Source organism: Camelus dromedarius, chromosome 21, assembly GCF_036321535.1.
Source record: "Camelus dromedarius isolate mCamDro1 chromosome 21, mCamDro1.pat, whole genome shotgun sequence".
NCBI lineage: Eukaryota > Metazoa > Chordata > Mammalia > Artiodactyla > Camelidae > Camelus > Camelus dromedarius.
This window is the reverse complement of record NC_087456.1, coordinates 26,119,284-26,245,661: the sequence shown is the minus strand read 5'-3', so window position 1 is coordinate 26,245,661 and position 126,378 is coordinate 26,119,284. Positions and strand designations below refer to the sequence as shown.

At 43.8% G+C, this 126,378-nt stretch overlaps 1 protein-coding gene across 3 annotated transcripts; it reads left to right on the top strand.

The window, feature by feature from the left end:
• Positions 1–12,597: 12,597 nt before the first annotated feature.
• TGFB2 (transforming growth factor beta 2) lies at positions 12,598–87,946 on the top strand. Of its 3 annotated transcripts, none has more exons than XM_010993027.3 (8): positions 12,598–14,405; positions 28,704–28,787; positions 62,650–62,813; positions 80,738–80,870; positions 80,995–81,105; positions 82,637–82,814; positions 84,041–84,194; positions 87,157–87,946. In XM_010993027.3, the coding sequence occupies exons 1-8, from the start codon at positions 14,060–14,062 to the stop codon at positions 87,313–87,315; spliced, it is 1,329 nt and encodes a 442-aa protein (XP_010991329.1). In that variant the 5' UTR covers positions 12,598–14,059; the 3' UTR covers positions 87,316–87,946. The 3 variants fall into 3 exon arrangements, with proteins under 3 accessions (XP_010991329.1, XP_031294251.1, XP_031294250.1); XM_031438391.2 differs by having other exon boundaries at positions 82,752–82,814; positions 87,157–87,274; XM_031438390.2 differs by lacking the exon at positions 28,704–28,787.
• Positions 87,947–126,378: the final 38,432 nt, after the last annotated feature.

Below are 126,378 nucleotides of genomic sequence, written 5' to 3'. Positions count from 1 at the left end.
TGAAATAGTCTGGCTCTGTCATCACTACTCTACAGTAGTTTACCTACAACATTTAAATTCTTCTGACATCAGTCAGGTAAATAATTCTGCATCTGTCTTATCTTTCGATACTGTCTCGAGTTCTTTAACGAGGGAAAAGAGAAAGACCAGCACTGCTGTATCTGCCCCTCCTTGAGTGATGTAAACATAACAATATTTGGATTGCACTTTTGGTAACTATTTAGGGTAACAGAGTAATAGAAATGATTTATTTTTATTTGTTTAAAAAGAACCGTGGAAAATAGTAACCAGGTAACTAGTAACTAGGTGTGATCTTACTCCCTTAGCTGGGTATCCAGGTGGCTGGGGTGAAGGTTCTTAGTATTAGCATAGTTGAGTGTTGCTTGTTTCTTGTTTTTAGGCATCAAAATCTCACAAAGATAATACCTGTTGTAGACTGACAGTAACTTAGAACCACCACAGTAGTTTTTGCACTTTAACTTAGAGGACTGAATTTATTTTCAGGTTACCTGGACTTGTATGTAAATCAAGTAAATTTTGGAAAACCTCTTAGGGCTTTTTAATCAATGTGCTGTTGCACATATGAACATACTTAATATTCAGTGGCCACCAACCAAACTAATCCTGCCACCCAAGATGGTCTTCAGGAAATGTGCATACAGTATTGTAACTATAAAGCCATCTAATTACAGTTTATAAATGCCTCAAGATGTCCTAGTTCAACATGTAACAGCAGAGAAGTTGTAAGGTGGGAGTGTGCACAGAAACATGGATAAACTGAAGGCGTACAGTGTGTTGTTAAGGAGTTAAAGGAATGGTAAAGCCTAAAAAATGCCTGTAAAGGACTCTTTATAAAAGAGCATGAAAATATTTCTTTAGAAGAGATAGGAGGAGGTCCAATAAGTAAGTTGATAGTTTTGTGTCTTTTGGATAACTTTTTTCCTCCCTGTGTATTTACTTTTTTGTTATTTTATTACAGATTTTTATTAATATATGTGTTGAAAGAGTTGTAAGTGAAATGGGATAGACGTTTTATTTTTTTCAGTCTGTTTAATGACCACAGAGTACCCTTATTGTGCTTAGTAGATTGATATATTTGTGCCACACGAACTTCACTTTAAAACAAACGTTTGAAATATCAGTAGATATATTTTTTAACATTTGTAGTTTCTTAAGGAAGTGTGTGCGTGCCTGCATGCAGGTGTGTGTGTGTCTTGGTCCAGGCTGCAATCCAGGTACCTTAGACTGTGTGGCTAAAACAACAAACATTTATTTCTCATGGTTCTGGAGGCTGGGGAGTCAGAGGTGCTAGCAGATTTGATGTCTGATAAGCACCCTCTTCCTGGTTTGTAGACAGCTGACTTCTTGCTGTCTTTACCTGGGGCAGAGAGGGGTCATCTTTCTCAGTGTCTCTCTTCTACGGGCACTAATCCCGTTTGTGAAGGCTCCACCCTCATGACCTAATTACCTCTTAAAGGGCTCCACCTTCGATACTGTCTTCTTGGGGAATAGGGCTTCTACATGTGAATTGGCAAGGGGACAAAAAGTCAGTCCATAGCAATGTATAAAATAGCAAATGGTGCATTTTTAACGTAGATGTGAAATAACTTCAGCTACTATTGTTTCTTCATGAATACTTCCTAATAGAATTAAAAAGTTAAGTGAAACATTTAGTGTTAATTGAGCACCTGTACCAGGAATCGTGCTGGAATTATCTGAGTGATGATATTGTTTATGGCAAAATAAGGGGTCATTTTACTCCTGTAAAAGTAAAAAAATTGAATTTTCTCTTCCTTTTTAAAGTTGACTTCCTGCAGTAAGTGCCCACTGTGTGATCTGAATTGTGTAACAGTTTGGATTACCAGTGGTGACTTGAAATAAATCAGTTCTCTACCATGACTTTATAAATATTTGTTCAAAGATAACCTTTGAAAAAACTATCATAATAGATTCTAAGTTGTACGGTAATAGGGGTCCTAGAATAACGACGCTTGTCCCAGGCTGTGAAGAGGTCAGTTTGTCAGTACTCTGTTGATGGTGACTTCATTTTTCTTTGGAAACCATTTTCAGTTGAGAGAAGCAGAGTTCATTCTGCTCTTCCCTTAAATTCATCTATTAGCATCAAAGTCACTGATCCCTGTCTCGGCTCGGAATATTAGTGATAGGTAGTGAGTCTGTTAAGCCCTGCAGATATTATGAGCACGAAGACTATTTGAGGTAAATTGGCAGTTAGAACACATTTTGGAAAGAGGAGAGAGAACTACTCCGTGCCTACAAAAAGCTCTCTCATTCCTTCCCCAAGAAAGCAGGAGTCTGAATGTTGGCCAGCTGGACAGATGAATCTTAACTCTTGCAGCAAAGGTAGGCCTGGCGAATTTTTCCTCTGCGTGAGCTTTTCTGAAACTTGATTAAATGTATCAGTCAGGAGGGCCTATGAACAGATTTGGAAGTAAAATACTGCTTGAGATAGGTGATGACATTCAGGATAGAGATTGGTGGTTAACAAAGTACTAAGAGTTGCAGTGAATCCAGAATTTTATAGATTGAAGCCGCCTTCCAACAATTCTTAAATAATTTTAGATTCTCTAACGGGTGTTTTCTAGCTTCGAACCACATTAATACTGTTCGTCTGGTTTTCTAAGCATAATTGCAGGGGGTTATGATACAGTGCTTTTTATCTAAGCGTGTAAGGAACCTTCGGTGCCCAGAAAAGCTGTCTTCAGAGACCATTACAGAATATGTTTTACTCTAAGGATATCTGGTCCGACACCCACCCCACCCCGCCCTGTAGCAGGAGTTACATATTTAGCTTTCTGTTAAATGCCCTTTGGTTTTCATCCGAGTAGTTGCATAAGGATGTATGTTGGCGCAGTGGGCCTAATTCCTTAGAATTTTAGTCTCTACATCAGTACTGTCCGACAGGACTTTCTGTGATAGTGGAGATATTCGCTACCTCCGCTGTTCCATATGGTTGCACAAGTGGCTGTTGAAAGCATTTCAGACGTGGCTAGGGATACAGAGAAACAGAAGTTTTGATTCTACGTAGTTACTAAGTTTTAAAAGCTGCATATGACTGGTGGTCGTCTGTCTACCATTGAAGAAAATAAAAGTTACAGAGCATATTTTTAGTCTATTGCAACATCAGTAATCATAAGTCTATCTTGAATTTCTCCCATAAACTTTTATGGATACAATTTATATACAAATATACTGGTGTGATTTTATTGATTAAATTTTTGCTGATTTCCTTTTCACAATTTGTGTTTTTAAAAAGATATAATAAGTTGCTTTATAGTTATCTCCAGTGGCAAATTGTCCTTCCATTTTAGGCCACTGTTCATAACATACAGCATTTGATTTTGTAGTACTGTTATCTTCAGCTTTCAGAATGAGCATACTAAACTCTAAGTCTCATTGCTGCCCTCTGAAAGAAGTTTGTGATGCAGGAGAAAGGACATACTGTGAGCTGTCAGAGCAAATAGCCGACGCCGCCTCAGCCAGTGAATTCCAGTGCTGTGGGCTTCCGTTGGAGCCTCCTCATTTAGGAGGTTTCCTGAGGAAGTGTCTTCAGTTGCAGAGCTCCCAACTCGTCCAGCAGCTCCGATCTATTCCAGCACACATTCGACATCCTGCCAGAGCAAATGGAGGTTGCAGATTTGGGGAAAAAAAAAAACCCCAAAAAACCCCAGAAAACAAAGAAGCACGATGAGCATTATTAGCACAGCCAGTTTAAAATGATGAGGTGTTAACCACATTTGTATAAATAACAGTTTCTCTAACCCCTGAATCATTAGCTTGCATTTTTAATGCAATCGGTTCATAAACATCAAAGCAAGAACACCAAATTTGTATGGGGTCAAGATCAACCGGGGCTCTGAATGGGGAGACAGCTGAGGGCCGCGTCCTTGTGCGTGGGTGGCCTTGCAGCTGTTGATTCACCCTGAGGCTGCTAGACAGTTGCCTCTCTGCACTTGCTCAAAGAACCAGACTTCAGTCTTAGGTAAAAATGTATCCCCTGCCATGGAATGGACATAAACAGTGGATTGACATCAGCTCTCAAAACATCAGCAAGGCGGCCAGGCCCAGCAGTTAACCTGAAACACTGAGCAGTACCCAGCATAACATCAGGGCTGTGTCTCCATAATATTTGTCTTTGTACAATAACACCGGGCTCTCTTAAGTGTATTATAAATACAAAAGCTCATAGTCCAAAAGGTTCAAGGTGACGTACCCTTCTCTACAAATGGTAGGGGTGATAGGAATAACTGTTGCTTGACACAGCTGCCGTTATTTTGATCCTTACGAGGACTCCCAAGTACACTTTTTAATGATAAATCCTATGTACAGCGAACATTTTTAGAAATACCAGTATTCATCATGACAGATAACAAAAGGCAAATTTTGGAATCAGAACTCAATTCAGTTTGGACTCATTAAGCCGTGTTTCCTTGGACAAGTGTCTTCAAACTCTGAGGCTATCCTGCACAGCAGGCAGAGGGGTACGTTTGTGTTTTAAGGATTGAATAATGTCCACACAGCTGGTATGTAGTAGGGAGAGTCTCAAGAGACGGTGTTATGCACTTGGAGGACTAGGTGCTGTGCATGTAGATTTGTCATTCATTTCTGATCTATGTAATTGTAACTGTTCTAGATAGAGAGTTCCCTACACACAGATTTAAAAGGCTGACAGTGGATACTCGTTGAGACCCAGTAATTTCTACTTCTAGAAACCCTCCTCAGGAAAAGATCACACAAAAAATTCTCAATGAACAGTGTGATAGCATTTTCAATAGCAACAAATTCTAAGTTCGGTGACATGAGGTCACGTACATCAACTATGGTACCTCCACCTTGGTGCTACCAGTTAACATGATGGCCATGTTAATACATTCTTTTTTTAAGAAAATAACTTTGGACTGTCTGAAAAGACAAGTTTCACCCTCAGTACAAAAATTCTGACATTTAACGAGAGATTAAAACATATTTACTGCCTCCTTCAACTGTTCGGAACCCAACCTCTAAACACTGTCTTAATAGAACACTAAGGGTTGATGTGGAGAGGCAAAATTGATGACCATGTGAAAATCCCATCGACCCTGCAGTGTAAGTTGGAACAGAAGACGTAAAAAGAACAGCAAACATTTATACAGTAATTACTGTGTGCCAGATACCGTTTAATAGTTTATAATGCCCTCAACTCATGCAGTCTTCCTATAACCCTGTGAAGTAGGTGCTATTATTGTTCCCAACACATAGTTGAGGAAACAGGCAATGGGTTAAGGAACTTGCCCAAGTTCACACAGCTAATACAGCTAAGTCCAAGCTTGAGTCATAAGAACTGTTAAACACAGCAGTGATTCCTCACATGTTAGATGATATTAATGTCTTACAGAAAATGAGATTCTAGAAATTGCACTTTGCTCTGGGAAAAATAAATAGGCATGTTGTAACTTTTCATCTCATTTACTTATGAGTATGAACGAATGGCCAGTGGAAGGTGAGACTAGACACCATGTATCAAAAGGTGAACATTTTCCTGGCAGTAGCAATTCAGAATTTAAGGTAGTATATCACCCCAGGCTGTATGTTGGTTGTTATTGCCAGTCTATTATGCCGTGTACTACTGGATAATTTATTATGGATCTTGTTTGAATATGTCTGATAATTAAGACTTTACTATTTAATTATCTGGGTGCTGTGGCTATGGAACTACTGTAAAATTCCATTAGGAGTGGCATCCAGTAGTTTTTCTCTTGGAACATGATAGTTGCTCCTTTTATACTAAGATACAATATATCACCCATGGCTGCTGGTTGTTACTTAATGACATTAGATGACTCATAAAAGTGTAAAATGCTGACTTTTTTTTTGCTATTAAGAATATATATATTCAAGTTATACTTTATAAATGAAGACTAGATTTTAGCTTAGAATGTTATTGGCTAGGAGATAACTGGTAATTAAAACTTCATAATTTTTCCTCTGAAATAAACAACAAGCCAGTGGAAGATATTCTTGAGGTGAAACTTACTTAATGACAGTTTTAAAAAAGATTTTACAGCAAATTGATATTATTGTATGTTTAATAGGCTGTGATGAAAATATCCAGAAAAAATTGAGCATATTGGTTTTCTCCAAATAGGAAGACATACCTACCTCTCTCCTCTAGATGGCATAGTTTAGGCTTTCATTGCATTAACTGATTTTTTTTTTTCCCCACAACCAGATGACTGACTAGTTTCTGAACAACCAGAACCACCACAGTATTGATGCCATTTAATTGTTACAACTGGTCAGATAACCAGAGTGACCAGCCTGTTGTTTAGTGACCTTAATTAACTTAACATTTTGTCTTTTAGACTTCTTAAATAAAAGCCAAAAACTTATCTCTAATAACCAGATAGCCAAAATCATTTTTGTGTATTGCTGGAGTCTCTTCGGGTCATAGCACATACCTATTTCTGGATTTATTTCTCTGGTTTATGCTAAACGGCTTGCCATTTGATAGGAACTGTAAAAATACGACTGCCTTTGACCTTTACAGGACACATACATCTAACTGAAATAATCCAGGTAGAAACCAGGAATCGTAGGGATCTGGATCACAAAATTTCCACATTGACACAACCCGATCAGTTAGGTGAAGTTAACTCCCCAGGTGCCCCTGGTTTTGTGCAGACTTTACTGTTTGCTAAAGTAAGTCACCACAAGTAAGAAGTCAGTATGAGGTGACCCGGAAGCAGCAAACGACAGAAACATTCTGTTCTTTTTTGTCTGTACGCTAAAATGGGAAGAGGACGCTTTATTTTTACTTTTCAGATTCCTTACCTATTGTTCACTTTCCAAAATTTAAAGACAAATTTGGCTGTACCCAGAATACCCAGAATACTTGTTAATCCCAATTATGACCATCTTTATCCTCTTCTTCCTTTTTGTGTGGGAGACTGGCCCTCATGGCGCTCAGAAGAATCTTGACCAAGCACCTCTTAGGGGCTTCATTTTGGGGGTGGGGCATATTATGTAAATGCTAAAGTTGTATAAGTAAGTGTTTTCAAACTATAGCTCTGATGGTGATTATTAGAATCTGTAGCATAGGCAAAGGGGAAAGGGCTTGGAAATATGCAAAATAGATCACTATTGTAACCAAGAAAAGGTGAAAATTCAACCGATGCTTTGTTGGAGATTTCAGATTTTAAAGTAGCTTCATTTTAGAGTGATTATTGGGGACAGTCCTCGTCTGCCCCCTTTGCCCTAATGTACTGATGAAGGGTATCTGCTTCACTCTTGAAAGGGCTCAGTTTTGTGTGATAAGTTATATGGTCACCCTGGCTGCAAGAACTAACTTTGTTTTCTAAGACTTGAAACAACAGGAAAAGTTTGTGGCCCTTAGTCTCCAGTTTTCCAAGTCATAACTACTGATATAGCTTTGCTTTTTAAAATATTTATTAAAATATACTTACACTGCTTTTTAAAATATGCATTTGCTAGTTTTTTCTTCTAACATTAAAGAAATGCGTCCAGGTTTTCTTTTTATGTGCAATTACGACTACCTCTTGGTTTTTGTTTTATTTTCATCTTTTAATCGCAGGCAGCAGAAAGGCAAGGTTGTCTGAAATATAGGTTGGTAACTTTGCTAAAGGTAATTTACACATTCAGAATTTTATACCATCTGTGAAGCCCACTGAAATGATGACAAATTCATTTAAAGACTATATATCTTAAAAGATTAAAAATCCACTTTACATTGTCATTCTCATTTTATGTATGAGAACATCATTATGTTTTTGTCTCATCATTTGCTGCTTCTTTTCCTTCCTCATCTTTTAATTTTTACTATGTTAGTACTTCTCTCTCTTCCTGTCTCCCCAGCAACCTAATTCTGGCTTCTTGCTTTGTGAAGTGTCTGCGGACTGCTGGGGTGGTGGGATAAGCGAAGTGGGAGACATTCTGTAAGGACAAGTGTCAAACCCAGCCCTAAGAACTAAGGTCAACTCTGCCACTGGCTTCTTTTTATCAGCATTAGATTTCATTAAGCACATATCCATATTTTACGGGATGACAACTGTTCCCATAATGTTCATGTATTTATATCCATCACTAAATGCTGTTTATTTATATCGGTCACCAAGTGCTATTTTAGTGGCTGAATTTCACCAAGGGTGAGAAAACAGAGGCTCTGGCGGATTTCAGAAAGCCTTGGGAGTGAGTCCCCAGGCCTCTGGAGGTCACCCCATGTCGGACGTCTCACGGAGCTGAAAATGTAGAGACGGAAGGAAGCCACCAGCAATAATCCATCCACGAATCACAATTCCAAAGGGCAGGATACACGTTCCCACAGTGTATCATCAAAGTGTGAGGCACTTCTCTCTTTAAAACCTCACTACCTGTGATACATTCCGCTCTTGTCCCTGCCTCTTGAGTTCATCCCTTCATCTTTTCCCACCTCTGATCTTCTCTTTCAGTCCTTCTCCCCACTTCCTTTGTTCCTCATCACTTCTTTCTTAGATAAACCTACAGATACAGAATGGAAACAATAATTGGATCATTTTTTTTCCTGGGGAAATTACTCACCTCTCCATTTCATTATTCTGAGAGCAGAAACTTGTATCTCTAGAAATGCACACAGAACAGGAGACAAAAACTATTATGGACCAAACACTGGTTTTGAATTGTGGGATCAGAGACAAAATTATAAGAAATTAAAAGGTTTTTGATATATTTTCACATTAAGTTACCCTATTTTGCGTTTATCAAACATTAGCTTTTAGAGTAAAATATAATTAGTTACAGGAGTTCCGTATTTCTTTTCCCCACCTCCTGGTTTTTAATGCTTGAAACCATTGTGGAAAACTTCCAAAATTGTTACAGATGAAGTTATTCTTTTCATCAGAGTTAGGAAGGACTATTAGATCACAGACTCTTGGCTGGGATCCTTGAGGGCAAAACTCCAGGACAAGGATGAGTCGTCGTTTTGATATCAAACATTTGTTTAGCCCCTTGTAGGAACTCCGCAATAGTTAAGTGAACAGACCCTTGAATGAGCAGAGAAGCCCTAGCAGTCAAAACAGCTATGCTCTCTACCTGTCTGATCTGGAAAACAAAGCATATCCCATTTTAGGGTGTTACATAATAAGAACTTTAACTTGAATTTGGACTTAACTGGACTGTGATAATCATTTAGAGTTCTATTCACCAAAAATGTATTTTCTTCAGTACAGTTACTGGGGGCAAAATATCACAATTGTTAAAATCACAATGAACATGGACTTACAGAAACTGCTAGGAGGCTTAACCATGAGACCAATTCTTACTCGCATCTTCCCTGGCTGCTTCATTCTATTTATATCTGAGAAAGAGCTGACAAAAATGGAGATGCCAGAGGGTACAAAAATGGTAGGTGACATTTCAGGAGCACATGCTCAGGGCCAGGCTGTGTTACATGCTCTCTTGGTACCTTGTGTAATTTAATCCTCACGATCACCTTATGTTGTTGGTACTATGTGTTATCCCCATTTCATAGATGAAGAAACAAACACAAAGTGTCTGGGTATCTCAGCTGGGATCACAAAGCCAGAAAGTGACAGAAATTTGAATCCAAGAAAACCCGCCTCCGGAGCCTGCCTCCTTGGGATAATCAAGACGGTCTACGTGGGTTAAATACCCTTTTCCCACCAGATGGCTATGGGAAACCAGCGAGACAGCTCTTGAAGTCTCACCCATTACATCTTCGAAGGACCGCCCACCACAGAGGTAGAAAGGGCTCCCCTCCCCTCCTGCTGCACTCACATTACTGCCCTCAGTCATAGTGGGAGACTTTACCCACCCCTCCCCTGTCCTGCCTCCCTGGACTTTGGGGAAATTTTAAGTAGCCTCTCATGAGTAGGCCGGGAGTCTAAGAGCTTGTAAAATAAGCAGTAACTATTCAGCAAACTGAATATTATGGACAAAGTGTGTATGGTTCCATTGGAAGGGGTTGCTTGTCACAAGGTTGTATGGCTTAGGTGGTTTTCCTCGAAGTGATGTAACATGGACTTTTGCTGCCCTATCCACTCTCTAATCTGAATCCACTTACCCTCAGGTGTGTTTGCATTTATCTCAAGAAGGTAGTCAGAGGTGTGTGGCTGCAGTGAGGCTGAGCCTGCGTCCTGAGCGGAGTGTGGAGACAAAGTTCACCAGCCGTGTTCCAAAGCCGCATCTTCTCTCCGTGGCTCTAGTTCGCAGCTCCTGCTTTCCATTCTAGAATTGCCCCAGGTGTAGGAATGGTCACTTTGTTTCCTTTGTGTATAGCTGGATGGTTGCTGTTCTCAAGCTGAGCTCAAAGGGATAACAACTTGAAAGTACCAGCCCCGCAGGTAGCCCCTCTGGATCATGTTTTGCGTTGGCTCTTGGAATTGGAGCTGGTTATCTGACTCCTTCCAAGTAGCTTCAATCTGAAACTGGCCTCAAGGAAAGGAAGGTGCTAATGCTGATTTACACATAATTTTCAGAATTATTCACAAGTGGATTGGAACAATTCCTTTATTCCAGAGTTTTCTAAGGGAAAAATTCCACATTCAAGGAAGTTCAGAGTATGCTGGGTTAAAAAAGAGAAACAGGTTTATGCTCTGGATGATTGTCAGAGCCTTTAACATCATGATGGGAACTGTGAATCTGTAAAAGAACAATAGGGTACCCAGTATCTCCCAAACTTAACTGCACCAAGAATCCCCATTCGTCAGACATATTCTGGTACCAGTGCTTCTCAGAAATACATCGTGGGTGAGAATATAGACAATGGGTCCCAATTGCAAAATCCAGCTCTGCTGAAGACTATGGTCTGGACCAAGGTACTAAACCTCTCTGCACTGCAGTCTCCTCCCTTGCAAAATAGAGGTGATAATAATAATACCTACTTTACAGTGTTGTGAAGATTAAATGACTATATCTATCTATATATATATATATATATATATACACACACACACACACACACACACACACATACACACACCTACCCATCTGCCTCACATTACTAAGTGTGCTATGTGTTAGCTATTGCTGTTAAACCAGTTAGCCCTCTAGTTACTAATGATATAGGTCCTATAAACATGTAAAGTGTAAATTCTGTAAGTTAAAGTTCCTTGTGACTTTTCTGTAATAAAAGGAACATCTGAACTGGGGAATAATATAGTGGCTTTGAGTTTAGGGGAAAACTCAACACTTTCCAGTTTAAATCATCTGTCTAGTCAGTATGGGTACAGTCATGATGAAATGAAAATGTTGACTTTGAGTAACTAAAGGTAAAAGGAAAAGAAAAAAGGAAAAGTGAACAGGGGCAAGAATTATTTTTGTATTCCTTTCATTTGGACTAGGTTGAAATAGAAAATGTCAAGTTCTGGGTAGCGTACAACTGTAGACATCAAACACTGAAAATTCCAGCTTCCTGGATGTATGCTGTGGAAAGAATGAAGTTAGTTGCTCAAGTCTAGCTGGGGAAGAAGCTGAAGAGAAAGGCATATCAAGACGTGACTTAGGCAGTGAATTAAAAAGATATCCATTCATTCAAACAGTAAAATAAATATACTTTATTCTCTAGGTACAAAAGATAGAGCTCTGTTTTCAGCAGTTCAATCAAATGGAGGAATCAACTGTCAACAACAAACCATAATAAGATAAGCTTTAAGATCCATAAAAAGATAAACTTTAAGATAGAGGTACCGGAACAGTGGTGTGGAATCTCAGAAAATGATTCCACTAAAAAGGTACGCGGTGGATCTTAGACTGTGGAAGACCCGTCTCAGGGCTTCGTCTGTGTTGTCCACACTGGACTTCCGGGTTCCTAGGACATGAAGCCACCCTTCCCACACCCCCTCGCTCTATTTCTAAGGTTCTGGTGCAGCCCTCATGCCCACCGGTGGTGCCTTCAGCTGTGAACCCCCTCCCCATTAACACTGATATCAGATGCCACATTCTGGTGCCCCCAGACCCCGGGTCCCCAGCCTCTGCGCTGCTCCTGTAGCCCCTCCCCTTTCAGTGCTGATGGTGCCTTTAAGCCCTCTCCCTGCCCTGCCCTCAGCTTCCGCAGAGGGTGGCTCCTTGCACACACACCCCCCCCCCCCCGCCACTGCTATGGGGGGCTAAATTATCTACATTTTGTAGAGGGAACTCTCTATTTGTAGGGAATGCAGGGGTCCAGGCTGGGTCCCTGTCTCTTGTATAAATTGTACAGACTGAAAAAAAAATGGCCTGGCCCAGAATCAACTGTTTGATGCTTATTTGCCTTAAGTGTGTATGTACAATACAGGAGGGAAGACTTCCATTCTAGAGCAAGTGATTTAATCTGGGAGGCTGCGAGTGGGCCCCACTAAGTAAAAATGGGAGGCTTGATCGCTTGTCCTTCAACAGACTGGTCCAAAATGACTATATAAAGTAAATACCATAAATCACCGTTGTCAGGGCGCACACTCCACCTCCTCGCTCCCTTCCCCGCCGCCGTCCTCATTTCCACACCCCCTCAACGGTTCAGGGAGAGCTCGTGGTCTAAGTAAACGGGAGGACTTCTGACTGTAATCCTAGCACGTCACTTTGTTGAAGGCAAACACGTGGTTCAGAGAGAACTTATAAATCTCTCCTCCCAGGCAAGATCGTGATGTTATCTGCTGGCAGCGGAAGGTTTGCTCCAAGGGGAGCTCCAGAAGCTCCCAACGAGAGAGAGAGAGAGAGAAGAAGAAGGGAGACGGAGAGAGGCAGACAGAGATACAGAGAGACCGAGAGAGGGGCAGAGAGAGAGACACGCACAGAGAAGAGCGAGGGAGAGAGCAAGTGAAGGAGGCCAGGGGAAAGGGATGGAGAACCTAGGATAACGGTCTAGAGAGCCATTCGGGGACGAACCGAGGGGCTGCCAGGCTGCAGGAAAGAGACAGCAGAGGAACGGCTGCAGGCTGCCAAGTGCCTACCTACCCTAAGCGAGAAAGTCCAAGTGGGAGAGAAACCAGGAGAGGGTGGCAAAGGGTGGGAGTCCAAGGGAACCCCCTCGTAACCCCCCAGGAATAAACCCCCCCCAGTCAGCGCGGCCCGGGGCTGCCGCTGCGGTCCGCGGGGGCTGAAAGCAACGGCGGCGGCAGCCGGTCGTCTGTTGCCGGGTTGGCGTTTGGAGCGAGAGGAGAAGGAGGAGCAGAAGGAGGGAGCTGGAGGCTGGACGCGTTCGCCAGCGGCGGCGGCGGCGGCGGCGGCGGCAGCAACGTGGAGTAACCGGGCGGGTCGGCGCGCCGGCCGGGGTGTCGGCCCCCGAGCGCAGCTCCGGGAGCAGGATCCTCGCCGCCTCCCTCCGCTGTCCCCGCGGCCCCCGCCGGACCCGATCCAGCCCGAGCGCCGCGCTGAGCGCTCCCGCGTCCCCGCCGCGAGCCGGGCTCGCCCCCCAGCGCGCGCACGAGGGCGCGCGCGCGCACACACACACACACTCACACACTCACACACACACTCACACACGTGTGCGCTTCTCCGCTCCGGAGCTGCTGCTGCTCCTGCGCTCAGCGCCGCAGTGGAAGGCAGGGCCGCACGGCTCCTTCTTTAAATATCTAAATTGGAGCCGGCCGGCCTCGGCGGCCCCCCTGACAGCGCTCCCGGCGCCCCTCCCGCCGGCGCGCCAGCTGCCAGCCCCGGGACCTTTTCATCTCTTCCCTTTTGGCCGGAGGAGCCGAGTTCAGATCCGCCACTCCGCACCCGAAACTGACACACTGAACTCCGTTTCCTCCTCCTAAATTTATTTCTGCCTCATAGCCACTCGTCTCTTTTTTCCCCATCTCGTCGCTCCAAGAAAACTTTTTCTGACTCCCCAAAGTGAGGGTTCCCCCTGCCCATCGTGCATGAATATTTCCACTTGGGGAACGACCTGCCTTTTCTTTTTAAAAGAATTCAAGCAAGATACCTTTTTCTCTCGGACACTGACTCTCGATTGTTTGCAAAAGTTTCGCATTAAAAAAAAAAGCTACCTGATCTGTACTTGGAGAGTTGTTGTTTTCTTTTTTTTTTTTCTTACTTGTTTTTACTTTTTAAAAAAATTTTTTCCACCTTTAAAAAAATGCACTACTGTGTGCTGAGCGCTTTTCTGATCCTGCATCTGGTCACGGTCGCGCTCAGCCTGTCTACCTGCAGCACGCTCGACATGGACCAGTTCATGCGCAAGAGGATCGAGGCGATCCGCGGGCAGATCCTGAGCAAGCTGAAGCTCACCAGCCCCCCAGAAGACTACCCCGAACCCGAGGAGGTCCCCCCGGAGGTGATTTCCATCTACAACAGCACCAGGGACTTGCTCCAGGAGAAGGCGAGCCGGAGGGCGGCCGCCTGCGAGCGCGAGCGGAGCGACGAGGAGTACTACGCCAAGGAGGTTTACAAAATAGACATGCCGCCCTTCTACCCCTCGGAAAGTAAGTACTGCTTCACGCTCCCATTCCCCGGGGCTTAGCGCTGCCCGATGCTTCCAGAACCTCAGCCACTCCAGGGATCGCCCTTCCCTCTCCGGGTCCCCGCTGACTCTTTCCCCTCCTCGGGTCCTCCTCCCCACCCACCTCCTTCCCAGCTGTGTGCCCGAGGACGTGAGGCTTTAAAACGTGGACCTGCGACTTTATTTTCTCCATTTTTCCCTTCCCCCAACGCCCCCGTCTTTTATAAGGCATAATTCTCTTTTTCTCTGCCCTGGAATTCTCGACTCGGCCACCAGCTAGGAGTCAGCCCTCCTCTGTCAAACTAGAGGCGCTCCCTGGGGCAGAGTTAAACTGGGGAACCTTGGTGGGTTTGTTTTCTTTGCTCCGATTGGCGTGGAGCCCGCCGAACTGGTGCACGAAGGGTTAAAAAAAAAAGTGGCTCAAAACTAGCCTCTCCGGAAGGCGCCCCTTTCCGTGCCGAACTATCAGCTGATTCCCCAAGCCTCCTCTATTGTCTGTAACTCCCTGAAAATGTCAGCATCGCCAAGTCAAAACCCGATTTGGAGACCCCTCGGAAAAACCTACCTCCAGCCCCTCAATTCTTGAATCTATGGCCGTAGCGAGGTGTTTACATTCCCCCAAGGCGAGATCTTGTCACCACGTCCCCCTTTGATTTCACCTGGAATGGTAGAAAGGACAACTTCGCTTCTGACTATGTTTCAAAAGGGTTTTTAGTTCACGTTACTTTTTCAGAATTCACTCAAACCTGCCTTTTTAAAACCGCCGGTGTGGCAGGTCATTTTTCCTTCTGTGTTGATCGTTTATCTTTCTCACTCTCGAGCCCGGTGCTCCCTGCCCTTTCATAGGCTTCCTGCATTACTTCGCTGCATTCCTGAATCTCAGCATAGAAGACAGCCGATTTTTTTTTTTTAAACTGGCTTCTCTGAGGGCAGTGTCCTCAAAACCAGCTGGCATACAGTAGCGATGGGAGTGAAATGATTTATCCTGGAGTTCCTTGGGGGGAAAGGAGGAGGACAGTTAGCTTAGAATTATTTCCAAGTTCTTAAAAAGAAAAGAAAAGAAGCATCCAATGATACCTGAGAGGGTTAAATACCAGGAAGAAGGGGGAAAAAAAAAAAAAAGCTCCAACATTTTCCTATTCCAAATCCCAAGCCGTGCACTTTTCATTGGTTGCCCATTTCTCTCCTCCCCTTTCCATGGCCTATATACTTGCTGGCTGCCTTCACAAAGTCTCTGTGTCTTGCCTACATAGATTGTATGGCCATCCTGGTAATTTTATCCTAGAGGTTCTAATTGCAGGGTGGTGCCTTTCTTTTGTAACATTTATGGTTAATTTGACAAGTCCTAGTTCCATGACTTGCCATGTCTTGTTTTTGATGGTCTCACAGCTCAGGCTGAAGAATCCAGCCCCTTCCTGGCGACCTCTGTTTTGCTACGCCTCCTCCTCTTGTTCCAGAGCCGAGCAGAGGCAGGAGATCCTGGCAAGCAGGATGATTTTATTATTGTAATTATGGCATCATCCACTGTATTTATCAACGGTGGTGATAAAGGCACTCCCCCCTGGTGATTCCCCTGGGGAAGTAAATTGGTCCACCTGGGGTGGAGCCAAGGCAATATTAGGAAAGAAAATTCATTGTATTTAATTCAGAATCACTGAGACCCAGCAGGGAGTGAAGTCAGCTTGCTTTCCCGAGCACGTGCATCAATTCTGCTGGAATTTGGGCAGGCTGCAAGGGTGTTCAACAGACCTTGAGCAAGCCACCCCTTCAGCGTTTACCTGCAAAAGCTCTAATGAACCACCAGCACTTTCATAGCCGAGAGGAGGTCTGATCTCTTCATTAGACAGGTGTGGAGAGAGCAAGTTACCCAAGAGGGTGTTGATTCTTTGATCTTTCAAGCACTGTTCAGTCTAAAGAACTGAGATGATCCAACCCAGGATCATAATCATCACCGAACTGGACAAATTCTCAAATTATTAGGATTTCAGAGGTTGACATCTAAGCTCCATGTGTGAATTTCCTTCCGCATTCACTCTCAAGTACTAAATTAATGAAACCCTCTGACAACTACAGAATAAAATAGGTACTATCAGTTTGCTTACAAGGAATACAAGCTTTTTAATCCTTTTGTTCCATATGGAAGTTTTGAAGCAGAAAGCTGTATTCAGAGCAGGTCTGATACTACTGTGCTAGGACTGTGGATAATTTTATAGAAAGTAGGTTAACTGATTTTCCAGCACTTTCTAGTTCTACTGGAATATAGTGAACCCTTCCAAAAAAAAGGAAGAAAAGAAAAAAAAATCACTCCACCATATTTTTAAAGGGCAAATTGAAAGTACAGCATTGGCTTGTATACCAACTTTACCTCTTCAGGACTTTTCTGCCTTTTAACTCGGTCCTCGCTGAAGTGGCAGTGGAGAGAGAGCATGTCTGTCATTTCTTGCAGTGAATCCGGGGAGGGTCATAAGCCCCAGAGAGGAAGGCATGGGAAAGATCACTGGTTCATTTTTTACCACCAACTTATTAGCGTTCAGGGAGTGACTTCAGCTCAAATATTACAAAAATGCTCTAATTATATTCAATGAGCTATATATCATTACAGATTGTTGACAGACCATTGTGGGACATTTTATAGAGTTCAGACTAAATATTTTTAGCAATGCGGAGTTTTAAAAGTAAAAATATAAGAGATATTGTATATGCCTTCAGGCATATTTTGTCTTAAATATTATCCTTGGCCCAGTGTACTATATAAATACAGTAAATATGAATAGAACTGGCCAGGTGCCAATCTCCTAGGATGAATTTTAGTCAAGAAGGTATTTATGGGATATAAATAATACTGTGTCAACATTTGAAGAAGGGGCCTGATTAGTTTTAAATGTATTCGTATTGATCTTTTCACATGCTGTTAGTTTAAGGCTCAAAGTGGAGTTATGCTAAGGTTTACGGATACTTTATCCAGTGGGAATTAGTGGACTTCTTGTCCTTTGGACAATCCGTTTGAACTTCAAGGCACATCTGTTCAAAAGACACTGTACCAGGCTCTAGAAATTTAGGAGGAGTGATTCCACTTAATAGAGTAAGAATCCACATGATAAACAATTAAAGTATATAGAAACTTGGTCAGTCAAAAAAAGGAAGAGACAAAAAGTTGCCTTTTCTTTCTTTCCCCTCCCTTTTCCATTGTTAACAAATCAGGTAGTATTGTGGTTCTAATTCTGGTGATTTTGTACCTCCCTCTGCACCCCCTACCCCCAGGGAACGTTTGGGAATGTCTAGAGTCATTTTTGGTTGTCATGGCTGCGAGTAGGGGGCCCTACTGGCATTTAGTGAAGAGAGGCCAGGGATGGAGCTAACCATCCTAGAATGCATGGGACAGGTACCCTTCCCCCATCCATAGAAGAATGATCCATTCCCAAATGTCAGTAATGCCCACGTGGAGAAGCCAGGGTGACCCTGGCATTTATCTGGGGTTACTGAATTCTGCCAGTAGTGCCATTTCAAGAGTACCAACTTAAAAATAAAGCATCTTTAGGATCAAAAGGACATCAAAATTCAACAGGAAGATAATCAGAAAGTTATCATAAATAACTGAGAGTATGAATTAGACTTTTTTGTATGGAGTACACTTTATTACGAGTATCTTAAGGTGCCTAAGTTAGAGGCAGCAGAGCTTCCCATTCATTTAGCTTAAGTAATGATGTTGCCCCGCCCATCGGTAACTGGCTAACTTCAGTCAGCTGCTGTGTGATGTTAGTCAGAACAGAGAAAAAAAGAAGTGAGGAATTATCTTGGATTTTCCTTGCAAGGAAAATAAGCAGTTCGTGTTAATAAAGAGTGGAATCTCCAAGCTAAGCAGCTAAAGAAAGTAAATAATCGTGTTGGTTTATTCTATCATATCGAATTAGATAAACCAAAATATACAGCCTGCAACATCATGGTGAGGTTTCCTTTGTAACTTTCACATAAATGTTAAACATTTAATACCAAGCCATCACTTTTTCTATTTCCCCTGTAATTTTCCAAGTGAAATCGTGGAATCGAGAATGAATATCAACAGCACTGTGGTTTGGGGGAATGTGACTTAACATTCTATTCATGGATGTGTCTCTCTTTACACACAGCACGGGATGATTGGCCAGTTGCCCAATGAGGAGAAATATTAGTGATTGCCAGAACATAGTAGCACTTTTGCTTTATGTCCAGGGTTTTTTTTCTTTCTTTTTCAGTAGAACTATAGTTGATTTACAATACTGCGTTAGTTTCAGGTGTACAGCAAAGTGATAAGGATTTTATTTTTTAATATTCTCTATGTTTGGGTGTGTGACACAGAGAGAGAGAGAGAGAAATAAAAGACAGACTTGAACCCCTTCCCTTGACTTTTACGATGTGATTGAGTTATTACTACACAACAGACCAAACTTTCACTCCCCCACTTGTATTGCATCATCAGTTGTACTAACTCTAGCGCCTAATTGTGGTTACATTTAACTTAGGCCACATTCTCTTCCAGGATTTCCTCTCTTTTCTTTCTTTTACTTTTCAAAGACTAGGAAAAGCCCTCAAAGAAATAGTGTTTTTAACTGGAGCAGTTGGGCCATCTTTGTTGCCAAGGGAGGTCAGACGGCTTCAGGCAGCTCCTGGGGAGTCCCCATCTGATGAAGGCTAGGCTTTGGGAAGCTGGAGGGGTGGCTGGGGGACCACTTGACCTGGCAGAGGCTCCTGGAGCCCTCTGCGTCTCCACAGCGCCCCCTGGGGTCTACTCGAGGAGTGGCACTTTCTGAATGATGCCTTCTCCCTGGTGAAAAGATGCTGATCTAATGTAGTCACAACATCTTTCACACAAAGATATGAAAGGATGACAGATCATTTTTCCTAGAGGAAACCGAGATGTGAGAAAAGGACTAATGACTCATTGTTGATCCCATATCCAATCTGGGTTAGAACGGAGGAGGTCACTGACTCCTAGGTTTTTGCCCAGAGATGACAACACACTTCAGGCTGCATTTTTAGAAGGTTAGGGAAATAGACTGGAAGAGCCTGGCCCTGGGAGAAGTGTGGGAGCTGACCACTGAGGTGGGACCCTGGGTCGGGGAGCGGGAGGAACTCCTGTCTCCTCGCCACTCCCACCCCTTTCCAGGTTCAGTATTAAGGTAAGCAAGTGAGCAGAGAGACTGCAGGGAAGAGCTCTGGAAACAGCCCCGTCAGCTCTCTTGATGGAGCATTTCCGGTCCTGAGGGATCCTGGAGAGAGGATTTGGACTTGCCAGATGTGCTTGCTCTCCTGGGCAGCCCTTCTGCCGAAGGGTGTATCCACTTTGCAGATTCGGAACAGCTAGATGAAATGTGCCTCTGGCCGAGATAAACAAATGTTTCCATTGTCATTTTGAAACCATATGGTATGCTTTTGTTTTTAGTGTTCTTTAAACAAAGATAGTTTTTCACCTAGAGATGCAACCTTCCCCAGGTATTTTAAATTGAATCACATGCTAGGGATTCTTTGCCAGCTTTGTTTAGACTGAAAAGCTTGCTTCCGTCATTTGTTTGGGAGAAATTCGCATCCCGCTGCCACCACAGGTGGGTTTGGGTGGGCGGTTGCCATTTGCTTCATTTCTTTCCTAACCTCTGGAGAGCCAGAGGTTGAGCCACACTGCACGGGGACCACCACCTTGCTTCCCAGATTGGCACGGTGGCCTCAACTCTGCAAAAAACTCCCCCTTGACCTCTTCCCTACAGTCTCTGAATTGCCTTCTTGTTCTTCTCTGTTCTGGAACATCTGCCTGTATGGCGGTGAACTTCACTTAATCAGGCCTCCATTTCTTCATTTGCAAAGATGAGGAAGATGCTGGCTTCCTAGGGTTGCCAGGGATGGACCATGATGTGTAACGGAACCCCGGCTTCTGCTTCTGGCACTCAGTAGTGCCTTCTCTGTGCTGCAGCTACTAATCATCAAACCTCAAACGCTATTGATTTCTCAGGTGCACCATTATTTTATGTGTCACTAAGAGAGAAGTATCCCTGACAATTGACTCTAACGTGCCATTGATTATAAGCGATATTAAAGAGAGGCATTTCAGAGATATTAAAAGGTGATTAAAAGTGATGCTCTGGGAATCACACCCACCAGCCTGGGATGTCTGGGAATCTCTGTCTCATTCGTTTTTTATTAAGTTCCACTCAGCGGATCTATTTCCCAGACTCACTTGGATCGGTCCTTAGGTGACCTTTGCCACTTAAGGGGCTGGCGACTGAGACTGGCAGGCTTGGGAATCCACCATGTTTGGCAATATCTAGTCCTCATATAAGAAGACCTTGAGCATTTAGGCTTCTTGGTAAGATTCCAGATGTCTTACGGAGCACCAAAGATTTTTCAGGGTCTGGTCCCTCCCCCTTGCTCGCCCCACCTCTCCCCATGAAGACAGCTCCAGCCAGATCACCCTCTTTGCCTTTACCCAAATAGGCCATTTATTTTCGTGCCTCCAAGCCTTTGTTTATGTTGTTTCTTCCACTTGGAGAGCCATCTTTTAACACCTTTATAAACATCTTTCGAGGTTTAATCAGCGCCATCTCCTTATGAAACCGTCTTTGGTTTTCCGAGTCATATTTAATTAGCTCTTCCCCTGCACGCCCACAATACTGATATCCATCTCTCTCTCAGTGCCTCTTTTCTTTTGCTGTGGGTAAAATCCAGCTGTGTTCTGACCTGTCTTCTTCTTCATTGGTTGGTCAGCTGCCTCGAAACAGGAACCAACACGGATGTATCTGCATTCTTCCTGCACACTGGTTTTGCTCAATCCATGCTCAATCAATGAATGAGTATTTCCCTTTAGAGAATAAGGGAAGGGTCCATGAGTTCAAAGCATTAGGGCCAGGAGATGTGCAGAGAAGGAAATCTCACCTTCTCTATCAGGGAAAACATGCCTCATGCATCATGTCACTGTGCTGAAGGCAACACTAGGCTTCTCATAACCATCCATTTTTTTGTTTCCAGTTTTGCATATAATAATGAAAATGATGGCAGTGATGATGATGGTGAAAGCTACCTGTCTTTGGGTACATACTGGGTGCCAAGCATCGTTTTATATATTTTACATGTTATTTAATTCCACAAGTGACCCTATACGGTCCATGCTAATATTCTCCCTGCGACATATGAGGACATGGATGTAACTATTTCTATCAGTGATGTCTTATTGAAAATAAGGCTTTTAGCTACGACAAATCATAGTGACCCTAAACAGAGACCAGGAAATGGAGAGCATGACTTTCCTTGCCCTCTTGCGAAACGATGTAGAACAGCCAAGAAAGGGTGGTGACTCTCCCCTCCCACCGGGAGTTACCTTCATAAAAGCTCTGCATTCTTTCCCTGCAGAAGGGTATATACTTTTGAAGCCTTTCACACAACCCTGGGTCTCTTTGCTTACCTCTAGCACGTTCTGCTTTTATCTCTGCCCTTGGTCGATGTAAAAATTGTGATTTAGCAAGTCTCCTGGTCTTGATCTTTAACTGCAGCTGTATTCTTCACAAAATTTTGGATACATTTGATGGATAGGGATTTGTCTTTGTCTTGTGGAAAATTAATTTCCTGGGGGGCAGGCAAGATGGTGTTGTGTGATGAGCACGGACTTCAGAGCCAGACGGACCCAGTGAGTAAAAGGAGGAGAATGAATGGAAAGGAATCGCACCCGAGGAAACGTGGTCCTCCGCTTGGTAGCCCCTTGGCTCTCTCAGCACACGTTATTACAGCTGCCCCGCTGACATTTAAGTTGCTTCCTGCTGAGTTCAGATCTTGGCTCTGCCATCACTGGCTTTGTGGCCGGGTTGAGGCCCCTTCCCTTAACCTGATCTCAGTTTCTTCACTTGTAACGATGAAGAAAATGACACCTGCTTCCCAGGGCGGCAAAGGGATTTTTGATGCTTGTCAAAGAGACGCCTAGTGTGGCCGCTCCTGGCACTTCCTGGGCTGGCTTTTTACGACAGCTATCATTCATTCCTGATCTCAAAGACCGTTGATTTTACGGTGCACCGTTATTTCAGATGCCACCGAGGAAGAAGTCTCATTGCCAATTAATTGTAATGTGCTAAGCGAGGATTGGGACTTTAGAAGTATTAAAATATGAAAAATATGGAAAATCAGTGAAAGCACCTAAATTTCATGGGGCGGAAGAATGGCAGGCCTTGGGCACGCAGCAGAGTACTGTACCAGAAAGTCACTGAAAATAAAATTAATTGGGACATGGTATCTGCCTCAGAAAACGCTTCTGCTTAGTCAACTTTAAGAGCTCAAGCTGGGAGTATCCACCGCTGGCACCAGAAGCAGGAGGTCCACATCACATGGTCCTTCCAGCCACGGGGTCTTGCTATGCATACTCAGTGCACGAATATCCAGTTTTTATTTTTTATTTTTTGGTCATCACAAGATGTTACCAGTTGTTTCAAAGGGCAATTACATTTTAGGAAAAAAAAAAGTTGGAATTGTGTTAACTGATCTCTCTGGATATGCACATGTGTCACATAGCACTCACCTCTTAATCTTTCTGGGCCGTAAAGGCTGAAATCCAACAAAGGACCAAAGGATGGGATGCGGGTGAAGGTGGGGGTCATCCATCAAAGGCTAACATGCAGAAGGGGCTTCTGGGTGATGTCTTCTGGGCTGGTTCAGCCCCTCCTGCCAGGTCCCCAGTCTCATCACCTCCCCCTGGTGAGAGTCTGTGCTGAGAAGGAAGCTGGGATGTTTGGAGTCTGGGCTGAGCCAGGTCAGGCGGCTACGATTAGACTCGGGAAGACCTCTGTGACCGGGCATCCGCCACAGCAGTTTCTTTGCTGTCAGGAGATTCATTGAAAAACAGACCTGGGCAACAACATGCCAGTAGGGAGCAGAAGTCTCCAAGAGGAAGACGGATGGAAGGAAGGGGAGAAGGTGGTCAGGAGGCACCATCGCAAAGGGTTTGAAGAGGAAATGAAAACTGGGGAGGTGGTATCAGAGAAGAGAGGCCACACTAGCCCCGGGGCCGCTGTTCACACAGCAAGACCCTCTCTGCGGGAAGTCACATCCTGGCTTTCCTGGGGCGACTGAGTGAAACCACTTCCTGGGTGTGAGAAAACACTGCTGTCCAAGAGGAATGGAGTTTACTGGGTCTAGCATCTTAGAAGGAAGGAAAGCCTTGCACTGGCCAGAAAGCTATTCCCTGTGGACCAGCCCCATCCCTTCCTTCTCAAAAACGAGCGCTTGGATTTGGTTCTGCCTGATAAGTCAGAAATGTGGGGCTTAGATGTTCCTTTAATCACAACAACTTGAGGAACTTCAAGCAAATGGAAAATGCTTTCTGGATGTTGCCAAGCCCAGACCTTCTGAAAATAGTTCAGATGCATTTCCAGCCTCCTCAGGCAGCTGTTTGCTCTCACGCCGGCCTGTTCTGCGTCTCTGTTCACAGAGAGCGCGCCCTTCTTCCCCCGGGCCTTCCCAGCGGCCTCCGTGGCCGTGGTGACCAAGCAGGACATCCCTTGCAGGAAGAGACACGGTGTTTCTGACGGGAGGGTCAGGGGCAGCTGTTGGAGAGCAAGACTGCTTTTTTTGGAGCTGTGGTTTGTTTCAGGAAAGGCTGTAGCATCCTTCCATTCTCATGGAAGAAAAGGAAAAATGTGACTTCGACCGTGGCTCCATTCACTTGGCTTTCCCTATCTAAGCCACAGCACCCTGACAAATACCGTGTCTGTCTCCACAGGCTAGCTCACAAGTCGCTGTTCATTCATAACTTTCGGCTGTTGTAAGAATCCTCCTTGGTCATTTCATCCTGGGAACCAGAATGCAAGGTTTGGTTTTGAGAAGGCCACTGAAGCGATCACAAACGCATTGGTCTTTGCAGATCTCTGACGAAGCGCTGTCTAAAAGAGCAAACAGTATTTTTTTCATGCATTTCAAGAGCACTAAGATGGTCCTTATTGCCAACACATAAATGGGAACTTTCTGGAAAATACAGCCTACTTTTTAAATTTTGGATTCATTTCAGTCTTGGTAATTCAGCACTTCTGAGACCAGATTCATCAGGGGTTATTCTTTCTCTACCATATGTATCAGTAACTTGGTCATTCCTTCCGCGGGGCAGGTGGTTCATTCTTATTCAGTCATTTATTTCCACATCCATTGACTTAATCTCATTTTCATTTCTGCTTTGATTTCGTAATGATAATACCATGGAAGTCGTTTCTGCTTGCTTTATAGTAGACTCTTACAGTAAGCTGCTGACTGAGAAAGGCCAAAAAAAAAAAAAAAAAAGAAAGAAAAAAAAAGTGAATGACTTATTCTGATTCTACTTTAGAAGGAGGGGAAAAAAAAAGAAAATCACAGACTGAGGACATTTCTTTGCAGAAGGTGGATGATGTGGTAAAGGAACTGCCCCCTTGGAGGCTGGTCAGGGCTTACTGTGGGGGAAGTGACTCCATATCCAAGCTCACACTTTAGCATCTGGGGCTCTGGAAACTAAGGAGAAAGAAACAGAGGTAGGAGTTGTACCCGAAGTAGCCAGACAGAACCAAAGGTGAACTATGGCTGTCTCCTCTGGTTCTAAGACAGCAGTTCTCACCCTAAGGTGTGTCTGTGAATAGTCATTTTGATCTGAGCAGTAATTTAGTCATTCACTTGTACCTCGTAGTATTAAGCTTCAGGTTGTTAAGTGTAGGGTTTTTTAAATTATTTTTTATTTTTAAATTTTTTGGGGGGGTAGATAATTAGGCTTATTTATGTATTTAATTTTTTTTTTTTTAGTGGAGGTACTGGAGACAGAACCCAGGACCTCATGCATGCTAGGCACGCACTCCACCACTGAGCTATACCCCTCGCCCCCTTAAGTGTGTTAATGGAAGTCTCTGGTCAGATCTGTGACCCTTGTCCTGAGCCGGCCTCTGTTCCACCTACCCAGCTTGCGCTTTTCTCCTCCAGAGAACGAGGTGACGGGTGCTGGTTGGTGTATCTTGGAGGGAGACAGATTTCAGAAGAATTCCACTGTCAGAGAAATCAAGAAGGAAACTCTGCATAGCGTCATGTCTAATTTCATTAATTCTTTTTGGCAGTAGTCCTCAGATACTAGAAAGAGGGTCTGAGCCAAGCTGACCCCCAGTCATTATACACTGGGGATCAGCCATTGGCCCTTTCTCAGTAACAATGGCTGGGAATTCTCTGAGTAGAGTAGAAACTCACAGTCTAGTGCTGGGAGGAACTGATAGTCCCCACCTTGGGAATTTTTAGGATCACGAGAGATGTTTGTGTGCAGGGATGCAGAGCAGCCGAAGCAGGAACTGAGTTGGCACGAAGGTGACTGGAGCATTTTTTAATGACATTTAATCTTCTTCCTTAAGATATCATTGCAGCAAACATGGCTTGATCTCTGTCTACACTTTCATACTACATAAAACCATTCTTGTAACGAGCCACCCTTATGAGAGGATAGGTTTTCCTAGATCCACCTGGTTGCATTGTTTTGAGGTCAAGGGAAATTTTATAAAAAGTCTTTCTAACCTGTAAGTCACAAAAGCCTATACCAGTGGTTCTTGAATTTCACCGAGCAGAAGAATCACCTGTAGTGCTTATCATATGTGCCGATGCCCAAACCTGTGTCCCCTACCCTCCAGCCACCTTATTATTTCAGTAGTTTTAACGTGAGCTCCAGAAAACTGCATTTAGACAAGAAGGTCAGGTGATTTTCAAGCAGGTAGTTCAGAAACACCTTCTGAAGACACTGCATTTTTGTTTCTTTGCTTTATTTCTTGGCTGTGCCATCACGAGCAAAAATGAGTCCTAACACTTTTATAGTCTTTTAGTTATTTTGTAAATTACCCATGCAAAATGTTCAGGCCCAAACTTATTCTATCTTATGACCTATATGAGCCATAGTCCCCCATTATCAATTAGGGCGTGCCTAATACCCCTACAAGTTATTATTTCTCTAAGATTGTTGATGTGTCAGAGTTTTCATACCATTTCACATTTAAAAAGCATTTCGCAGGTACCCCAAACCTCATTGATCTGAAAACATTTATCCAAACCACAGTGCCACTTCAAACACGTAGATTGTTGAAAATTGATTTTTAAAAAACTAAGCTGCTTTCTTTGGCCTAAATCATCACTGTTAGCATCACTTATATCTCCATCCAATTCATGGTCTGAACTTCTGAGGCACTGAGTCTGCACCCGAGCACCCTGTCCTTTGGCCCTTCTTAAAAACAAACAAACAACAACAACAAAAAGAGGATGAGGAGGAAAGAAAGGATCTTAATACTGTCTCCTGATAGCAGAGTGAAAGTAAACCTAAGGTGCACACTTGAGGACTGCTGGTTGGAAACTACAAATGGCAGTAGTTACCTTGCCTTGTCCGCACACCGACCTCCTTTGCCCTGGGCGACCTGGGGCGATTGCAGGGACTGGATTCCGGTAATAGAATCATCCCTCTTCTGCACCACAACATCCACTGGCCTGAAGAAGGTGCTGTTTCCCAGGAAAAGGAGTGAAGTCCCCCCAAGAAACGCACAGGGCCATCGCTGGGAGAGAATGTGCTGCTAACCAAGCGGCCCTCTGCATCCCCTGCCTTCCTCTGGTTATAGTCCTTGAGATTTTTCTTTAAGATAACTTGCAGCATCTCTTCTTAGAGGTCAGCTATGAACGAGAAGACTTTGTTTGACTTGCTGATCCTGTGACAAACAGTTTATACCCAGGCTGTAGCTTCCTGTCTTTGCTGACGGGTTATTTTGAGGGAATTTTCTTCGCTGTGAGTCTGTGGAGAGGGCTCTAAAAATAAACAACATGGTTGCTTATTGGTGAGAACATGTGTGAGCAGATGTCAGCTGGCGACGGCATGTGGTGGCAACGTGATAGCAGCGTGTTACAAAGACCTGTGTGGAGGGCCCTCGTCTCCCCCGCCACGCGGCCCAGCCCGAGTCCCGCGTCTCAATTAAAGAGGCCCCCGACTGGGAGGGGTCATCCACACAGGTGTGAGAACACATCACTAGGATCGTATCAGTGGGCGGAATGTTGGAGATGGGGAGTTACAGGGCACGGAAAAAGTCTTCCTTACCTGTTTTCAAATTGAGAGATAAAAGGCACAAATCTGGGAGAGAGAGATAGAAAGACAGACAGACAGACAGACAGACAACCTCAAGGCCTTTTTCTTTTGTCCAAAGAAGTTTGCAAGGCAGGTAACACACCTTAGGTGAATGGGAGCCAGGTGGGTTTTAAATTTCATGCAAGGAGCTGGGAAAAAAGCATATTCATGCCTGACCTAGGAGGCAGTCAGCGATTCATCTATCAGATAAGTTACATACCTAGCATTATGTCCCTTGATCTCTTTTATCCATCAGTTTCTTTTGACTGTTTCATTGCAATCTTCTAAAAACCTTCAGGGACAGCATTACGTCAGCTTCATTTCATAGCAACAGAGGCTTGGGTGAATCAAGGCACGTGTTCAAAAAGATTTCCCGAGGAAACCCAGTGACAGAGCAGGAGTGTCCGTCTACATTCTCTTGCGCAAAATTCCGATAGTTATTACTGACTGTGCCACAGACAGGACAGCCCTGGAGCACTCAGCAATGTTTTCTCTTCACCTGGAGGTGTCTGGGGTGTAATTTCTCTCCTAAGAATGTGGTGGGCCATATACGAGATCTAGTTGCTGCTGTTGTTTTAAAGAAAGTTCCGAATTTCAGGATGTCATAACTTCCAGGGCAGATATGTTTAATCCATTCCAAGGAGCTCCAGAGTTTTAAGCCATAGCCGAGCAGCCCCAAACCAACATACACTTGAATTTTTGATCATTGGAGAAGGAATTTTCACGTGCGGGTTAGAAATCATGACAGGTGGCTTGAAGAAAACTGAAATGGAGGCCAAACAAATGGAAAAACAGTTACCGCTCTTAGTAGATAAGGCCGTCTTTTGTCAAAGAGGTCAAGGCCTTCCCTGTTCCTCCTTAATGTAAGCCAAGGTATTTATTTTACCATTTCGGTATGTAAATTGCACACTGTCGTTTTAACGCTAGAATATGTTAAAGGGAACCCTGAACTCAGGAGCCTGACTGCAAGTGAAGGGACGCCAGGAGATCTGGGGCTAGAACCCACAGTCCCTCATAGACCCTTATGGCCTTGTCCCCTGGCCCTGAGTAGCAGGGACCTTCAGGTTCTGGGGGAACAATAAGTACATTCAGTGAGTCCTTCTTCTGCGTTGAATCTTTGTGTAGCTCTGTACGAGGTGTCTCCTCAGTAAAATAGCTAATGACTGTGCTTTTTAAAACTCCTAGCTGTCTGCCCAGTTGTTACAACACCCTCTGGCTCAGTGGGCAGCTTGTGCTCCAGACAGCCCCAGGTGCTCTGTGGGTACCTTGGTGAGTACACTCGTCTGCTTTATACCTCATTTGATGTAGAGATAGCAATCCATCTTGAGTGTGTGTCTCCTGTGGGGAACTTGTCCGCGGCGAAGTGGAATTCTGATGTGCAGCCTTGTAGCTGACCGCCAGTTTGGGAGTCTGAGTTTGTATGAGAAAAACTCATGAATGCTTTGAAGTCCTATGATGACTTGATCGCAGTGGGTTGTGGGTATCTGAGATCTGTGCTCCTGGGGTTACCAGGTGATGGACAGATTCGTCTCCTGGCCCCCTTGGAGGATGCTCTCTGGAGGGTGGAACAGTCTGGCCAGGATGTCAAGGGTCCTTTTTTTGGTGTCTTCCTTGAATCCATGTTCTTATTTCTGGCATAGAGCAATTGCTCAATTAATGTCTCTGGTACTGAACTGAAAGGGAGAGGGAGATTTTCTCTCCTTGGCAGTTCTGGCGGGAGGCCTGTGGGAAAGTCATGCGGATGCCATGGTTTGCCACCTGCAAATTGCCATTTCTGGGTTGCATGAGAAAATGGGGTTGTGGGCAAGGCGTCAGCTGACTGAACCTGGGAGCTGGCCATTTGCTCAGACCACTTAGCCATGACCATCAGAACAGGTGCAGACTCGTCAGGGCCAAGGCCACAGGTTAGGCTGGGGGCCACCGAAGCCGGAGGTCTCACCCCTTTCTGATTTAGAACATTCATAAATTCAGCCAACTTTTATTAAGTACCAGCGTTTAGTGTATGCTGGGTAGTGAGCCCACAGACAAGACCAGGTCTTAGCTGACCCTGACACTCCAGAGCTCTGGCCCAGTGGTCCCTGATCCATGTCAGGAAGGGAGAAGATGGACTGCTGTCCGGATACTGGGTCACTCGCATTTTTGAGGCCCTGAGGAAGCTTGTATTATATGGATTCTAAATACCGGTGGAGGTCCCGCATAAGGACAAAGGAAATGTCTTTATTAGCCTAGCAGATGTCTGGTTCGCTCTGCTCCCCTTCTGTGCCCTTTACCAGACCTAACCTTGCTTCTTAGGAGTCAAGGAATCAAGAAAAGAAATAGTTTGTTTATAGTGGCCTAAGCTGGGGTTTAAAAAAAAAGGATTTATTGAGAATATACATTTATTTTCATCTAGGAAGCGTCAGAGTGGCTGGAAGCTGCCATGTGAATCAAAAGAGTAAACGGTGTAATCTGTGCTTTTAAAGCTACTTATTGTGTGATAGACGATACGAGACTTTCGTTTTTTGTTTTTAATCTCTAAATTTGTATTTTATTTCACTGTTTAAACCCAGGAGTTAATTGTCTGATTTTTTTTTTTTCTCACCAGCTTTTTGGAAAAGACAAGGGAAGGGGATGAGAGAAGGAAAACATTTGTTGACTTCCCCTTATGTCCCTGGGACTTAAGGCCGTCATCCTCATCCGCCCCATGCTGGGCGGTCAGGGAGGCCCAGGGGGACGACCCCCACTTGTCAGGACACTGTGGCTTGGAGAGGTAAATGCCTGGTCCTCTGCCACCAAGCTCACTGATGACCAGAATCTGAATTCAGGTCTGGCCCTGGGCCCTCCAGCACACCAGAGAGACCACCTTCTTTTTTTTTTTTTTTTTTTTTTTTTTTGGTCTTCCTTTTGCTTTCCCTTGGGAATCCTGTCTTATTAATTTTCTACTTCTCTTATCTACTACTTTGGGCTAATTTCCTTTTCATCTTTTCCTCCCCAGTAAGCAAGTTGAGAGGCCTGCCTACCCTAGTTCCTTGCCTGGTTTCCCTTCTCAGACCCGCCTTCTCACTTGGGGTTATTTTCGGTCACTGAATCCCTGCAAGTTTCCCTCTTTCTTTGGTTAAAAAAAAAAAAAACCTCTGGAAACCCACCCTGCTCCTCCAAGTCTGGGAAAATCAGGAGTGCCTCGGAGGGTGTGGCCGGGGAGAAAGATACCCGGCTTCCCGGACAACGGGAGGCTCTCTGGCCCTACCTAGCTCCGCGCCTGTGAGCAAACCCCATGGACCCTTCCAGACCTTCCATGCAAGACTGCTGAGCAGTGGGGCTCTGCATTTTCTTTCTTTCTTTCTTTCTTTTTTTTTTTTTTTGTTTCTGTTCTTAGAAATAGTAATTGAGTAAAAATGTAAGTGAGCACATGCCAGGGGGCAGGCGTCCAGGGTCAGGGTGAATTTCTCCATGCTGAGTGTGATTCTGAACACTCGTTAAGTGGAGTCTGGCCTGTGCCAAGCAGCTCAAGGGCCATCCCTGTCACCTTGTGTGAACCGCCTCTCGTTCCAAGGAGATGCTGGGAGCGGCCGCGGGGTGTGTGGGACCTGTGGCGCCCCTGGCTTTTCTCAGTCCCTCCGCAACCTGGGCGTAGCTGATCACAGCGCGTCCTGACCCTGATGGCTGGACTGGCAGTGCTGACGCTTCATCAGCTTTAAGTACAATCCCCTGGAGGAAGAAGTTGTCCTGCTCCTCCCAGGCCATGCAGCTGCTACATCATTTTGCTGCCTTTGAGTTCACTCTCCCCCAAAACGTAGGGCAAAATGAGGTTAACCTGCCTGAAGGTTTTCCTCCTAAGACATCAGAATCGGGAATCGATAAGCGGTAGGGACAGCCTCTCCATGAAGGAACAGGTCAAAAGCCATGAAGGTGGATTCAACTTTGTTTTTCAAGCATTTCCTGAGCAAGATGGTTTTCACTAGCTTGGTTGAGATTTAAAGATGGGCTTCTCAAAAGGTGGCCGCCATTTGTGCATCCCGAAGGGTCCTAAGAAGCAGATTCCCTGGCCTGTCTCAGCCCTGCAGGGTCAGAACCACTGGGGCGGGTGGAGCCGAGGGGCCGCCCCTTCGGGAGGCTCCCAGGGGAGGCTGGTCTCTCTGCAGCTCAGGCCGCGCGCGCGCTCTCATCCTGCCGGGCTGTTTACTCGCAGTCCTTCAGCACCAAGGGCGCAGGTCCAGCGGGGCCTCTGTTTGATCAGCTGGTCCTGCAAGTGTGAGATCCTGAAGCCATGCAGGGCTGAGGTTTCACCCTGTGCTCTCCATTTTCCCCAGTGCTTACAGATACCAAGGTAGATCTGAGGTTAACCACACTGATCACACGTAGCCCTGGCCCTCCATTCTCCACAGAGGGGGCCACGAGTGTGCCAGCAAGTAAATGATCACACGGGCGTGTCGGAGCCTAGTCTGAAGGTGATGCGTGGGAGTGAGATCCTCCATTCGCGTCCCAGCTGTGGATTGGCAAGGGGCTTTGCAAAACTCACGTGTCTTAAGTGGCGTATAACGTATAATGTGTAAGTCAGTGTATAATGTTTAATTTGCTGAGGGAGTGTTTGGTCGAAGCACTGCTGACCTCTGCATGGCCTGAATCCTGTTCTGAGACATTCCATGGGGTAAGGATCTAGCCAACAATGGAATGTAAACTTGACGATCTCAGCCAAATTCAGCTGCAAGGAACTGCAGTTTTCTCTTTCTAAATACTGCTTTTCTCAACCAGATGTATGAGAGCAGGTGAGAATCTGACCCAGATATTAAAAAGAAAAGTTAATGATAAATCAGTTGGTATTTTCTTTGTGCAAGCCTATATACCTCCTGATACTTTTATGTTGTTTGGGAACCATCCAGTATTTGGAATCCAACCATCTAGACCCAGTCTTCTATAAGGACTGTGGTTTTGACCATCACACTAGAGGAATAACCAGTTCTTCTATGTGGTCTGGGTCACTGAACAGCCCACAGGGCTACTGAAGTATGGCAAGAATGACTGATAGTCTTAATTCTACAACCCTACGAGCCTTCCATTAAGAGGTCTCTACGTTAACTACAAAGATAGATGTAGTTTGAAGATAAATGTCAAATGCATGCAGAGATCGTGGGATGAAGATTCATATTCATATTTCACTCCACAGTGTTTACTGTATGCTGTGTGACTGTCACCAGTGAATACCATCAGTGAATAAAACAGCGAAAAACTTTGCCCTTGGGGGAGCTTCACATTTTGGGAGAAAGAAGAGAGCTGACTAATTTAAAAAAGATGAGATAAGAATGGTGGAATCTGATCAATGTTACAGTGGAGAAAAGTAGAGTAGACTTGGGGGGTGGGGAGGGGAGTGGCAGTTTTTGGTGGGCGGGGCACGGAAGGGCTCGTTAAGAGGTGACATGTAAACAGAGCCTTGAAGGAGGTCGGAGGACAGCCTGGGGCTGTGTGGAGTAGAGCATTTCTGGCAGAGGGGACAGACGTTGTCATTCCTGGCAGACTCAAGGATCATCCAGAGTACCCTAGGAGATGAGGTTAGAGAGAGAATGAGAGATGGGTCAGATGGGGCCTTCTAGGTCATGGTAAAGTCGGTGGCTTTTCCTCTGAATCAAAGGGGGAGAAGGGCGGTTTTAGCCAAGGGGTTCCTGTGGCTCTTAAGTTGAGAACAGTCCCCAGGTGACCAAGGTAGGAGCACAGAGTCCAGTGAGAAGACCTTTGTAACGCACTTTTTTTTTTTTTTGGATGGGGGAGGCAATTCGGTTTATTTATTTACTTTTTTCTTTTAATGGAGGTTCTGGGGATTGAACCCAGGACCTCGTGCATGCTAAGCACACGCTGTACCGCTGAGCTATATGCGCCCCAACTCCACCCCCAGAAAGGCACTTTGCAGCTGTATTTCTAAGTGAAGCTGCACCAAGAATTTCAAACAGACCTCCCTTGTGCTGAGTTCATTCTTCAGCAGATAATGCGATTGGCCGGCTCCAAGTGGGTTCTATATGTAGAATCTCTTTTTTGTGGTTTTTGCTTGTTTTAAATGAATACTCCTAAGTCATTGGCAACCCATCCCCTTCCTTTCTGGAAAGAAGCTCTCTGCACCCTTCTGTGTATGAAAATAACCGCTTGGGCCTCACATCTTGTGCTGACAAGTGAGGAATGGCAGCTGTTGGAGGTCGTACTTGCCGTAACGCCTAGTCACAGCCATCCTCCGCTCAGTGGCCAGGGACACATGGCACCAAACTCATAGGTGACCACAGCTGGCCTCGGAGACTGACAAACTAACTGCCCCTCCCTTTGTGAAGTGGAAAGTTGGGCTTGGAAGGGTCTTTGGATCTGTCTAGCTGTGCCCAGAGCCTTTGCCTAAACTTTGAAGTGAGGTCATGAGCCAGGGAATTTGTAAAACTATGTCTCTTATCAGTCAGAAAGCATTTCTGTTGGATGAGAGTTTGCTTTCTAATTTTTAAGTTTTGAACAGCAAGACTTTACGCTGGGATGTAGATCTGACTCCTTCATCCATCTGTACGAGACACGTCCCTGGACTCTCCTGTGGACCAGGGGACTAGCTCTGTCCACAGAGGGAGGAACGCAGCATAGACCTCGTCTTCAGGACCCTAAAGCTGAGTGACAAGGTCAGGCAGACAAACAAAAGCGAGAGCCAGCACCATGTGGTTGATTACAAGTAAGGGTGTGAGAGGTCAAAAGAACTGCTTCATTTGCCTTAGAGAGGTCAGGGAAGCCTTCGTGTGGGAGGCGGTATTCACTGCTTAAAAAGATGACCTTTGAAATAATGGTTTGGCAGTTACCCAGTAGCAATCGGAAGCTGCTTATGTTTTCTGGAAGGAGGAGATTGGCCCTGTCATGTCCTTTTCTTCCTCTGTGAGCTCGAGTGACTACCATCTCGATGAAACAGGACACAGCAGAAGCACCTAGCAGTCTTTGAAAAAAAAATTGGTGTGTTCCTACAGGAGACCCACTTTGAAATACTGAGGCTGGAGAACAGGGCAAGATCATTGTATCAAGTATCTGTTATTCAAAGTTGACACAGTCAGGAGCCATAATGGACCTGTTGCATAAGAACACCATGGCACCACGATGTGCTGTGACATAATGGAACTCTGTGGAATGACATTATTTCACAAGTTCAAGGTCACGATCTAGAGCTTTCCTTCTTCATCTCAAGGGCACATCGCCAAGATGGATCTCTCTCTCAAATTATACTCACATCGTACTTGGATTTGTGTGCTGGCTGTGGCTCTGCCCCGTGACACTTTGTTGTGGGACTCAGGCTGAGGGCACAGCGTCTAACCTGGGCATGCTGACCTCTGTCTGGACCTCATGAGATGCGGCAGTTACCCCCACCCACATGGGGCCAAGCCAATAGGACAGGAAGGGGCACAAGAAAGGGTCCATGTGGGAGTGGGCCCATGGGAGAAGGACAGACCCCATTTTGAACGAATGATAGTCTTCTACAGTGTAGGCGGAGGAGTTGGGGGAGAAAGAAGGATTTCTCCTGTGGTACCACCTTTCTGTGTTGTGGATATGCCATGATTGGATCCACAGTATTGCTTTTATCTGTGGGATTATGAGGAGCTTTACAATGGATATTTACTAAATAATTAGTAGGGTGACTTTATAAGACAGACATAAATGTCCTTCTCCATTTTTGTATCTGACTTGTTTGTTCCTCCAACTGAGAAAGGTTTGTTTGATGTCGAAGGCACAGTAGGTAGCAGTAGGTTTAGGAAGCAAGTCCTGATGTGTTATGTGAAATTTATGTATGTCAGGGAAGCTCTGGAACTCAGGCTTACCTCCAAAACATGTAGTCATATCCCTTAGCCTTAGGGTCTCAGGCTGCTTCCGTGGTCCTGACATGCCCGGCATGTCTGGTAGATGTTCTTCATAGTAAGGATATAGGCTGAGTTTCCATGAGACTGTAAGTCCACAGATGCTTCGCTGTTCGCTAGAGGGACCATGACTTCCCTATTTCTTATCTCTCTTGTGTGAGTTCCATTGCCAGTTTAATGATATAAATATCGCACGCCATGTGGTTCCCTAGACTTCTGTCTAAACTGAACCTTCGTCTCCTGACAATGACCTGTCAGGTCGACGGCTTAGACTCAGCCTCCTTCTCACTGTGTCCAGTGAGAAAACTGGAGAGGAGCCCTGCCTGGCCTGGGGCATCTCCTGTGCAGCTCTCAAGACAGGGAGCGCCATCCATCCATCCGTCCGCCCGGAGCGCCCCAGAGCACGCTGGGCAACTTGGTGCCAGCGAGGTTGTCGTCGTCACCACAGCCTATTCTTAGTAGCAGGTGCTGAGCTTTTCCATCCTGCGCTTGGGGTCAGCGGTGGGAAAGAGCAGGAAAAAAAAAAAATGAAAGCATTGTTTTGCACATGGCTGGACATCTGTGTTTCTGAATTGCCCTGTTGTGTGGCTGATGCAACTGCTGAAGCTGTTTTGCTGAATGTGAACTTTGTCCACCGACTGGACTCTAAATTGGTTTTGGATCCTTGTGAAATCTAAACGGTCAGACCATATTTTTCTAATCTTCGGCTGGACTGGCTCCTTGCTCTGAAGTGGAGCTGACTCGGATGTGTTCACATTCGCCGCGGGGGTTGCTTCTCTATTTTCCTGGTCTGTGTTTCTTGTTTTCTCAAGACTGCTACTTACCTCGTCCGCTGTGCATGTGCGGGAGAGTGGGAGGGCAGCTCCCTGGGGGCACTGCGGCCACTGCGGCTTCGGGGATGGTTTACTGGAGGGTTATTGTGAGGGAGAGAGCAGACTGATTGTTGGAAACTAAACAGGGGAAGCACCAGTTTACCCACTAGGTCCACTGGTACCATGGCAAAAGCGTGGACTTGGGCTTCAGATATCAGAGCCCTCAGATCCCTTATTGGAACCGTGGACCCTCGGGGCTGTGGTCTTTCCTTGGTCGTCCTAGTGCTGAGGTGCTCAACCCCACTGTGCACGAGAATCAGCTGGGAGGTGACTGACGCACGTCCAGGCTGGGGTCCGCCTCCAGAAATTCTGATTCAGTTGGTGAGGGGTGGGGCCTGGCATCTTGTTTTACAAAAGCTCCCCAGGGCATGCTAATGTGCATCCAGAATTGAGAACCTCTGTTTTGGGAGTTAACGGAGCTTTTGCTACCGTGATTTTCTGTCTAGCCATCCACGTTATAATATGAGTGAATTTCTGTATGAAGAAAAGGCAAATGTCTGAGTGAGGGTGTTGATAGATGAAGGTGGATTCTGTCTTTAGTAGTAACAAGATGAATACTAATGATCCCACGAGCCGCCAGTTATTGAATACTTAAATTAGGCACTGGGCTAATCTTTATGTTAGCCCTAGAAGAGAAACACTTGTTATTCTCCGTTTTCCAGATAAGGAGACCGAGGCTTGCAGACATCATGTAATTTCCCCACAGTCACACGGCTACTCAGTGGCAGAGCCAGAGCTTGAACTCGGTCTGTCTGGTTCCAAAGCTCATCGAATCAATCGCTCCCCTAAGATGATAAACTTAAATATAAACAAGAAGATTTGGGGTGAAAGGATGAGGTGTCAGAATTCACTGAGTGCAAATACGTTATCTGTGTGATAAGGAAATCATTCTTTTCTGAAGGAGGGGAAAAAAGATATGTTTGGATGTCTTCCTTTTTTTCTTTCTTTTAAGTCCAGTATTTCTCTCACAAAAACCTCTGGAAATTCAAGGCAGGCAGCAGAACTCAGGGTCTTGAACGCAGATATCAAAATTAGGTAGCGGCTTCAGAGTTTCGCTCATCCTTCTGTGTTCCTCGTTTGTGGGATGGAGATGGTTTCTTCTTGCATGACCTCGTGTGAAGTATGACGCATCCTTAAGTGATTCTCTGGTCCAGACTGGGTAATCCCTGAGGTGTGCAACGTCAAATCTGGATGTTTCTCATTTTGCTCCCTAGATAGGACCAACCTTTTTTTTTTCTTATTTTTTTAATTTTTAAAATTATTTTTTTGTTTGTTTATTTTTTTGCAAGCTAGTAAATCTGAGTTCTTACTCAAACTGCTTCATTAACCCTTCAATGCCTATTAAGAGATCAGAATGGTACTGGGCCAAGGCTTTAGACATTCCACCCCCAGTTCCTGGCCATCCTATCTGTCCGCATATGTTTGAAGGAATGTTGCAGATCGAGGCATCCAATAAAAATTTGATAAATGAGGGAGTGAATGAATTTTGCAAATATTCATAGAAATAGCACCTTGCATATTGCTAAGGACTTCTTGGGAAATAAGCAAGGTCTTAGTCTGTTGGTCTGCTCCCAAGAGGCCACTTGGTCTGTTAGCCAACTCTTAATTCCTACCTGGGGGAGCTTTTTGTACACTAAGCATAGCAATATTAATAGGGTTAAAACAAATCTTATTATCGCCAACCTCTGTTTATATTTCTCAGCCTTGATGAAAGGATCCTGATTTTTTCTTTACTCTCAGTAGTATGTTTCGTGTTATAAATGATGAATTAATAATTAGTCCCCAGGGCCCACCAAGAGCAGGAGAGAAGCTCTTTGCCAGCCCATAGGGAAGACAAGGCCAACTTTGATGCATTCTTGCCATGGATGGTCCCATGGGGACACCTGGATTAGCCCCTGCTCCCTCTGTGAGTTCAAGCTGCTGTCACTGGAGTTACAAAGGGCCAGTCGGGCCTCTGTTCTTAGGTCCTCAGCCAGACAGCACAAGTATTTTTAGGGCTCATCTTGTCGCAATCTAACTTCTGCTTGAAACTTTTAACACATGCAGTCTGCCCTGAAATGATGTTTAAACTACTCTCTGGGTAGTGGAGGAGGGCTCAGATTAGTCCTACAGCCTTTCAGCATTTTTTTTTTTTATTACTAAATATCCAACAGGCTGAACAGAGGAAATTCAAGTCTAACCCTGGAGGGACCCCTGTTTAGTCATCTGTCTAGACAGACGAGTTCATATAATGGGCCTCTCTGTTTCTTCTGCTTTGTTATAACAGACGGTGGTCCCTTCCTTTAAACTTTGTGAGGATGTCAGCCTTCGGTTGTTTTGATCCCAGCTTACTGTTGATAAGCCAAGAAAGTGACTCACACATGAGCCAAAGATGACTCTTAAGTGTGACACTTAGTCTGTGATATAACAGAAGGAAAAGACAGGCTTTGCATCAAGGAGAACCCTGGGTAAAATCCTGACTATGAAATATTGGGCAAGTCAGTTACCCTCTCTGAACCTCGTTTTTCTCTTGAAAATAAGAATTAATTTTGAAAAATAAGCTTCTCTAATGGTACTTTTAAAAAAAGAAATTAACACATAAAAATGCCTTGCCTGTGGTAGGGAGCGAATGAATTATTCATTCATTCAATCATTCATTCATTTCAAGGTGATCAGTGAAGATTTTAATGTTCTTGCTTTTGTGTTCTGAGAACCAAAGGAAACCCAGAAATTCCAGCCCATGTTTTTAATATCAAGTTACCATACATTGAGAAAAGCAAGTGAGATATATTTTCGAAAACTTAGGAAAAAAAATTAAAAGTGGTACCAATTTCTACCAGAGGAAAATGATACTGGAGATACTGTTTAAAAATTGGTAGACGTTAATAAGGCAGAATGCCATCCTATGTCTTGTCAGGAGGGTTCGAAACTCTCAGGACTTGCCTAAAAGGACCATGTGTTTTAGTGACTATTTCTCCAACTAAGGGATACCTCCGTCCCCCTTGTTATTTTAATTTAATTCCTTCCTGGATTGTCCCTGAAAATGATGAAATGATAAATGATAAAACAATGATGCGGAAAATATTGTTTTATTTAATTTAATTCAGTAAATATCCGCCAAGCATACAGGGTCTCAAGGGCTTGCTACCTGAATCACACAGCTGGACAAAAAATAGAGACTAGGGATGGGTCCCTTCTGGAAGAAGCAGCACAGACAGCCCAGAGGAAGGCACTGGGGGTCACGTGCACCAACTGCCTTGCACAAAGCAGAACAGCAAAAAGTTGCTGAATGATATTTACAAGCCGAGGCCAATGGAAGCACGAAGACAAGGTGATTGGTTAATGAAACCAACTCTTTTTTTTTTTTTTTAACATCTTTACAAGATTTCATTTTCCCATCCAGGAACATAAGATACCTCTTCATTTATTAAAGTTTGATTTTTAAATCCTCCGTACAAAGATCATTCTAAAATGTGACTAAGTCCTGAATGTGAGACCAACTTTTTAAAAAAGTGATCCATGTCGTACATAGAGCAACAGATATGTGTCCTGGAGTAGCCACCGCCTCTGTGTGAAAAGGGAAGGAGGAAAGTTAGCGTCTCCTTCAGCTGTTAAAGGACAGAAGGAAATGATGTCTGTGTTGATAGTGAAACTTTTCACATTTCGGAGTACAGTTCCTGACACTCTCGTATATTGAAATTCCATTAGAATCCAGCGCTTTACGTGGCTTCAGATATGGTATGTCTGAGTCATGTCTCTTTCAATACAACTGCAATCAATAAAAAACCCCAGTAAAATGCGGTTAACCACAAGGACATCCCTCCCCACCGTCCCCGCCCCCAATCAGCACTGTGATTCATTCTGTTTTGTGCTCCTCCCCTCAATAAACTCTATATGGAGAGAGACTTATGCTTCTCCAAGTACAAAGAACAGAAAGTCCCAGTCTTGTGCTGGTTGCCTGTTCCTGTGTTGTATAGCTTGCCCCACGCCTGACCCCTGGGAAGCCCCATCCTGTCCCTTGTCCCTTGGGTGGCTGTGGCCAGGGAGAAACTCTGCCTGGGGTCATGGGTATGCAGGATAGATGTTTCCAGAGGAGGTGGCCTGAGGTCCAGAAGGCCTTCCTGAGTAAACAGTCTTGCCCTCTCTCTTCCTCATAAAACTCTGCCTTCCTCCTGTCTCCTCTGTATAGTGAATGCTGAGGCCTCTGAGCCATCACCTCCTTCGTTTTGATCCATTCTGTATCTTGTAGTGCTTTTCCCCTTCTGTTCTTACACAGAAGGGACCTGAGGCAGGAGTTGTGATTGCCTGGGGAGGCCAGAGGGGAGGAGGAGGAGGGTGATAGACAGACAGGTGTGCAGAGGACAGAGACAGCCTTCACCTGCTGGCCCTTGTTTTTTTGTTTTGTTTTGTTTTTGTTTTGTTTTTGTTTTTACCACTTTAACCATTTTAAAAATTTTTTAGGAGGGAGGTAATATTATTCATTTTATTTATTGTCATTATTATTTTTTATTTAACAGAGGTACTGGGGATCGAACCCAGGACCTCATGCCTGCTAAGCATGCCCTCTACCACTGAGCTATACCCTCCCCTCCACTCACCCTTTGGACTTGGCGGCTGCTACCAGCCTGAGCAGCCACTTCCCTGGCTGGCGAAGCTAGAGGGGAGTCTGCCAGCAGACTCCAGCTGTCATCCCGGAAGTCCTTGAAACATGACGTTCCGTCACCCAGAGGGGAAATCGGGACCCACAATTACCTTTAACTGTCAAAGCAGACCAGGAGAAGGTGCACTTTTTTCTGTGTTCTTGGGAAAATGGTGCGCCTTTCTTTGACCTGCCTCGTGCTCCCAGCCAGCTCGCACATTTCTTCTCAAGGTTGCTATTTAGGGGGAGGTTTTATTTAAAAGTTCTGAGGTTAGGTCTCTGGAAGGCAAGATGAAGCCAATTGAAAACCGTCTCCTTTATCTCTTCTCTTGACCACGGGAAGTTCAGTTCTTTCATCCGAATCAGCGAAGGCCAAAGTTGAAGTCGCTGGCTATGATATCATCTAATTTTACCACTCTCCTCTCCTTGCTTCCAGGTAATGGAGAGAAGTGAATTCACATACGTTCAACTGTGCTTAACTTCTTTTACTTATCGGAGGAGCCAGTTACTCTTTGCTAAGGATCTCTGACTAGTTTCGTTTATTCACACTTGGTATCTGGTCCATAATAACAATAACAGCAGCAGCAATAATAATAATATTTATTCCTTCTACTAAGGTAGTGCCGCTTCTACCCCAGGTTTCTGCTAAGCACTTTGGAGAAACTGATTCATTTGATCCTGGCAATAATAGATAGGCGTTATTCTTTTCTCCATTTCACGTAAGAAAAAAACCAAGGCAGAGAGTTTAAATCACTCCCAAGATCAATAGCTAAAATGTGGACCAGCCAGCACACCCCTCTCCCCCGCCACCATAGTTGCCACTGTCATCATGCCTCACTCCTGTTCATTGAAGCTTGAGTCAATCACCAACCACGTGACACTGAAGCAGCAGGGTGGTGTAATGGCTAAGTTAGGCACCAACACCCGGAATGAAAGTCGCTTAGGTCTGTGCATTGAGGGAAAGGCAGTCCACTCTGAAAGTGGGGTCCACTTGGCCCAAAGTATGGAAATCATTTATATGTTGGAAACCTACACGGTGCGTGGACCCCAGCACTCCTGCGGGTCTCCACTGAAAAGAGCCGTCAGCATGCCCAGCTCTCTTCAGATGGCTTTTTTTTTTTAAAAACTCACCCCTTTGATTAGCAAACAGTACAAATGTTTATAGAGTTGGAGGATTTTGAAGATCTTTATTTGAATTGCACAAAGCAGCCAAATGCAGTTTGGCCCTGGGCTGCAGCATATATGTGTCTGGGTGCCAAGAAGCAACTGCGCTCCGCCTGGGATGCCGAGCATTCCAGACCTGTTACCTTGTAAGTGTAATATTTACCAGATTTTCGCTTCATCTGGAGATGGGGAGCAGAGCTGCCCAGAGTGGGGGTGGGGCCGGCTGCTGGGAAGGGAGCTCATGGGCAGAGGAATCCCTGCGTGAGCGGGGAGCCGGGAAGGTGAGCACAGAGCTGCCAGAAACAAGCCCTTGTGCTGGCAACTTGGAATCGAGGAAAAAATAACAGAGGCTGAGATGCTGGGGCTCAGCACGAACCAGGCCCAGCGCTGGGTCTTTTTGCTTTCACCGTCCTAGTTTATCCTCCCGGCTCTAGGCGGCAGATGCTGACTTGTCCCCATTTTACAGATGGGGAAAGCGCAGTTGAGAGAGTTACGTGGATTGCCCAAGGTCAGGTAGCTAGTTCTGTCCCAAGGTCTGTCTGTATTTTTACTTTGGTAAAACTGGTTTAGAGCAAAGGGTGAGGGTGGCCCAGCAGGCCCTAAGCATCCCCTGTAACCTCTGTCTATTCTCTCTGCCTCTGACCTTCCCACCATCCTGCAAGGCTGGTGTTCCTCACATTTTACAAATGAGGAAACTGAGGCCTAAAATCGTTAGAAGATGCGCCCGAGGCCAGCTGTGAAGTGGCAAAGCCAAAGCCGAATCTGGGTCTGCTGAGTGAGTCCCGAACCGTAAATCTCGTTGGTTACAGCGCGATGTCTTCATCGAGCACCAGTGCCAAGATGACAAACAAAAAACCAAATCCTAAAACTCTGGACAAGCCCTGAGCTCTGTGATGTGCCTGAAAGAGAAGGGGCTGGAGGCTGAGTTCCAGGTGGTCTGTACTGAACCCCATATGTCAATAAACAGAGCTAGTAAATGAGATAATGTTATTAGGAGTGTGTGTGTGTATCCGTGCACACACAGTGGGGCCATCCTAGGCTGGAGCAGGGGAGAATTATTTTCAAATTGAAGAGATCAGCAGTTGCCAGAGAAGCACATGGGTAATGAACCATATTTTACTTTCATCATCACTTCGTGGGATGAGTAAATAGTGACAAGATCCCTGAGGTCAGCAAAAGGGGACGGTGAAAGCTGCCTCTAGGTCTTCCTGCCCTTCCGGGATGGGGGCTGCCATGACCCTCAACATCGCCGCAGTTTTTTATTTTTCATTTTTTATTTTTTTGCGGAGGAGTATTTGTGTGAAAATGAGACCAGAGCATTGGAAACGGCCCCCCCCGCCCCCAGCCAAAGTGCTCGGGGCCGTCTTCCAACGAGGCTGGAAATATAAACAGAAGAGCCAGCTTGCCCGGAGGCCCCTGCAAGGGCTCTTATTCGCCACTGCTCCCTTTGCTTCGGGGGATCGTGCTTTGGTTGAATCTCACCCAAAAAGCAGTATTTTTAGCCGAAGGTGGAAAATTAGAAAAGCAAAGGTGTGAAATGAAGCTCTTTGGTTAGTGTTGTCGGTGGGAGAGCAGTCCGTCGCCCCCAGCGTAGAGAAGGTGGCTCCAAGACTCACATCCAGACTCGGGCAGGGCCCCTGACGCGCGCGGCGCCCGCTGCTGCTCGCGAGATGGACGCAGGGCCTAGTTTTAAGCACTTGGTTTCACTTCCACACTCAAGTGGGTCGTCAGCTTTTTTCTCTGTGGAAATTCAGAGTTTTTTCTCTTCTGGCTTCACAGTGCCTCTGTGTCCTGTATTGGACAGTTGGTTACAGGAACTGAATCCAAAGAATGATTTTCCATCATTTCCATTTTTTTTTTTTTTGGCATATACAACAGGCCTTGGTTATGCTACTATTTTTTTGAGTGGGTTTTGTTTCATGAGTGGATTTGGTCTTTAAATTCCCTTTTCTGATTGGGCTTTGGTGGTGTCAGGGGTATACTGTCTGCCTGAGTTGGAGTATTTCCCTATTTCTTTCTCTGGAAGAGTCTGCATGGATTGGAGTGATAGGTTTCCTGAAAGTCTAGTGAGACTCCTCCAGCTGCCTGGGACTAGTATTTCTTTTTAGGACATTTCATTATGGGATTATTTAAAAAATATTGATATGCATTTCCATCCTTTCATTTCTTTTTTCCCCTATTCTTAATGGAAGTACATACTGTGAAACACACAGGTCTTAAGTGTGCAGCTTGATGAATTTTGACAAAAATGTATCTTCAACAAAATCTTTTTTTTAGTTATTGAAGTATAGTCAGTTTACAATGTTGTGTTAATTTCTGGTGTGCAGCAAAACGTTTCAGTCATACATGAACATACGTATATTTAGTTTCATATTCTTTTTCATTGTAAGTTACTTACAAGATATTGCATATAGTTCCCCGTCCTATATAATTTAAACTTGTTTATCCATTTTATATTTAGTAACCTTCAACAAAATTTTAAAGCAGAAGAGGGTGGAGTGACTCTCGTGTAGTGAAACAGCCAGTGTTTAGGGAAAAGAGTCAGGTTTAGGAAAAGGAGGATCAAAGTTACCAACTCCTGCTCCTGACATAAAGCTGAGATCCTCAGATCCCACCCCCGACTCCCTGAGGAGCGCATGTTTTTAAGGGGCTTCCCTTTCCAAGCACTGGTGGTACGTGGAGCTCCAATGTGAGCTTTCTCTTTTGATCACTCATCTCGACTTTTGAAAGTAAATATTTATGGGGGCCAGGAAGTTGTCTGTCCTGTGACACAAGCCTACTCTAAGATGTTTTTAGAGTCCTCTTGGAAATAATTGGAGTTTTGAATTAAACACTAGAAAGGTTTCAAGGAAGAATCAAAAGCAAAAGGAAGGGCAATTCCCAACGAGGAGGAAAGAACTATGTGCCAGAGCCTCCGACTGCTGGGCCTGCCCTGGGATATTGCAGGAGAGCTCTCGGACTGGATTCACGATATAAACAGGGATTTAATGGGAAGCCTCTGAGCACAAATGCACCCACGTTTAGACGGGATCTCAAACTACTGTTTTGTTGATGTGTAATCCTCCTGGGATTTGGAAGTGATCTTTTAGGAAGGTCAAAACTGCAAGGCAGGAAAGCATGTGCCTTTTTTAAAAACAAATCATCAAATGAACTTATTTACAAAATAGAAACAGATTCATGGACACAAAACAAAATTGTGGTTACAGGGGAAGGCGGGGGTGGAGAGAGAAATGGGGAGTTCAGGACTTACAGATACTAATTATATGTATTAGTATATATCAAACAGATAGACAGCAAGGTCCTACTGTACAGCACAGGGAACTATATTCAATACCTTGTAATAACCTATTAGGAAAAAGGGTATACATATGTGCGTGTGTGTGTGTGTGTAACTGAATCACTATGCTGTACATTAGAAACTAACACAACATTGCAAACCAACTATACCTCAATACAAAGAAAAACAATACCTCCATCAAAAAAAGTATCATCGATTATAAATATGAATCTACATTAAGAAAACCACAAGAACATTTTGAAATCCAGTAGCAAGGTTGCTGATTTGCCCCTCAGAGGTCCCTTTTCTGTTTGATGGGAAAGCAGGTGGCAGGGCGGTAGAGAAGGAAGGAGTCACAGGTCTTCAGTGTCGCACACGCTCCTATTGGCTTCATAGGCAGTGGGAATTCTTACTTAGAAGGGGCAGCCCTTGCATAAACCGTTTATCCCTGTAACCACAATGTCTGGGAGTTTTTTTACTGAAGAATTTTAACACAGCTACATGTCAGAGGATTCGCAATATTTGGTGATGTCTTGAGTCAGGTTTCAAGGAGTTAGAAGTTGCAGCAAAGTTAACCACAGGGTTCTGAAGAACTTTCCATGAAACACATTTTCAAATAAGAAATGTTGCCTTTGGACTTCTCCACCTAAAAAGGCAGAGCGTAAATACATACTGACAAAAAATGTGCCACATTCTGGAGCCTCCCCAAAATTGTGAAATGACACAAGAATGCTTTCCCTCCACCCATTCTTTCATTTCGACCTCACAGTTTGTCATGTGTGGCGATTTTGTGGCTATATGACAGTTCTGTAGTGAAGAGCTATAGGGCAAGTTGATTTAAGGTTGATTTAAATAATATAAAGTAATTCACAGAGTTTTTCCCCCCTCTCCTCTGCTAGACATCTTGATTCATTTTTTTTAAAGAACGAAAAAAGAAAAAAGGAATTACATAGCATAAGTGTTCTCCATGCATTGGATATGTGACTATTTTTAATGATGGTGCATTGTCATTTATTATTTCATAAGATTAGAAGTTACCATATTTTTGTGTAGATAATTAAACTTGTTGTGTATGTTGGAATAGAATTAGAATAACTTGAGATGGAAAAAGCATTAGCAGGTATGTTGGGAAAGCTGAGAAAATCAAGTACATTAAATGCCCTACTATGTGTTACAAACAAGGTTGTGTATGAAACGGGTCACCCCTTGAAGTGAAGCACTGACAGTGGTACACAGTAAGTCACTTCCACTATGGCTCCACCACTTATTGGCTACATGACCTTAAATAAATTATCTAACCCTCCTAAGCCCCGGTTTCCTGACCTGCAAAATGGAAATGAAAAGAATGTCTACCTTATCGAGTCTTTGCGAGGCGTAAAGGGGGCAATGCAGGTGAGGCTTGGAGCTGCGGCTGGTATTACTGGCATCTTACACTTTGAGAGGCTGACTTTCCAGGCAGTGGATTTACCCTGCATTTGCTTCACGTCATTCTTCATTAAGCTCGGGGGCCGTAGGCAGTCCTTCACAGCCCTAGGGTTTAGCCCAAAAGGGACAGAAGGCAAAACTCAAATCTGTTGAGAATGGCTGGATACAATGCAGCTTGGAAGATGATCCATGGGGGGTTCAGGGGAGCTAGGGAAACAAACGAGAGTTGGCCGCAGGTGCTTTGGAGGCTGTCTGTGGACACGCCGTGGCCCCGGGCAAGTACCGTGCATAGGACTGATGACTCTGATCTCATAGCCACCCTGAGAGTGGCTCAGGTTTTGTGCCTTGTAGCCTGAATGGCCCTTCCCAAGCTCAGCCTCTGAATCCTCAATGCTATCTGGTTCCTTCCCCATCTTTCCTCTTTGAGGAAAACTGAAGATCCAAACTACTAGAACCAGACTTGTCTAATAAACCTTGGGACAGTGTCACAGGTTGTCAGGGTGGTCACATTTCAAAGGCCATCTGGTCCTGTCATCTCTCCTTGACTCTCGTCATAAGCCTCTGGCTGTTCCCAGGGAAGTTTCAGACTCCTTCTGTGGATGGTTCCAACACTTAGAAGCCTCATCACTTACTGACCTTTGGCTGTTCTGGGACTTTCCACCCACTGGTCCTTGAACGAACTTTTATTGGGAAGAGAGGGGACGTGGAACAGTGGGAAGACTGTGGTCTTGGGTTCAGATAGATGTGGTCTGCAATTTCCAGCCACTTCTGTGTTCTCGCAGCATGCACAAGTGACTTGCCTGCTCTAAACCTGTCTTTTCATTCATGCAAGTGGGTGGTGGGAATCATCCAGCTCATGGTCGGCACTGTCAATAAGACAGCACTTGTGTAAGAGCATTTCATTTCATCTCATAGGCATCTCGTGAGATAAGACTATGAGATGTCACTCATAAGAATATGAGATGTCGCTAAGGTTAAAAATGAGATTATATCCAGTAAAACACATAAATGTGAGTACTTTTAATAGTAAAATCACCAAAGTCCCCTTTTACACCTAGTTTTATGTGAGTGAGCCATTGGGTCAGCAAATCTAGTGAATCTGAGAGTGGTTTTCTAAGATGTGTCCTATTGAATTAGGCTCCCCTGTTCCCACAGGTTCTTGATACCAGTAGTTATAAACCAAGGAGCAGGGGCAGGTCCAAGGACTGTCCTGGTTTGTTTGACTCTGTAAGGCAGAGGAAATGCCTCCCGTCCACGGGGCTCAGATGCTGCTGCCATTTTGACATATGTGACCTGTCTTTGTTCCTGGTTAGGAGAGTGTTGCTGGCATTGAACTCTGAGAGTAGATGCAGCCCTTCCCCTTCTGCTCCCGGGATCTGTTAATCATATAGGCTTACAATTCTCGAGTACTCACTGTGTTCAAATCATTATCTTATTTAACCCTTATGGCTGTTCTTAGAGGCAAGAGTTAGCATCACATTTTATAAGCAGAGAAAAGAATCTGAGTCCTTGCTCTCATGCTGCCGTCAATCAGGTCAACATCTAAAGATCTTGAGAACCATCATACACACCAGGGTAAGCGTTGTCGGGCACCCAGAAGGGAGAGGTGGCTTCTGTCCTGGAGGAGCTGGAATTCTTCTGAAAAGAAGGGAAACAAGGCTTGACCTTCAAGAATGAGTAGACTTTGCCAAAAGTAAAGGGTTTCTAGGTGAAGAATTAACGTGGCTTGGGTGTGGTAGTGCGTCAGTCCTTGCTTGGAGACTGGAAGTAATACGGTGCATGTAGAGCTGAAGGCAGAGTCCCCTGCGGTGGGGGTGGGAGGGGAGGGGACCCTGCGGCAGAGGTGGCAGTGTCACTGCAAAGCTAGAAGTGTAGGCTGGGGTCGCAGGGTCCTGGCAAGACATGAGTTGAAGTTGTCTCTCTGAGATATTTGAAAGTTGTCAAGACTTCTCACTGGTTAAAGGTCAAGAGAGATGGAAGATGGCTGAGAATAAAGGTGGGCTTGCTCAGTACCACGCTGTCTGTACTGCTAGAAGAGGCACGACAAGCTATAGAGGGTTAGTCCTTTCTAATCTTGAATCCCTGTAGCCTCAAGGGCAGCCAGTGCCTCTCCCAGCCCCTGAGCCCAGTCCTCGCCCAACATTCTTTCAGATGCGAGGGAACTGGCGGGAGAGCTTACTGATGCCCCAGAGTGAAATCTACAGAGAACTTGTGCCGCCCCGCCCTCCCTCTTCAGGCCGACGTCTGAAAAGCCCCTCCCACATTGTGCACTTTACTTCTCTTCGTGGCCCACATGGCCACTGTCCAAGACCTGTGACCACTTGTCCTTTTCGCTTCCCTTCCCTCACACCAGGGTTGAGAGAAAAACTGGTCTGATCGAAGGCTGGGGAAATAGGATTCACTCTGTGCGGACAGTCTGTATGCATATTAGACTCATAAAATGCTTTTAGGATTCTGGGATCATCCTCGGAGATACTGGAGGTTGCCGAACACGCCGTGAAGCCCGTGTGTCTGTCTCTGTATCCCTGCCCCCTGCCAGCATTCTCCCCATCTGTGTTATTCTTCATGGAAACAGATTCAGCCTGGAAGGCCCACCGAGAGCAAGCCCACGTGTCTGTCCTCTGCAGGTTAGAAGCTCTAGTTCAAGGACCGGGGGTACCCTCCCAGCTGTGGACATGAGCTTAGACGTGTGTAATTATAGTAGAGCCATGGAGAAGGTGTATTTGCCTCTGAGAGCCCCCAGCTGCCTTCCTGCAGTGAACAAGGAGTAATTAATGTGCGATCAGTTGGTTTCAAAAAAAGAAACAAAGAGATCAGCTGGCGTTTGTGAAAGTCTGTCTGTGTCTGGGCTGCGTTGATTGTTCTGTGAGTCCATCTTGAGGGCAGAGAGGTCACAGCTGGTCTCCTACATCCAGAGGTAAGTATTTTTAAGTGCAGTAAACTTCTGGGCAATTGTGGATGCGCTTTGTACACTGAAAAGTGATTTTGTCATTGAGGCTGATGGTGAAAAAGCATCTCTGAGTCTTTGCCATGCCTGTTGCTGCAGCTGTCAGTCTCCCCTTCACCCACCGTGGAAGAAAGAGCAGACCGTCCCAAGGACATCTGAATCCCTCTCTGAAACCTGCTCCCTGCTTCTCTCTCGAATCTCTCTCTGCGTCATTCCCAAAGTCCCAGTTCCAGGGAAGGTCAGTCTATGTCGTGATCCTAAGGTAGCTGCCTGCGCTTAAATCACTTTCTCCATCTTGGTCCCTTCTAGGCACTGTCACCGCCAGGCTACTGGGCATTTAGAGGGAGATGCTCCTGCTCTTGGCACTAGAATAGCTCTTCCCAAAATCTATGAAGACTGCTTTCCCCAGAGCGTCAGAGCCAGTGGGAAGCGTGTTTGTGTTCCTGTTGCTGTAGCTCTCTTCACGTTGGAATAGCACAGAGGTCTCAGAACGGGGCTTCCCAGCCTCCATGCATTCACTTTAGAACACACCTTCTAAGGGATCTCCCGCTCCGCCGGCTGCTTTTTGTCTTGCAGAGGGGCAGGTCCCGAGCCTGGTGGCAAGAGAGGAGCACTGGGTTAGCACTAAGAAGTCCCGGGACTCATGTAAATAAAACCATTGGCTTCTGAATTATGGTTCCCTCAGCAGTAGAATGGAGCCAACACTGCTAGTTCACAGGGTTATCGGCTCAGAGGAAGTGATGTATGGGAAAGCACGTTGTGAAACATAAAACCCTAGGACGATGTCAGGGCTTGTGATTTATGTTGGTCATCAACGTATGGCTGAGCTGTTTGAAGAGAGGCGTCACCTCCTTTTCCTTTGTGATATTTATTGAGCACTTATCAGGTGCTAGGAGGCCCTGGGGAGTGAGAAGATGACAGATTCAGCTCCTGTACTCAGGAGACTTACCAAGGCTCCTCCCTCCAAGGTAAAGCCCGTGCTCCCAGCGCCGGTCCTCCTAGTGCTGATTCAGTGTGCAGCCTGGTCAGAGACGGGTCGAGAAGAGAGCCCACCAGTCAGGAGAAATAGGGGTGTGCAGACCTCTTCCTGGCTGTCAGTAGCCTCTCATCCAAGCAGGCACACAACTTGCTCCCTGCTAAAGACAGTTCTTGGGGTGTTGAGGAGCACTTGGAAGGAACTGGGAGGAGTTGCCAGGTTCCCCTTGTCAGACCTCCTCTGACGGGAAATGTCCTCGGGACTTGCCCCGTGTGTGTTCTGGAGGGCAGGGTGTGTGTTCTTCACTGGGAACCTCTCATTCCCTTGCCCACACGAAACTCAAGTTGTTTCTTCAGGGGATATGGTGGGACGGGCTATTTTCTCATTTTTCTGATGCAGGAAAAAAATCTTTCAGATACGTTGTCTAAGCTTTAAAGTTAGTCTAACGTAATATGGCAAGACACGGACATCTTCAGGGGCATAGCGGATGCACCCCAACCTGGTAAAAGTTATTCCACTGACTTTGGGACATCCTTGAGTTCCTTCTGGTAAACCTCATGCTGGTGTTTTGTAAAGGGGCCATCTCATTACCTTAGTTTGCTAGTTATTTTATTCTGGTCCTGTATGTGTGTATACACCATGGTGGCACCCTGGGAGTTCTATTTGCTTCCACCCTAACCCATTTAAGAAGCACTGGCTGATTCAAAGTCTCTTTAAAGGAGACTCAGTAAATACTTTTTAAGAAGTGTGGGAGAGCCAGTGGATTGGAACTAAATAAAGGCACCTGTCCTGTCCTGTCTACCCAACCTCCTTGAGAAAAGAGAGCAGGGAAAGTTCAGAAAGCACCTGAGTGTTGACCCCTGTCAGTAAGACTTCTGCAGGCTTCCAAATATAATAGAGAGCTGAAGCCTCCTCAAAGAGAAGAAACTTAGTTTTTCTTAAGATTTCTCCAGTCTCAAAATTACAGGGCCTCCCTCCTGGGCTGGGATGTCAAATAACTTGGGACTGGTTGGATTCATTCTTGGGTGTCCTAGCTCCTGTTTCTCAGTCAGTATTCTCTCCCAGGGTCCCTAGGAGCAGATGAAAATTTGTGCATTATAAATATCTCTACACCAAAGTCATACGACTGAAGCCAAACCATAGGGCTTGCTCTGAGATAATTAAATAAAAATCAGGCACACGCAAACATTTCAAAGTCCTTCTCTGGGGTCTAGTTCTGCCACAGAGATTCTGACTTTAAAGATTGTCTTTTCTCCTCTCGCTAATGGTGGCCTGACCTCGAACAGAAAGCTGCCTAGTGTCCACATGAATGTGAATTTTTAAAAGAAGCATAACGCCTGTGGCTCCATTCCAGAACTCGGTCATGCCACAGTTCATCTGGATTCCTACAATTCCTGTACGTTCCCGTATCTTAATTGCCCATGGCTGTGTTGCCAGTACAAACAGGATGGGAGAAGTGCACACACCCTCAATGAACACATCTACCAACCCTCAGAAAGCACCATCCTTCAAAATTCTGGTATTCTTTGTACAGTACAGGGTGACCATCTACTAGAATGCTGGTATGGATATCTGATAACTGAAAATTCCTTCCAAGCAGTTCTTCCTCCCTACCACCTTTATAGTCAAGATGCTAGACTAGCTTTCAGCCTAAAGAACAATTCTGATTTTAAGACTCTGTCCTCTGCAGTGTTATGTATCAAATGAATACACAGGTTTACCAAATCAGACTTCAAATCCATCTCAGCATATCTGAAGTGAGGAGTCAAATCAGATAAGTACATATTGAATAGGAGTGTGCTGTCAAATTTGCACAAAAAAGGCTTAGGGTATGAAATATAGGATAATGACGTCTGTGAAATACTTCGTGTGGAAAAGACCTAACACTTCTAACATTTAAAACACATGGAAAATACAATATGATTACCAAGTTTAAAAAGAGAGAGAGAATGAGAATAATTCAGTGTTGGGATGCATTAATAGAAGTATGAGTTCCAAATGAGGAAGGTGATAGTTTACTCTATTCTGTGTTGAGGATTACGTTCAGGTTTAAGGGTCCAGTTTTAAAATTGGAGCTAAGAGGAAACCATCCACAGAGAGGGGACCATCCAGGAAGGTCAAAGGCTTTCACGATGAAAGGGTTGAAAGGAATTAGGACTGTTTGCTTAGAAAAGAAAAGAGATGGGCAGGCAGCCATGAGATTTGGCTTCAGGAGTTCTGAGTAGGGTCAAGTGGAAAGCGAATAAATCATCACATGTAGCAGAACTAGAGCCAGTGGGTAGACCTTGCAGGTAAACAGATCTCAGCCCCAGATAGGGAAGGACTCTTTGGAAAGCTGGAGCTGTCAGAGTCTACAGCAGGTCATCCGGCCGAGTTTTGCATTCTCTGTCACTGCAGGAGTTCTGGGAGAGACTGTTTTGTCTTGTCTTGCAGAGAAAACTGCAGCGAGAGGAATTAGATACCAGTAACATTGAGAGAGCACGTCCTAGGTGCCAGGCATTCCCTTAACATGCTCTCATTCCTCAGCGCAGTGAAGAATTTCAGAGAGAATGAACGTTGACTGTGTTTGCTTTCCCTTTCAAGCTAGATAATCCAGACCGTCTATTTCTCTTCACGTTTACTCACTCCCGAGCCCTGAATTTAATACGCCAGCAGTAATAGCCCATGCCACTTGGTTAAGTTGGTAAATAGCTTGCAATCCTAGCAGGGTGTGCCCTCTTGCTTATTAGTTTAGCTTTGGGGCAGAGCAGCAAATCAGCAGAGTGCTTCAGAGTAATTAGGCGATGGCCTGACAAAGAAGTGGGGCCACGAGCAGGAAGCTTACAGAAAACCCAGAGAAGAGCTCACAGTACAAGGCACACAGTGGCCGGTATATGCCTCACTGCTATAATTTCAGGAAGATTAGAGAAAGATTTTCAGGCTAATAAGGAGCCACCACACCCATTAAGCATGTCAGAGAGTCCACCCCAATCCTTACAGAGCTGCAGGGAAAGTGCAGTAGTTTCTGGAAAGGGGAGTGTTGAAGTTTGTTTATTCTGGGAGAAGAAGGTCTCTGCAGGGATGAGCACCGATGTCCAAGATTGTGCATTTTATCTTGATTTTGCCAGTGTTTGGCGTCATCCTGGAAAGATTTTACTCATTTCTCGATCTAAAAAAAGATTGAAAATAAAATGTGCTTCTAATCCATAAAGAGATTAAGGGTGATATCCTAAACTTCCAAGTTTAAATTGCTCATGGAATCAACAACCTATTGCCTTCTTTCTGTTGACCTTATTGGGAGCCATTGCTGGGTTCTAGAAGAGATGCCCGGGTCACTGTGTCGTGAGGTCATTGGCTTCCTTAAACACCATCAGTGAGACCAAAATCATGACTGCTTTGCTCCCTGGATGTCCTAGAGAAAAAAAAAAAAAGCACAAATTGAAGATCAGTAAGAAAAGAAGAGAGAAAGAACATGGAACAAAGGAAAGAAAGAAGATAATGGGGTGGGGGGGGGGAAGAACCCAGAGAGTTGTATGTGCTTTAAAGAATGAGACAATGGCAGAGAAGAGTGGTTTTGATTGCCTAGTCCAACCAGGAGGCCAGTCTCCCACCAGGAGGCCATTCCAAGGGGATATGTCCCATTTGTGGTCCACCTGCCCACAAAAGTGGGTCCAGGTGCCCTCCCCATGCATAGTACTGAGCATCATGGGAAGAGGAATTAAAATAGCTGGTCTCCATGTAGGTGGGGTTTTATGAGGGTGATGGGGAACTTGGAGAAGAAACTAGAAACCCCACATCTGTCATAGTTCGAGAAAACCAACCACCATGGGCCGGCACCACTGCAATTTTACTTTGTTTTGCCCCGTGGAAGAAGGGGACCAAACACTCCTGCTGACACAGTGCATGGTCTCAAATAGCAGCTCGAGAGGGCCAAGTCACATAGGCTGACGCTGACACAGTTGGACTCACGATTGCCAGCACCATGTCAAGGCTGACACCGCGCCTCTCTGGGAGACGCCCGCTCCCCGTCACGGATGCTCGGGGGCGATGTTACATTGACTAGGAGGGATGGCCGGAGAGAGAATCAGAAACCACTGGTGATGCGCTGTTTACTCCTCGGTCATTTTGTGTTAAATTGCTGTGACTTGAATGTCAGCCGTGTTTGGGATGTGGTAGTGAAACAAAATCCATATCCCGTGTGCCAAGACAAATTTTAGAAAACCCCAAAACACAATTGTCTTGGTTTCTGGCTGGCGGGGTTTGTGCACACACAAATAGAAGCTCGTTTACTGCCCTCCAGCCATTCAGTGGGTTGCTGGTCCTGCCGCACTCTGGGGGATGTCTAGTGAACCCCAAACTACTTCCCTCTAAGCGGGGGATGTCAGGAATGAAGGGCCACTGCACTCATTAAGCGCTGTCAGGAGTCCACGCCAGTTACAGCAGAGCTGCAGGCAAAGTGCTGTCATTTCTGGAAAGGAGAATGAAGAGTTCTCTTCCGTTCGTTTGAGGAGCTTGGGGCTGAGAGCTGGTGGATGCTCCTGGGGTGCAGGGCACCAGGCACACCTGTACAGGGCTCCAAAGGGTCCCGGCTGGTCCTGGTCACTCAGAGCAGAGTGCCTCTTATAGGGGGAGCTTTCCCACACAGCGAGCCCCCCGTCTCCACATCAGGGTCATTCTTTTAAGGAGTATCACTGAAAACACTGGGCCTTGCATCAGAGTTTCTTGACTGCCAAAGTCAAACAGACCTCTGGCTGCAGGGGATCTATTTCTTTGTGCCCGTTTGTGATGCTCCAACAAGAGAGCGTGTTGGTATTTCTGCCTGGGGTGGGATTCACGTCCTCAACTCAGGGGACTCCTTTGCCTGGAAGACAGGGTATTGTGGCGAAAAGCCAGAGCTTTTGATTGACAGGCCAGCCTCACCTTGAGCTTAGCCAGGAGTTACTTCACTCTCCTTGCTCTTACTTTCTTTGTCTGTGAAATGGGGGTGAAAACCTTCTTAGCAGAAATGAAGCATGTAAAGCTATTAGAAAATGAGAGGGGATTATGAAGTAAAATTCTGAGGCTGCAGTGAGACCAGGCCACTCTTTTTAACAGTGAGGATGGTGGGATGGATCTATTGCATTCATCCCTCACTAAGTCATGAGACTGAGTAAAGGGAGGGGAAGCCTGGCCAAGTTCATTAGGGTTAGATCACAGTCTGGGGCTGATGTTATCAAACTTGGGCCTGAAACAGAATCACCCAGGAGGTCTGGGATGGAGCCAAGGAATAAGCGTATTAATAAGCCCCCACGAGACTCCTTTGCAGGCGGTGAGGGACAGTCATCTACGGTAGGATTGATGGGGGAAAATCACTTTTTGGAGGCTCCATCTATGGAGAATATCAGCAGGAGACTGATGAAATGGCAGAGCTGCTGGTGAGCTGGGTCTAGCTCAACCTGCCTCCAGGCTGAGGGCACCTCAGTGCATCTTTCTGGACAAGGTGCATCTCGAAACTACATGACTTCCTCCAGTGAGGTGAAGGCCCCCGACCTTGAAGGACAGCACATCCCCCCTGCCCTTTTTTTAACTTCTAAATTATTAGAAAAATTCTTTATATATTGAGCCCAAATGTGGCTCCCTGGCTTAGGAACGTTCCAAGCCCCTGAAATATTTGGAATCTCTTAAGGAATTTGATGTCTGTAAGTGGTCTCTTCTTCAAATTAAATACCATCAGTTCTTTTCCATTGAGCTGGTCTCTATCCTGCCTGTGTGTGAGAATCATCTGAGGAGCTTAGAAAAGACCATCCCGGTCCAATCAGACTCGCAGGGGCTGGGACCCAGGCATCAGTATATTTTCCAAGTTCTTCAGCTTGAAATAGGCAGTCAAGGTAGACAGTGCAAATCATGGAGGAATTTTTCCTATTATAAGAGCCTCAGATCTCTTGCTGCAATTTCTTCTTTTCTCTATCTTATTCTCTTTTTTTTTTCTATGTGAAATGTCTGATCAAACGTTTAGATGTTCCTTTGTCTTTTTTTTTTTAACCATTTAAAAATATTTATTGAGCTACTATTATGTTCTGTGTATTTTCCTCAATAGTTTGTATACCTTATTGGACAAAACAGACAAAGATTCCTCTATGGAGTTTACAGCCTAGCAGCAGGAGACAGACAATCATAAACCAGAGACTGATTAAAGAAGTCAATTTTATAGTATGTTAGAACGTGATTGGTGCTTTCAAAAAATAAAAAAGTCTCTTTGTCTTTCTGTCTTTCTTTGTCGATTTCTTCTCTTCCATGTTTATTTCAGTGGTTCTCAAATTTTCAGGTACATAAGAATTACCCAAGGATCTTGTTAAAATGCAGAGCATTGGACCTTACCCCATACCCACTCTTGACAAGCCTGGCTGTGTAGGATGTATCCACCCACGCTAAGTAACCGGGGCCTGGGCTGCTTTCTAAGCCTCTTACAGTTTTTCCCTGAGAAAGGAAACTAGCTTGTATTTAAAGTTCAGGTAGATGGCGAGTGCCTTGGACAGGGAGACAAATAAAACCTCCAGGCCTCTAACAATTCCTTTCATTCCCATACCTCCTGCCTGTCACTTTGAACTCCTGCCCTTGGCCTTATCCTGGAAATCCCCCAAGAACACTGAGACCAGTTCCCTTGGGGGCTCTGGTCAGCGCCTGCTCCAAGAAAGCTGCTGTTAGAAACTAATGTCTCTTTCTTTCTCTTCTCTGGCCCCTACTAATCTGCTTGTTGTTATAGCACTGGTCTCACCAGCTGGCAGTCAACCAGTACCTTTCAGTACAGTGATTCTTCAACCTCGACGATGCATTAGCCTCCTCTGGCTAATCTGCATTTATTGCAGGTTCCCAGGTGAGGCAGATGCCCTGGGTCTAAGACCGCACTTCCAGAACCATTGCTTTAGCAAATACAACAAATACCCAGCAATTCTCGACCCAAGATTCCAATGTCTGTCACACACTTTATTCTCCTGCCAATTTTGTGATGTAAACCACCTAGGAGGGAATAAATAACAGAGAGATGATTAAAGCGTTGCCTCCCTAAAGGCTGAGCTCTGGACATCCTTGGGGTGTTTCTTTCAGGCCCCAAATCCACAGGCTCTGTCAGAGCTCATCGCATAACAGCGATGTCGCAAGACTTCCCTCGGGTTTCGTTTCTCACTAACTTGTTTGTTACGTGGTCCTGATATGAGCATTGTCACAGTGGGAGGTGGGGTGACTTGATGCAGAGATGTTTGGCGGGAAGGCAGAATTCTCAGGTCGGCCTTTCTGATGGTCAGGGTTTCGGGGAACAGGTGAAATGTGAAAGCATGGTGGTGGGGGCTCTGAGGACCGAGGTGACTGTGGCTCCTCTCTGCAGGGGAGAGGAACAGGTGGCCGGAGTCTTTTATAAGCTGCCCCCGTGCACTCAGCGGCTTCTGCCTCTTCTCTGCTAATGAAGTCAAGGTGGTAGGAGAGTCCTGTCTCTGGGGACATTCAAGGAAGGCCCAAGGACCGCTTGGCAGCTTTGTTGCCAAGGGATGGGAACAGGGAGAGGAAGGGGCCTTCTTGAGGGGATCTTTGTGCTGCACCCAGTGCCCAAACATTCTGTCTGCTCCTTATGTAATCCCGACAACCTGATTCAATACATACGAGGTAGGAAATTATTTACCCCATTATATGGATGAAGAAACAGTCTCAGAAAAGCCAACTAATGTTCCCATTTCCACACAGCTAGGACTTTTTGATTTGGAGTTAAAATTCCAATGGCCTTAAAGGCCCCTTGCTGCGTTCACATCCCACGTGACCATGGCAGGACCAGCTGCGATGGTCCTCCCACTGCGATGCCCTCTGAATGCATCGAGGCGGGGCCAGCCTCGGGGGTAAAAGCTGCCCCGGTGCCCTGCCCCGAGATGGTTCACGTGTGAGTGCCTGACACCGGCTCTGCCAGGGGTAAGGGGTAGGGAGCCAGGAGCCAATCACAGGGAGGCCAGTAGGTGATGGGAGTGGGACAGCCCATGAGCGAGGCTCCGTACAACTCCCACCCCCGCCACGCATGCTCCATTGTCCCATCAGACCTCACGTGCAAAGCCTAAATTCAAAGGTGAAATGATTAAGGACTTCAAGGCGGTGACCCCAGAGCATCAAACTCAAGTGTGAGGTTTTTCTGAGCTTGGGACCCAGGGCAACTGCCTTGGTCACACGCCCAGGAAGCCATCCCTGGGCGGTGGGGAACCGAAGAACTCTAAGTGGAGATTCCTGACCTCAAGGTGCTTCCACGGGAGGAAGATAACTTACTATGAGCCAATACATTATTTGGAACAAATGACAGGTCAAGTTAGCGTGCTTGTAAAAGTAGCTTGTGATTATGGCTATCATTAGGCTTTCTGTACCCACTTCTTTCGTAAATTAGTAACTAGATTTCCTCATTTTCTTTTTTCCCTTTGTCCATTTTCCCCAAGTGGGATTCAGCCTCTGCTAACCTGCTTGTCATTTTAAATAGCACTAACCTGCAAGCAGCCAACCAGTACCTTTTAGGACAGTGGTTCAACTTGTTGGTGCCTCAGACTCCCCGGGCTAATTTGCATTTATGTGTGATGTGTGGCCAAAGTTGAGATGGGGGAACACCCCTCACTGGATGACATTCTGGAATCTTCCACGGGCAAGCTTTTCCCTGGGAGGGAGGCAGACGGGACGGCGTGGTGGGGAGAGGAGCAGAGTCAGCCGGGTGGTCTGAAGTCCCCGGGGCTGGAGGAAGATGCATTCGATTGAACCCCAAAATGTCGATCTGAAATTGAGAGGAGCCAGAAGGAGTGTGGGCAGGCTGCCAAGGTCAAACACCAGTACCTGACCACCCGGCGATGGGATGGGAACTGGATTGGAATTCCAGAGGGCGTTCCAGGGGACTCACACTCCAAATAGGGACACGAGTTCTTGGAGAAGGCAGGGGGAAGAGATGCACCCCTCAGGGCTGCCTGAGCTGTTCAGCACCTACCTACCGCCCGGAGCCCTGGGCCGGGGAGCCAAGCCCGCGCACCCTGGCCGGGTGGAGAGGGGCTGCCGTCAGCTCTTCGCCCCACGCGTCCAAAAGCTTTTATGAGCTAAGAGCAGGGTCACAGGCTAGGCTCGAGCAGTTTGCTGTGATTTTTTTTTTCCCCTCAAATGCAGAAATATTTGGCCAGTGGTTTGAGTTCCTCAGCCAGGCAGGGGGCTGGTGACCCATAGCAGATGACAGCAGGGGACAGCTGGGACCGACCCTTGGAAGTGGCAGTCAGTTCTTTAGTGTCACCAGTCTTTATCCAGTGAGCTCCCACTCTTGGGTGCTGGAGCAGGGGGCTGGGAGAGGCTGCTGTGACCTGCTGGCCTGGTCCCTTCAGTGTGGTCGCAAGACCAAAGCCGAGGTGCTGGGCGGAGGGGTGTGGGGCAGTCATTTGCCCTCCTGCGTTAACTGCTTCGACTTAGAAAACAAGAGCCAAATAGCTGGACTTGTATCTTCAGGCGGTTCGGTTCTAACAGCGGGACCGCGGGGAACGGTTATAATGGCCAGAGGCGAGGAAGGCTGTTGGCCAGTGTGTAGGGAGTGGAACAGAACACCGTCCTTAACCATCAAGCTCCTCCTATAAATATTTGCAAACACCCCTTCAAAGCTCGAAAGGCTTGAACAGGATCATTGGACGATTTGCTTAGAAGAAGGAGAAACAAAATTGACCTCCTGGTCGGAAGCGGCTGTAAAACGCAAGCGTGTGTGTGGGCAGAAGACCAAAAAGGGGGAAAAATTTGTTCAAAGTTTAATAAACACAGAAGAGAATAAAAATAAATCTCAAGAGCACTTATTTACAAACTTGATGAAAGGAAAAGATTGGGGCGAGTGGGTGTGAAAGATGGGTGTTTGTGGAAGGGGAGCGGGCCTGTGGGGGTTCCACTGACGGGAAGGGGGGAACCGAGGAAGTGTTTACTCTTCCTAATGACAGGAAATGCTCTGAAGCAGCTTGGCCCTCTCGGGACGCTTTTTCAAGCATATTTGAAGCTTCTGCTGTCTAATGGGGCAGCCATGTGAAGATGAATGCAGCCGCTAGGCCTGTGGAAGGTTCCGGCCAAACGAGAGAGTGTGTGAGGCCAGGGAGCCTGGCCCCAGCCCTCCCCAGGCTTCTCTGCTTGGGCAACTGGCCTGCTTTCAGCTGAGCTGGTCAGGCTCCGATCAGCCTGTCCAGTCCCCTGGGCTGGGCGTGTTCCAGCAGCAAGAAAGTTCAATTTCTTCTCGAAGCTCGCTTTTCAAATTGCTGGGCGAGGGGTCTCCCACATCCTCCCTGCTCAAGTGCATGTTTGCTGGTCTGAAACTGTCCACCGACGACTTCACAGCCGTGGTGCGGAGGGCGGGCCATCACTGCATCTGTGCGCAGACGTCCTTTTCCCTGAAACCTGGATGCTTTGGATTTTGGGGGAGTCTGTTCGTTGTTTGTGTCTGAGACTCCTGAGCTCAAAGCCTCAATTCACACAGTCCTTGAAGCAGTCATTGAGCTGAGAGTGCGTGGTTTGGAATTCACTGCTTCCTGATGAGCTGTTTCATGAGAGTCACAGGTCATGGGAAAGGGATGGGCGAGAGCCTCTATCAGGGGAAGAAGTGCGGAGCTCTTAAGATGAGGAAGTGTTCCTGCGTCCCTTGCTTTTTTTTTTTTTTGCCTTTTTTTTTTCAGTATAATCGTCAGGGGATGGATTTCCCAGGAAATCACGAAAGGTGTTTGTTTCTATTTTAAGATAGGCAGGATGGCTCATTTGTTTAATAAGAAGCTAGTCTTGCCAATAGCCAGATGCCTGAGTCTTTCAAGACTCCTGTTGCTGACCAGCTGTGAGAACAGTGGCTATTTGGTGAACTGCACAAGTGCAGAGCCCTGTCTTACATGGGAGAAGAAAAAAACCTGGAAAAGACGGTCAGTCCTCAAGAGTCCTCAGATGTCATGGGGGAAAACAAAAATAAACAAACGTAATACTGAAGTAATAGAAACATTTGTAAGGAGCCATAAAAAACCATGAATGATTACGTTGTAATGAAGCGACATGATTAAAGAGAGGGTAGAAAGTAATGGAGATGCCAGAGTTGGATGGAACATTCCAGAAGGATGAAAGTAAGGAGATTTTAGATGAGTTTTAGAGAAACAGACCTGTAGCCGATGGTCTGCCTCATGGAGGTGCTTAAAAAATGGGTGTCACATAGGAAGTTTGGGCAAAGAATTAGGACTTGCTTTGCTTTGGGTGTAACCTCAGGTTGCGCATGAGGCAATGACAGACGACTGCAAAATAAACAGCAAAATCCTAGCAGCCCGTGAACTTGCAGTTGTTGTGTGCGCTCTGCACCTCTGTACTTTTCATGGCTCAGAACAGAAGGAATTTGGGTTGATTCCTTCTCTTCCTTAGCTAGGACCCCCTCCCACCAACGGACATTTATACTGAATAAAGAATTTTAAGACTGGACCTAGTATAGCCAGTATGCGCAGATTTTTATTCAGATGTCCTCCCCCTAACTTGAATAGAGGGTGTATTTGGTCATATGTGTGTGAAAGACCAAACTGTTGAAGCCAAAAAAGATGCAATCCATGAACCTGGATAGAGTGGAGTGTTTGGTTGCCAAAATTTCAAGGAAAAAAAATACGTGGGCAAACTGCTTGCCATTAGGAGCTATTTTCTTGGCACGTCTGATTAAAGCGTATGCAAGCCCGACAGCTCTCTCCAGGCATCAACTGTCATGAACTTGTTCCAGTTCATAACCATCTAGGATTTTCCACCATGCCATCAGCTTTCAAAGGATAGGGTTAACTTCATGCCCTCAAATGGGGTTGGAAGTGGTTTGTTAATCTCTGTTAATCTGCTCCTCCTGGAACCAAGTACACATTATTTTTTTTTCTGGTTAAATTGTTAATGATATTAATTTGGCCACTGGAAACAAAATCATTCTGTAGATATTTCCTGTATGGTTTCTTGAGTCTATCTCATGCTGCATGGTCTTTTTTTTTTTTTTTTGAGAGAACAATGGATTTTAATCATTTTCACGATTGCCCTTTTTACAGATGCCATCCCGCCCACTTTCTACAGACCCTACTTCAGAATTGTCCGATTTGACGTCTCAGCGATGGAGAAGAATGCTTCCAATTTGGTGAAGGCCGAGTTCAGAGTCTTTCGTTTACAGAACCCCAAGGCCAGAGTCGCGGAACAACGGATCGAGCTGTATCAGGTACCTTTTGTTTGGGTTGTTTTCATGGACAATCAGCTCGAAGTCTGAGGGTCAGAGACTCCCCCCAGACTTGGGTGTTCTGAACTGAAAGACACCTTTTCTACACTCACAGTCGTGAGGTTGGCCCCCATATGTTATTCCTCTCATAGTGACAGCTCATTCCTCCATCACTCCGGAAGGAAGAGCCTTGGGAGTGAAGTGGGGAAGCTCTGAGCATGCTTTTCAGTGGCCTGAATGGCTGGAGTGCCCACCCTCGGGAGGGCTTTAGTTGAGAAGTCCGCCCTCCACTCAGGAAAGTCAGATAATGTAGGGCCAATCCCACCCCAAGGAGAGAAGGTGGCTACCTTTGTTTTCTCATCCAATGGCCACTCCCTTCCTCCTTTACTTCCCTCATCTCATCCTTCCTGTCGTCTTCTCTCTCCCCGTCTTTTTCATGCCCTTTTCTTCCTCTCTTTGCTACCTCTTGTCTCTTCATTAACCTCACCCTGCCTCCTTTTCCTCTCTGATTCTACCCACCTTTTCCCACCTCCAGCCCCCACCAAATGCACATCCTTGGTTTACCCCGTCCTCCGTTATTTCAGGCAGCCCTGACGTCTCACCTCCTCAGTACCATTGCTGAGCCGCTGTGTCAAAAGATGAGGATGAGGATGAGGATGAGGATAAAGATGAGGATGAGGATGAGAATAATGGCGATGGTGATGGTGATGCAGTGCTGAGTTACTGAGATTTGAGAGCTGTTCTTAACAGCTTGTTACTCAAGTGGGCTACTGGGCAACAGCATGAACGTCACTTAGGAGCTGTGAAGAATGCAGAATCTCAGGCCCTACCCCAGACATACTAAATCAGAATGTGCAGAATGTAGAGCAGAATCTTCATTTCTAATGAGAGCTTTAGGTGGTTTACCTTCTTATCTTTCAGATACTCAATACAGTGTTATTAGCTGTAGTCAGCCTGCTGCCCGTTACATCCCCAGGACTCACGCATCTTCTAACTGGAACTCTGTACCTTTTGACCACCTTCACTCATTTCAAGTATTCTTCCCACTGCTGTATTCTTTCTCCTTTTTACAGAGGAATATGCTGAGTCACAGAGAAATGAAGCCACTTGGCCGGGGTCACACAGCTGGGAAGTGGTGGGGCTGGGGTACAAGTTCTCGGCTCTGACTCCCACACTTGCTGTTCATAGCAAATCCTTCCCTACTTCTTTGCCTCAATAGCATCCAGAATAGTAGAAAAATAAGCAAAACCAGGCCAGCCAGAGGGTGGGGTGATATTTGGAGGGAAAGCAATGATTGAGTTCTCTGAAAAAACATCTTGATCATAGGTAGGCAGAATTACTGCAAGGGGATTTAAAAAATAAAAACCAAAACCCGATTCCATGTCCTCTCTTTTCTTCTTTTTCAATTAAATCTGTCTCATATGCCTCTCTGTACAGACGACAGCATCACAGATGGTTCTCTGGCCCTGTTTCAATTACATGACTTCAGTAAATTGAAGGCAAGTTCTCTGAGGTTTTGTTGTCTGTAACGTAAGCTGCTAAATCACTGTTATTCTTTGGCTTCTGACCTTATGATCCGAGGAGTGGCCTCTGATAGCGGATTACTAGTGGTCTGTCTTCCTCCCAAAGGCCGTCTCATTTCCGGGAGGGGATCTGTCCCTGGAGGCTGGTAATTTAGCAGACCTTACTGAGTTCTTAGTGGGTGTGTATCATCCCAGAGGTTACTGCAGCCCTGGCCGCCCCATGACAAGAAAAGCAAGCTCTGTATCAATGAAAGTCCCCCAGCTGGGAAAGATACAGCCCACAGTGGAAGCTTATTTTATGCAGAGTGTGAACTGGGCTAGTTCACTGACACCGACCACGGGACTCCGGAAGGGGGTAGTTTTAGAGGAAAATAAGGAAGAATAACAACGCCTTATCTCTCTGGAGCTCAGCTCTGCCGCAATCCAACCTCTTGAAACACAGCCAGGGTCCAGGAAGTTAAGTCAGAGAGATCCCTGAGCCTCCTAACAGAAGGCGCAGGGCACACACACAGCTGACTCACCGGAAAGGCAGCCTTTGGCCCTCTCTAGGACCACAAGAAATTAAAGACTGACTTAGAAGGAGGGCTGGAGGAAGACACTCTAACTAGAGTCGATGACCTTTTAGACTTGAGATGTTTGCCTGTGCAGCCCCGTGATGCCAGCCCAGAAGATCAAATCACAGAATGCGATGCCTGTTATGGACAGTTTTCCTTCATCTTATCCTGTTTATGGTTAACTCCCTCTTTATCTCTGTGGCACCCTCCCTGGCTTCTGACATCTGCTTGTTGCCCCCTTATTTGGAGTCCCATTTTTGGCTTGTTATTCTCCAACGTTCTACTTGCCTCCAGTGCATTTGGAAGTCTTTGCAGCTTTCAGTAACACACTCCGCCTTCCAGTCCCAGGACAGAAACTGATGCTTATGGTAAGGGCCTTGAATTATGCAGATGAGCCTAAATTGTATTCAGGAAACTGAACACATGCAGTAAAATACTAGGGAGTTTTGTATCCCAAATTGCTGAAATGTTAGTTTGAAAAATAAAACACTTGGTGCATAAGTGGGCAGATCTTTAGCTATTTAGAGAGCTCGACTGTTCAGAAGAACAAAGCCTCAGAAGTGTCTCGATGCCCTTTGATTACTGTGTCACTTGACACATAGTTCCCAGTGCACTTCCTAGAGGAGGAAGGGTAGGATGACTACAGATAGGTTCCCAGGGTGTTTAGATGGTTGTACGGATGATTTATTAGGATTCCTCAAGACACTGATTTTAAACAGGGAGAGAAAATGCGTGTGTGTTTGTGTATGCGTGCACGCGCGCGTGTGCTCACTCCTGCGCCTGTGAAAGCCCTTGGGGAGCTCCTGCAAGGACTGCCCAAGGGTCCTTTCCAGGAGATTCCGATTCGAGGGAAAGATTTGCCTTTAGGCAGATGTGGTTTAAAAAAAAGCTCTCCTCATCATTCAGATGTGATCCTTCTCCATTCTCCATTGGGAATCACAGATTGAAGGCATATTCCAAGATTCTGGAGCCATTCTGTCCCATAAAATGTATATAGGTACTCTGTCCAGGATTAGAATACCAGGCTGGAAAGACCAAAGACAGCATTTCTGTGAGTTCAGAGTTAGTCTTGTCCAGAGCTGTGCATCTGTTGACTCTCCCAGCCTGGGAGGGTCAGGACACCCAAGCTTCTGTGGAAGTCATGTTTAGTTTGGCAAGGGGACTTCACTCTTCTCCTCTTTATAGAATAGTCTGTCGGAATGTTGATGAATGGCGGTAATATAAAACTCGACTGTCCTCTGCTACCTCTGACTTCTGTTAGCAGACTCTGCATCACATTGACTGGTGTGATCAGGGTGTGACTTCAGACGTACACCCACATCGGAGGGAACAGGAAAAAGATAAAGCCTTCTGATATGAAGGGACAGAGGGGAAAAAAAAGATGAAAACTGAAATTTTTCCAAGTAGGAGTGACTCTTACCGTATTTTTAGAGATTTATACCAAAGGCAGCCTTTGCTGAACTACATTCAGATAAAACCCCAGTGCTCAGGGAATACTTGCAAATCTGCAGTATTTAGTATAGTTCTCAGCCCTTTTGGAAAATTGAATCTATCTTTCTTTGATTACGTTGCACTTGAATTTATGATTAAAATCATGCCCAGAGTTATGAGAGGGGAAAAATAGGAAATGGGAGTCTTCTTCAATTGAATGTCACCAACAAGAGCAAGGGTACCTGCCGTCTTGGAGGGAGGTAAGTCCCCAGCGTTACAAGCAAAGAAATGAAGCCCTGAGTAATTACTACCTTATTTAAGGGACCCCACATGGGACAAAGAATACTTATGTTTAGGGGTGCTGACCTCAGAGGACCTGGGAGCTCTCAGCTATTTCCAGCTTCCTCCCACCAACCTACACCCTTGCACATTTAGTGCTCATTCCAGACTTTACCAACTCTAGGATAATAAGATTTGTACCTTTGTAACTGTTTCAGTGATCTAGTCACTGTATGATAAACTTACCCCCCAAATTTCATGGCCTCAGATAACAACTATTTTATTATGTCTCTCAATTTTTAGGGAGTCAGAAACTTGGGCAGGAATTGTTCTTCTGCTCCATGAGGCTCTGACCAGGGTCACCTGGTGGCATTCAGGTGGCAACTGGGCTGGTCTGGAGGACCTAGGATGATTTTGTTCATAAGCTTGGAGCTTGGATGGGATGACTGAGCATCTCCTCCTCTCCACATAGTTTCAGGAGGTATCCAAGTGGTCTTCCCAGAAGAGTAGTCAGACTTTTTACATGAGGCTCAGGGGTCCAAAGCAGAAGCTGCCGTTCCTCTTAAAGACTCAGCCCAGAACGAGCAGAGCATTGCTCTGAGTGAATTGGTCTCATTCAGTTGCAGGTTATTTTGAGATTAATTTATTATCTTCAGACCCCTAAAAACTCATGCAGAATAACTTCCTGGGAGGTCACAGGAGGTACTGAGCTCGTACATCATAAAGTGTCAGGAGGAAGATGTCACTTTCTCATGTGGGGTGGGTGTGAGGCCACAGATGTTGGTGCCAGGTAGCTTGGGAGAGTACAGTCTGCTGATGGTTCCCTGTTCATCAGGAGAAGATAAAGGTGCTGGGATGAAATGATTGCAGTGGGTCTCAGAGGAACCTTAGATTTCCTGACTGTGGCCATAGAAGGAGCAATGGCATAGTTCATTTTTGTAGAGAAAGGGCATCCAACTTCTGTTGAAGTCACATTTGCCTTTACAAGGGAACCTCCCCCCCACCCCCCACAGAGCACTCCATCAGTGCTTCAGTGAAAGAGAGGAAAATAAAATCTGCCCTCCTGCTTTTTCTGACCTCTTTCTCTGGTCCTTGGACTTGAATGCCTGGTTGAATTTGTACTCAGACAGTAGCCAGCTTGTCCACTGTGATGAAATCTCATCTTCAGAGACCACTCCCAAGGATGTAACAAACAGCGGCTAAATCCTAAGTCATTTATATCCGTTTATCTTTGGCTTCAAGTTGTGTAGTGAATAGGAAATGATTTTTCAGATTTGAGGGTGAAAGGGTGAATTGATGTTTATGGAGCAAAATAAGTCAACAAAGCTTTCAGTGGGGAGGAACGAATCACCAGCCACTTTTAACAGACAATATATCTCAGCTCCGCCGAAGATGTTGAACTGTGGACGCTCCTGAGGCTTTACGGTTAAAATTCAAGGTGGATGGCCTTGGCCTGCTTTTTAAAGGACTCTAGAGCTGCAGAGTGAAGGGTGAGGTTCCTGGCATTGCGAGGACCACAGCGCTGATAGGGTTAATGACAACTGCACCCTTTTCCTAACCCCAGACACATGCGCGTGCTCGTGTGCACTTGTGTGTGCATGCGTGCACACACAAACGCACACAGAGTTCAGCTTCATTTCTCATATTGCCCAAGGGTGTGTAAAATATAAAGAGGTCAGCCAAAAAAACTGACTGTCTGTTAAATGAGTGCTACTGAAAAAAAGAAAGTTATACTGTGCTCCTGTTGTACAGAATTTTACAGCATACAATCCCCTTAACACTGATCCTAGCTCTGGCGCCGTGTTGGAGACACACACCGAATAGTAACCCATTAAAAAAAAAAAAAAGCCATGAGGTATAATAAACACTTTGTTTGCACAAGGCTATTAATATCTCAGGTTTTTGCAAACTGATCGAATGTCATGTTTGCCTCATAAGGAAATTGGATCGTTACCGTTTGCATTAGGTTATGACGTTACCCAGAGTCTGGTAACCTTGTGAGCAGACAGGACCCCAAAAGTGGTGTGAACAGTAGTCCTTCCCACTGGAATGGGCAGAGAAATGGTAATAATTGTGCAATTGTCACGGATAATTCTATGTTCTTTTTGCGTAAGGTGATGCAGTAACTGTTGATAATTATCACTAAACGTGCAGTGCTTCCTGTGAGCTGGGCGCTATTTTAAGTGCTTTATACAGACTGATACATTTAATCCTTATAATGACCCTGTAAGGTGATTACTATTACTATCTCCAGTTTTCAAATAAGGAAACTGAGGCACAGAGAGGTTGAGAACTTTGCCGAGGCTTTACAGCTAGGAAGAGGCCGAGCCAGGATTTGAACCCAGGCAGTCTGGCCCCAAAGGCCATGCTCTTGACGACTTTACCCTACTGGTGGAGGAGCTGGGCCAGTGTGGGTTCCAGGTGTGGCTTTGCCCCTTGGGGGAGTTTGAGGCAATCACATCACTGAGATGATTTCCATATCTCTAAAACGTGGATAAATGCACCTACTGGGCAAGGATTTTGTAAGGCATGGAGAGGATGCATGGAAACTCCCAGCACAATCTCAGTCCACTCGGTGGTTACTATTATGATTATTATTATAGTTTCCAAAGCATTGACTTTGACCTTTTGTAAGAACAATCTCTTAAATTTACCATCTGCTCAAAATCTCTTAATGATGAAACCTCATCTCAGCGCCTCGTGCTGTGGGTCCTGGGTTTGCAGTGACCATCCGAGGCGTGAGCTTCCTGGCCTCCATAAATAATAGTTTCAACTCATCCTGCCTGAGGTGGTGTCATTCGGCTGCTGGTGAGTAGCTCGGAGTAGGGATGAAGAGGAACGTTGCAGCCGGTCAGCCCTGGGTTCACCTTTCACCTTTGTTATTTATTGGCCCTCTGATCTTACAAATCCCTCATCTCCCTGAGCCTCAGTTTTTCATCATCAACCAGAGATAACAGTTCTTGTCTGATGAGCTGCTGCGAGGCGAGCACAGCTGCCGAGTGTCAGGCACGCTGGCTACGTCCGGAGTGGATTAGTCTCATCGGGGTTTTGCTTGTCATCTAGGGCCTGGTTTACCATTCCCCTCGAGTGGGTCTGTGATTGCAAGACTCCTCCCTGATGATGTCAGTCATCTCCTCTGGGTGGACGAGGTCTCGTCTGACCTGTTTCTCGATCATCAGTGGAGCAGAGCAGGGCTGTGGGTAACAGTGCGGTGTTAGCGCTCTGTGTGTTTGCTTTACGAAAGCTCGAAGGGCACCCAGGGTGAGCTGGGGCTGTGGTCTGTCTGGCTTTGCTTTTTGAGGAATGATTACAGTGTGACGGACCCCAGTGGGGATGTCTTTTTACCTCATCCCCTGCCCCCGACTACCTCGCCCTGCTTCACAGGTGTAGTCTTGAGACATGCTTCCTGGATTGATTGTAGCAGCTTTTTTTTTTTCCACATTGTCAATGTGTGCCAACTTCTCCATAACCTCCACTGGGGCAAAAATTGTTCCAAAAGAGGATATATGTTTATTTCCTGATAGCAGCAGAAAACAGAATCTTTTTGGGGAACTTTTGCTCTAGAACTGTGTTCAGAGCCCACAAACACATAATTCAGAATTCCTCCACTGGGGACAGAGCTGGATTTTCAAAAGATACTGTTGATTTTTGAAAACTGCCAAAGTTCTAGCGAAGAGGAAGATAAAAAGTAATTAAGTTGACTTTCCGATCTGATGGCAGTTTTTAAAAGCTAGACATCTAACCACTTCTCACATCTCTGCTGCAATGACCCTTGTCCTCTGGGCTTCTTGTGTCTCGCTTGGGCTTTTGCAGTGGCCTCCTAGCTAGGCTCGCTCTTTGCACCCTGGCCTCCTTAGAGGCTGTTTGCAACACAGCAGTTAGGGTGACCTCTGCCAAGATGTTGGTCAGATCCAAATGCCCTATTCAAAACCCTGGAGCGGCTTCTCACCTCACTCTGCAAGACAGCCAAAGGCCTCCTTGTGCACTGTGGGGCCATCCCTGACCTATAGCTCACTCGCCCGCCCCCCGAGCCGTGACTTCCCACACTCAGGGGTCTCCGCCATCCTGGCCTCTTTGCTGCTCCTCGGACACCCTGTGCTCACCGCCTCCTAATGCCTGTGACTGCTGATCCTCCACCTGCAGTTGCATTACAGAAGCCTCCCTCCCTTCGTTCCTTCAGATCTTTCCTTGAATGTCACCTGCTCAGAGACCTTCATGGCCACCCGGTCTGACATCTCAGGGTCCCCCCTCTTCCTGACACTTCCCATCCCCGTTCTCCACTGTGCTCTTGGTCACAGGCTCTACCTGGTCTCCTCTCCATCTTCATCTTGTTGATGGTCTTGACTCCACCTCTAGAGATAAACTCCTGGAGCAGCACCGGGTGCATAGACAGAGCTCAGTGAACGTGTTCGAATAAATCGAAGAAAAAAATTCTAAGTAAGATCTAAGTACAAGGAACTTTGTAGAAATAAGTGTGTGACACCATCAGGGGACTCTTGAGAAACATCATTTACTTGGATTTGGAAATTCCACTAGGTTCATTTTAAAGATATTTGTGAAACTGCTTATGAAGGAAGAAATGTGGCTATCTACCCATTTTCTGCTATTTATTCAGAGCTAATTCTGGTTAAGTGAATAACCATGGAGGTAAAAAAAATTGTGTAATAAATTAATGAAACTGATATTCTTGGGCAACCCATAAACACTGTAGAAAAAACAGGCTCTTTATTTGTTATTTTAGACTCATTGCTTTATGGTCACACCCCCTAAATTAAAGTGTGCAGCTGAATGGAAGCAGGGACTTGAATTACAGTTTAGGTCACATGTGTGATTGGCAGCCAGGAGGAAGGAAAAGGGGACTGGAAGTTTGTTGCCTAAGTGTGTGTGTGTGTTTGTTAGCATCAAATCAGAGCAGAATTAGAAGGGGAGAGCAAATAAGAAAATCGGAAGATATGGCCCCAGGGAGCTTGGCTCTTTGTTGGGGAGACTCATTCCCCGCAGAGCAGGAAACAACTGGGTAATTACCAGCATCCTTTGGACTAGGCTGCGGGGCTCAGCCCCAGCGACTGCCTTGACCTGTGGCCTTGACTTCATTTCCCTTCAGCTTCCATCACTGACCGTTGGACTGAGCAGACCTCTCTCCTTGCCTGAGCTGGGTGGCTTCAGTCTAGTTGAATCTTTTCTTTTCTCCGCTATGTGATTTATATCTGATGGTCTTGTGAATGCTCCTGAGCTGCCATAGTGCAGAGACTCTCCGTTTACACAAAGGGCTCCTTCATCCCTCGGACCTGGAGAGATGCATGTGCTTGCTCATGTGCACGTGCCGCCAGCACAAGGGCCCAAGTGTGGGGGATGAAAAAAGGGGAAGGAAACAATAGGGAATTATGAGGTGTTTTCATCTCAGGCTTTCCTGTGTGTGTGTGTGTGTGTGTGTGTGTGTGTGTGTGTGTAGCCTGTTGGTGTCATTTCCATAAAGGTCATTAAAGACCTCTGTATGCCATACTTTATTATAACGCGCAGGGATCCGTGTAATTTAGGAACTTACCAGTGTGCATTACTTGGTACTGTAAAGAGAAAGAGTTAATACCGGGATGTAATAATGAAGATATCTGAGCTCCAAAGAGACTGTATTTTTACATGAGTCTTAATTTGGAGCTGATGCGTATTCCATAGGCGTCAGCTACGCAGGCTCTCGCGAGCTCTTGTGAAACATGCCTTATGTCTGACCTTTCAGCAGGGTGCGCTCACAAAGGAGCTGTGATCATTACAGGCTGATAAGAGCTGGGTCTGTGAGGCCACTTTCTGAAGGGCTGTCATGCCGTGTTTCAGCCTGGAGACACCCCGAAGTGACCCAGCCTTGTTCAAGGAGGCTGCGGTTAGGCAGAGGCAGAGAGCCACCACCGTGCCTCCACGGGAGAGATGCCGTTTACCCAGTTCAGAGTCTCTCTAAGGCCCCTCTTTCTAAAACTGGGAAATTCACTTTCTTGGTTTTTCTCATTTTCATTCCTGCGATGAAACATATTAGGTCGAGAGGGTAAAATACAGTACAAAACTGTTGACATTGTCTGCTGATTCTTTGTCATCATACATAGATAGATTGATAGGATATGGATATACAGACATAGATGTCTGTCTGTCTGTCCATCTACCTATGAAGTCTCTGTGATATACATGTGCAAAATTCTGAGAAGTGTTTCTTCTTTTAATTATTCTTTTTTTTTTTTTTTTAAATAGAGGTACTGGGGATTGAACCCAGGACCTCATGCTTGCTAAGCACACACTCTACCACTGAGCTGTACCTTCCCCCATTCCTTCTGCGGATAAGCCAAGAAATCCCTTCACCAATGTGCACTGTCTGCGTGAGACTAAGTGTAGGTGTTAATCAAGATTCCAACCCAGAGAGTCAGATTCCTCTAAAACGAAATCGATGACCTTGTATTCCTTAAGCTACCAGTGGACGCAAGCTAGAATACAGAGTTCGTGGAGATTTAAATAAGTCCGTGTTTCCCTCGGTCTTTTAGGAGCTTGACATCCCTCTGGGAGAAACTGACATTCACATGCACACATACAAGGGGCTGGACACCCAGTAATTGCTTGGGAAGCTGGGAAAAGAAAATCGACTTTGGAATGAAAATAACCATTTCATTGGAAGCTGGACTGAAGACTAGGAATTTTTGTTTGTTTTTTGGCTTGTTTTTGTTTTTAGGTAAAAATTAGAGGAGGGGGAAGACATTCTGATAAGGATACCAGTTTAAACACAGGGCTTGGGACATGCAGTACATGTTTCAGGGAGAGTGTTTAGATCAGGCTTCCAGGGATGGGAGGTGAGTCTAGGATGGTCGGTTGGTGGCAAGTTGTGTCTTAATTATTCATCTAAGGAATCTGGATTTTATTCACTAGACATAGAAGCCCTCTGGAAGATTTTGATCAGGTAAGGAACAGGTTGCAATAATAATTCACATTTATTGAAAACCAGGCAATGTTCTCATTGAGGCACGTTGCCTCTTCTATGTCATTTAATTCTTTTAACAGACATACAAGTTGGGTTTTACTAAGCCTTTCCTAAATAAGAAAGTCACAGATTCAGTGAGTCATGGTTTGCCTGACTTCAAAGCCTATGAACTTTTTCCCTCCACTAATGATTTCCAAAGGCACTGGGCAAGCCCATGGATGCTTCAGAGAAACCCTAAGGGACCACAGAGGGTATGGAATGCATTGTCCATTGGCGAAGATGAGCAGGACTGTGGCTTAACCTGGGCCTCACGCCTCACTTGCACTAGTAAAGTTCTACTTTTTTCTGCTGTACAGAACAAACCACAGGGTGTTGATTAAAGAAATAGGGCCAAGCAGAAATGAGGTAACTAAGGATACAGCACGAGGTTATGGCTTTGGCTCTGTGTCTTTTAACATTGCTATCATCAACCTGATGAAGACATTGGATGCATCATTGCTGGTACCAGGGCAAGGACAGTTTAGATGCTGAATCACAAACTTAGGTATCAGAGAGATTCTAAAATGCTAAAAACCCAGGTCAAATAAGAAGTTTAAAATTAACAGACACACGTGTCATTTGCACTTAGGTTCAAAAATAAATTGTGTAAATATAGACTAGAACAGTAGTTCTCCGAGTAGTCTCTGGAGCTGAGCATCACCTTAGGAACATGTTAGAAATGCTAATTCTTCTGCCCCAGGTTCATCCCTATTAAGTCAGAAGCTCTGTAGATGTTTTCATAAGCCCTCCAGGTGTGTCTAATGCAGGCTGAAGTTGTAGCCCCACTGGCTAGAAAAACCAACCTTCCTTCTCTCTTTGCCTTCCTTGATTTCTTTCTCTCTGTTCTGTGTCATTCCAGAAAGGACTCAGGGTGGAAAATCTGATGTAACAGTTTGTGTAAAAACAAAGATTTTATTTTACAAAAAGTTTAGACTCAATGTTGCGATGTGGCTGGTACCCAAAAATAAGGAGCTTGCATTAAAAAAAAGTGATGAGAACAAGGGAAGCCGAAGGCATTCCCCTCCCCACTCGGCATAGTCTGTGTATTTGCCATATTCTGCTGGGCTGTGCCTGGAGTCTAGGACCTGATTTTGAGAGGGATGTTGAAAAGGGCCTTGACAAAGATGGGAAATCACTTCGAATCTTGACTTGAAGGAAGAAGTTGAGGAAAGCCACCTCCTGTGATGGGGGGCTGACACAGAGAAGAAAGAGAATTTTACATCTTGTTCCAGAGAGCAAAATATGCCCAATGTTAGAGAGCCCCCTCCCCTGGTATTAACAGAGCAAGACGTTAGTCCAGGTTTTCCTGCTGGGCTTTGGCGACCCAGGTAAGTACTTCAGGCTTCTCCTTCAGCTGTGGTTTTTGGATAATAAGGGCCATGAGGTCCACCTCACAGGGTTTTGTGAAGACTTGAAAAATGTGCAAATGTTTAAACATTTGAAAGACTGACAGGACTGTATGAAGATGAAGCCATGGTGCTCTTATTAACTAAGACGAGTGGATGGAAATTTGAAGTCCAAGAGAAAGACAAATTTCAACCTACAAAATGGCCAAAATTGGGATGCTCTTTCTCAAAAAGCAGCAAGTTCACTGTCCTGAGACAAAGATATCAGAGGATGCGTTGTGTTGGGTTGGAGCAGGTGGCCCCTAAGGACCTGTCTGAGACTAGTCTTTCATGACTCGGAAGTCATGACCGGAGGCAAGGCAGAGCTTAGAGAAAGTTGCTCAGAGCCAGCAGGGCCAGTGTTTAATTCCTCATCCCCTCACCTCTCCGTGCACGCCAACTGCAAGCATTTGCAACGGTAAACATTAATACATTAAAAGCATTTAGCTGTACATCAGGAATTGACACATTATAAATGGACTACACTTCAATTTAGAAAAAAAGAAAGCATTTAAAAAGAACAAGATGGGTCCACACTAGTTAACCTGGTGTCAGTTTTTCTCTATCACCCTATGGTTAAATTTCTCTTTCCATTGGAAGTCTGATTGAATGGAGCCCTTGGTTCTCCTGTAGATCTGTTGATGTCTGAATATGGGAAGTAAAATAGAATTCCCAATGCTTTCTTATAACTCTTTGCGGTGTCTCTTAGGAGTAGAAGAAGTGTCGCCCCTCGGGGCCTACGCCAAATCCTGAGTTGATTTACAGCCTATTCCTTTAAGACTGAGATTTCCTCTGTCTACAATTTTGCATCTAGACTTTTGTTTCTTTTTTTTTTTTTTTTTTTTGCACCCCTAAACTATTGGGTAACATCAGTCGCATTTGCCTCGCTCTCCACTCCCTGATTGGCTGGTTTCCAGTGGCAGAGAGATGAATGGATTCTTTTGTGTAGGGAGTTTTGTAATTCAGGGAAGAACTGAGCCTTGCCAAAGGCGATATGTGGGTATTTTACACATATTACAGATAATGTGTACATATCAATAACATAATGAGGGTACCATTCAGCACCCCTGTGGGTGGTAGCTAAGCAAGAGACAGCTATATCTCATGTTTAATGCGATAGAAGCGCTCTTCTGATTCAGTCAGGAACAGCTGTTGGTCTGTTATTTAAAGAAACAAGGCAGTTAAAGCAAGGGATTGTAAAACCATGAGAAAGAGGAGGGGGAGAGGGAGAGAGAGGGAGAAAGAGAAAGAGAAGCAAACTTTATATTTTATCCTAAGATTATATATATATATATATATATATGTATGTATGTATAAACACACACATAATTTACATGCTGAGTTTTTTTTTTTTTAATAAAAGACCAAGGACTTTTCTTAGACTGTGGCTCTGTCTGTTGCCAACCCACGTCTTATTTTTTGCATAAACCACATCCATAGTGTGTCACGAATAATTTCTAGTCTTTAGTTTCCTTAAAGAAGAGAGAGAAGTTTCAGGACAACTGCTAAGCATACTGAGTTTAGGATCCTTCTAGATTTTTATTCTTTTAGTTCTTTGTTTGACGGCTATCTCTCCCACATGTAAAATTTTTTAAAAAATTTATTGTGGTGAAATATATATAACATAAAATTTAGCCTTTAACCATATTTTTTTAAAGTATACAGTTCAGTGGCATCAAGCAAATTCACAGTGTTTTACAACCATCAATCAGCACTGTCCATTTCCAGAAATTTTCATTGTTCAAAACAGAAACTCCATCCCCATAAAATGATAGCTCCCCATTCTCTCTACCCCTCCCCCTCCTGGTGACCTCTATTCCACTGTATATCTTCACGAATTTGCTTATTCTAGGTATTTCATGTATGTGAAATCATACACTATTTGTCCTTTGGTGTCTGGCTTATTTCACGTAGCATAATGCTTTCAAGATTCATCTGTGTTGTAATATTCTGCTGTGTGTATATACTACGTTTATCCATATATCTGTTGATGGACACTTGGCTTGTTTTCATCATTCAGCTATTGCGAACAGTGCTGCTGTGAACATTGGCATACAAGTATCTGTTTGAGTTCCTGCTTTTAATTCTTTGGGTATACACCTAAAAGTAGAATTGCTAAAACACATGGTAACTATGTTTACCTTTTTGAGGAACACCAAACTGTTTTCAAAAAAAAAAAAAAAAAGAGAGAGAGAGAGAAACAAAACTTGCTTAAAGCAACGTGTCTTTATGAAGACTTTATAAGGCATTCAGCTTGGCTCTCACAGAAGCAACAACTCTCTACTTTTCATCCTGTATTTCATCAGTTTCTAGACCACTTAATTACAATTGCAAGTCTAACTATCATAAACAGGTTTAGAAAAATATGTAACTGATTCTTGGTAAGCATGCAACTCAACTGGTAAGAGCAGAAGTCCTCAGAGCATACTAGAGCAACAGCCCTAGCGTTAACCGATGTGCGTTACAGAACAAACGCAGAATACTGGTTAATCTGGCCAGTAAAATGGAGGCCAGTTAAGAGAGCTTTTACTGTCCAACTAAATTATCTTTGTCGTGATAAGATGTGTAAAGGAATTCGGCAGTGACTGTGGCTCTAGACAAAAACGACAGCTGCACATCCGTGACTGTTAACATTCAATACACTTGTTGTCGGGAGACGGGACAAAGGCAGACAGCAGAGGCTAACATAAAATGGGAAGTTGACCAATGTGGCCATTTTTGTACCAACTATTGAATGTAAGAATGTTCTAACTGACAAGAGCAGTAGGTTGATTGTCTTCCCTTACAGCTTCACTTAGCGTGGGTGATAAATGGACGATAAACAGGGAATAGGGAGGTTGTGCCTATTCTTGGAAAGAAAATAACTTGCAAGTTAAGATTCGAGACTTTGGGTTGTGATTAGAAGGTTTTCTAGCCAGTTCTGAAACGAAATCACAAAGCTGCGGGAGGAGCACTTTTATATAGCATCATCCATCCTGTTGGCGACCTAGGTGATTAAAGGTTTGGGAAATTGCCCCTCTAAATATGGGCTAAAGGAACTGGGTTTATTTAGTTTAGAGAGGGAGCCTTTGCATGCTGAGGGGGACTTAATAATAGTCTCCAAGAATATGAGGGATATTCTATGAGTGATGGAAAGCAGCTGTTTCCTGTTTCCACGGAAGACTGCCTAAGAAAGAATGGAGTTAAATTGTAACAAGTGGGTTTAAGAACTCCTTGGTCGTAAGTTCAAGACAACAAACACACAAGACCACAGTCACTTCCCTGTTTCAGAATGATGTCGCTCACTAGCTGTCTTTCTTGGGTGGTTTCCGTTGGCCTGTTCTTGAACTGGTAGAAAGACTTGGAAGACCTTTCAGCCTTGTGAGAGTGTGAAGCTGTCTGATGTCAGAACCTGCCAGTGGTCTGCGGCTGGGGAAGCACTTATCTTCTAATGAGATTTAAAAAGAAAAAGAAGTTCAGAATCTCTTTGCCCCTCCTTGATCTGCTTTTAAGATAAGATAATCTAGGTTTCCTTTTTCTCTGTGAGATGAAGAATTTCCATAGATTTACCAGTATGTGTTTTTTCTGCCTACTTAGTCAGGGTGGTCATGACTTTAAAAAAAACTCTGTGTTTTCAGTGAGATTGTGTGTGTGTGTGTTGATACACGTATATATGTACACACACATATGTAGACATACATGGGTATCTATGGTGTCTTAAGGTATGAGATATAATATACATAGGTCTCATAAGGAGATCCATGGGCATTTGATGTCTGTATGTATTCATCATATGTAATTAATTCAACAATGAAAGCAAGGTTTTGTTCTAGGCAGTGTGTCTAAATGTTAGAGTTACAAAGATGCATAAGATATACACTGCTAATTAGGAGGAAAGCAAATACACAAAGCATTCTGAAATAAAGCATCATTATTGAAAGTCAGCTAGGGGAAGAAATTTTAAGATGGAAAAATGAGTTTGGAGAATGTTATTAGTTTTCAGTCAATGAGGCAGATGGAGATGCCTGAAAACTTCTTCTCAACTATTTTTTTTAACCATTGTTATCCTGTGTTAGGTTGATTATACCATTTATTGTGAATTGGGTAAGCGGTGACTTATGTGCCCAGCGGGGAGTGTTTTCAAGGCAAGGTTTGATTTCCAGAGGATTGACTGCTGTGAAGTTGCACCTTTAAAGTTGCAGGTTTATGTCAGCATTAGCTGTGTATATGTTCCACATGTTAAATTTTTATCTTGTACCAACAATTATTATAATCTTCCTAAAATATTTGCCTCTCTCATGCTGGCGTTCAAAAGTTCAGCACGGAAGTACTCCTGTTTCTCTTCTTCCTTTAATCGACAGACGGCATCTCTTGCCAATGGTAGAATCATCATGCCTCCGACATTCTCTTCACTTATCAGGGGCAGGTTTGTTGAGTGAGTTTTGTCTACAGTTCATGAGGGCATCCAAAGTACAATTGTATGTTTTTTTTTCCTTTTCTATCCTTACTTCATCCAGAAAACAATGTCTACTATAATGCCAGATATTCTAAGAAGTGTTTGTGGTTGAACTACTTGAGACAAGTCATGTGCACACGTGGGAGGAAAGGGCATTTAAAAATCAGCAGGAAGATCATGCATTTTTGTCTTGCAAGGTTTAAAGGAGAATAAATGCATTTTCTAGACATGCAGATTGTCATTTCATAGACACTGATTACATTGAACACTATGCTTTGAAATGATATCAAATTGAAGACATGATCCCTGCCCTGGAGAAGTTTATGAACTTGTTGGAGAGACCAAACACGTATATATGAAATGACCACAGAACTCTTAGACTCGGTGTCAGGAAAGGAAGAATAAAACAACAGGGCTTGAGCCCCTAAGCACCGAGGAAATGCAGGATACGGGTTTGGGTAGGGATTTAATATAGTTCTAGGATACTTAGGATCGTGGTCTGACTAGTTCATAAAACACTATCCTTTTAAGACAGAATTAAAAAAAAATCTAAAACGTTCTTCTCCCATAGAAACCCAAGAACATACTGCAATTGCTCTTAACTTACTTGAAATAAATGCATCCTTCTAAAATCTCAGCGTTCAGGCTGATTTCCTTTCAGACTCTCACTCCACACTGTGCCAGATTGCTCCTGCCCAAATTCATTCTTAGTCTGCGGGAGATGGAATATCTCTCTAAATCATAACAAGTCACATTGAGAGTAAAAATTCCCAGGGAGAGACTTACCTCAAAAGCTGAGGCATGCCACATACTTTAATGCTGGTGGATTTAGGAACCCAAGTTAGGACCTTTCTCTCTTTATTAGAAGATTTACTTATAATTCAGAGCCTTCTGAAGGTGATCCCGGCTCCTCTGAACTGGACCCACCCTCCCACCTCTCCCCACATCCCAGCTCCCCAAGTGAAATAAGCAGGGAAGCAAAACAACAAAACCACTAACTTAATGGCACAGAATTTATGGCTGAAATCTCACGAAGCTTATGTCAGCGGAGGAAAATAATTACCGTCACTTTCTTTTAGACACTTGGCTTTATGGTTCCTGTCACCTTTATCATAACACACAGCTGATTTAGTAGCTCTATTTTTCATGGCATCTGGCCTGGTGGTATGTTTTTCTGCATAGGGGCCATGCTGCTGAGATGACAATACGTGGGTCTACGAGAGTGGGGCTAAATTTAGATAATGAATTGGAATACTGTTAATGGTTTGGGTTCAGTCATGCTGTCAGTATGCCAGCTGAGCCTTTTTCTCTTGCCCTTTCCTTCTTCAGATTCTCAAATCCAAAGATTTAACGTCTCCAACCCAGCGCTACATCGACAGCAAAGTCGTGAAAACGAGAGCGGAAGGTGAATGGCTGTCCTTTGATGTCACGGATGCTGTTCACGAATGGCTCCACCATAAAGGTACAGCCACCCTCTGTTTTCCTCCTTAGATGTTCAGCGATCCCAAGTTATTGTCAGATTTGATTGCAGATTTAGGGGTATTAGATGCACAGACCAATGACCTCCTTGACTTGATGTTTTCCAGATAGGAACCTGGGATTTAAGATAAGTTTACACTGTCCTTGCTGCACCTTTGTACCATCTAATAATTACATCATCCCCAATAAAAGTGAAGAACTAGAAGCACGATTTGCAGGTAACTGAAACTTGGTCCTGTGAGGTGCGGGAGGGAAGGGACTCTTGATAATCTCAAGGGGGATGAAGTCAGTTTGCACATGGAAACGAGATTGCTGGGTGAGGCGTGGGGAGTTTCATTTATTTGGACAAAGATGTGGTTGGAGAAATATGTGAAGACAGGAAGGTTGGAAAAGGGGGCTGGTTCTCCGTTTACACTGTTCAATGCCCAGGGATGGCTTGGTGATACTGACAGATTGGCCAACCTTCCAGATTCTTAGATAGCCTGTTAATCCCCGTAGGCTTCATTTAAGTAATCCAACATTCCATCTATGCGAATATTATAGGAGAAGAAGAAACATACATTCAAGGACATCCATTGATAATCCCCCCAAACCCCATGTCAGGAACCCATAACCGTATTTCACAGAAGGGCGTCTCCTCCCACCCCAGCCTCTTTAACTAACCTTAACCCGTATCAAAACTCTCTGCCTCTCCTTGCTGGTGCCCATAGTCCATGTGGCTTCCTTTGCAGACTTCCATCACAGTTTATAAACACATAACAAGGTTTTAGTCTCCCCCATATCCTTGCTCACCTTTTAGTGAATTAGCCAAAAGTCAAGGAGAACGAGGAGATGCCCGGGGTTCGAGTCACATCTTGTGTTAGGTAACAAGTTGTTGGATGATGCGCAGTGGAGGGGGGAGTCTGGACTGTGTGTCTGTGCAGCACTGGCTCCACGCCCCCAGCTCAGGGAGCTGATCCTCCTTCTCTAACTAACGCTGCCTGGGACCTCCGTCCATTTGCAGAAGGCTGCAGTGACCCTTGCTCATGGAAAAATGCTCCCAGAGGTCTAGAGATTTATTTCAGTCTCTAACCTAGTCATGATTCTCTAGAGTGTGGAGATTAAATGCTTAAACTGGCAATCTCCGGAGCATGCTTGGGGGAGCTCGAGTTTCTCCATCTCAGATGGAATCAGGAAAGTGTTGAGGATGCCATAAAATAAATGAAAAAGCCCTTTCTTCACCGCTTCCCAAAATAGCATTAGGTAAGGGTGACTTCTGTTTCCCTTGAACCCGATTCACTGCAACTGAGTGTAAGTGTCAGTTTCTGTTCACTAGGAGAGTCTTTTGAGTTTAGCAGTCCCAGCAGGAGAGCGGACCAGCGGGTGACAAGGCACGTTCTATTGCCCTGTGTTCAGTCGTTGAGGGGTTGAACACAGCCTAAACTGAGGACCGACTAAAATAAACTGCTTGGATTGCCCTTGGACTAGAGGTCAAAGACTTCTTCTGTAGTGACTTTCATAACCACCAGGGCCTGCCTTGGACACCGAACTGCCTTCTGACAAGAGCCCCATTTAGAAGAGTTCCTTGTCACCTGCAGTAATCCTGTCCGTTTCCATGGGGGATGGCTGGAGCCAGCTGCTGCGGCTGGGGTGGTCATCACCGCTCTTTGTGACCATAGGCAAAGGAAAAAAAAAAAAGAAAAGAATATGGCTGATTATATTTGATGAAGGTAAAGCTAAATGTTTATTACCCAAATGCATTTTTTCAAGGTATTGATGGCACCTCCACATATACCAGTGGTGATCAGAAAACTATAAAGTCCACTAGGAAAAAAAACAGTGGGAAGACCCCACATCTCCTGCTAATGTTGTTGCCCTCCTACAGACTTGAGTCGCAACCATCCAACCGGCGGAAGAAGCGTGCTTTGGATGCAGCTTATTGCTTTAGGTAAAAGCAAATAAAAATAAAACCCACAAAGTACTTGTGTCTGTTAACTCTTGTCCTGCCTTCCCCTCCCTTTTCCTAAAAACTAACTGGAACTGCACTCATTGCTCAAAGCTGGGAACAGAGTGGTAGGGAGGTCAGATTTCATACCATCGTCCTTCCTGGGGGCTTACAGTGGTCATTTCTGTGTTGCATTCATCAATTCATCAGTTCTTTAGCAATGAACCAACTGTGAAGGGAGAAAACTAGCCCCCTGAATTTTTTTTCCCCCAAATACCCCTGAAGTACTTTGAGGCTGAAGAAGAAAAGGAGCCCCCTGCTCCCCAGAGCAAAAATAAGTTTAGTTGAGGTGCACAATGGTGGTGGCTCCCTGATTAGGAAGACTTAGCCTCCGTAGACACCTTTGCCCCCCCCCGGCAGAGGACACGTGGTCAAACCTCCTTCATGGTCACAGTGACGAGAGAGACAGAAGAGAATGCTATTTTTTGGGTCTTTTGCTGCAGAATATGAGAGAAGGGAGGGTTGACATGCATTTATTTCCCATTCCCATGTGAGTTCATGGAGGCAAAGGGTGCATGTTCTTCTGTGGTTTCTTATCGAGCCTAGTAAGGAAGAAGGCTCTTTCTTTCTGTCATGAGCCACTGGGCAGTGAGGGGTCCTCACTGATAAAGTGCTCCGAGTGTCTGAGTTCACGAGAGAAATGGTGTGTTTTTTGTTGCCGGAGCCAGTGGTTGCTCTAAGCAAGACTCCATGTATCTTGATCTCTGGTTCATTCCTAGATCAAGGGACAGGAAATGAAATCAAGGATTTATTCTCAAAGGAATATGCCTTAAATGGTTTTTTGAAAATAGCTATTGTACCTCCTCTGTTTTATATTTGAAAAGGCAATAGAGGCTGGTTGGTGAAACTGCGCGGTGTTGGCTGGAAGGGCTGGGTCTCCATCCGCCACCTCTCTGCTTATATCTTGTCATGCAAGGGAAGGATTTGAGTTTTGAGGTCACAGACAAGGGCGATTAGGGTCTAGAAGTCCTAAGGGAAAGCAGGCTAGAGAATCCCCATTAACACCCCACCATGAAAGTCACTCGAGATCTCAATATGACCGATAGGACCTGGCATTTGCTCACAGATATTTGTTGAATAAATCAATGAGTCATTTTTCCCATTTGGGATGAAGGGCAGCAGCAGGGGGAACTCAGCTTTAAAATCTCCATTGCTCTTTCTTTTACTAGAAATGTGCAGGATAATTGCTGCCTGCGTCCACTTTACATTGATTTCAAGAGGGATCTTGGGTGGAAATGGATACATGAACCCAAAGGGTACAATGCTAACTTCTGTGCCGGAGCCTGCCCGTATCTGTGGAGCTCAGACACTCAGCACAGCAGGGTAAGTCCGTGGCTCCCTTGTCTCTTCTGTTCTTGGGCGGTGAATATGAACCTCTTGAAAGCATTTCCAAATGAACTCTAAATAGCCTGGTGCCCTTTTGCCATCGCAAATGAATGCGTGTTGGAGAAATCCTTTTGAGTGATGGGAAAGAATGCAGGTTGTAGGTGAACTCAGAAAGTAACAATGATGAATTTGGACAGTAGGTCTGGTCTTCCCAACTAGACTATAATCAACTCGAGGGCAATTTTGTTGAATGTTTTTTCTTTGTTTTATATTCTCAACAGCTGTAAACATAAATAGGTAGAATCAATACACTGCTTCATAGCAGGTACTGTTAAGATGTGCAGGGACCCAGTCCCCTTCTAAAAAAAAGGCTCTGTTGCCACCTCCATCAGGGACTGTCACATTAGAAAAAACACTGAGGACTTCGGTGGATGCTTTGGCAGAGTGAGTCACTAGTGCATGACGATTATAAAATCATGTTCCTTCTCCAAACCTCAGTTCCATATCAGTAAAAAAGAATGTCTGTAATTAAACATTATCTTTAAAATAATCATGTCAAACTCTAGAATTGATGTGAAGAACTCTTCAAGATGATACATGTGAAAATGATTTGAAAATCAGTATCTCTAAGTCTTTTTTCACACAACCCAAAGTAAACGAGAATCTGAGTGTTTTATTAAGTCACTTCAATGAGGAGAGAAGGTTAATCCTAGATTGGATGCCAGGGGCTCCCAGCCCAGATTAGCAAAGACTTTTTCTATGTAATAATGATGTTTGTCCAGATGCTTCTTCCTGTGCCTCATAATGTAAGATTCTAGAGATGGAAAGGACATCCTAAGTTATCTTGTCCAAACCTTTCATTTTTTAAAAAAATAACTTGGAGTCTGGATCATGTAGATGACTTGCCCAAGATCAAATAGTTGGTGACAAACCAAAGCTTGGAATGCAGGCTTCCTTGTTTTATAACCAGGCCTTCGTTTGCTCTGTCTTAAGAGTTTAATTCCTGAAATGTGGCTACACGTTGGGGTCATGCCTCTGTAAATCTCCTTATTAAAGAAGCATTAGAAGAACTGCCTTCACTGCAGGGTAGGAAAATGCACCTGCTGCCAGCAAGGCCACATAATGCATTCAGCCGAACTCAGGGCTTCAGGGGTTATCAATTATTTTAGACAATCTGTATTATAAAATTCCTCTTTAATTGATACGAAAAATCATGTGTTAGTGGAAGAGGAAGTCGACTGATTTATAAATGCTGACATAAGCTAAACTCTAGATTGACAAATACGGCTCCCTTCCTTCGGCTGTGTTCCCAGCTCCCCTGTGGATTTTGGCACCCTGGGCTGACCACGTGCCTGGCCACGTGAGGGAAGCTTGCTCATGCCTGTCCCTTTGTCTGAGCTCTCTGGCCAGGCTGCTTCATCTGGGCTGTGGCAACGGTAGCTGTAATGTGGGCAAGGCCCAGCTGCCAAGTAGAAACATAATTCTCCTCCCTGATACACAGAGGGAGTGTGTGAAGGCTGAGACCACGCTTGTTTTTCAAGGAGAGAGGAAGAATAACTGTCATGGTCACAAATATGTGGTTTGGACATTTACCCAAGAAGCCAGAGGTAGCTCAATAAAGTAGTCAGTGTTGCTGTGCTGAACAGATCTTCTGTCTTAGCCTGAAAACATTGCAGTGAATCTCGAGGAAAAGGTCACTTGCTGTTTGACTAACACGTTAATGGCATCCTTGGAAATGTCTCTTTATCATCGCCAGGGGAGCGCCGTACTTCCATCGGGAGAAGTCACATTACGCCTTTGATGTAGAATGGGGTTAAAGGGATAAGATTCACTGTAGAACTTTCTTTTCATTCTAATACCGGCTCTCCACTCCTCCAACTTAGCCACTATTTACCATGTGGAAAGCTACATGGAGGGTCGATTGGTATTATTATAATGTTAGTATAATATTATTATATGATTTTAAGCAAAATGAAGCAAAGTGAATAATTAAGAATATAGATTGCTTCTGAGGGCATTCTTCGCATGGTTGTATTTATGAAGCAATGACAAATGAAAAGCCTTTTTTTTTTTTTTTTACTTTTAAATGAAAATTTAGGTGACAGTAGATTGGCCTGAGAAGACAGATATTTATCACGGAAAGATTTCACTCTGCAGGCAGGTGTCTTTTGCTTTACCTCAGGATAGATGAACGCTCTGATGAGAGTTTTAATTCAATGCATTATTCTTCTGCATACCCATGTATTCATTTCTTCTCCTGGCTCATGAGTCTTACTGTCCAGAGAAGACTTACCAGGGGTATAAGGTAAAAAAGATAAGTGTATGGAGTCCCTGGCCTCCAGGCAACTCTTAATCTAGGTGGGAATTGAAAATATCTACTCATGGAGCAGCATCAGTTACAAAGAACGGTAAACACATGATGAAATGCTGTAAGGACCAAGTTTTCCGGGCGCCTGGGAAGTGTGTGCAGCAAAGCAGTGGTCAAAGGAAGCCGACTTTACTCCAATTTAAAAAAAAAAGTGAAGACTTACTGGGAAAACTGCAAAATCTGTTGAATGAGCAATTTTGTCCAATCTGACCTTTGCAGAATTATTTGTTTACAATGAATGACAAAAGGATTCTGTAGGAAAATGATGATTTCTGGGATTACTAGGGACACATACCAATCTGACTATAATTGGAAGATAAGGAAAGGAAAGTGTGGGGGGATGGGCATAACTCAGTGGTAGAGCGCATGCTCCTGGGTTCAACCCCTGGTACCTCCACAAAAAAAGAAAAAAAAAAAAAGAAGAAGAAGAAGAAAGAAAAGGAAAATAGAAGCCAAAAATGTTTTTAATTGCCTACTGAGTGCTATGACTGCTAAGATAACAAGAGAGGATGGTTCTTTTACAAAATAATTTCTTTTTTTTTCTTTTTTGATCTTTTCCTATGTTTTCTTTCTTCTCCTGTGTCCTTTCAGGTTCTCAGCTTATATAATACCATAAATCCAGAAGCATCTGCCTCCCCTTGCTGCGTGTCCCAGGATTTAGAACCGCTAACCATTCTCTACTACATCGGCAAAACACCCAAGATCGAACAGCTTTCCAACATGATCGTAAAGTCTTGTAAATGCAGCTAAGATTCTTGGAAAAGTGACAAGTCAATAATCACACGATGACGATGTTGATGGTGGTGATGGCGGTGACGACATTGGTGATGTTTGTAACGAGAAAACACGAGAGAGCCTTGCTTCTTCATCAGTGTTAAAAACAAAAATCTGACCAAGCGGTACTAGTTCAAACACTTTGGAAGTTTGTGTTCTGTTTGTTAAAACTGGCATCTGAAAAAAAAAAAAAAAACCACAAAAAGAGTTGAAGGCTTTATTCTACATTTCACCTACTCTGTAAGTGAGAGAGACGAGAAGCAAAACCTTTTTTTTTTTAAGAGAAAAAATAAACACTGGAAGAATTTGTTAGTGTTAATTATGTGAAAGAAAAAAAAAAAAAACAAAAAACAGGAAAATCCCGTTACGTGGAGTTGCTGTACATACCGTTCCTACCCCAGGCCTCACTTGATTTTTCTGTATTGCTCTGCAGTAGGCACCCTTCCCATTCGCCCTCTTAGAGTTAACAGTGAGTTATTTATTGTGTGTTACTATATAACGAACATTTCATGACCCTTGGAAAATAAAACAGGTGTATAAAGTGGAGACCAAAAACTTTGCCAGAAACTCAAGGATGGCTTAAGGAACTTGAACTCAAAGGAGCCAGGAAAAAAAAAAAAAAAAAAAAAAAAGAGGTCACATTAACGGGATGAAAATGCAAGCGAGATAGCATATGACCAAGCAAATCTGCATTACGAAAAAGACCCTGCAACCATGCGCTGTGCACCAGCTGTCTAAGGATGCTTCTTGTAAGGTTCAAAATGGAAAAGCCTGTTAAATAAAGGAAACTTTCAGTCAGAAGAAGTCTGTAAGATTTTTTTCTTTTCTTTTTCATTGTAAATGGTTCTTTGTCAGTTCAGTAAACCAGTGAGACATTGAGATGTTTTGATGCATACTGGTCAGACTTCAGACCTTAAAGTATTGCTGTATAGTTGTGCTCTAGGTTTCTCCTTTGTTTCGGTGTATGTAACCAGACCTATGTTATTACAATAGATGGGTGTAGAAGCCGGTGTAATTGGAAACACGTCTGCAGATCTCTCTTTTGCAAACTATTAAATCAAAACATTAACTACTTTATGTGTAATGTGTAAATTTTTACCATATTTTTAATGGTCTGTAGTACTGTCAACTCTGATTTAGATTGGACTTAAATTTGGGCTCTTTTTAACGATCACTCAGAGTGGTGTGTTTCCTTTAGCTGGCCAGTACTTTTGAGTAAAGCCCCTATATTTTGACTTGCACTACAAATACGTGTTTGATGGTATTTGTTCCACGTGTGCTTCTGCATTGTCCATTATTATGACATAAGCTACCTGAGTCCTCATGTCCTTTTTTCTTCTTGTGTAAAAAGAGGTAGTTTTCCTTCATCATCTAAGCATCGTTACTAATCAATTCAGACATTAACAATCTTCTATTTTAGGAAAATAGATGACTGAGGTGAAATGTTGTAGTTTTAACAAGGGCTTAAGGATCTGACTGGAACTCAGAATCTTGGTGACTGACTTAGGAAAAGTCTAACTTGGTTGGATCAGCATTTTCGCAGAATTCTACTGTTATTAAAGAGCAGACAGTTCATAGGAAACATTTTTTTTCTTTAATCGGGTTTTTAGTGTTCAGGGGGAAATTCAAAGATTAACATTTTTGTTGATTTTTTTTTTTTTAAAGGAAGAAAAAAAGCCCAGGTCAGCATAAGTCATTTAGTTTATTTCATCAAAGTTAAGGTTTTTATAGGTATTCTTTGAACGTTGAAAAGGCACAAGGCAAGTGCTCCCATGATCAAAAAATTTTTTCTTTCCTCTGATTGAGTTATCAAATCAGAGGCTAGAATTTCCCTTAACTGAATACATGATTTGCCACATTTTTGCCAAGAAGGTAACCTTATGCCAGGGTTTGTAGGATATGTATGTCACTTTGTCACTTGTCTCTTATTTAGCTTTAGGATAAAAATTAATGGTAAGACAATGGAATATTTGCAGTTTTACCTAAAGAACAGCACAGTGAGGTGTGAATCCAGAGTGAAGTTGTTTGATATAGTATGCTTCTTTCGGGGGGGGGATTTCCTGACCATTATTAAAATGACAAATTGGATTTGGAAGTTTGAAAACTGGAAAAGCAAGAGATGGGACGCCACAATGCTAAACAACCCTTGGGGTGGCTGTAACCCAATCCCAGATTTGAGTGTGTTGATTTTTTTTTTCCACTTCTCTATTCATTCTATGTAAATCACTTTTATTTCTGCAGGTATTTTTCTATCAGATAGAATGACATTTTGTTTTGTATTATTTTGACTTTCCTCATGAATGCACTGATAATATTTTAAATGCTCTATTTTAAGATCTCTTGAATCTTTTTTTTTTTTTTTTAGTTTGAGGGTTCTATAAGGCCTTTATTTCCCATAAGTAAATATTGCCAGGGGAGGGGTGGGAGTTGGGCGGGAACAGGGGAAATGTTAGTATGTGGGTGGGGTGGGGCCGCAGTTTTTATGTGTTAAACAGCAGTACAATTTTATGGTTGGCATGATTTTTTAAACAAAAAAATGGAACATAAGATTAGCTGTTTTGTATTTTGATGACTGATTACGCTGTATTTTAACACAATGTATGTCTGTTTTTGTGGTGCTCTAGTGGTAAATAAATTATTTCAATTACACGTTGATGTGTTTTTCCTATCACGGTATCATCGTGGAGACAGAGAATGCCTCTGATGGCAGTGAGGGTGATCTCCAGCTAGAGACGTCAGCCCATCTTTAAGATTGTGCTTTTTTTCTCAGAGAGATTCACTCCAGAGAGGTCATGCTTTATAGCTCAAGAGCCAGGATATATCTGTCCAGGACTGCAGAAAGCCCTGTGCAGTCTTTTTTTCCCCTTGTTTATTGCTGTTTGGTAATTGTTTGAGATTTAGTTTCCATCCAGCTTGACTGTCTACCAGAAAAAATGCAGAGAGATATTTGGACCATGCTTTGGCTCTCTGGGTCTGTGTTCTGCCAACCCCAGGGCCAAAAGAACTGGTCTAGACAGTATCCCCTGTAGCCCCATAACTTGGATGGTTGCTGAGCCAGCCAGATATAACAAGAGCCATGTGCTCTTTGGGGTTGGTCTTTGGGATCAGCTCCTCCTCTCTGTTTCTCCCCTACCACTGCACCAAAAAAAACCCTATTCCCGCAAACTTCCTTGGCTGTTCCCTATAAGACCAGAGTTAGCAAGTGAGTTGCCAGTCTCTGCATAAATAGAACTAATAAAAAAAAAAAGGACTTGTGGCTCCATCTGGTTGTCTTGCTTTATCTCAAGAAAGAACTAGTTTGTGCCTGTTGTCTAAACATCACATAGAAACAAACCATCCGTTCAAATGTCCAGGGAGGATAGAAACCGGTTCCCTTTTCTACCATCTGTGTTTCATCTTTTAACCTCGACTCAGATAGAGGAAATGTTTGACTTTAGAACAGTTAGTCCATGCTTCTCTGAAGACGGCCAGGACCCAGCTTATCAGCCCAGCCCACATCACCTTTACTTGACCTGTGAGAATAAGAGGGTATCTCAGGGTCATGAAGAGAATCACCCAAGAGCTGTATCAACTTTGGCAAATCTATCAGCTCACTCAGAGCCTCTGTCTCCTTTCTTTAGAGTGAGGATGAGACGACCTGCTTTACAGGACTTTGCGTGTTTGTTTTTGTGCCCTTGCTATTGTTAAGTAAATTGACGTATGAAAAGTACTTTGGTGTTTGGCCGGTAGTTGATTGATGCTCAGTAAATCCGTAGTCTTAACAGTGTTTCCCATGCAGTTCTTGGCTTCTCAGCGATCCTGTTTTAATGAGCTTTTTAACGTACTCAAACTGGGACCTGGAGCCAGACTCCCTCTTGATACTGAATGTGCAAAAACCCTCCTGATCCTAATCTCATCAATGAATCAAGCCATCAGTTCTTCCTGAGAATATTCTGTCACTTTATTTGTTAACATTTTGGTTGCATGACTGACCAGAAATGGTTTAAAATAATAGGGGAAATGCTCAGGTGAAGTTTTGCTTAAGTCCACCAACTGAAATCCAAAGTAGCAGAGACCAGGCGGCACGTTGAAGGACCCATTCTCGAAGATGCGGACAATGAGAACTCCAGTTTGCCAATGGCCCACTGGGTATAGTTCTCTGGTAACCTCACATTTCACCCTATGATATAGATTGTCTTGAGAGAACTCCATTTTACAGGGAAGTGAGCAGATTCTGAATGGTTAAATTGCATGTCCAAGATCACCCAGTGTGTAAGAGGAGGGTCTAGAACCTCACTGTCCAACACACGAGCTACTAGCCATCTGTGGCTTTCATGCAGTTGAAATATGACGCATCTGAATGAAGATATTCCAAGGTGAAATATACACACCAGATTTTGAAGACTTGGTACCAAAGAAAAAAAAAAAGAATGTAAAATGTCTCATTACTTTTTTAATATTGATTACATGTCTAAAGAATACTATTTTGGATGTATGGGATTAAATAAAGTGTATTATTGAAATCATTTCACCTGTTTCTTTTTACTTTTTTTTTTTTAACAGAATTACCAATTACCAGAAAATTTAAAATTACATATGTGGCTCACATTTGTACCTTGCCTTTTAATTCTCTAGCATTTCTTTTCAGTTCTTTCTTAGGATTTCTGTCTCTCTGCTTACTTGCCCTTCTGTTCTTGCATGCCGTCTACTTTATTTATTAGAGCCCTTAGCATATTAATCATGGTTATTTTAAATTCCAGGTCTGATAATTCTAACATCCTGCCATGTTTGCTTCTGATGCTTACTCTGTCCCTTCACATTGTGAGGGTCCTTTTGTTTGTTTGTTGTTTGTTTTTGCCTTTTGGTATGCTTTGCAATTTTTTTATGGATAGCTTGACATGGTGTACTAGGTAAGAGGAACTTCTATAAATAGACCTTAGAAACATGGTGGTGAGGCAGGAGGGGAAGGTTCTATAAGTCAATAATTAGGTCTCAGTCTTTCAGTGAGCCTATGCTTCTGGACTGTGAACTCAAAAAAGTGTCTCAGATCTTTTTCTCCCCTCATAGTTGGAGTAAGATGGCTCAAATGGGCTGGAGTTGGATATATCCCTTCCTGGAGGTCGGCAATTAACCAGTCTCTGACAATAATACTCCAGCAGGTTAGCCTCTGGTCACCTGGAGGGCTTGTTAAGAAGAGAGTGCTCTGGTGTATTTCCGAGTGATTCCTTCTCCCTTTCCCCTGCAAGGGGTACCAGATTTTTCTGTGGTATTGACTGTGACACTCCAGTGGAGCTCCTGGAGGTAAATCTCACAATACTGTGTGCATATGTGGGGGCAGAGATGCTGTGACTGGGGTCCCCCAGAGTTTTTACCTCTCAGAGTCATCCGCACTGAGCCTCCAGCAATTCATCAATTACCATTCAGGTTTTCCTGCCCGGGCCCTGGTCCCTGCAGTGCTTTCTGCTTGTGAGTCTGCTCTGGTGAACAGTGGTGACCTGTAATTTCCTGTCTTTCCAACCTTGGGGACAGCAGTTTGCCCTGTGTCTTCCCCACTTATGGATCCAGGAAGATTTGTGGATTTTTTCAGTTCAGCTTTTTACTAGTTGTTAGGACACGGTGGTGACTCCTGAGGTCCTTCCATGTGGAACCGAAAGTTCTTTCTGTTTCTGTTAGATACCTCTGGAGTAGAATTTGAAAGCAGCTCTGTTTCAAAGCAAAGGCTAAACTCTACTCAAAGCTGTATTACCAGCTTTTGTTTTCATAATTAACCTATGTTTGAACAACATTGGGTCAAACCCTATGAAGCTGTTTTTTGTAGGTCATGATTTGTTGAACGTTGCCAGTTCTTTAGGGTTCAACCTAATAGTTGGACTGACAGATGTGGTCATGAAAACACAAATATTATACAAGGTCCACTGGCAAAGCTCTTGGTAAAATTGATGGTTACATCCCAGCAAAACACTACTAAGTGAGACAGTACAACCTACTTCTAGGGTAGTTGGACTACGTTACCAAATATTCTCAGGCCACAGAAATCTTCATTAATGCACTGGTGACAGTGTTTTCTGCTGTGTTTAAGGAGGGAAAAAAGCCAGAACACTCACTGTGCCTGTTCAAGTCGCTGATCTTGAGAAGACATTGCTTTTCTATCTGGAAATAAACTGAGCTGTGCTCTCTTTTCTAACAGGTTTTACAAGGCTGGATCCAGGCTTTGTGTTCCGGAAGCTTATATAAGGGAGGTTTTTCTGTTTTTTAAAAATCAAAATTACAAGTACAAAATTAGATTCAGAGCCTTCAAATGGGCCCATAAAGCGAGACGCTGGGACACCGTGAGTTTCAAGATCTTCATGGCAAACTGGCCTCTGGGCTTTAAGCTGACACATGCCTTTGTTTCTATCAGACTGTCGCCCTGTAATTCTAGCAAAAACGAATTGCCACCTCATTAGTGATAACCTACTAAATCACATGTGATGTGCTGAACAAAGGGGAAAACAACTTTTTTTCAGAGACAATCAAGGCAATGTTATTTTTATACCTCTTCTGTAAACACCCTGTGAGATTGGAGACATGTTAACAGAAATATTAGCTAATTGCATCAATAGATATAAATACCTTTACCTGAAATTGCAAAAGAAATGCTTTTCAATTACCTTTTTTAAGTGAAAGAATTTCTCTGGGTTTCCCCGCAATTGTGACTGTGTCTCTATTTCCCTGAAACACTTTGTAATTGGTTTCTTTCTTTCTGTGTCTCTATTTCCCTGAAACACTTTGTAATTGGTTTCTTTCTTTCAGCAAGTTATGGCTGTTTGGAGAAGAGATGAGTGTGTTCCTGTAATTGGGCAGAGACCTAGTAAAAGGAACAGAATGTACTGAGGGAGACTGTGCTGTGTGATCAAAACGAGGAAAATCATTCAGCCTAAGAGAACAGACATAATTAAACAGAAGGGCAAAAATTAGTGGTCAAGACAAATATCATCTCTCAGGCTTTCCCCCAAAGTTGGGATTTCCTCTCCTGTAGATGCCAACCCAACTGAAAGAATGCAGATGTGTCACTCAGGTGACATCAGAATAGTCTGGCCAGCCCTGGAGATGGGAACACCTGAGGAGTCAGGCCCAAATCTCCATTCTGATTCATATAGAAAATCCTGACTCTCAGGATGTTAGGAGCAAACAAGAAGTTATGTGTAATCCAATTTAGCTTGAAAGGCAATGTGAAGTCATGCAGTTTGGCTTGTCCTCCAACATGGGTGTAACGTTAATTTCTTCATTTGAAACAAAATTAAGTTCCACAGTACAGAAAACAGAGGAGCACTTTAAATCAAGTGGTGGTGGTTCATTTCATGAGATATCCAATTTCACATCACTATGTGTGTCCGCCTTCCCCTTGCTCACATCCTGGTGTCCCCTAAAGCCACTGGCTACATTCAGATTCCTACAAAAGTGAAACACAGACAGAAGCTGGTCTGGTAGATCTAGAGGAGACCCAGGGAGGTCTAACAAATCCTTGAATACAGGCTCTTATAGTCAACCATGAAGGATTATTCTTGTAGGATTTTCCCCAAGGATATTAGATAGATAGGTAGATGATAGATAGATAGACAGATAGCTAGACAGATTTTTTTAAAAATTTATTTTAATATCAATACCCTCAAGGGTGTAGCACAAGAAACAATTCCAACCAAAGATACTATAGTCGATTTTTATTTATTTCCTCCTGATCAGGGAACTAGAATAGCGAGACCAATGAACACTCAGAGCACAATGGATGTGGAAGGGGGGTACCCAGGGAGGGGGACAGGAGAGGGAGTGGGTTACACTGAGCATCAACTCTGTGTGCACCGCACATTTAATCAGGAGCTTGATGTCTGTCTATAACACCAAAGCAACTAAACAAGTGTAGTAAGAAATAGAGAACAAATTGGTCAAGTGGGCTTAAGCTCAAGCCAAAGATTCAAAGAGGAATCCCACTGTATTATGGGCTTGAAAAAACAAGGAGCTGGTTGCGTAAATGATGTGACTAGGAGAAGTGGCCCTTTGTTCTCTGTCTGTGCCCTGCTGTGCCAGGTTTGGGGAATGGTCACGTCCCACCCCCAGGGGTCTTCCCTCATAACGGCGAGCCACCCCAAGCCTACGTTTCCTAGTCTGGACCTGTCCTTATTTATCTTGTGTTCTCAGCATCTCCTATACAACTTAGCTCACGGCCAAAACTGAAGAAAGGCATGAGATGAAACTACAGCTCCATCTCTGCCCCTGGGTCCCACAAATCTAGGACCCAGAAAAATCATTTTCAGTGTCTCCTTCAGTAAAGCAAAAGCATTAGATTAGATGGTCTACAAAGCCCTTTGTAAACTCTTTGTTTCTGGTTCATTGGTTGCCCTCGTGTGTTTTTCTAGGACTGTGCCAGTGAGCATGAAGCATCTCTTCATTATGATTAATTCAGCAAATAATTATGAGCATATCCTAGGTACCAGATTTTGTTTTAGGTTTTAGGTTCTAGGTTCACAAAAGTGAACAAAACAGGCTGGGCCCCTGCCTTCAGTAGGGTATGCTGAGCAGAGATTTCAGCCCAGTGAAATCCCTAAAGAAGATGCTTTATCGCTCTCCCGCTGCAGCTTCCTTGCTGCAGATGCTGAGATTGGTTTATCATCTTTGGTACAGGCAGAACCAGGCAGCCTGATTTTAGGGGTCCTGGAGAAGGAAGAGGCTCTACTTCTCCCAATATTTTTTCCACAGGAACGACACCTTTCATTTGCCAATCGGATACGTGGCTGGACTTTTAACACCTGTGCAAGGCAGAACCCAACTCTGCCAGTTTACACACAGGAATCGATAAACTGCTCTTCATGAAGAAGAAAGACCGGAACCATGTAGCTTTTGCAGGTGGAGGATCAGCAAAGAGAGCTCGGGGTGTGTATTTCTCGATCTATTGTCATCTTGACTGTGAATGGTAACTAGTTCTGCACCCCAGGAGCTCCTAGCTTAGAGTGGAAGAAACAACACACAAAATTATCATTATCCCTAGTTTTGTTGCCAGCAATACCATCATCCACAAAATCATCACTACAACTCGCTAAGTGTGTGTTTCTTGATTTATATGCCATGGCTAACTCATTCCATCCAAACCAGTGACTCTGAAACAGGAGCCATTTTTCCTCCTCTCCCTTCCCTCGTGGGACATTTGACAAAGTCTGGAGACATTTCTGGTTGTTACAACTCAGGAGGTGCCACTGGTGTCTGGTGGGTAGAGGTTGGGGTTGTAGCTAGACACCCCACAATGCGTGGGACAGCGTCCTTAATAAAGTTATCTAGCCCAAAGATGTCCATGCTGCTGAGACTCTGATCTAGATAAAAAACTTCTGCCACATTTGGTAGTTATCAAATATTTCACAAGACAGTAAAAAATTATGAACACACTTGCAGAAACAAAGTGTGACTAGCTGTAATGAGTTTCTGACATAAGTCTCTCTAGTCACACAGTAGCAGCAGTGACAATATCTCCAAAGGCATTTACCTCAACCGGAAGTTCTCTTAAAAGCAAGTTTCATGTTGATCTGTGTCTATTATGAAGCTCCAATTGCAACTGTATATATTGGGATGTTATTTCCATCCTAATGTGCTCAAAAGCCTTAGGTCTCTGGTGAGGGTAGGCTTCAAAAGACATCTTTATTAATAATGAAATGGAGTGGGACCCTGTGGGGCCCTCTTGGGTATAAATCCTTTCTGTGTCCCCTGTTTCTTGTTTGTAGGAAAGAGGCTTCACTCCACCTCCTCGACCTTCCCTGAGTTCCAAAGGATGCCAGCACCACCCCTAAGCCTGAGGGACAAGAGAAGAAGTCGTGTTTCCAGAGCCCAGGGGCTGGTGTCCGAGGGGGCCTGTCTGTTGGGAGCCAGTGCCTTGAGGGACACGTGATCTTTGCTGGAAATATTGTCTGAGACAAAGAAGGAGAAAAGTTCTCTAAATTCTTTCTTCCTTTTGCCCTCATTGTTCTTCTGGGGTCTTCACTGGTTAAACTCAGTGGGAAGCCAGGTGAGACGGGACGCTAGGAAATGCAACATGGAGGGCTTGGCTTCTCTATGTTGGCAGACAGGGCAGGAAACAATGAGGAATGATCTCATGGCAGATAGGCCACGCCCAGCTCGCCATGTACTGTTGCTTCATGTGCTGTTGATGTCAGAGCACTTGCTGTAGCTTCCCTCTTGTCAGGAAAACGTGCTTTACATTCTTCTCTTCCTAACCCCATCTCTCCCCGTGTTGGCTGAGCCTCTCATGTTTCCATGCCTTTCTCAGAATGGTTGTCTATTCTTACTTGTTTTCTTGATTCAAGCTGACTTCATAAAATTCCCCGGTGCTGCCTTAGGCTCATCCTTTCAAATATCTCCTTCAGTCATTGTTTCCCAAGGCTCAGGCACTATGTTTGACTGCCCTCTGAGGCTTGCTGTCTGGGAAAGCAGGGACATGGGTGCTTCTCAAGCATGACCAAGGTTACAGGACCTCCATCCCTTTCGCATCTTCTAAACCCTAATCAAGTTGCCTCCAATCTCTTCTTTCTTTCTTACTTGTGAAACTCATTTCCTTTTGGGAAATAAGACATGCTCTTCCTGTTCCATATTGGACATGTCTTTTGAGGGAGCAGGAATTTAGTTCATTCGTCCTCAGATCAAGAGAAACAGTACTTGGGGAGATGTACCAGAGGAATTTCACCAAAGCCTCATCCATGTCTTACTTAAATAGCAAGATCCTGGACTTCAAGTCTATGGCATGAGACTTGATGGTCTGGAAGGAAGGGTTGTGTGTATGTGGCATGTAGGAGAGATCTGAAATATTGCAGTCCCTAGAGGGAAGATGCAGGAAGATTATATTTTTCAAAGATGGCTGCCACAATGTACACCTTCCCACATGTGCAACTTACCTCATGAAATTTACACTCCTCCCAATACTTGTGGGGTCTATCTCTTGTCTCCTTGGATCTGGCTGGGCTCGGGACCACAGTGGAAGTGCTGCTACGTGATATTCAAGGCTAGGCCATAAAAGGTAGAGCTGTTGCCTTGTTCTCTTGGGATGCATCTTCTTGGAAACCAGCTGCCATGCTGTGAGGAAACCCAAGCTACATGGAGAGACCACATTGAAAGCTTCCAGCCAACAGTCTCAGCCAAGATCCCAGCAGACAGTCAATATCAACTGTCCAACTTGGGAGTGAAGAAGCCATTAGAAGGCTCTGGTTGCAGCCACTGACATTTTTCTGCACAAAGACCCTCAAGCAAGAATTGCTTCGCTAAGTCCAATTAATACCCAGAACCGCAAAAGGAAATAATAAAAAAAAGATTATTACTGCTTTAAGCCACTGATTTGGGATGATTGGTTACATAATACTGGTCATTGAAACAATTACTATTTTTTCCTTTGTAATTAAGAAGTTAGCTGCATGACTTTTACTAATTAAACTAGAGCCACTGTAAAACAAGAAAGTTTAATCAGATGATCTGTAGGGACTCTTTTCTCTCAAAAAATAACTTTGTGAATTCAGTAACTTAGCAACTTTTAATATTACCAGGAACTGTGTAAATTGCTGGAGATTCAGAGAGGAGAAATCCATAATCTCTAGCCAGAAGACGCTCATAGTCTTCTGAAAGAGATTTAAATATAAATATCTGAAATACAATCTGGAAGTCAAAAGCAATTAATTCATCAAATATTTATTCAGCACCTGCTATGTGATAGGCACTCTACAGGTACTGGGAATATAGTGGTTTTGAGAAGACAGACACATGGAAATGATAACAGTGGGTTATAATAATCCATGCATGAGATGCACTGGGAGTTTATCAAGGGTCTTATTAATAAACAACGGAAAATGACTCTGGTAAAATTATTAGGTTGAACCATATGAAATTGGTTTATTGATTGTTGGTCAAAAAAGATTGTTTATTGATAAATATATTCAGGACTCACAGAATCAGCAGGATTCAGAGATACCAGACTTGGGGATGAGCAGGAATCAAGGGAGCCCTGGAGGGACTGGAGACAGGAAGGAGGAACCAACCTCTTCATACAGGACTTGCCAGTGGAGGCGCCGGGGAGCCAGCCACCACTGCTGCTGTGGGGCCTCGGGGAATGGCCTCCTGCGGCTTCCTCCATCTGTGCCACCCTCACTCAAGATGGAAAGTTCAGGAAGAAAGCATCCAATTTTCTGAGTTTAGGAATCCCTATGCTTAGAACATGGAGTCTTTAAAAAATTACCATAATATTAAGACTAGAAAAAAAGAAGAAACAAACAAAAAAGAACATGGGGTTATGGAGGGAGAATCTTGTTCCCTTGGCTTCCATGGTGTGTGTAGAAACAGGGACTTACCCTCCCAGCAAGATGGCTTACACTAGGGAAATATAATTATACGGGAGAAAAGTTAAGTTTATTAGGAAGGTAGATGGAGGCTGGGCCACCAACTACTGACTAATTTACTAGTTTATTAGCTTTTATATTTATTATTATCATAGGTTATATATTATATAGTGTATTATTACACAGGGTTGGTTCCTTCCCACAGCTGTGAATGAGAGGACCTATTCCAGGCTTCTCTCCTTGGTTTATAGATGAGTGTCTTCTCCCTGTGTCTCTTCACATCATCTTCCCACTATGCATGTTTCTTTCTGTGTCCAAACGTCCCCTTCTAACAAGGATACCAATCATACTGGATTCGGGTCCACCCTAATCACTTCATTTTAACTTAATTACTTGAGTAAAACCCCTGTGTCCAAATAAGGTCATATTCTGAGGTTCTAGGAGTGAGTGTCTTTTGGGGGGAACACAATTTAGCCCACAAACCACTTAAATCAGAAGGGCAGAGGAGCATAAATAATTATCACTGGCAAAGTTAAAGGAAATAATAGCTGTATACAAATGGGCTTTACCAATCTGCTAATGGCTAGATATTTTTGCCAATAATGGAGAAAGATTTGGGCCAATTAGAACAAACTCTGTTACCCAGTCTCCTCTGTAGGACATTTTGAGAAGTCTACACTTTCAGGGTGAAGCAAAACTCTCACACTCCCTCGTGGATGAGCACTCCAGCTACCCTCGGTGGTCCCAAACCAGGGTACACAACAGAGTCGCCTGGAGGGCTTTTAAAATTGCAGATTGCTATGTCCATCCCAGCCCTACTAAATCAGGTTATTTTTGAGATGGAAAGAGAATTTTGGGGCCAAAAAAAAGATCCCTTCCAAGGAAATCTGATGCAATCCATGCTGGTATTTATCAATTACAGTTGACCCTTAAACTGCATGGGGCCACTTATACGTGGATCTTTCTTCACTAGTAAATACCACAGCACCATTCGATCTGCAGTTGGCTAAATCCATGGATGCGGGAGGGCCAACTGTAAAGTTATATGCAGCTTTTCAGTTGTGGGTAGGGTACACATCCCCGACCCCCGACATTGTTCAATGGTCAACTGAACTGTCTGAATAAACTGATATAAATGTATGAGAAAGTATTCCTAAAACAGGATTATTTCAACAAGAGATCATTGACAGATGCTATAAATATTTGAACAACTATCAATCAGAAGATGAATGCTGATAATGTCACGTGGTGATAGACTCACTCACACTCACACCTCTAGGGATCTAGTTTTCTCGGTTCCTTTCTCTGCTAGGAGATGCTTGTGCATCTGTCTAGCTCTCCCTAAGCAATGTTGCCTGTCTCTAAAAAAAGAAGCATCTTTATCTCTAGTCCGTTGCGTGGCAAGGAGAGGGTTGGGTCTCTTGGGAAAATGTCAACTGTGGAACATGAAATGTTTAGAAGACCACAGTTTGTCATTTCCCAAAAAAAGACGTATCCCAAGACGACCAAGAGAGTTGTTTCTTCATATGATGGTGCCTGTAGGAGGCTGGAATGGACGTTTGGCTAATGGGGTGGTCTGTGATCCGTCATCTCAACTAGACATTTCCTGTGGGCCTGAGATTTTCTATGGGAACTTTCTGGCAAGTTTCTCTGGTAGAGAGTCCTTCCCTGATGGCAGCTCTCTCCTAACTGATGCAGAGTTCTTGCTTGGCTATGAGTCTCCAATTAACTCAATCTCCTAGGATAAAAACAGCAACTCAATTTTGCTAATTTGTCCAAAAATTAAATCAGCTAACCAGTTGATTAGCCTTAAGTAGCCAACTGAACTAATTTTTTTAGTTTTGCTTTGTTTTACAATGCGTTGGTGTCTGCATATGTGCCTTTATTGTTTGTTTGCTTTTTTGGAGGGGAAATAATTAGGTTTATTTGTTTATTATTATTTTTCTTCAGTGGAGGTGCTGTACTGGGGATTGAACCCAGGACCTCGTGCATGCTAAGCATGCGCTCTACCACTGAGCTATACCCGCCCCCTTGCATATTCGCCTTTAATGAGGAGTGTTTCTGAGGCAATAGGGACATTACCTGGGCTTTTGGCATATACAATGAATGTTTTCCCGACTATGTTACTGTATTTGGTTCAGGCATCTGTGTTCCTCCCTCAGGACCTGTCTGCCAGGTGCAGAGGGAAATGGAGTGAACAAGCAAAGAACTGATTTGTCGGTGTGGCCCCTTATTTACTACTTAAAGGGCTCACGGGAACCAGATTGCCACAGTTTATTTCTGAGGAAAACAGATCCTGCAGGAGAATGTGAGTGCTTGACCTTTAGAATCCTGAGATAAAACTGATAAAAATGCCAACTCACAGTGCCTGGCACGTAACAGGTGCTCAAGATTTCAGTGTTCTTTCTTCGTCTCCCTGATCGCATTATGCCCTTACCTCATGGCATCTTTCTTACTTAGTGGCAAATCTCTTCCCTGGAGACAACTTCCTTGCTTTCTTCAAACCTGTTCCAATGAGGCTTGCTTGACAGCTATTACCTGCCCATCAGGCGACACTTGTGTAAGAAGCTCATCAATTAAGAGGCTCACCCTCAAAGTGAGCTGAGGTCCATAGACCCCTTGTCTTCACCACTCTCCAATCACCCACTTCTTTTGGAAATCTGCCCTGACTACAATAGTGCCTGAGTACCCCCAGAGTGCAATTGGCCATTGTCTGTGTCCTTGGAAGGAAGAGAAAATCTGCTTTTTCGGGGCCAGGGGAGGTAGCAGTGTTCTGACACGTGTTGAAACTTCGGCACCCTGGGAATTCGTTCAGCTGGTTCTGTGAAGGCTGTCTGCCCCTTACCATAGCAGAACACAATTGCTTTTAAGGAATGTTTGGATAAAACATTTTCCAGGCCACATTCATCCCTTTGCAGGACTATGTTATATGTGACAACATTCCAATTTTGAGGCACGACTTGTGCCAATCCACACAGGCAATTAGAGCTGACACATTCCATGGGCTATTGGTCGAGTCCTCAGTCGACCAGAAAGAAAACCCACAAAGAAAAACTTTACCAATAAAGGGAACCAATTGGAGTCAGGCGTGGAGCCTAAGAGCAGAAATTTCTTCCTCATTCTGGACTCTGGGCTTTTCTACGATTTCACCATTTCTCCTGCCCAGACATCCCCGAGGCTAGGTGTGTTGGGTGCTGTCGTGGTGAGCACTACTTGGATGTGGCCCACCTGAGCTGAACCTGCACAGCTCCAGTGACCGATTCTGAAGATATGAGTCATTTAAAACTTTGTGCCTTCCAATGCCATCTCAGTCACCCTGAGCGTGGTCTTCGCACCATGGAAGTAACACTGCAGGCGGTCTAAAAAGAAGCTCCCTGCTCCCGCTCCGTGACCACCAGTCACCCTCAGAAATGCCACGAGATGTGCACAGATTATGAAGTTAACCAACATCCCTCTTGCTAAAGTTGTGACATCATTTCCAAACTGCGAACCTTGTTAACTGTTGCTCAGCAAGTCTCGCACACAAAGAAAATGCCGTCTGGGGGCTTCTGTGATCTTTTGCAACATAAACCAGCTGTTCAAAAAATGAAGCTTGGTCCACGGATGGTTTTGGAAATTTCTATAGTTCTAGGGGACACGTTCAGATCACTGACTTATATTTATCCCCCCAGTCTCTCTGCTGCTTTAATGATAGGAATTATTAATTGAGCCGTTGGAATTAATAGAGAATCTAAATGTGAGCTATCACTTAAAAATGCAGCCTTGTTGTTTTCAAGCATTCAAAGTGCAGTGACTCTAGAATAAAGAAAATGTTATGTAACAGAGGATGTGGCGGGACTTACTACAAGGATAACATAGATAAGATGCAAAAGAGCCACTTTTAGTTGTTGTCATTTTGGGGGACGTAAACAACTTACAAAGAGCTTTAAATGATCCTTGAGTATGTTCAGTAAGCTCTGTGCCATCTTGTCTTTCTTAGTCATTTTTTTCAAGCTTTATAAAAACATATTGTTTCTGACACCACGATCAACAGACTCTGCTGGCGCTATTTTTTTTTAATTTTTAAATTAAAAATTATTTTTTAATTTTTAATTAAAAAATTATTTTTTAATTTTTGGGGAGGGAGGTGATTAGGTTTATATTTATTTATTTATTTTATTATTTTTTTGTAATGGAGGGACTGAAGACTGAACCCAGGACCTTCTGCTTTCTAAGCACACACTCTACCACTGAGCTACACCCTCCTCCCCTACACATTATTTTTTTAATTCATGTTTTCTCCTCAAGGGGAATGGATTCATATATTAGCTCTGTTGGGTCTGAGATGAAATTCCGCAAGCTGAGGAGCCCCTCAGCAAACCAAATCTTGACTACGTTTCTATCCCCAGCTCTCCCAGAAGAGAAAGTGTAGGGCAACCAGTGTTTGCCTGCTTGATCCATGTCACCCGACAGGGCGCCCGAACTCCCCCTCGCTCCACGTGAGCAAAGTAACCCTGTGCTCACCAGTCTGCTTTTGCCCAGAGTCACTTCCTTGTTCCTGCTACTTTGGTTTATAAAAACCCTCTCAAATTGCACAACTCCTTGGAACTCCTTTCAATCTGCTGCCTAACTGGACGCTGCCCGATTTATGAATTACTGAACACAGCCAATTAAGATCTTTAAAATGTACTTGGTTGAATTTTCTTCTTGAACCTCTCTATCAAGAAAGAGTGTAAGTAGGAATTATCAACAGCTGTGAAGTGAAATACCGCATTAAGCCACACAGCGTTGTGATCAAACAAGTAGAAGCTACTAAATCAAGGGCAACCTGCTGTATGTGGGGTGATTTATGTTTCTTTTTACAAATATCATTCAGTTTTAAAAGCAAAACGTTACGCTCTTGGAGAGCATCAAGAGAAGATGAGAGACAGTTGCCCGAGGAATATCTGTGTTTTTGGTAAATATTTAAAATACAGCCATTAATACACTCTTGATGGTCCCATATATAAAAGACTGCACAATGATTCCTCTTAGAGCCAACTGCTAATAGAATATGTCTTTCCTGATGTAATAGGAAGCTTTCCTTAATGAGATTCTGAGAGTGTACAAGGAGTTAGTTAGCTAGTTTTTTTCTGGCTGCCAGTGAACTCAGAGCTAAATTCTGTAATCAGTCACAGGGGTTTCCTAAGCGTGAGCTGCCGGGTAGAATTTCCCCTCCTTCTGCCCCTCTGCCCTCTATTACTGAGCCCCTGTCTGTTGGCTCTCATCTTGCGTGGCACATCCTTTCTGGAGATTAGTCTTTATAATGACCTTGTGAGACTGAGTCTAAAATAGGCCCCATTTTTCAGATAAGCAACATGGGGTCATGTGAGGCTAAACAAATTGGCCAAAGTCACATAGGTCTCTACATGATCCAGCAATTCCACACCTGGGGATATATCTCAAAAAAGCATTAATTCAAAAAGATACTTGCACCTCAGTGTTCATAGCAGTGTTATTTACGATAGCCAAGACATGGAAACAAACCAAGTGTCCATCAACAGATGACTGGATAAAAAAGATGTGATATATATATATATATATATATATTACAAATGTATATATTATATATTATATTATAAATTATATAAGTACATGATAAATATAATATTTTATAAATTATATAAATATATTATAAATATATATTATAAAGTATGTATTAGAAATTAAACATAAATATATGTATACAGATGGAATACTACTCAGCCATAAAAAAGAACAAAATGTCACCATTTGCAGCAACATGGATGGACTTGGAGGGCATTAAGCTAAGTGAACTAAATCAGACAGAGACAGACAAATACTGTATGATATCACTTATATATGGAATCTAAAAAGTACAACAAACTAGTGAATATAAGAAAAAAGAGGCAGACTCACAGATACAGAGACCAAACCAGCAGTTACCAGCAGGGAGAGGGAAGTGGGGAGGGGCATTAAGGGGTGGGAGAGTAAGAGGTACAAACTATTAGGTATAAAGTAAGCTAAGGATGTGCTGTACAACATGGGGAATACGGCCAATATTTTATAATACCTATAACTGGAGTATAAAACTTGTGAATCACCGCACTGTATACCTGTAACTTATATAATATTGTATAACAACTGTACTTCAATTTAAAAAGAAGTTACATAGGTTTCAAGTGGAGGGGCTACTAAAAAAGCAGGCAGCTGTCCCCAAGTCTACGCCTTAAAGCTCCATGCGACTCAGCAGAGAAATGTACCCAAATGTTACCAGCCCTTATGTCCGAGGGATGGGAACCACAGTTATTTCCCTGAGTTATTTTTTTGCCTTATAATCTTCATGTAGTAAACATGTGTTACTAGGATAGAAATACTTTTTATTCAAAAGGCAGAATCACTCAACGATATTAACAACCCAAGGCTAGTAAGCAGAGGTTCGCAGAGGTTCACAGAGTTTGGTGAGGATGAAATATAAACTCAGGCCCCTACTTGGTAAGGTAATGCAAAATTTTTGCTAGAATTGTTGTCCAGTGTGGGCACACTTTTTGGTTTGGGTTGCTGACATTCTGAAGAGCCACAAGGCAGAGGAGGCAAGGCCTAAAGGAACGTCTGTGGAACATCCTTAGGCAGGTGGCCAAAATGGTGGCTTGGCCAGCGCTGCAGCACTAACCCCAGAGGAAAGGGGGTGCAGGAGATCTGGGGATCAGGTCCGGTCACCCCAAGTCCCTTGCTTTGAGCCATTGGTCTATTTCCCGTCTGTTTATTGCCTGCCATCTGCAAAGGGTCTGGCCCTGAAAACATTTTATTCATGAAAATTAGCCCCACCTTCTCTTTTTAAAAGTTGATCAGTGTCATCCAGGCTTCTGGCATATTCCCCCTCTCCTGGAAGTCCCCCGGGCAAGACGGGAATACATGCAGTCTGTGAGACCTTGGCAGCCAAGGTGACCTTGTCTGTACGGTGCTCGGGATCCTTCCTCGCCACAGAAATGGGCTTCCAAACCAGACCCAGTATGAGCCAGTGGAGAAGCTTCACAGAATCCGAGCAGGGTGTTCAGCCTCATGCATAGTTTCGCGATGACTCACTACCCAGTGCTTCCTAAAAGAGACTCATTAAGTTACGGTAACATTTCAGAATGGTATTTATAGTGCCAACAGAAAACAGAAGAGGCAAGTTATTTGGCCATTGCCTCTTTCTGCTCACCACCACTCCAGCTATTTCTCTCTCTCTTTCTTTTTGGTTTTCAAGTCTTCTTTGTCCCCTGACCAAAGGCAGAGCCTGCAAGAGACTGCCTTCTGACATCCTTAGGACCCCACAACTGGCCCCTCACTGTCTCTCAAGTACTCAAGCCCTCCTGCGACATCTCCCGTTACCAAGCCCTCGCCCCAGCCCCTGAAGCGGGACCCTCCAATCTGCTATGTTCCTTCCAGCAGTTCTGTTCTCTGTTTATTAACAATTCAGATGTACTGTCCTGAAATGAGTGGAAATGCCAGAGGTTATTTGTTCTGGTTTCCTTCCACTGTGTATGCTCCGTTTCCGTGGCTGTCTGTTGGTTACCTAGGATATGGCCAGGGGAGGCAATGGATTGGCTGGGAGCTTGGATGGATTCCCTGGGAGGCTGTGGAGCAGGACTTAGTGGTCAGTAGGATGCCCTATTTGAGTGCCTGATTAACCACTCAATGACCCCTTCTGGGCTGAGCTCACAGTAGCCTTTCTAGGGTTCCAGGAGCTCCACATATACACCCCTGTTTTGGCTTTTCCCCAATCGGTGGTATAAATTTATATCTCTGCCTTCCTCTAGGCTATGGGATCCTGTATAGCAATGATCATGTATTATTCCGTGCTGTACCCAGCACAGTTCAAATCACACAAAAGATGCTTCAAATATATAAGTCGAATACATGCCTAAATGAATGCTTGTTCTATTTCTTTGGAGTTTGACATAAACAACATTTTATATTCCATCAGTAGTTTGGTTGAAAAACAAAATCAGCATGTATTCATCACCTATAGTGTCAGAACCCTTTTGGATATATTAAGTTGTTTAACTTTCACAACAATTCTGATAAAGTAGATATTATGACCTTCAATTTTAAATGTAACATTACTGAGTTCAGGGAGATTAAGTAATTTTCCCTGAAGTCTCTCTGTTAGTAAGTGATGAAATCAGGATCTGAGCCCCTGGGTGTCTTATTGTTTACACTGCTTTATAATGCCCCCAGACTAGGTTGCTGGCTGCCTGTATGCTTTTACTGTGTGAATTAAACTAGGAAACTGTGTTTTTTTGAAAGAGTGACTCAGAGAGTTGAGATAGAAAATAAACGAATGACCACCTAAAACCTTAAGAAGCTTTTTATTATGGAAAATGTCAAGCCTACACTGAAGTGGCAAGAATACCATCAACCCTGTCCTGTGCCCCTGAACCCTCTGTTCAGCTAGAACTAGTTTTGTCTACATGTCTCCTCACTTCCCTCTTGTTCCCACTGGATTATTTTGAAATAAATTCCTGATATTGTTATCAGTCAACTGGGATTTTAAAAATCGTGAGCATCATGATCCTTCTTTGAAACATGAAGAGACTCAGACAATTTGGGTAAAACCAACTAGAAAAATTGCTTCCCTCCAGGTGCCAGAACCACAGGACTGCTGCTTTCTCCTAAAGAGCAGAGCGAACGGGTCCGTTATCCTCAGATCCCACTCGTCCTTCCGGGGGTGCTGTGTGTTCTAGATCAGTGGAAACCAAAGATCCGTGAACACAAACTCCATGTCTTAAATGAACTCACAGCTTGGGAGTAAGCATGTGATTCTGCGTGTCCCCTGTGGAACCCCCAAAAGAGGTCTCTTGGTCAGCACAAACGAGGTCAATTTTCAAATGTTATTACTTCCTTTTCCATCGCAGGTTTTACATGCTGTATCACGTAAGGAAGCTTTTTCTATTCTTTCCAATGGACTCTCTGCCCATTTTTTCAGAGACTGGTGGTTGGTAGTAACTGCAGGAAGGATCCTATTTTCCTGTTTCCCCCTTAGAGTTCAAGACCGGTTTGGAGAAATCACTAATATTCAAATGCTTATAGACCAACTTGCCACAACCCAGGTGTTTTTTAATTAAGGTTTTTTGGGGGGAAGCCTTAGCAAGAATGGTCTTTTTATCTGCAGGAAACAGTTAAATATCTCTACTCTTTATCATAGTTTGAGTTATGATCAAAACTAGGGATTGTGGCAGTGGGATTTGATGAAGAGGTCTGAGGTTGTGTGTACATGTGTGTTATGTCTGTGTGCACACAAATGCAACAGAGCAAGGGCACAGCAGTCTGTGAAGGTGATGGGAGGGGCACGTCCACGAGGATGAGAACCATTTTGGTATCCGTAGCTTTATATACTTTGGAATCTCAGATCTAAAAATATTCTGCGTTTGGAACCCTTGTTGTTTATCTGTGTCTTGGGTTTTCCCATTCTTAAAAATACCCTGACATGCATATAAAGACTGTGTTCCAAAGGTTAATGCTCCTTAATCCTGGAGGGAGTGGTAAGTAAATTCCTTATATATCAATCTAAGAATAGGACTTGGAGCTATTCTAGTGTATGTCATGATCTGAGTAGCTTCTTCTTTTTTTTTTTTTTTAAAGGAAGCAAATGGTAATGGCTGGGCAAGGAGAGGATTAAAAGGAAGAGATGAATAACAGGGTTTGGACAAAATAAAAAAATATCCTTCACATTTGCCTATAGCTTACAAGAATCACTGCCTCGAAATGGTTTTCACTGGGAGTAGAGGGGAAAAAGAATTGTGTGAGAACACTTTCCCCACGGTGGCATTTCTAATGGAAGCCTCATCAGAAAACTCTGGAAATCAGAGGAAAGTCAGCACATTAAAAAAAAAAGTTTTTTCTTTTCTTTCTTTCTTTCTTTTTTTTTTTTTTTAAGGCTACTTTCCACTCTGAAATTTTGATTCAAAAGATTCTGATTTTCCCCGCATGCAGGGATAACAGACCTCGCTGGGTCCAGCCTGCTGTCTCAACACAGAATCCTTTTCATTTTCCTGTTTCTGGCAACCAGACGTTCTGAATCAGCCTGTCTCTGCCCTGCTGCTCCCGGCCCGCTGGAGTCCCGGCGAAGAGTAAAAGAAAAAGACCTGAAACTAGCGCGACAAGGCTGGTAAAGCTTTCCAATGGACCCCAGTCTCCTCTCTGAACTGGTTACCCTCCTCTGTCCCCCTTTATGTTCCCAGCCACCACCTTCTAGACACACAGATCCACTGTGGTCAACACGCAACCATATGTCCCCACAATACTTGATCTTTGGTGAATTAAAAACAAGCAAAATTTTAAAACGGTGTACATTTGAACAAGTTGGAATGGTCCACTAGAATTTTGTGTTTTTTTTTAAAGGATGTATCTCTGCATGACTCACTGGGGCTTCTCACTTCCCGCTAGAATTATTACAAAATGAATCCGGGAGACAAGGAGCCTGCTGAAAGCTCCAAGGAGTACCAACAGGACTACCATGGCATCCGGAGTCCCTTTGCCAGTGGTCTTTCCCTGGTCCCCTTCCAAGGTCACTGGCGAAGTCACAGATTGTGCATAGGTAATAGTTTCTTCCTCTAAGCTGACTTGACATGTTGGGAAAACTGGTGGCTACTGATGGTGGTGAAGACTTTTGCTCGTGTGCAGCCCTGGGAAATAGTGCCCTGGAAAGGGACTACATGACAGATTGTGATGACATTGTTTATGCTGAGTGTCATGTTGAAATCCGTTCTGTAGTAATTATACACTTCGGCCCTCAGTTTAGATCTCACATTCTCAAGCAAAATCGTGCATAGAGAAAAGGGAGCTCTCTGCCCCTAAAAGCTTGTTCTGGTGTCTCGCCTATAAGCATATTTGTTCCTATAGGTTACTGAGATACCTTCTGAGATAGTTCGTTGTACATAGCCAGCTTCTCCTTTTATTTGGAGTCTTGTCAAAGGCGAATCCTATGTCAGGAAATTCACCAATGTGAGAATAAAGGCAGGAACACTTTAAGTGCTTTCAAGATGTCAGTTTAAGTGCCCCAAATAAACTTCCTAACTACGGTTATGTTCTATGCCATATCTGGTCTCAGGGCTACGTCTCCTCTTCACTCTCCTCCCACCATTATTCCTGCCTCCCTGATATAATCAGTTCACACCCTTCCTCCACGCTGAAACTTCAGCCCTAAGTTCTCTTCTGGGCACTGGTCACCCATCTCTAAGGGTCAGTTGAATAATTCACTTAGATGACTGGCTGCCTTAACCCCGAGGGTTACAACAGGGGTGACTTTGCTCCCCAGGGGATATATGACAACATCTTGAGATTTTTGGTTGTCACACTTGGAGGGGGGCTGTTACTGGCATGTTGAATAGAGGGGGGGGATGCTGGCTGACAGCCTCCAGTGCATGGAAAGGGCCCCCCACACAGTGTCACTGGTGCCTAGACTGAGCGAGCCTGCCTTAACCTAAGATGGAACTGATGCAGTTTTCCTCCTAAATTCCAATCCTTCCATTAAACTTTCTCTGGACAGCCCTGTTTTCTCCCTCTTTCGAACTCCGCTATGTATTTGGCGATGTTCTGCACCACGGTGTTCACCTGAACTTACCTACAGATTATCTCCTTGATTAGACTTAAGGTTTCCTGACATCAGGGTTCACCTCCTCTTTCTTTTGTGCCTTTACCTGTACCCAGTCCAACACTCCCCACTTAGCTTATATTCCATATACTCCAGAAAAATAAGTGTATCTTTCTTCAGTGAGTGATTGAATCCTGAAGTTTAAAGACGATCCATTGGAGTGAAAATAAGGGTTCCCTCAGAAACTTAGTGATGGGGTGAAAAAGGCTGCTCTTAGAGATTTCAAGAAATTAAGTAAAGCATGTAATGGACGTGGACAGCATGTCTCCTGGCTTCCAAAGAAAGAGCCATTTGATAATTGGTCAATAATCTTAACACTTTTCAATAAAGATATACAGCACAGAAGAAAAGGAACAAGAGAACTAATGATTTATGTTGAGTCTTATTGAGTGGGTTGAAGTGACTGAGTTTGGGAGATACAGATATCTGTGTAGCCTTGTTCCCTGTGAGATGCTGGGAATTTCGCTGAACATTATCTTTGCTTAGATGACATGATCTTCAAGACGTTCCCCACCCATTGGCTTCAGTGCCACTCCAGCCAAGCAACATTCAGATGAATAACCCAGCTTCCTGGCTACTCAGCCCATAGAAAGGGATGTCTGAAATGGGAGGGGCAAGAATTCAGTTCTCAGACATAGATAGTCCCCCTAATAAATTAATAAACTGACCTTTTGGTTTACACATTAATTCCCTGTGAACTTAGTGTGTGAATCTCTCTTCAAGGTTCCGACTGCATCTGAGATTCCTGATAAGGTCCAGTTGCAGGACTGGAAAGGCAAAGGGCCAGATTCCGGTCTGTGACTCATTCACCAAAGCAATGCTGTGTTGGAAACTGCTTGATCAAGAGCTCAGCGGCTCTCCCCCGTGATGTCCCTATTTTGCCTCAAGCCTTTCTGTTCAACTTTAACACACCTTACCATCCTCAGGTTTCAAATCCTGTCCCAGATCCTGAAATTATCTCTCTCTCTCTCTTTTTTTTTTAATTCTAAAGTCCCTTGAAGATTCCATTCATACTTTATTGAGAAATATTCTTATTGGAAAAAACAAAACACACAAAAACCCATATGCAGCTTCTTTTTAATAAAGGAAACTAAATGGGAATGTCAAATTGCTTTTAGAACTTTTTATAGGCTTGGCAGTACTGGAAATATTTCATCATTAAAGAACGTGTGACAAGTCACTGGGACCATTTACTGAGGGTTTCTCAGGGACAGACCAAGAATAGCAAAAGGGATCTTTTCTAAAAGACTCCATGATTTGTCTCGATTTTCCCGAGAACAGCTAGGACTAATTACACACAACTTACAGCTTGTATTAGTTACATTTGAGTACTTGTGAACAAGCTCTTGTGTGCAAAGCAAAGATTGATTTCAACTTGATTCATCACTCGGGTTCTCTTCCCATGTTCCGCTTCCATCTTTCCATTTAAATGCGAGAGTTTCTGGTTTAATGTCATTAATTAACAGAGGAAGTTGGGATGAAATGATCTTGAACGCTCTGTCTAATTAAAATCCCAGTCATGAATGCTGGAGACAACGTGGCTTCTTAATAAAAAGCAAACAGTCTAGAACAATCTTATGCAGTTTGTAAATTCCACCGAACCACTGTACAAATAAACAAGGCTACTGAATCGTGCAACAAATCATCTCACAATTAGGCCACACAGGACCAGCTGCTTCACAAAGGCGCCCGGAGCCAAAGAGGAAAACTTTGAAGATAAATATTGCCATATGTGAAAAGAAAAAAAGAAGTTTCCAACAAACCTTAGTTGCACGGAGCATCATTTTCAAATGCTATTTGCCGTGGGAATAACGGAGTTTGTGTTGTGACCGGTGACTGTTGGAAGCATCTTTTTCAGTACGGGGCAGGTTTTGGGGGATAGAATTACAGATCTGATTGGAGGATTGTGGGCCCGCATCCACGTGAATCATGCCTCCTTCTTGCTCCGTCTCTTCTCTTTCCTTAGCCCACTGGCATGTCTCATCACCCAACATCTAAAATCAATTCTCCATTAATCTGTGTGGATGGTCCACTTTGTACCTCAACTGCAGAAGAAAGTTAAGTGCAGGCTGGCCTCCCAGAACTATGAGTTGGTGGATATCCCCGGGCATAGACTCATTTTCCTGTTTGTTAGAGTTCAACACGAAGGCTCCCTAAATTTGATGATCCATTCCAAAGCCGAGCATTAATGCTCTTCGGCTTAACTGCAATTCTTAGATTATCCTTGCATTTGACAGTAACTGTAGTTCTTGGATTATTCTTGTCACCACCCCCCCCCCCTCATTTTTAAGCCTTGACAGTGACTGCATTTGCAACTTTATTTCTCATTTATGTCAAATAGAGGCCAGGGTGGGACAATCACCAGAGGGAAATTAGAGAAATGCCCAGGGTGCCAAAAGCAAGGAAGTCATACCGAGAGTTGCAGGCTTCAGCCGCCATTGTGAAGCCTGGAGAGTGAAGTCACCCAAAGACTGGAAGGAGAAATCCTTGCTCAAATTTCTAGGGGTGTCTCAGTCTGCTTTTAGTATTGTAATTGAGATACTTGGAGAGCTCTTTGGAAGAAAACCACTCCATATTATTATTGTTTGTGAAATGTTGACGTGTCTAACATCTTGATTGGTAGGTGCACCATCTTTCAGCTTATGTGGAGTCTTCCTCTGGTCGAAGATGGGTGAAGTGGTAACAGTAACATCAAAACTGTGCTTTTAGGGGAGGGTAGAGCACATGCTTAGCATGCATGAAGTCCTGGGTTCAAGCCCTCGTACCTCCTCTAAGAATAAATAAGTGAATAATAAACAAATAAATCTAATTACCTCCTCCCACCCAAAATAAATAAATAAATAAATGAGATTGTCTTGAAAAATAATTTTTTAAAAACTGTGCTTTTACAATGTCATATGTGCACTCTGTTTCCTAAGGCAAGCCCTTTTCTCCCCCCTCATGCTTTACAAAGGACGTCTTTCTCTTTCCTTTTACTTTCTCCTTCTTCAGAGATTCAGGAATCAAATCTGCCTGAATCAAGTTAGAACCTCCCCAAAAGGCAATCAAGCGTATCAGGTAGTTAGAGTTTATTACATTTGTCAAAATATGATGCAGAAGGTTTTAAGGTTGACGGTGGGAAGATGTTCTATTTTTTGAGCAATTACCATAGTTTGTATAATGCTTTATTTTAGAAAGCCTGAGAAGAAAATTAAAGAGTTGAGAAGAGGTTGGATACTTTGCTCTTTTGCAATGGGAGTGCATCATTAACAGAAAAAGTTTGAGAAGCACCTATTTACTTAAAAAGATATTTAGGATTTAAATTATATATAATTTTGGAGATCTTTTCTCCTGTATATTTACCGGTCACAGGTCATTATCTCCAAGAGTGTAAATCAGGCATTCTCCATTATCATTTTCTCAAGGATTGCTTGGGTTTCGCTCTTCTATTAAATCTGCTATATATTTGAAATCAGAAGTGTTAACACAATAAAAATCTGTAGTGATATTGTAAAGAATGATGGTTACCTGATGTTTCTTTCTGTGGCATATATGATGGTTCCTGTTTGTTATGAATTCCAATAGCACAATAGTTAAGATCATGGGTTATGGAGAACATATGTTTGGGTCATAGGGTTGTAGGTGCATAGAAGCATTCCATTGTTAAATGGAAGCAGTATAAACGAGATCAGATCAAAGCAGGTTCTGAAGGCAAAAGTAAGTTGCCTGAGCAAAGGCTTAGATGCTCATATGACATCCTTCTGTTGCATTGCTTCTTCCTTCTCAAACACATGGCTCCGTGGGGTTTCCCTATTCTCAGCTGACTGAGGAAGGAATCATTTAGGTCTGGTTTAGGGACAGTTTTTGGCCATTTGATGGGACTACCCCAAAGAAGACAGTTGCAGTCCTACAGCGCCACTCTGGGGGGGCCCTAAAGACAGTAGTACGGCAAAGAACTTAAAGTGTTGTACTTGCTTGTTCATTTTGCTTAGAAGGAGAGAGGGTAAGAGATGTGGATAGACAATGATTCATGGGCTGCAGCTCTTGGTTTGCCAAGATCAGGGACTTGGAACGAGCCCAGTTGGAAAATTAGTGACAAAGAGGTGTTGGGAAGAAGTATGTGAGCGGACCTTTGTGAATGTACACTAAAGAGCAGCCTAAACAAAGAAAGCTCTGATAATCAGGTGTACACAAGATGGCCTGGCTTATGGACACCAGTCAGTTTCTCTCCCCAGCTATCCCTGTCCTTGCCTGATGGACTCTATGAAAAAGTGGGCATAGAAGTAGGGGTAGAGGTCATGCATGGGCTCAACAACATAGACTCCTACTCACTAAGTCTGATTTGGCTTCAGCCACTGCTGAAGACCTGTCCTGCCAACAGCAGAGAATGACACTGAGCTCCCAGTATGGCATCACTCCCTGATGGGTTTAACCCATCACCCAGTGGCAGGTTGATTACACTGGGCCAATTCTATCATGCAAGGGACAGCACCAGTACTTTACAATCATTGGAATAGATATTTACTCTAGATGTAGATTTGTCTTGACTTCCATCAGTGCTTCTGCCAATACTGCCTCCTATAGACTTACAGATGCCATGATCCCTATGCAAGATTGCTTTTGAGAGGGGACCTCATTTTACAAGAAATTAAGTGTAGCAATGGGCTCATCCTCATGTAATCCACAGGTCTAACTAGGTTCCCCATCACTCTGAAGCAGTTGGCCTGACAGAAAGGTAGGATGAGACGACTACTTTGAGACTTGTTACAGTGCCAACTGGTGTAAATATCTTGGAAGACTGAAGGAATAGCCTCCAACATGCATAACCCGCTCTAAACCAGTGAGTGCTATATGGTACTCTTTCTCCCATAGATAGGATTTACCATGCTAGAAATCAAGAGTTGGAAATGCAAATGTTTTCTCTTATTATCACCCCTAGTGACAAACTAGTGGATTTTTTGTTACCTGTCCCTGTTCTGTTGGTCTAGAGGTCTTAGATCCCAAGAGAGTAGATATGGCCATGGTTTCATTAAACTGGAAGCTGAAAACCTGGCAGCTTCACATGCAGTTTTGTGACAGCGTGCACCAGCTCTTCTGCAGGTTATATGCATCATTGGAGTTGGAGGCTTGGAGGCAGCAAGAGGTTAATATTGGCTCCAGTTCATTCTCATAGATTCCAGCTTATTCTCCTGGATGTAGTTTGTCTTCGCTGTCACCTGCTTCGTGTCCATCTTTCCTTTCCTGAAAGCCTGCCCTCCAGCACATAAATCGTTTAGTCGGTGCCTACAACTGTGTAAAGTCAAATATGTATCACTCCTGTTGATTTTGCTTCTCTGATTGAGCCCCAACTAGCTGCTTAGGTAGGAATCCAATATCTGCCTCTAGCTATGATCGTAGAAAAAATTCTCTAAGCAAGTTTCCTCATCTATAAAATGGGGATGATATTTTGTGAGGATTATACAAGCCGAGAGCTGAACACTCTATATAGGAAACACACAATTAATGGTTACTACTACCAACAAAACTTGACTTTGACGCCATATGATTTGACATAATGTTGTTATGGAGTTAGGGGGCTGGCAAGGATTTTTGAGAAGTTATCTGAACCAGTAGCTTGCCTGAAAAAGACCAAACTCTACCCAGTTTTATTTATAAGATGTATACTGGAGAGAAATTCACTCAATGTTTATTATTGCTGAGAGAGGGTTTTTTCAATCAGATATTAGATTTTACAATTCAAATAAATGCTATTCTTCAGAATAATCTCTCTGAGTCTGTTTCCTTCTTGATCTTCTATCGATGAGGGAAATTAGAAAAATTATTACAAAAGTCTCTTCTAATTCTAAAATTTTATAAAGATTAGTCAACTGGGAGGCTATTCATTTATCCAGTGAAGATTCCTTTGCTTTTTATGGGAAGGAGAAGGTGTTTCTGCTTGGACATTAACTTCATATTTGGCTTTTAAGAACAACTCAGAGAAGTCGTCTCATTACATTATAGCCAAACCTTGTTTGTGTCTCAAATGGAGCTTGTGTTATGAGACTTGGCATCAAAGGATTCACGGCTCTTTCCAAAAGCCAAATCAATTGTCTAAGGAAGGCAATGTACCACCATTGAAGATATTCTGATAGGCACTTCAAAAGTGAGATTACAAAAATCTTTTGGGTAATATAAATATTATCTTGGGATATTACTGGAGTTTAATTGGACTGTTTACCTTGGCCAATCAGAGGAAGCAAAGACTTTGTGGATGCCCTAAACTGGAACATGTGAGTAGTTAAGAAGTACAAGTTTAAGTTCTGGTTCCAGTGTTTACCCACTGTATTCCCTCAGAAAGCCACTTTATTTGTGGAAGTTGTAGGAACTTCATCCATAATACGGGAATAATGTGCCAAACTAAATTTCTCCTAGAACTATTGTGAGGCACAAATGAGATAATAGGTGTGAGAGTGCTTTGCTCATCTGAAAGCCCCTGAGACTATAAATTGAGGTTAGCAAACCACAGGTCAGATTCAGCCTGTTACCTGTTTCAGTAGAGCCAGTGAGCTAAGAATCGTGCCAGTGGACACGTGTATCGGTGTGTTAATAGGGAACGCTAACTTTGAACGCCAGCTATGAAAAATGTTAGTACTCCCTGCACCCAAGAATTCCTTTCTTCTCATTAGTAGATCTATGCCACAAGAGATTGCACTCAATTATTACTATTATATTTTGAATTTCATCAATAAAGATTTTGTGGAAATTTGTCTTCTCTTTGGATGTAGGAATACCAACATAACACCCTCTCTTTTGCTTCTTGGTCCACAAAGCCCAAATCATTTACTGTCTGATTTGCACTGAAAAAGCATGCTGATCCCTGCTATAAAGTGTTGTGCAGAGGGATTTCTGTTGTTAATAATAAGCATAGTCGTGGCTCTCAAGCAAAGTTTGCTATAAACTGTTTACTTTTCCTCCTATTTATATTAAATCCTTTTATTTATTTTTTTGTTTTTGTTTTTATTTTTGAAGGGGGAGATAATTAGATTATTTCTTTCTTTCTTTCTTTTTAATGGAGGCACTGGGGATTGAACCCAGGACCTTGTGCATGCTAAGCATGCACTCTACCACTGAACTGTACCTTCTCCCAACATTTATACTTTTAATTTGTATAACACAACAGTTTCTTATTTATGGCAAAGAGAGAGGGAGAGAGTACATTCTGTTACCTAGATGAATTATCATCTGAATTGTATCATCTGAGTTACAAAATTGCAAAATCCAAATTTGCAAAAATTGGAACTTAAAAAAAAAAAAGAAAATTAAATAATGAAAAGGATCTAAATTGGAACTTAAAAAAAAAAAATTACATAAGGATAAAGGTTCTGAAGAACCAAACAAGGAATAGGATGCTGGCTTGTCCCAAGCTCTAAAAGGCCCTCTAACAGCTTCTGTGGTGGGTGGACCCCAGGCGTGGCCCTCAGAAAGAGAGATGAGTATTCACATGATGTACCAGGGGGCTTCATGCTGGCAGGTGTGAGGGTAGCTTCCTTACCTGCCTCAGATGGAAAACCAGACAGTCCTAGTTATAGCAGTAATAGCATCTTTAGTGGGTAGAAAAATCTTCAAAACGAATCCAAATCTGTTTTGTCTGAGAACGATTTCAGATGTGGATGTCTCTATTGGAAATACAGAATACCAACGTCATCTTGGGAGACCGCAGCCTCCCTCATGTGGGTCCATGACACACGTTGATATCTTCATTCGAGGAAAAAAATAAAAAAGAATAAAGAGAGAAAGGAAGGGAAAAGATTTTCAAATGTGCACCACCCGCTTTTAACGTTTCAAATATGCCTGGAGTGCCTTTGTTAGAGATGAAATAGGCAAATTTGATTTTCTGAATGATATCAGCCAGAATTGCAAAGGTGGTATTTCTCTTCTCCTGGGAAGGGGAAGTCGGGGCGGGGGGGTGGGGGGGGAGGTGAAAGAGAGAATAACCTTTACCTCATAATTTCCCTTCCCCTCCTCTCTGTGTAAGCCACATTAGTCTCTCAGTAAAGGTACTTGGAGAAACTTGCTAAAATTTTCCCTCATGCTTGAAATTTACTTACCCTGGGTAACAGGAAATGTGGAGTCTTGTGATGTAGATTGTTATACCAGATGGTGATCTTAGCACATGCTATTTATGTACATCAGCCATGCGTGTGAGTCACCCATTTGAGGGTGACCTCAGCCACTGTGAAACTGGGTTCCATACCACTGTCATTAATAAATAATAATAACAACAACAACAACAATAATAATAGTGCTGATTATGCATCATTTTGATGCACACTTAATGAGGCCATTCTCTTTACATGGTATTAAATATGAAATCGTTTCCTTTTTCCAAACTGTGCTTTTTTTTTTTTTTTTTTTTTTTTTACTGACTGGCTACGTTGTTCAGTTGCTCTTCCTTAGTGACAAGAGCAAACACAACATTTAACTCAGTAAAATTAGGTAAGTAAGATACCTGTCACGTCCCTTGGTCTCATCATTCATTGATTGCTCTGCCGCCTTTGTTCCTCCTTTCACGCCCCTTTCTATTCCTGTTCCACTGTCCTCTTCTGGACCCTGTGATTTGAGTTCATATTTTCCTGCTGAAGATGAATTTGAGTGGAGTGACCCACACTCTCACCTCCTCTCCTTTTTTACCACAGGCCGATTTAGCCACAAGAGACGACTTTGCATTTCTGACAACTTCGATTACCTGCTGGTTGCAAAGAAGCCAGGTAGTGAAGGCCGGGCAAAGGTGAGCTCTTCCAAGGCAGGATGTCTGTTTTCTTTGTTTCTTACCATCCCTTCATCCAGCCTTTCTGCCATTCATCTTCTCGGTTTTTCCTTCCCTTCTGCTTCTTTTTCTGATCCATCACAGTGCCTAGAACCGTGTTTTGCACAAAACAGTCAATATCCTTTTGGCTTCGTAAGTATCTGCAGACATTTTCTTTCGTGGCCCTTGGCTGACCTCTTGCTAGAAGGGCTTCCCCGTGCCGCGCTGTCCTCTCACTGACATGAGTGCCCCCTCTCCTGTGTCCCCCACTCTCCCTCACACTTCTCAGCACCTGAGCCACGTGCCTTTTCTTTCTTTTCTTGCCCTTCCTTCCCAGCTGTTGTTTACTTCTACGTGTGGTCAGATGTTAAAGCGAGGGAAGGTGCACAGCTGAGATTCTCTGCTCCTCACATCTCCTTCGTCCAGCTCTTCTGTCCCCCGGCTCCCTTTGGTCTGTCACATTCTGTCACACTTCCTTCTGAGAGGACTCAGTCTTTGCCCTCCTTTCTTCCTTCCTCCTCCTTCTCCTGGGACGGCTTTCAGAGCTCGATCCGGCCAGGACACTGTTTACACAGGCAGCCACCACGGGCCATCCCACCTTCCTGGAATGCTTCCTGCTGGTCTTTGAGAGAAACGTCTCCACCTTCTTTTGCTTGGTTTCTCTTAACCCAAAGATAACATTTCTGACCCAACATTGTTACGGTAAGGACTCCGAAATTTAATGGTGTTGAGTTTACATGCATCTCCCCCCACTCTGGTTGTGACCAGAGTCCTTCATTTTCTGACCCAGTTTAGATCTGAAAACCAAGATAGCAGGTTCGGAAGGGGTTTTAAACTGTACAAAGTTACACTGGAGCAACATAATGATTGAGGGCACAAAAGAGACAAGTTTCAGGGGGAAATAAGCGGTATTGGTTTACTTCTTTCTATTGGGAGTGAGGGAATGAACCGTTCCTCATATTGTGCTGCTAATATTTTTTAGCATTAATTTGAGGTGTTTGTTTGTTTGAAGTTGCCTTACTGAGTGAGGCATGGAGTTATGAGGTGTCCGGGATTCTTCGGAGCAAGATCTTTTATCATCAAGACTTTCTAGGCGCAGCCTTCCCCGAGGGTCCAAGCTGTGTCTTGGCACCTTCCCCTCCCTTGCTCCTGCTGTCTCGGGAGCACCCCCTTACATCCCAAAGAAAACAACTCTTCATACTTTACTAAGATCTAAGCAGGGGCTCATCGGAGCCAGTCCCAGCTCCCTGCTGGGGCGGGCTGTCTCCCTCCCACATCGGCATGGAGAGCAGGCTCTGGAGTCAGATTAGTGTAGGATGGGGTTCCAGCCCCCGATGACCGACTGTAACATCTGACAAGCGGCAAAACCTCCCCCTGCTGTACATTCCTCACACAGCAAATGGAATAACATGGCACCTACCTCACAAAGGATTAAGTGAGAGAATCATGTAAAGTCCCTGGCACCAGTAGATGGCAGCTATTTTTATCTATGATTCAGTAGGTAGAACATTTCTGTGCTCTCTCCAGCCTGAAATGGAGATGCCTTTACATCATCCTTCGTGGCTATTCTTAATGATTCTTGTCATCTGGCTTTGCCCATCATTAGCCTCCTATTAAGCCAAATGCTTATAAAACAAGTTGAATAACAATTATATAAGCAGCCTCTGCAGAACTTTGGGATCCTAAAATTTGGTCAGAATTTTTAGATCATCAGTGATTAAAGTCACCAAACAGCAGAGCATTTCAAGTTTAGATTTATCCCTAATACTAACTACCACTTCCCTCCTACCAGGTAACACTAAGCCCTTACAGTCATACACGACGCCTAGGTAGTAACAGGCAGGTGAAATTTAAGAGGTCAGGACTGGAGTCTGGAGATGGTGGTTTCAGGGTCAGTTCTTCCAGCTCTAAAATCCTGTAAACCATAATATGGAGCTCCTTAGCTCGATTCAAAACTCCTTGAAGGACTTGTTCATTCTGGAGGCAGGAAGGTGGTGATGAGAATTTACAGTGATCTGGAACCAAATCAATTTCTATATTTCTTCCTGGGCTTATCAGAAAATTCCACTCCTGTCTGAAAATGAGCTAGTCTCCCAAAACAGTGAGCCCTCCTGTAACCTCTACATGCAGCAAGTGTCTGTCTAGTGCCTCACAGATCTCTTGCACAAAGCTCACACTTCACAGAAGGGACTTGCATACTGATTTCAAGGTCATTATAATAATCTAGTTGGGGGGCACGGGAAGCACAGCCATTATACAGAAATTTACGAATACAGACTACACTCACTCCCCTCAGTTTCCCTTAATGCACAGAGTAAATACTCAAGCCTGAGTTGCTTTGCTCTTTTCTGAAGTTCTTTTATTCATTTATACACTTAAACTCCTAACCATCGTGTCTGTAAGATGCTGTAAGAAATAAGAATTAGAAAATTCTTGAATAGGATCGTTATAAGGGCCCATTTTAAGGGATCATGTTTTGTTAGTTTAAGATTTTGTGACTACAGTTATCAACATGATGGCTGATCAACATGATGGTCCCATTAGAAAATGCCAAGAATTCAAAGACACTTGTGTGATGAAGTCATTGCCATTTAACTTCTTCCACAAATGGTCTTAACCTAAGCAGGAGTCTTAAATCAACAAATGGTTGTTGCTAGAATAGCATTTGCAATTTAACAATGAAGTTTTAATTATCTTTTCAGTTTCTATCGGTAGTTCTTTAGCCTACAGCATCGGATTCAGAGTCTGAAGGACTAAGAAGTGGGGCCCAGTCCTTATCCAACGTGGAAGCTATCTCCACACCCTTCATGATGCTTCAGCTTCTGTTAATACGCCAGCGCTGTTCACTGGGAATAGAATATGAGTCAAAAATAGAGCCATGTATGTAATTTAAAATTTTCTAATGGTCATTTTAAAATAAGAAAAGGGAACAGGTGAAATTAATTTTAATACTGTTTTATTTAACTCAGCATGTCCAAAACATTATTACTTCAGTGTATAATCATTTATCAAGTTATTAAGGAGATGTTTTACATTCATTTTTTTCACACCAAGTCTTGAAAATTCAGGGTATTTTGCAATCAAAGCACATCCTCATTTGGACGAGGCACCCTTCACATACTCCATAGTCACACAGCTGTGGCCACTGCATTGAGCAGCACAGATCTATGCAGTCACAAGGGGAAATTTTCTTCCAATACCCTCTGACCCTCCTCCAGAAACCCATTACACTTTTTAACAGTTCTAGAGATCAGAAAGTTCTTCTTTGTGTTGCACTGAAATCCATATACTTTCAGTTCCTCGCCTTAGTCTTTGTTCTACTGTCTCCGTCCTACTTGGAATACTCTGGAAATTTCACATTGGCTTTCCATAGCGACAGCATCTCATGATGTGTAACACTCGTTATTTTCAAGTGTTCCCTTCTCAAACCACACTTCTCCATTTTTTACTTTTGAAATTGGATTTTCTTAGATCAGATACAGAATTTTCTATTTAGAGTTATTACATTTCCTCTTGTGAGCTGGCTCGTTGTCTCAGATCAACGCAGTCTCTTCGGGAACAGAATTCTCTCAGCGAACGAATCAGGTGTCCCCCTGATTCATGTTGTCTAATTAGGGCATCAGTATACTATCAGCGTTGTCATTTAATTTAGTGATAAATATGTTAACCCAGTCAGGGAGTTTCTGGCTTGCTGTGAGGGCCTTCCTTCCAAGTTAAGTGTCCTCCACTGTCAGTCAGCCCACGTAGGTGACAGTCATTTAAATAAAGTCACCAACTAACTGGTCATTTCAGTCCACATTTCTTCACCTTCTCCACTAGGACATCATGACTCACCTGGTCAAATGTTCTTCCCAGACAGTCAAAGTTCTTTGCTGTCAGAACAGGAAATAAGTTAATCCATGGTGAGCTGGGTCCAGAACCACATTTTTCTCTCTCCAGGCTTCTGTCACCCTTCATATCCTTCATGAAATAATTGACAAATGATTCATGGTTGTCATCTTTTGGTTTCCTCATCCCAGGGATCTTGTGTAAAATAAATAGTTGGCTTTCTTTCATTCTTTTTTTTTTAATTTACAATGTTGTTAGTTTCTAGTGTACAGCATAGTGATTCAGTTACACACACACAACATGTAAGTACTCCTTTCCATATTCTCATTCATTATAAGTTATTATAGGATATTAAAAATACACCTCCCTGTGCTGTACAGCAGGACCTTGTGGCTGATCTATTTTCTATATAGTAGTGTGTCTCTGCAAATCCCAAACTTTCAGCTTACCCCTCCCCTCCCTCTTCATTCTTTTTCAGCATTAATTCCTTCCTATTAAAATTTACTCCGTTCCTTAGATCTGAAAATTATTTTCGAACATTCTTGGCATAGGTTATATGACTATTAACTTTAAAACTATTTTTATGGTTAGCTTATTGGAACAGGCTTATATGCGTGTGTGTGTGTGTATGTGTGTGTGTGTGTGTGTGTGTGAATTTTCCTATCAGTGGAAGTTTCAAAAATCAGAGGCTCTTGTAGGGTGGTGAGAAGATATTTACTTCTTGGATCAGAGGAAGAGAGAGAACAAGTTTTTTGCACAGGAAGTCTGATTTCCAAGGGTCTGCTAACATTACTTTCTTTTTCCTTTATCTTTTTCCCCTTACTGATTCACTTTTTTGGCAGCGCGGCTTGTTCTCCTCCTATCATTCCAACGTGCTGCTTCTCTTTAAGTTAAAGGGGTAGGCGTCATTTTTCCTTCCAGTAATACGACCAATGGATCTAAAGATTTGTTATTTTTGGAAGCACAGAAAAGTAACCAATCAGAGGCCCAGAGGAAGGAATATCTATCTCTACAGCTCCTTCTAAAGTCAGGTCCTGTGTGTGGCCCAAAGCTGTGTCATGTTGTCAGCTCATCCCGGACTATATTGTGCTTTAATTTTCTGTCTTGGGGAGTGGCTCATCCACTGGTCTGCGAACTCCTGAATGTCAGGGACGATGTCTGATTCTTCTCTGCATTATCAGCACCTTCTTCCTCACAGGCACTCCATAAAAACCATGCCATAAAGGAATAAAGTAATGAATAAATCAGTTTCATGACACTTACATGCGACTTCTACTGGAGTGTTTCCTGTTATGAAATACTATTTTGCTCGTCAGTTCGTTTCTGTGTGGGATAGCTTTGATGATAAAAGACTTTTTTTTTGTATTAGGCAGAAACCTGTCCTCAGAACTTCAGTTTCCCATAGAAAACACCTTTTCCGTGTATTTATTCCAAACATTAAACTGAAGGCTTCAGGCCTGATGGAGATAGCAATTTTGTTTTCGACAGGAAGTACTGTTCTTAACTCCTTTGCTTGTTCAACCATCTTCATTCCAGTGGCATTCCAGTGGCCAGCTTCTGGCATGCCAGCCACACAGGTCATCTAGGGAGAAATCCAAATTCCATTTAGACACATTTTGAACTCCTCTAAATATTGTACTTTCTCAGGCTTCCAGGGAGCCAGTGTTTATCACTGGATGAGTACAGTTACAGAGAGATCAAGGACTTAGTTTATTCTGGGTCACATCCATTCTAACGGCCTAGTTTGGGCCAAGGAGTCCTCTTGTTCCCAACCACTTTCCTGGGTCTTAGGCTGAAACTTTCTGCCACATTGCCCTCCTGCCCAGGAGGAGCCCATGTGCCCGGGCTGCGGCTGCTTTTCCTTTATCCTAAATCAGCAGTGTTGTTTTTTCACTGCTTGTTCTCTCCCCTGCATTCACTGCCAGACAATACAGTATGCGGAACCCAGGATCTGACACTCCTATTTGGCTCAGGGCTGGTTTGTGAATCACATGTCAGAGGAGAACGTTAAATCTCACTTCCAACACAAAGAGAGATGACGCCAGTGCTTTGAAATGTCTTTTGACACAAAATATGTCAATTCAGTGACCCCCCCTCCCCCCGCACTGGCCTCCAACCCTGCCCCCTTCTTTCTTCCTTGCATTTTTTTGAGATGTTTAGAAGTTGAGTCATTTTTATTTGTGAAATATGATCTTAAGATAAAGGCATGTCAATATTGTGAATCTGCACTAAAAAAATACTGCAAGGAACATGAGACCGTGATTATACCGGCTTTGATCAGACTGATTCCACTAATTAAAAACTCCACCGGGAAGAATGCTGTGGAATCATGTAAACCCTGTGAATTACCTAATAACGATAGAAATATTCAAAGCATTAGTGATTAATGAACAGATGTGAAGAGGCAATGCAAACTTATGGGAAACCATTTCTGGTGGTGATGTCAGCAAGGAACAATTTGCAGACATAATTACTAAAAAATTATCAGAGACTTCCTTGTCAAGTATTTTGTA

Coding starts and splice junctions, on each gene's coding strand:
- TGFB2 (XM_010993027.3), top strand. CDS start 14,060: ATGCACTACTGTGTGCTGAGCGCTTTTCTGATCCTGCATCTGGTCACG. Junction 80,871..80,994: donor CGAATGGCTCCACCATAAAG/GTACAGCCACCC, acceptor GATGTTTTCCAG/ATAGGAACCTGGGATTTAAG. Junction 82,815..84,040: donor GATGCAGCTTATTGCTTTAG/GTAAAAGCAAAT, acceptor TTCTTTTACTAG/AAATGTGCAGGATAATTGCT.